The following is a 129,807-nucleotide window of genomic DNA, read 5'->3' on the forward strand; positions in this document are numbered from 1 at the left end:
CTCCTGTCTGGCGGACGGCTCTAGCGGCTCCTGTCTGGCGGACGGCTCTAGCGGCTCCTGTCTGGCGGACGGCTCTAGCGGCTCCTGTCTGGCGGACGGCTCTGTAGGCTCATGGCAGACGGGCGGCTTTGCAGGCTCATGGCAGACGGGCGGCTTTGCAGTCTCATGGCAGACGGATGGCTCAGACGGCGCTGGGGAGACGGATGGCTCAGATGGCGCTGGGGAGACGGATGGCTCTGGCCGGATAAGGCGCACTGTAGACCTGGTGCGTGGTGCCGGAACTGGAGGCACCGGGCTAAGGACACGCACCTTCATGCTAGTGCGGGGAGCAGGGACAGGGCACACTGGACTCTCAAAGCCTACTCTATACCTGGTGCGTGGTACCGGCACTGGTGGCACCGGGCTGAGGGCAAGCACAACAGGATTAGTAGGGGGAGAAGAAACAGTGTGTACAGGGCTCTGGAGACGCACATGAGGCTTAGTGCGTGGTGCCGGAACTGGAGGCACCGAACTGGATACACGCACTACAGGGAGAGTGCGTGGAGGAGGAACAGGGCTCAGGAGACGCACTGGTAGCCTAGTGCGTAGTGTAGGCACTGTAGGTACTAGGCTGGGGCGGGGAGGTGGCGCCGGAAATACCGGACCGTGCAGGCGTACTGGCTCCCTTGAGCATTGAGCCTGCCCAACCTTACCTGGTTGAATGCTCCCGGTCGCCCGTCCAGTGCGGGGAGGTGGAATAACCTGCACCGGGCTATGTAGGCGAACCGGGGAAACCATGCGTAAGGCAGGTGCCATGTATGCCGGCCCGAGGAGACGCACTGGAGACCAGACACGTTGAGCCAGCCTCATGACACCTGGCTCAATGCCCAATCTAGCCCTACCAGTGCGGTAAGGTGGAATAACCCGCACTGGGCTATGCACTCGTACAGGAGACACCGTGCGCTCTACTGCGTAACACAGCGCCTGCCCGTACTCCCGCTCTCCACGGTAAGCCTGGGAAGTGGGCGCAGGTCTCCTACCTGCCCTTGGCCCACTACCTCTTAGCCCCCCCCCAAGAAATTTTTGGTTGTTACTCATGGGCTTTTTGGGCTTCCGTGCAAGACGCGTTCCCTCATAACTCCGGTTCCTCTCTCTCTTTTCCTCCACTCTCCGAGCTGCCTCCAGCTGTTCCCATGGACGGTGATTCACTTTAGCCCATGGTCCTTCTCCGTTAAATATTTGCTCCCAACTCCACAAGTCCTGTATACTTGCCCGTTGCTCAAAATTACGCTGCTTGGCTCTGGATTGGTGGGTGATTCTGTAACGGCAGTCCTCCTCCTCTTCATCTGAAGAGGAGGAGTATTGAGGGAACCAAGGCGCAGCGTAGTGAAATGACATATTTTATTAACGAAAACACGAACTTGATTAAACTAACAAAAACAACAAACGGTGTAGACAGACCTAGACGACGTACTTACATAAAACAAGAAAAACGCACGAATAGGAACATAGGCTACACAAACCGAACAAACCATAAACAGTCCCGCGTGGTGTACAGACACAGACACTGAAGACAATCACCCACAACGAACACTGTGAAAACGCCTACCTAAATATGACTCTTAATTAGAGGAACGCCAAACACCTGCCTCTAATTAAGAGCCATACCAGGCAACCCAATAAACCAACACAGAAACAGAAAACATAGAATGCCCACCCAAACTCACGTCCTGACCAACTAACACATATAACAAACTAACAGAAAATAGGTCAGGAACGTGACAGTTGGCCATATTGGATTCAGAATAAAATTGTTTTCCACTAACAATCTTTGTAGGCATGAGTGTTGTACACATTTCTGAAAAAGTACTAATTTCAATAATTTATGTTTACAGGTGATTTAACTTCCATCAAATTGTATTATTGCAGCCATATTGGATTTTGGACTCCAGATTCGATTTGAGGCAAAATATAAAGATAATCTGTGATGATTTAATTGAAAGACTAGGGGCTAAAGTTACATAATCCTTTAAGGAACCTTGGACCCCGAAAAAGGTCATCTCGACGTCGGAGCCCACTTGTTTTCCTTAGAGACCAATAGAATAGCCAAAACATCAAAACGCATGTCTAACTGTATGCCTTTTTCTCAGGCAGGACCACTGGTTAACGTTCATCATAAATATTAAAATCTGATATTTTCGCCTATTGTATCTGTCTGTTTACAGGTCTATATTTCCAAGATTAATGAAGATATTTTAATGCTGTTTATTTGTGTATTTTGGGCAGACAACGGACTACTTGTATTCCAAATTTGAGCAATATCAGAGCTTGTAATATTGGGTTACATGAGCTTATGTGGCCAACCCCTCTCCAGCCAGGCATTATTCCGTGTTGCATCGTGCATAAGAACAGCCTTTAGCCGTGGTATAAATGGCCATATACCATACCTCCTCGTGCCTTATTGTTTAATTATACCTCGGGTAGGGGTATCTAAAACATTTTGGGGACTTGCCACTAGCCTAAAAAATAGAGAATGGAGTTGTGGTTGAATCCATTATATGGTTGTATTCTCTTTGCTTGTATCCTACTTGTCCCGAAGCCACTCCTACATTGTCTTGGCTGTGTGCTTAGGGTCGTTGTCCTGTTGGAAGGTGAAACTTTGGCCCAGTCTGAGGTCCTGAGCACTCTGGAGCAGGTTTTCATTAAAGATCTCTCTGCACTTTGCTCCGTTCATCTTTTCCTCAATCCCGACTAGTCTCCCAGTCCCTGCCGTTGAAAAACATCCCCACAGCATGATGCTGCCACCACCATGCTTCACAGTAGGGATGGTGCCAGGATTTCTCCAAACATGACGCGTGGCATTCAGGCCAAAGAGTTTAGTCATAGTTTCATCAGACCAGAGAATCCAAGAGGGTTGTCATGTGCCTTTTACTAAGCTATGGATTTCACATGACTGGGAATACAGCTATGCATCTATTGGTCATAGTGTCATGCAGTGTGACACATCTCCTTTGCATAGAGTTCATCAGGCTGTTGATTGTGGCCTGTGGAATGTCTACACTGACAAGAAACCTACGTATTCATATGTTTATAAATAATTGAATATTCATGTTAATAAATAATTGAACATCACCCAGTACGTTCCAGCCTGCCTTCTACCTGGGTAGAGGACTGACTCTTACCCTGCTGATTGGAACTTTCCAACTTTCAGGGGTTTCACTTTTTCTCTTCAATCGCCGTGTGAAGTTGCTGAATATTAGCGGGAACTGGAACACAATGTTGTGCACGTCAAACCAGAGCATCCCAAACATGTTCAATGGGTGACCTGTCTGGTGAGTATTCAGGCCATGGAAGAACTGGGACATTTTCAGCTTCCAGGAATTGTGTATAGATCCTTGCAACATGGGGGGCTGTGCATTATCATGCTGAAACATGAGGGGATGGCGACGGATGAATGGCACGACAATGGGCCTCAGGATCTCACGTTATCTTCATGCATTCAAATTGACATCGATGAAATGCAATTGTTTTCGTTGTCCATAGCTTATGCCTGCCCATATCATAACCCCATTGCCACCATGGGGTACTCTGTTCACAACATTGATATCAGCAAACCTCTCGCCCAGACGACATCGTACATGTGGTCTGGGGTTATGAGGCTGGTTGTATATACTGCCAAATTCTCTTAAACAACATTGGAGGCGGCTTATGGTAGAGAAATTAACATTCAATTCTCTGGCAACAGCTCTGGTGGACATTTCTGCAGTCAGCATGACAATTGCATGCTCCCTCAGAACTTGAGACATCTTTGGCATCGTGTTGTGACATAACTACACATTTGAGTGGCCTTTTGTCTCCAGCACAAGGTGCACCTGTGTAATGATCATGATGTTTAAACAGCTTCTTGATATGCCACACCTGTCAGGTGGATGGATTATCTTGGCAAAGGAGTAATGCTCACTAACAGGCATGTAAACACATTTGTGCACATCATTTTAAAGTATTAAGCCTTTTGTGCGTATGTAAATGTCTGGGATATTTTATTTCCGCTCATGAAACCAACAGTTTACATGTTGCGTTTATATTTTTGTCAGTGTATATTGGGTATTATGTGTATATTTATGTAGTATATACAGGGCACATTTGTAAAAGAGACCTAGGTCCTAATGTGTCTGCCCTGTTAAAATTAAGGTTAAATAAACCATTTTTAATTGACTGGTTTCCTTATATGAACTGTAACTCGGTAAAATCTTGTAGTTAAGAGTGCCCACTGAACAACACCATAACCCCTAGAAACATTCAGGGGGGAAAAAACAAATGCTACTATGATAAACAAATCTCTTTTATTAACACGATATTATGACCATTTACTAGTGTAGAACTTTGAGTTCCAATGTTTTGGAACTGTCAATTCAATGACAGCGTGCATTGATACTCTAAATTGTATTCACACAAACATTCTTAACAAAATCACATGAATTACATACTTTTTTTTTTAGAAAGGTGGAAAAAGAGTATTAACATAATTTTTCTTGTCTTTTCAAAGAACTATAATTCCAAGAGGACATTAGTGCACACTTACAAATGTACAGCTTGAGTTATCAAAACGACATTTAAAAACCTACCACAGTTCCCGTTTCTCCTGGTTCTTTATGTTTAAAGGTTCACCTGTATAGAAAGTGTCAGTGTTGTGTAGATGTGCTCAGTGCATTAGTTTTTAACAGCTTTACCTGTATTACAAGTGTATCAGTAACCCATAGTATACCCACATGGTATAAACAGAACATTAAATCAGCCAACAACAAAATATTATTTTGGAACTATTCAATTATCATTATGGGCCAAAACATTTGTTCTCACATTTGAATAATGCAAAAAAAAAAATACATACAAAAAGTGTGTTTCGTTATGTTTGTGTAATCGTTCATATCTAGAAGTAAAATTTACAAATATCTCAGGTTCAAAAATATTTTCTTGAATGTGTGAATTGATTTACTCCAGTGAAAAGAAATAGTAAAAGTACCATTAAAAGGTAGCTTAAGAGGTCCAGCATTCATTCAGGATGCCCAACAGGCCAAAAGCCCAGACTGCAGGACCCGCTACTAAGTCAGAGTAGAGTATAATACTCAGCCACAACCATTATACTTTTTCAAGTAAGAGAAAGCGATAGATTATCCCATCTTAAAGGACCATCCAGAGAACTATCGATCACAAGGTATCATGAGACCCTCCAAACTGTACTCCTGTCCTTGCTGAGGTTATATTTGGCGTTGATGTAAAGTTGGTCTATTGTAGCTTTATTGTTCTGGAGTCCCTTTGAAACGTGCCTGGATCTGCTCCAGAGTCTTGCCTTTGGTCTCCGGGACAAAGATGATGGTGAAGACTATGTTGAGCGCACAACACCCAGAGAACAGCCAGAAGGTTCCAGCACTGGTTAGGATATCCTGAAATACATTTTCATGGATTGTTATTACAATATCCAAATACATCCTTACAGTTACCAGTATTACCTTATAGACCTCTGAGCTCATCCTCTAAAATGTATTGACTGACACTACACATGAACTGCAGAGGAAACTTCTTTGTTCAGCGCATTAAGTGTCTATCTGTAGACTTAGCAATGTTTGTATATCTGTAATAAAAAGGTTGTTAAAGTTCGCATATAGACATTTGTGTCTCTGCTTGGCTAAGAAAATTGCAAACCAGTAAAACCACAACTGCAAAATGGCTTCCTCACAAGCCCTCTTTATCTGCCTTTTCAACATCTCTTTATCCCCCACATCTGCCATATACGATGCCCAAAATCAACACCAGCTCACCATCAGGTTCTGGAAGGTCTTGGTGATGACGAAGGCAGAGCCCCAGTTGGTGAGGACACAAACAGAGCTGGCAAACCCCTTTACTCGCGTGGGAAAGATCTCTGACATCACCAGCCAGGGGATGGGACCCCAACCAAGAGAGAAACCTGAATTGACCATAAGGTATGACGATTAGAATAAATTTCACACAAAGCAAAATGTCAGATTTGAATTTAAAATATAAATGGCTATACGATTGATAGTAAGTTCAAAACACATGGAAGAATTTACAGGTGACTAAACCAACTATACTCTAAAAGAAACATTACTAAGCAATGCAGACAATTAATTTGGTTTTATCTAGCCAGGATAGTTTGCTGGGCCCCAATAGTCTCAATTTAAGAGTGGGGTTCACCTGTGATGAAGAAGCCCATGCTGGACAGTGCGAGCCATGACAGATCAGCCGCAGGGTTCTGGGCAAGGGGACTCTCTACTAGGCAGAGTCCTGAGGAGTTACCATGGGTTTCACTAGACAACTTGAAGTAGACACCAAAGGCAGCAGTGCTTAGACACATAAAAACTCCTTAATAGAGAAAGAGAGGGAGGAAGAGAGAGAAAGAATGAACATTTCTTTTCACAATTGAACATGGATTTTCAGGTAGTTGGGGCCCAATTTGGGTGATGGGTGTGGTAATTTGATGTCAAGCTTGACAGTGCCTTATTTCCACCGTACAATTTTGGAGAGGGATTGCCCCAAAGGACTCTATTGATGCATTATAAAATCAGTGGAGGAAGAAAGATAAGTAAGTGATAACACGCAGACAGAGACAGATACTTGTGAGACATAAGCACCAGAGAGGATGAGGAGAAGCTTCCTTCCAGCGCGGTCCATGACCAATGCTGCTACTGCAGTGAATACTACCTGGGTTGCTGCTACTACCACCGTAGCAACATTGCTGTTCTGAAAAACAAATAAGCACCTGTTATTTTATTACATATAACCGCACTGGTATGTCAATATCATAGTATCTATAGTACTTAGATAATCACATTACAGTTTATGAAGAGTAATGAGATTAAAATACATCAAACCAATGAATCTTAAAACAAATTAAATCATAAAAAGATTACAATAAATAAAGCATTGGTCGGTCCAGCTGCCAAAATACTGATAACGCTGAACAATTCTTACCTTAAAGTGGGCCTTCTCAAAGATAGTCTCAGCATAGAACATGATGGCGTTGATCCCGGTGAGCTGCTGGAAGAGCATCAACATGATGCCCACTCCAAGGGGCTTGTATACTCCAGGGTCCTTAAGATCAGCCATCCCAAAACTACCTCCCTGGTTTAACACAAAGCACACAGTCATCTCTTATGCCATTTAACATGGGTCAGATGTGTTAGCATGCTTCTTTGTTCCAGATTCTCCCCAGACTAAATCCACAAGGACAACCGTTTCTCAGCTCTGTCAAGTTTCTCTCTACTCTGGTTCCCTACAGTAGTGGGGCTGACCTAAATATACTTACTCAGACACATAACCGTGCAGGTGAAGAGAGGTCCCGCGATAGAAATTGTAAGACTGTTCCTACTGATTTGGTTAAGTGCAACACAGAGGTGTGACTCTCTCTCCCTACCTGAGTATTATTCTACAATCAATACCTTTGTCTCATACATTGTGAAATGGCATAATGCCTTTCTTAAAGCAAGTCTTATACTTCATGATTACTAGGGAATACGCAAAGCTCACCTGGTCATCAGAAGCATCCTCAATGCGGGCACACTCCCACTCTGCAGGGGCGTCTGGCCCCCTCAGAAAGCGCAGTGCCTCCTCAGCTTCCCTCCGTTTACCCTGAGACAGCAGGAACCTGGGCGTCTCAGGCATGAAACACATGAACACCATCATCAGGGTGGGAGGGATGGAGCAGCAGATCGCTAGCCAGCGCCAGTCCAGCGACAGCCCTGGGAAGCATCTACATTTAAGTCATTTAGCAGGCGCCCTTATCCAGAGCGACTTACAGTTAGTGCATTCATCTTAAGATAGCTACATGTAGGTGGGACAAACACATATCTCAGTCATAGTAAGTACATTTTCCTCAATAAAGTAGCTATCAGCAAAGTCAGAGCTAGTAAAGGGGGGAAAAGAGTCAAGTGTGAGTGTTAGTTCATGAAAGGTGGGGTGAGTAGGGGGTGTGAGGGGGAGGGTGATGGAGGAATTATTTAAGATACTCCTTGAAAAGGTAAGGTTTCAGATGTTTTCGGGAAGATGGGCAGGGACTCTGCTGTCCTAGCTTCAGGGGGAAGCTGGTTCCAACATTGGGGTACCAGGACAGAAGACCTTGGACTGGGCTGAGTGGGAGCTGCCCTCCCATAGGGGTGGGAGGGCCATGAGACCAGAGGTGGAAGAACGGAGTGCTCGGTTGGGGTGTAGGGATTGAGCATAGCTTGAAGGTAGCGAGGGGCAGTTCCTCTTGCTGCGCCATAGTCAAGTACCATGGTCTTGTAGTGGATGTGAGCTTCGACTGGAAGCCAGTGGAGCGTGCGGAGGAGCGGGGTGACATGGGAAGGTTGAACGCCAGGCAGGCTGCAGCGTTCTGGATAAATAGCAGGGGTTTGATGGCACCCAGCCAACAGAGAGTTGCAGTAGTCCAGACGCGAGATGACAAGTGCCTGGACTAGGACCTGCGCCGCTTCCTGTGTGAGGTAGGGTCGTACTCTACGGATGTTGTAGAGCATGAACCTGTAGGAGCGAGTCACTGGAAGCAGAGAGACAGTAGAGTATGGAATGTGAGAAGGCAGTAGTGTGATGACCCTAGTAGAGTCATTCCGTGTGAAAAGAAACTATTAAGGTCTGGATTCCACAGCTGTGTTGTTGATATTACATAATTGTATGATTTTTTTTTTTTTACAGGGTAACTCCAGAACATGAACAATGAAAATGTAGAATGTTGATTATTAGTATCCATCACTAGCCTAGCATGAATTAGATCAGGATGGTTCATACTAGGCAAATCCATCACCCCGGTTCATTAAATTGAAATTTACATTTAGAAGAGCATATACAGGAATTGAGTTAATGAAACATTTCTTCCGTTCAACATTCCTCAGCCAGAGACCATTTGCCTCTAAATATTAGAGACTATGGAGACAAAACAGCCAACCGCTCCTGCAATGGTACTGTCTGTTGAGGAAGTAAATGGAGAAACATGCATGGTATGTCGGTAACTAGATTAGGCATAACGGTGGCTTGTGAGGCCGGCATAAATGAGAGCACTCTCAGTTAGTTGGGTGGAATCTTGATCATGCCTGGCGATGATAATCACATGACAATACCGATTGCAGCTGAATAGCCTTTGATGGTGGTTTGTACCTTGAACAAAACACCCCATCATTAAAACATTGACCTCTACAACTACCTCTACCCGTATGACTACTGCTGTAACCTCTGTCATAAAATTGTACAACACTGACAAACCCTTAATGACATAGTCAGATGCTTGTCAAATCCTGTCTGCTGACCAGATACAGTATACAAATGGCATATAGAATTTCTCATGAGATTCTAACCAAAAAATCATAACATCCAAATGCTGCTAACAAATGGACATCTGTGGCGTACCTGCTATATATACTCCCATGATTCCTGTGACCACCATGAGTTGAACACAGGAGCCCATTGCCCCACGGACACGCTCATGGGCCATCTCTGAGATGTACAGCTAGAGCACAGAGGAAGAGAAAAAATATGTTCACACAGGAAGAGTACGCAGCATGACATATTGCTAGAAGCGATAAAACAGACGTACAACGTAAAATAGGAATATATGAGGAAATAAACTAATTAGAATGCATGCATTCATTCATACGGTCATGCATCTTGGTCGTCATGCATCTTGGTCAATTTAAGCAGATAGCATCAGAGTAGACATTCCATAGTACTTACTGGGACCACTAGAGATGTAACCCCACTTGCCAGTCCTGTGAGGACCCTTCCAAGATACAGCATCCAGACATTCTGAGCAGCAATGATGATAGTAAAACCAAAGATATAAGGTATGGAGCAGAACATAAGACTCAGCTTCCTCCCGATCTTGTCCACCATCCAACCGCCGAGTAGACCCCCTATAGCAGCTCCTATCGTCACGATAGACTGCAAAACAGAAAACAGAACAGAGTCAATGAAACGGATAATGTCTACTTTAATCCACTCAGGAATGATTAGGGCACTGGCCTGACCAGGGAAAAAACTCTGAGTCCGTGTTATAGCATGACAATGATCCAAAGCTCATCCTGGTTGGGTTATGAGGGGGGGGGGGAATCAGGGCCCCATGACAAGAATGTTATCTTACCCCAAACCAGGAAGCCTCTTCTTTGTCTAGTTGTAATCTCGGGTCAGTGATTGTGCTTAGTTCAGGGATGGCAGGGGAGCTGTACCCTAACACGAACCCAAAACTCAGGGGGCCAAGGACTGCTGCAAAAGTGGCGAGGTACAGCTTTCCATTCTTCACCTTGCTGTTGAAAATATAGAACAGGTGGGGTTACAAAATCAGCTTTATTGTAACAACACTATTTACATGCAAGACTTCACCAACCCAACAAAACTAGACCATGTTTTTAGTAAAGACTACAGTATGCTACTGCTGTCAAGTAAGCAGACACTCGCAAAATACAGTCAAGCCATCCCCCTGAATTTGGGTGCTCGAATACACAAGACTTTACCGGCGTCACTTGTTTTCTGGTAGGGAAACTGAGTCGGGTGCACAGGTGGAGACGATATCTACAAATCATTCCAAGCAAACAGTTTGAAGCGCACATTCAATATTCCACAAAAATCATACCAAAACGTATATTTCAGTTTCGCGCCTTATCAAAAATGACTTTATCACGGGTAGAGTGAGGCTGCAGTAGCCTACTGGGAGTGCTGTTTAGCAAATATTAAATTGTGAAAGAGTTTAAGCGCAAATGAATTACTTAAAAATCATAATGTGATTTTCTAGATTTTTGTTTTAGATTCTGTCTCTCACAGTTGAAGTGTACCTATGATAACAATTACAGATCTCTACATGCTTTGTAAGTAGGAAAACCTGCAAAGTCGGCAGTGTATCAAATACTTGTTCTCCCCACTGTATATACTAGGCAGTGTCAGATGGAAGCCCATAAAATTGTCAAAGACTCCAGTCACCCAAGTCATAGACTGTTCTCTCTGCTACCGCACAGCAAGAGGTGCCAGAGCGCCAAGTCTAGAAGCAAAAGGCTCCTTAACAGCTTCTACGCCCATGCCATAACACTGCTGAACAATTAATCAAATGGCCACCCAGACTGTTTACATTGAACCCCCGACCCATTTGTTTTTACACTGCTGCTACTCGCTATTTATTATCCATGCATAGTCACTCTACCCCTACCTACATGTACAAATTACCTCGACTAACATGTACCGTACCCCCGCACATTGACTCGGTACCGGTACCCCCTGTATATAGCCTCGTTATTGTTATTTATTTGTGTTACTTTTTTATAATTTTTTACTTTAGTTTATTTCGTAAATATTTTCTTAAATCTTTCTTGAACTGCATTATTGGCTAAGGGCTTGTAAGCATTTCCCGGTATGGTCTACTCCTTTTGTATTCGGCGCATGTGACAAATAAAGTTTGATTTGATCTTGCTGGGTGGTATAGGGCCACCAAAGATATTGGGTTAAAACTTTTCTTGCCATAATCATAACACAAACTTACTCAAGATATGCGTCCTGCTCCGACCTCACTCCTGTCTCTTCTTCTCCATATTCTGCATCAAGCAATCGTGTTGACTCATGATTTTGGATTTCCATCATGTTTTGTCCTGTTGTTTGCGGTCACTTAACAAAGGCCAGGGATGCTGGACATGCAGAGCCAGCGAAAATCTTTACCAAAAACTCTTCGCGAAGGGAAGACCGCCGCACGCGAGACTACAAACCCTCAATTCAACAAGAATATTCTCAGGAAATTATGAAAAACATAATGATATTATTATTTTTGTAAGCAAAATATGTCAACTGACCGACCGGACGGTTATTGTCAAATTGGGTCATATGCTTTCACAGAATCAGCTGATTCGCATTCTTGCTATAAATTCATGTTTCCGGTTCCGTTTTTAAAAATGAAAGTTGCAGCCGTTCCCAGGGTGTTCCGTATAAAGATAATGTAATCATATTTTGAAACAAAGTACAAGAAGTTGGTGAATGGAGTGCTGATAGACAATCGTTGATGGATATTTATAGAGCTCTGATCAGGACAACACTTGATTACGGGTGTATAGTTTATGGAACAGCGCCGAAGACTTTGCTTCAGAGGCTGGACAGAGCACAGAATCCAGTATATAGCTTTAAGGATGTGTATTGGTGCATTTAAGCCGTCGTTGTAAAATAAGACTAACCGATTTGCCTAGCTAAATAAAGGTTAAATAAAAAATATTTTTAAAATGATCAACATCTGTATGTGCCTTGCTAGTGGAGGCAGGTGAAATACCTTTGGAAATACGGCATAAAAACCCAATAAGCATTTTCTTAAGTTGAAAGGCTGCCATTGAACATTGAGTTTGACATGTCAACAGGTTGATGTAGTTTTGACATTAATGTATATTAGCTACTTTAATCACAATATGATTTCTGAAGATGAGTTGAGTTTACCTTAAGGGGCATTCACCTAGATTTAGCAATTTGCAGCTATGGAGAAGAGGCAATACCAATAGCAGTATCAATTTTCAAAGCCTGTGACTTGCTTCGCCAAAGCAAGTCATATTTGGGCTCCCGAGTGGCGCAGCAGTCTAAGGCACGGCATCTCAATGCTAGAGGCGTCACTACAGACACCCTGGTTCAAATCCAGGCTGTATCACAATTGGGAGTGCTGTAGGGCAGTGCACAATTGGCCTATTGTCGTCTGGGTTTGGCCAGTGTAGGCTGTCATTGTAACTAAGAATTTGTTCTAAATGACTTGCCTTGTTAAATAAAAAAACATATTCAGCAGAAACAGGTACAGAACCACATAAATATAGTCTGATTTGTATAAAATAATTGTCTGAAGTTGTCATGTGTTCTGACTTCCAGCTCTATGTGAGCCAGGTGGAGGCTTATCTACAGATGTGTGACTTCCAGTCTACAGCCATCAGCTGCAGACATGCCTGCCTCCTGGAGCCTCAGGATAAGGCCATCCACAAACCTCTGGCCTGCTGTGATCTTTTTAGAACAGTCTGGGAAAACATTCAGACATAATGATCATCCCTACACAGTCAAGCACGCACCCAGCACTATTGAAATACCTCTTGCTTTCACTTGAAAAAACGTTGTAAAAATCTGATAGCACCCCTTTTATATATCTCATCTGAAAACTGTTGTAATTGTCTTGTTTAGAGAAATTAGATAATATTGAGTTTTGTCCACTCCACAGGGGATGTTCCTGGATGCTCTGGAGTTGTTTGCCAAGGCCTTGCTGCTGGTCATATCACATGAGGAGGTCAGTGTGAAATTTGAGGTATTCACATAGAGAGCTATGTGCATGAAAATGAATATAGTTGTTAGTGTTTCCACTATATATAAACACTTTCTTTGGCTTTATCCAAATGTTATCTGCCTAAGGATGGCATGTGAAATTCTTTGACCTCAGCCATCTCTACAGACAGACATTCCTTGCACAGCCAACAGATGGTGCTATTCACCTAAGATTTAAAAAAAATGTGTCACGGGTGTGAACCACAGAAGTGTCTCCCTTTGTTGCTGTTGTAGCCTTGCATGTCTGACGGCCCTGGGCCGCTATACTGACTGTCTGAGGCTGGTTAGTAACTAGCTGGAGGTAGACTCTGACTGTCTGAGGCTGGTGAGTAACTGGCTACAGGTAGACTCTGACTGTCTGAGGCTGGTCAGTAACTGGCTACATGTAGACTCCGAGACCGTAGATCTGCGTAGATCGACCTGTATTTATCTGTACGTGTCAAGGTTCTGATACAGCAAGCAAGAGTGTTGATTAGGCCTGTGGTTTAGCTGATACATGCCTGGTTGATCCCATTTTACCAGACCATTCTCCTCTACCAATGAAGAGATATACACTGAGTGCACAAAACATTAAAAACACAATCATAATATTGAGTTGACCCCCCCCCCCCCCTTCTCCCTTTTTCCCTCAGAACAGCCTCAATTTGTCAGGGCATAGACTACAACGTGTCGAAAGCGTTCCACAGGGACGCTGGCCCATGTTGACTCCAATGCTTCCCACAGTTGTGTCAAGTTGGCTGGAAGTCCTTTGGGTGGTGGACCATTCTTGATACACATGGGGAAACTGTTGGGCGTGAAAAGGCACTTAAATATTTTGTCTTGCCCATTCACCCTCTGAATGGTACACATACACAATCAATGTCTGAATTGTCTCAAGGCTTAGCAATCATTCTTTAACCTGTCTCCTCCACTTCATCTACACTGATTGAAGTGGATTTAACAAGTGACATCAATAAGGGATCACAGCTTTCACCTGGATTCACCTGGTCAGTCTGTGTCATGGAAAGAGCAGGTGTTCTTAATGTTCTCGTTAGAAGCTAGAAGCTTGATAATGTTGACACGTTTTCAGACTCATTCTCGTCTACCAATCTACAGTAAACAAATGAGGATACATAATCTACATTGTGTTGCTGTGATATGCTCCATACTGTCTATTATCCACTAATATGTAGTATTTTGCACCATAGGGGTATTCTGTACTGCAGGCTGAAAGACTTCACTTCTGTCATTGAGGACCTGGTCCTGGCTGTGGAGCTGAGTGAGGCTTGAGTCCAGGGGGCGGAGCCGAGCGGACACACCCAGGAAAAACTGAGGGCCGTGCAGGAGGAGGCCCAGGCCCAGCTGGTGCTCACCTATAACGACTTTGCCGTGCCGTGCTTCTTCCCATAACTTCTACGCCGAGGAAGCCATGCTGCTCAGCAAGGCCGTCCGGGAGCAGAAGGAGGAAAGCGGCCTCCACATTAACAGAGGAGGTGAGGGGAGGGGAAAGGAGAGGACGGGAGAGAAAATAAGAGGAGAGATGAGGGAAGGGAGGTATGTTTAAGGGGGTGGGAGGAAGTGGAGGCGAAGGAGGTGAGTTTGACTGAGGTAAAATGAGAGAGGTTGTGGGCTCCCGTTTGAAAAAGGTGCAATTGATGTCTGGCTCTGTGAAATAGAAATAGTGTGTGAATATGGACGGTGGGCAGGAGTCACTGAGATCAAGAGAGGATGTGTTCAAAGTGACTGGAGATTTGATTTCATATCACCTCACAGACCTTTAATACATCAATGCATAAAGTCAATACCTATATCCATTATATCCAATTTCAGGAAGGAGTGCATCTGAGTCGACAGTAGATATCACCTCTGATATTTACAGAGGTGGTTGTGGTTTGTGTTTCTTCCAGCAGGACGAGTGGGAGTTTGCCCTGGCTGACTACCAGCAGGCGGAGGAGATGTCTCCTGATGACCAGGCCATCTGGATCCGCCTCGCTGTCATCCTCAACACCCTGGGCACACACTGCTACCAGGACTGGTGAGTCTCAGTCTGTCATCCATAACACTGTGTATTGTCTTCACCGCAGGAAGTACCATGAGGCAGCTCTGACAAGTTCCTTGAGGCCATCAAGTACAACCCTGGAGTCAGCCAGTACTATGAGAACTGGGCCAAACCCCACCGTAAAGTGCCCAACGTGGAGGGGGCCAAGCAGGATGCCATCAGTACCCTTCTCCTGAACCCCACTAATGATCAGGCAAGACCCTCAATGCCTGTACTGTGTGTCTCATCCACTCTATCCATAATACTGAGCTGTTATAGCTAGGGCCTGATGTGGGCTAAGGACCCTAGTTATGCAAGTACTAAGCTCTCACCACTTGTTTCCAATGCAGATTGGGGGGGGGTTATAAGTATATGAACAGGTTATTCTTTCTTTTAATGCACATTTCATTTTAAGTAATACAGGTTTCATAAAGTGGTGCGAAACTCCCACTTGGTGCAGAACTGACTACTGTAGTAAATCTGTACCTCTGTCTGCATGTGTGTGTTTCCGGTTCTAATGTCACATGGACAGATACAGGGAAATCTCTTTCTTGTAACCAACAAAGCAGTTATCAATAACAATGTAATACAACAAATAACATGGTAGAACAAAAACAAATGAGATATAAACATAAAAAATAAGATCACAATAAAGTAAGCATACTATATACAGGGTCAGTGCCAATACCATTATTAACAATGTGCAGTGATACTGGATCGATAGAGGTAGATATATACAGTACCAGTCAAAAGTTTGGACACACCTACTCATTCCAGGGTTTTTCTTTATTTTTACTGTTTTCTACATTGTAGAATAATAGTGAAGACATCAAAACTATGAAATAACACACGTGGAATCATGTAGTAACCAAAGAAGTGTTAAACAAATCTAAATATATTTTATTTTTGAGATTCTTCAAAGTAGCCACCCTTTGCCTTGATGACAGCTTTGCACACTCTTGGCATTCTCTCAACCAGCTTCATGAAGTAGTCACCTGGAATGCATTTCAATTAACAGGTGTGCCTTGTTAAAAGTTAATTTGTGGAATTTCTTTCCTTCTTAATGTGTTTGATCCAATCAGTTGTGTTTTGACAAGGTATGGGTGGTATACAGAAGGTTATTGGTAAATGACCAAGTCCATATTATGGCAAGTACAGCTCAAATAAGCAAAGAGAAACAACAGGCCATCATTACTTTTGTTTTTTGCTGCAGAGGATAAGTTCATTAGAGTTAACTGCACCTCAGATTGCAGCCCAAATAAATGTTTCAGAGTTCAAATAACAGACACATCTCAACTGTTCAGAGGAGACTGTGTGAATCAGGCCTTCATGGTCGAATTGCTGCAAAGAAACCACTACTAACGGACACCAATAATAAGAAGAGACTTGCTTGGGCCAAAAACATGAGCAATGGACATCTGTCCTTTTGGTCTGATGAGTCAAAATGTGAGATTTTTGGTTCCAACCGCCGTGTCTTTGTGAGATGCAGAGTAGGTGAACGGATGATCTCTGCATGTGTGGTTTGCTGGTGACACTGTCTGTGATTTATTTAGAATTCAAGGCACACTTAACCAGCACGGCTACCAAAGCATTCTGCAGCGATACGCCATTCCATCTGGTTTGCACTTAGTGGGACTATCATTTGTTTTTCAACAGGACAATGACCCAAAACACACCTCCAGGTGTGAAAGGGCTATTTGACCAAGGGTAGTGATGGAGTGCTGCATCAGCATATGTGGGAACTCCTTCGAGACTGTTGGAAAAGCATTCCTCACGAAGCTGGTTGAGAGAATGCCAAGAGTGTGCAAAGCTGTCATCAAGGCAAAGGGTGGCTACTTTGAAGAATCTAAAATAAAAAAAATATTCTGATTTGTTAACTTATTTAATAGTTTGATGTCTTCACTATTATTCTACATTGTAGAAAATAGCAAAAAATAAAGAAAAACCCTTGAATGAGTATGTGTGTCCAAACTTTGGACTGGTACTGTATGTACAATGCATTCTGAAATTATTCAGACATTTCCACATTTTGTTACATTACAGTCTTATTCTAAAATGTATTAAATAAATAAAAATCCTCATCAATCTACACACAATACCCCATAATGACAAAACAAAAACAGGTTATTAGCAATGTTTGCAAATTTATGAAAAAGAAAAACAGAAATACCTTATTTACATAAGTGTTCAGACCCTTTGCTATGAGACTTGAAATTGAACTCAGGTTCATCCTGTTTCCATTGAGCATCTTTGAAATGTTTCTTCAACTTGATTGGAGTCCACCTGTGGTAAATTCAATTTATTGGACATGATTCTATATAAGGTCCCACAGTTGACAGTGCATGTCAGAGCAAAAACAAAGCCATGAGGTCGAAGGAATTGTCCGTAGAGCTCCAAGACAGGATTGTGTCGAGGCACAGATCTGGGGAAGGGTACCAAAATATTTATAGCATTGAAAGTCTCCAAGAACACAGTGGCCTCCATCATTCTTAAATGGAAGAAGTTTGGAACCACCAAGACTCTTCCTAGAGCTGGCCGCCTGGTCAATCTGAGCAATCGGGTAAGAAGGACCTTGGTCAGGGAGGTGACCAAGAACCCGATGGTCATTCTGACAGAACTCCAGAGTTCCTCTGTGGAGATGGGAGAACCTTCCAGAAGGACAACCATCTCTGCAGCACTCAACCAATCAGGCCTTTATGGTAGAGTGGCCAGACGGAAGCCACTCCTCAGTAAAAGGCACATGACAGCCCGCTTTGAGTTTGCTAAAAAGGCACCTAAAGACCCTCAGATCAAATTGTATTTGTCACATGCGCCGAATAAAACAGGTGTAGACCTTACCGTGAAATGCTTACTTACAGGCCCTTTACCAACAATGCAGTTAAAATAATTTGGGTTAAGAAAATATTTACTAAATAAACTAAAGTAAAAAAAAAAAAAAAAAGATTAACTCAAGAAAATTACATAACAATAACGAGGCTATATACGGGGGGGGGGTCCATTTGATTAATTGTTCAGCAGTCTTATGGCTTGGGGGTAGATGCTGTTAAGGAGACTTTTGGTTCTAGACTTGGCGCTCCGGTACTGCTTGCCATGCGGTAGCAGAGCGAACAGTCTATGACTTGGGCGACTGGAGTCTTTGACAATTTTTTGGGCCTTCCTCTGACACTACCTAGTACATCCTGGATGCCAGGAAGCTTGGCCCCAGTGATGCACTGGGCCGTACGCACTACCCTCTGTAGCGCCTTACAGTCAGATGCCGTGCAATTGCCATACCAGGTGGTGATGCAACTGGTCAGGATGCTCTATATGTTGCAGCTGTAGAACTTTTTGAGATTCTGGGGACCCTTGCCAAATCTTTTCAGTCTCCTGAGGGGAAACAGGTGTTGTCGTGCCCTCTTCACAACTGTCTTGGTGTGTTTGGACCATGATAGTTTGTTGGTGACGTGAACACCAAGGGACTTGAAACTCTCGATCCGCTCCACTTCAGCCCCGTCAATGTTAATGGGGGTCTGTTCAGCCCTCCTTTTCCTATAGTCCACAATCAGCTCCTTTGTCTTACTCACATTGAGAGAGAGGTTATTGTCCTGGCACCACACTGCCAGGTCTCTGACCTCCCTATAGGCTGTCTCATCGTTGTCGGTGATCAGGCCTACCACAGTTGTCGTCAGCAAACTTAATGATGGTGTTGGAGTCGTGCTTGGCCACGCAGCCATGGGTGAACAGGGGAGTACAGGAGGGGACTGAGCAGGCATCCCTGAGGGGCCCCAGTGTTAAGGATCAGCGTGGCAGATGTGTTGTTGCCTACCCTTACCACCTGGGGACGGCCCGCCAGGAAGCCCAGGATCCAGTTGCAAAGGGAGGTGTTTAGTCCCAGGGTCCTTAGCTTACTAATGAGTTTTGTGCGCAAAATGTGGTTTAACGCTGAGCTGTACTCAATGAACAGCATTCTCACATACGTATTCCTTTTGTACAGAGGGGAAAGTGCAGTGTGGAATACGATTGAGATTGCGTCATCTGTGGATCTGTTGAGGCGGTATGTGAATTGGAGTGGGTCTAGGGTTTCCAGCAGGATGGTGTTGATGTGAGCCATGAACAGCCTTTCAAAGCACTTCATGGCTACCGACATGATTGCTACGGGGTGGTATTCATTTAGGCCGGTTACCTTCGCTTTCTTGGGCACAGGGACTATGGTGGTCTGCTTGAAGCATGTAGGTATTACAGACTTGGTCAGGGAGAGGTTGAAAATGTCAGTGAAGACACTTGTCAGTTGGTCCGCGCATGCTTTGAATACACGTCCTGTGAATTTTGAATGTTGACCTGTTTAAAGTTCTTGCTCATATCGGCTACGGAGAGCGTGATCACGCAGTTGTCCGGAACAGCTGGTGCTGTCATGCATGTTTCAGTGTTACTTTCCTCGAAGCGAGCAAAAAAAAAGGCATTTCGCTCATCTGGTAGGCTCACGTCACTGGCCAGCTCGCGGCTGTGTTTCCCTTTTGTAGTCCGTAATATTTTTCATGCCCTGCCACATCTGACGAGCGTCAGAGCCGGTGTAGTAGGATTCAATCTTAGTCCTGTATTGACGGTTTGCCTGTTTGATGGTTCGTCTGAGGGCATAGCGGGATTTCTTAAATGCGTCCAGATTTGTGTCCCGCTCCTTGAAAGCAGGACACTCCTTGAAAGCGGCAGCTCTATACTTTAGCTCGGTGCAGATGTTGCCTGTAATCCATGGCTTCTGGTTGGGAAATGTACGTATGGTTACTGTGGGGAGGACGTCGTCGATGCACTTGTTGATGAAGCCGGTGACTGAGGTGGTGTACTCCTCAATGCCATTGGATGAATCCCGGAACATATTCCAGTCTACGCTAGCAAAACAACAACCATGAGAAACAAATTTCTCTGGTCTGATGAAACCAAGATTGAACTCTTTGGCCTGAATGCCAAGCGTCACGTCTGGAAGAAACCTGGCACCATCCCTGGCACCAGCATGGTGGTGACAGCATCATTCTGTGGGGATGTTTTTCAACGGCAGGGACTGGGAGACTAGTCAGGATCGAGGAAAAATGAACGGAGCAAAGTACAGAGAGATCCTTGATGAAAACCTGCTCTGGAGCGCTCCGCACCTCAGACTGGTCCGAAGTCTTCCAACACGACAACGACCGTAAGCACACTGCCAAGACAACGCAGGAGTGGCTTCGGGACAAGTCTCTGAATGTCCTTGAGTGGCCCAGCCAGAGCCTGGATCGAACATCTCTGAAGAGACCTGAAAATAGCTGTGTAGCAAAGCTCCCCATCCAACCTGACAGAGTTTGAGAGGATCTGCAGAGAAGAATGGGAGAAACTCCTCAAATACAGGTGTGCCAAGCTTGCAGCATCATACCCAAGATGACTCAAGGCTGTAATCTCTGCCAAAGTTAATTCAACCAAATACTGAGTAAAGGGTTCCAATACTTATGTAAATGTTATATTTCAATATGGGGTACTGTGTGTAGATTGATGAGGATTAAAACACAATTTAATCCATGTTAGAATAAGGCTGTAACGTACCAAAATGTGGAAAAAGTAAAGTGGTCTAAATACTTTCCGAATGCACTGTAAATGTGTGTGCATATTATGTGTGAGCAAATGATGGAGTGAGTGTTTGTTTGTATGTGTTCGAGTGTCAGTGTGCGTAAGTGTGTAGGGCTCTGTGAGTGTGGTCAACTCTGATTGTGGTCAACTCTGAGTCCGTGTAGCCATTTTGTGTGTGTGCGTCTGCTGCTTAGTCTGTTCCCAGGCTGCTCAGTGTCAGATGTGCTGTCCAGTGAGACGGCCAGAATGGTTAAAGCCCAGCTGATGGACAACATCCAGGCCTGCATCCTCCGTGCTAAAGTTTGGTTAGTCTAACACTGTTTGTCCACAACCCCTCCCTCCCACGGCTAAAACTGGTCGGACCTGAATCAGAAAGATATAAAAATACCTGGTTTAGTTTTCCAGGTACAATAGAATGGAATAACCCCCAAAGTACAGAATCAAAGCTAAATCAAGGACATCTACTTTTATGTTTTTTTTACATATATATTTAACTCAGGTCTGAAAATGGTCAAAAGGGCAGTTGCCCAGATCCAGATGAAAACTTCTCCTGGATTAAAAGAATCCTGTTCAATAGAGAGTCTCAATTGGAAGTGCTTTGTAGTCCTTCCTTACATAGGCCAAATAGGGGTGTGTACACCAGTCCCAAAGTGTACAAACTAACTGTGGTTGATGCTAATTTCAGATGTGTTTCCCCAGAATCTGCAGTGGGCTTGACAAGATGACCCTGTCACATGACACAGACACCCAGTCTGACAGCCAATCCTCAGAGGAACAGTCTGACCAGATGGCGGAGCCGCTTAAAGTCTGTGTGGCACCGCAGTACGTGTACAAGCAGATCGTCAGGATCAACCAGCAGGTACTAGACCAGGAAAACACACAGACACTGGGACAGACAACCTCATCTACCCTCATCTAGGTCACTTAATAAAGCCTTTCAGTTCAAACTCTCTTTCCAAACCTCTTATTCACAAAGTCACATAAAACACTCAACTTCCTCTTCATCATTGATCAGTATTTGTTTTAGTTGGGTGCTCCAGCCGTTGAGAGCATTGAAAGAGTCTCTCATACTGAGCAGAGGTGCACTTCCTGTGTTGGCTGTGCCAGGTGAAGCGAGCAGTGCGATTGGCCCTTGAACGGTGATAGCCTCTGCAGTATGATGGGTCCAGTCTGGCCCCCACCCGCACAGTGGAACAGGAGCAGTCTGCACTGGTCTCTAAGGACAGGCTGTACCACTGTAGGAAGTTTGGGGGGTTTGGAGTGAATTCCACATAAGCATCAACACTATGGTGTTTACTACTCTTAGGGTGACATGGTGGAGTGTGGCCATAGTGCTGTAGCTTGAGCTTGTCATGGCACAATACTGTTCTCAAATCCAACAGGTGTCAGTAGAGGCCCAGTTTTCCTTAGTTCCACCTCACCTGTTTGGATGTACAGTAATTTATCCATTAGTCTAGATTGTCAGGGCTCAATGATTTTCTAATGGGATTGTTTTGTATTGTTTATGTCCATGACTATGATTGACAGGCAAATGGAGACATGTAAAGGGCGTATGACAAAAAGGAAAAGGTGTGCCAGTTAGATGAAGGCAGTTCAATGATATGACAGATAGAAATGATGGAGAAGCTGTAGCTCTTTTGTATACGTTCTATTTCCTTGAGAATTTAGTTGAATGGCAAAGGTATTGTGCTATGGACCATTTGTATTCTCAACATTACAGTAAATCTTTATTTTTAACAAGATTATTTAGCTGTGTAAATTTGCCTGAAAATTATGTTTTTTTCCCTGCCAAATAAAATAAAGATATGTATCAAGATTATAGACAAGTGTATAGATTGAATTCACCCTGAAACTGTAAATGTATCTAGAGTTGAAAAGATTTGAATATGTGTGGCAATAAAGTGGTTTACAGTGTGTACCAGTTGGGTATTGTAGCATACATGGTGGAGACTGGAGAAGAGAGGGGGTTGTTTTGAGAGAAGCAGCTGCCCCCTCCCTGCTCTGACAGCAGCTATAGTAACAGCCGATAAGGAGATTGTGACACTCAACCCTGTAGGAAACACCCCAGCAGCATCTGATCAGATGCACCCCATCCACACCAGGTATTGTTTCAATTACTGAACATACAATACTTCATTTGGATACATTTGTGATCAGAATGAACGTACAGTACCAATTCTACTCAGGCTCCCCCCTTGCATGTATAAGACGTCATTGAGAGCAGTGGCATAATCACATGCGGAGTTTGGCGTAGCAGAGAAGCTAGTTTAAAAGTACATGTTCACACAGTATGCCCGGTACCACCCAAATCCTCTCAATGGTGTCTGTCCAATGTTTGTGCAGACGACCACGGAGCCCATTTCCAGACTGATGTCAATCATCAGATGTGGTGATGATGTTGTGGCTCCGTTTGGAGAACGTGGTCGACCGCCGCCTCAGAATGCGATGCCGACGTGGGGATGGGGCTTGGTGCTTGGTTCAGCTCCCTCAGACAGTATGTGTGGGCTGCAGCCCTTGAACAAAGTGGTCTGGGACAGACAGGGGTCATAAATGAGCTGAAAAGTGTTTCACCCCCGCGCAATAAAAGTTTAAGGTTACCGTCCTGTCAGGAATGGGAAATGCAGCCAGGAGAGCCCAGTGGCCGCCAGGTTCTACCCCAGACAAAAACACCTTTCTCTGGGCACAGGAGCTGGTGGCTTTGCCCCCAGTCAAAAAATTATTGATGGACCGGAGGAGTTTCATTCACGTTTGGCTAGAGACTGTTTTGTCTAAGACTTGCAGAACACGTTTGTAATCTTTGGGTAGTGTTCGGAACAGGTGACGTGCAGCTAACGCACGCCGCTTTTTCCTCCTGAAGGGAAATGTAGAATCCTTGCACTTTTATGATGTGAACGGCTTTAAGTGGATTAGTGCTGCTTGAATTAAGTATGTGCCAGTCAGGGTGTGTATCAATGGTGAAAGAGCTGTTCTTGTGCAAAATAAATTTACTCCGATACAGGTAGTTATTTTCACATGTGGGGTGTCTGCTCAATTCTACACATAAAACAAGGATGCAGAATCAGATCAAAGGAAACATCAACCATTTATTTGAAAAAGAATTACATACATTATAGTGAAACCATCACGGTTAAATAAAACCCTTCCCATTGCAATAAATAAGCATTATGTAAAGTTCATCATAAAAACGGTTAGCGAGAGTGAGGCTGAAAAGTAAGGATACAAAGTCGAAGTTGCTTGGTCACTCAATATAGTGGAATAAATACCTGCCACCTCATTCTAAACATTCTAAAACGCTGCAGTTGGTTTACAGTCTAGTGTCTGGACCGGATTCTGCTGCACTCAAATGTCTGATGCACCAGATGACATGTTTGGCACCTAGGGGATATATAAAGCGAGTAAAATGTGCTTTTACAATCTTGTAATTTTCATAACTGAATTTAACTGCATAGTTCCTTTCTCAGAGAGAGAGAGCAGCAGACGAAAGGTCCCTCCTGAGAAACATTTGAAAGACAATTTATTCATCTTGGAGAGAAAAAATGTCTGCCGCCTGTGTTACTCACAAATTTTCCAGTCAGTTTTACTGGCTTGCCTCAGGAACCCTTCTCCCTGTCACTCTCCTCATGTTTTGAAGTAAAGGGCTTCTCTCCTGTTTTCTGTGCAGACAGAAGAGACAGCCATACTCTTTGTCTCCCTGAGGGCACAGGCCAGGGCCTGACCTTCGTGGATGATGTCTGTGTTCCTGTAACCCTGTATTGTATGACATCGTTCTCTCTCTATTTGCTTTCTCTCTGGACATCACCAAGACCAACTGACTCATAAAAGTTTATCTGTCTTGTGGGGTCACTTCCACCCATTCTGTTCTTTGAGCTTGCTGATGTCCAGTCCTTTGTGAAAAGGTTTAGTGCTGCTCATATCTAGTCTGATGTCCAGTCCCTTCTCTACTGATTTAGTGCAGCTGAAGTCCAGTGCTCTCTTAACAGTTTTAGTGCTGTTGTCCAGTCCTTTCTTAACAGGTGTAGTACTGATGATCTCCCATCCTTTCTTAACAGGCGTAGTGAAATCCACTGCTTTCTTATCAGGTGTAGTGTTGATGTCCGGTGCTTTCTTATCAGGTGTAGTGTTGATGTCCAGTCCTTTCTTAACAGGTGTAGTACTGATGATCTCCCATCCTTTCTTAACAGGCGTAGTGAAATCCAGTGCTTTCTTATCAGGTGTAGTGTTGATGTCCAGTGCTTTCTTATCAGGTGTAGTGTTGATGATCTCCCATCCTTTCTTAACATGTGTAGTGATGTCCAGAGCTTTCTTAACAGGTGTACTAGGTGGGTTGAACAGAGGGAGAGTTGGTGAGTTGCAGGCCCGTGTCCAAGGCCGCTCAGTGGGAATGGTCCAAATGGTTCGAGACGGGGTCTTCTTCTTGTCCTTCTTCTCCTTCGTAGAAGCAGGAAAAGGTGTCTGATAGTACAGAGAGAAAAGTTAGAGAAACCTTGGTAAGGAGAGTTGGAGAGACAACAAATGTTTTTTTTAACAAATGTGACTATAGGAGCTTACAGCACCTTCTCTGACTAGCAATTCATTAAGTATGTTTGTTCAACTGTAAAAGACATGGCAGCTCCGGTACAAGCACCATTGTAGTCGCTGTGACTGATTATCTAAGTTATAAGCAGAATCCAACTTTTCATTGAACAAGCTGAAATGAACTTGTTCTGTACGTCATGCAACATGTTTATAGCACTGAAGCCCTGTGCATTGTTGAGATATAAAGGGTGACATACACAGCAGAGGAGGGTGTAGCAGCTGAGCTTGGCGGGGTTGTCTGTCCCTGCATAGCGGTTCTTCTTGGGTAGCAGTAGCACGAAGGACACGGCCATAGACAGGTGGTAGAAACTGTGGACATAAGCGTAGTCCCACTCCTGTACACAAATTGAAATCGATAAGTCCCCCCCCCAAAAAATGTTTTTACTTTTTTGATGTCAATGTTGTTCCCACTTGTGCAAGCGAAACACAGATCTCAACAAGGTGATATGCAGTTGACCATCTAGTTATTGCCTTGATTGTGAATGGCGAGGGGAAGGAGGGAGATGTTCTGGTACCTCAAAGTAGAAGCGGAGCATCAGAGCCAGGGCACCGAAGCAGCACCCTGGTCCCACCTGTTGGGTGTATACGCTCTTCTCGGGGTAGAGGCCCCTTATCTCTTTCATTTTCTGTAACTGAAATATGATACACAAGATGTGTTTACAGCAAAATAGGTTAAGTTGAAGAGATAATCAATGCAATGTTGCTAAGCAATACCGCAACTAAGTAGGAACTTAGGTATACATTTCACATTGACGAGATTATGAGATCTCTTGTCAAATTACTGTAAACATGACCATATTAATGCATATCGTTATCAGTGTTTGTCATAGCCATATTGTAAGTTGTCTTCACACACCCATTTGACAGTGATTATGAATACTGCTGATCCTATTGGTCCAGAGTAGATCCCATAGCCCCAGCGGTCCTGGTAGATCCTCACAGCACAGGTCAAAACCCCAAACATGGTCAGAGTAGAACGCTTTGGCTCATCAAAATCCCCTAAAGCTGGAGAAGAGAGTGTGTGTGTGTGTGTGCGTGTGCGTGTGTGTGTGTTTGTGTGTGCGTGCGTGTGTGTGTGTGTGTGTGTGTGTGTGTGTGTGTGTGTGTGCGTGTGCGTGTTTGTGTTTGTGTGTGCGTGCGTACAGGAGAGTGAGAGACAGACACAGCACATGCTTCCGAACAATTGTTCAGTGGTACTGAATGCAGAACTCACGAGCTCTCTGAACATAGTAAGCCATTAAAGTGTCATGATACAAAAGTGTGCTGTTTACACTCACCTATCAGTGTGACCCAGATCGAGATGGCTGTTCCGTACACGCTGAAGTACTCCAGGATCTCATACTTCATGAAACATATGATGGAGAGGCCTGGCCCATCACACGCATGGTAAATCTAGGGTTAAACACATCCCATGGGTTTCAAGTACAACAGTATTACACAGTCACTTCCTTTCTGTTCGTTTCAGTTCTGATAGGACATCCTGTCTCTGGTAGGTTAGCAGAGACACAAAGTAAAAGTAGACCCACACTTTAGGTTGTAATCATAAGCACCCCTAAGAAATGACTCAAATTACTGTACAAAGGACTGTACAAAGGACTATACAAAGGACTGTACAAAGGACTGTACAAAAAACTATACAAAGGACTGTACAAAGGACTGTACAAAGGACTGTACCAAGGACTGTACCACAGGAGGTTGGTGGCACCTTATTTAGGGAGGATGGGCTCGTGGTTGTGGCTGGAGCTTAATGGTGGAATGGTATCAAATACATCAAACACATGGTTTGATGCCATTCCATTTGCTCCGTTCCAGCCATTATTATGAGCCGTCCTCCCCTCAGCAGCCTCCACTGGTCACTGTGCAATGCATTTTCTTCAGTATTACAGTACTAATCATAGCTTGTTTGAAGTTGTCTACACAATCACTCACAAGTACAGCACACACACACAGCGCCACTCACAAGTATAGTACACACACACAGCCCCACTCACAAGCAGTGTCAGTAACACACAGGCAGCCTCCATAATACAGTAATGCACGTTGTCAACATCTCAGCGTCATGCCATGCTTTCTTACCGTTGTGAAGAACATGGTGAAGAAGTAGACCATGGCCTCCATGTGGAAGCCTCTCTTGGTGGCCACGCTGGCTGCAGGCAGGAACACCAGGCTACTAACGGTGGGCAGCAGCATCTTGGCAATGTAGGCTCCCATGGTGGCAGATGACAGGTTGATCTGATCCGAGTTTTCAACCAGCAATAATCACACCTCAGCTGAATTGATATTGATACAGGCTGTCTACAGTAGTACTGCTCTGTGGCTATCTGGCAGCGCTGGATGGGAAGATGTCCTTGAGTCCCTTAGTCCTCTACCAGTGAAATGAGAGAGCTGGTAAGTGGACAGGGAAATGTACACCGCACCACACCACACACACTCTCACACACACAGCTGTCCTGTTGGAGCACTTTAAAGTTTTAATTTGCCCCAGCGAGGCGTGTATGTGCGCTGTCGTCGTAGGACAGCTGTCTGCATACCAGGTCTGGCAGGCACGGCTGGGAGGGGAGAGTGGTCGCATGCCATGACATTGCGGCATGTTTGTGAAGCGTCGTGTTTCAGGTTGTTAGGTTCTAATTTTCAGAGTACAAACTCAACGGATACAATGAAAGCTTTAAAACCAAGATAATTCTGCCCAGAGGGTCAATACAGCTGCATTCAGACAAACACATGGTTTCACCCGTGGTAGTATACATACCCCACTTTGGGTGGAGTCTCCTCCTTATCGCTAAACATTGCATCCTTTTTGCTAGGCAGGGATCTGAGTGAAATGGGCCTTAAACGGTTCCTCCTCTTATCAGTACCGCCACGTGTGACCGTGTTCCCGGCACTCAGCCCCTCCCAAGCTTCATTATGACACCGCTCATGTCTCTTTTATAACTAATGATTAATAATAATTCAAGCTCAGAAACCAAACCTATCAAGGTCAATGGTGAGGCATACGTTAGATTCAAAGCGCTGCCCTGGGTTTTGTTGTGGTTGTATGATCGTTATTGAGAACCTCCATCTCTTGTGGCAGTCACTCCAGACAAGTCAACTTTTTAGCAGTGGCTCTGTTAGTGTCCCATGCAGAGAAACACTGCTCATCTGAATTTGCCAATGATGACCATGCAATACCAGTCCACCCCAGGCAGCACTCATAAAGTACTTCTACGAGTATGTATTGTACATTGGATCAATGTTTTTCCAGAGCCAATTGTGAAGTAGTAAATGTAAAACTCGCATGGATCTAATTAAATTAGGAGGTCACGGTAGAGAGGGAGCTCTTTAAGCCTTTAGAAGTAGCTGGTGGTGCAGCAGTTGCCCTCTCCTCTCCTTCTCTCCTTCGTTCCTTCTCTCCTCTCCTCTCCGCTCAGCTGTTGCACCTGCCCTGTGGGGCTGACGGGGGGAACACAAAGGGTGCAGTGTAGTTGGGAACACACCCCACGCCTCAGATTCCTGGAGGGACTCCGTAACATGAGCACTCGGGACATGGTCAAAACGGCACTCTCAGGCTCGGCTTGGGGACCCCTATTGGCTGGACCCTGCGCTCTGTCACTGTCCTCTCCATACCAGCACATAGTTTTCATTTTTTAATTTTTTTAACCTTTATTTAACTAGGCAAGTCAGTTAAGAACAAATTCTTATTTAGAATGACAGCCTACCAAAAAGCAAAAGGCCTCCTGCGTGGATAGGGGCTGGGATTAAAAATGTTAAATAAATAAAAAAATAGGACAAAACACACATCACGACAAGAGAGACAACACATCACTACATAAAGAGAGACCTAAGACAACAACATAGCAAGGCAGCAATACATGACAACACAGCATGGTAGCAACACATGACAACACAACATGGCAGCAGCACAACATGGTAGCAGCACAAAACAAGGTACAAACATTATTGGGCACAGACAACAGCACAAAGGGCAAGAAGGTAGAGACAACAATACATTGTACAGCTTTTGGGATTTGGAATGACCCCTGGAATGGGGTGGGCTGGCCCCAGGATTCTGAGGTTGAAGTTCGTGGGCTGAGTTTGTTGAGAGTACAATGTGAGAGCAGGGGGATAGCTAACAAAATGAAAGTGTGTCATTGTTACTTTCACCCCAGCAGGCCATGCCCATGCCCCTGCTCAGTCCCTGTCTAAACATGGGCATGAACGGTAGTGTGGGAATGTGGCAGCCAGGGACTTCCTGTAAGCATCTGAGAAAACACTGGGCTTCCTTTTGATTTTCTCATAAATAGTTCTGCCCTCTGCCCTCTAGTTCTTTTATAAATAATTGAAAAGTAGATGTTTTAGTTAGTCTTCTCTGTGAGCGCACAATTACAAAAATATATTAGTTTTAAAGCTGTGTGAATGTGTCCAAAGTACAGTGCATTCAGAAAGTATTCAGACCGCTTGACTTTTTCCACATTTTGTTACTTTACAGCCTTATTCTAAAATATATATTTAATATTTACACATAATACACATAATATCCCATAATAACAAAACAAAAACAGGTTTTTTGAAATGTTTACAAATGTATAAAAAACGGAAATATTACATGTACATAAGTATTCAGACCATTTACTCAGTACTTTGCTGAAGCATCTTTGGCAGCGATTACAACCTCGCATCTTCTTGGGTATGAAGCTACAAGCTTGGCACACCTGTATTTGTGGAGTTTCTCCCATTCTTCTCTGCAGATCCTCTCAAGCTCTGTCAGATTGGATGGGGAGCGTCGCTGCACAGCTATTTTCAGGTCTCTCCAGAGATGTTTGATCGCGTTCAAGTCCAGGCTCTGGCTGGGCCTCTCAAGGACATTCAGAGACTTGTCCCGAAGCCACTCCTGCGGTGTCTTGGCTGTGTCCTTAGGGTCGTTGTTCTGTTGGAAGGTGAACCTTTGCCCCAGTCTGAGATCCTGAGTGCTCTGGAGCAGGTTTTCATCAAGGATCTCTCTGTACTTCCCTCCCTTCATCTTTCCCTCGATCCTGACTAGTTTCCCAGTCCCTGCTGCTGAAAAACATCCCCACAGCATGATGCTGCCATCACCATGCTTCACCATAGTGATGGTGCCAGGTTTCCTCCAGACATGACTCTTGGCATTCAGGCCAAAGAATTCAAGCTTGGTTTTATCAGACCAGAGATTCTTTTTTCTCATGGTCTGAGAGTGCTTTAGGTGCCTTTTTGGCAAACTCCAAACGGGCTGTCATGTGCCTTTTACTGAGGAGTGGCTTCCGTCTGGCCACTCTACCATAAAGGCCTGATTGGTTGAGTACTGCAGAGATGGTTGTCCTTCTGGAAGGTTCTCCCATCTCCACAGAGGAACTCTGGAGTTCTATCAGAGTGAAAATCTGGTTCTTGGTCACCTCCCTGACCAAGGCCCTTCTCCCCCAATTGCTCAGTTTTGCCGGGTAGCCAGCTCTAGGAAGAGTCTTGGTGGTTCCAAACATCTTCTATTTTAAGAATGATGGAGGCCACAGTGTTCTTAGGGACGTTCAGTGCTGCAGACATGTTTTGGTACCCTTCCCCGGATCTGTACCTCGACACAATGTTGTCTCAGAGCTCTACGGACAATTCCTTCGAGTTCATGGCTTGATTTTCTTTCTATGGCATGCAATGTTAACTGTTGGACCTTATATAGACAGGTGTCTGCCTTTCCGAATCATGTCCAATCAATTGATCTTACCACAGGTGGACTCCAATCATGTTGTAGTAACATCTCAAGGATGATCAATGGAAAAAAGATGCACCTGAGCTCAATTTCGAGTCTCATATCAAAGGGTCTGAATACTTATGTAAATAAGGTACTTCTTCTGTTATTTGTTATAAATTTGCCAACATTTCTAAAACCCTGTTTTTGCTTCATCATTATGTGGTATTGTGTGTAGATTGATGAGGACTTTCAAAAAATGTAATCCATTTTTGAGTAAGGCTGTAACGTAACACAATGTGGAAAAAGTCATGGGGTCTGAATATTTTCCAAATGCACTGTATATTTGGAAAATAACATAGATATACTTATAGAATAGTATAGTATATAGAATAGTATAGAATCGTTTTGTGTATAAACTGTTATTGCGAGTGCATTGTGCTCTACTCCCCATTGAGAAATGATTTCCAGGGCATGTGCATACGTGTGTGTGTGTGTGTGTGTTGGTATGTAGGTATGTAGTTGTATTTTGTGTGTGTGTCAGTCTGTGTCATCTGCTTGACGATGTGTAGGTCTGCCAATCTGTCTGGCTGTCTGACTTGCTGCCTGCCTGTTTGTCTGTCTGTCTGTGAGCATGAATGTGTCTGTCTAAAGTGCAGTACAAGCCTGAATAAACCTGGGCTGTGAGCCAAGAGGACATCAGAGAATTTTATGACAGCTCCTCTCCTCTCCTGCTGAAACTCAGAAGAAATAGGTTGGAATTTGAAAATATAAGACCATAACCTTTGAAATGGACTGAAATCAATTTACCAGGTACCTAGATAGCTGATATACATTTAAGAGAAATGAAACCGTTTAAAATAGAATGTGTAAAAGACATCTCACAAATTAATAGAGGTTTATCACTAAACAATTCAGATAGGTTTTTAATTCCGATTTTAGACATATAAATTATAATACACAGTAAATTACGTTTTTTCGTGGATTGTTATATCTCAGTTTGAGAATACACCTTTTTATTCTAGAACCTTTCTCTCACTGAAAGAGTGTCATCGATTTAAACAGTGTATATTTATTTTCCAACATCTGTGGAGGGGAAAAACACACTCTGTTTTTTCTTGTCACTAACCACAATGTCTCCAAAAGTTTCTCCACACAACACAACACCTAGGGACTATTGTTAGCCCTCCACGACTCATTTCCTCTGTTTTCCTCCTCTACTTAAAAAGAGAGAGAGAGAGATGGGGAAAGAGAGACACAGAGAGAGAGAGAGAGAGAGATACAGAGAGAGAGAGAGAGACACAGAGAGAGAGAGACACAGAGAGAGACACACACAGAGAGAGAGAGACACAGAGAGAGAGGGAGAGAGACAGAGAGAGACACAGAGAGTGACACAAAGAGAGACACAGAGAGTGAGACAGAGAGAGAGAGAGAGAGAGCATGCTTCTTGACTTGCAGACTGTGCAGTTCTCCCCCTGAACTACTGTATGTCTATCACCATATAAATCTGTGATGGCATGGAGGATGTGATTGATGCCTAGCAGTGTAGTGTAGCAGAGCAGGCCTAATGCACGTAGCAGACACCGAGGCAGCGCAACAGAGAGAACATGTGGCTGCTGGGTGCAGACGTCGTGGGCAGGCATGGTGGTCCTCCCTGTCCCGGCATCCGTCACTCTCTCTCTCCCTGCTGCTCGAGACATTCTAGAGACTCAACCTCTGTGTGTCTCTCTCGTTCTTTCTGTGCTGCTCAATACATTCTAGAGACTCAATCTCTGTGTATGTCTCTCTTATTCTCTCTGTGCTGCTCAATTCATTCTAGAGACTCAACTTCTGTGTGTCTCTCTTTCTCTCTGTGCTGTTCATACATTCTAGAGACTCAACCTCTGTGTCTCTCTCTTTCTCTCTGGTGCTCAATACATTCTAGAGACTCAAACTCTCTCACTTTCACCATATATTTGTTTTTCTCTTTTTCGTTCACTCTTGGTTCATGTAGCTTTCGATATGCATATGCTTTCTAATGGAAATATTTGTTGAGATATTCTGGATTCACCTCAGAAATAGGTAAAGGCCTGCTCTGAAACTCATGACATAGGTAGGCCATTTCCAGGTGTGTTCTCTCCATATAGAAACATATGAGATGAAAGAGGGGAGCACACAGGGCAAGACAACCAGCATCTGAGGAGGAGATGGAACAAAGGACGTGAGGGGGACTGATAAGATGGGGTGATGGGGTGATGGGAGGGGATGTGGGGGGTAGGGTAGGGGGTATGGGGGGTCACACTGTGGGAAACAGCGACTTCCTCTGTCTGTCTGCCAGTGGAGCGAAGTGGAGTGGAGGGGAGAGCAGAGAGAGAGAGAGTTGAGCTGTCAGGCTTGGCTTTGGGCTGTCAATGGGACAGAGTCCCCGCCACATACAGCAGCAGCAGAGGCAGGAGAGGCAGACCCCGGTGCTTGGCACTGGGCAGGAGCCTCCTGTTTGTCTAGGCGTTCCTCCCTACTGCCACTCTCTTCCTGCTGCTCGGAGGAGGAGGAGGGGGGGGGGGGGGGGGGGGGGAAGGAGAGGGGCTGAGGGAGGGAGGGGAAGAGGGATGCAAGGCACACACCTTACCTCTCTCCCTCTCTCTCCCTCTGCACACACATCTCTACAGCACCACCACCACCACACCACCCACTCTGACCCGGCATCACACAGCTCGGCGGCCCCTGGACTGCAGCTAGGTGAGTGGGCAAATATTTACACTCCTCCAGCCTGTCTGTGTGTTTAAGTGTGTATAAGTGTGTGTGTATGTGTGTGTGTTCATATGTGATTCTGTGTGTGTGTCTGGCGTTTTGTGAGGTGGCAGGCGAGCCAATGGGACTTGTCTCCTGTTCCAGACCAAAACAAATCCTCACAATGATGTTTACTTTCCTACAGCAGTGTGTGTGTGTATGTGTGTGTGTCTTCTGTTGCCAGACTCTGTCTGGAGAGCTCTCTGTTGCTGTGGGAGAGACTGATGAGGTGAAGGCTCAGTTTCATGCTAATTCAATTTCTGAGCGTGATGTAATAATTTGGTGCTCCACAATGGAACTGTGATTTGGAAAGGTGATAATGTGTCATATAGTTTACCAAATGCATTGTGTTCTGATGATGTAAGTTGTTCTACCTGAGAAAGACAAGGGTTCAGTCATGTCTAGGTCATAGGGATCCAGTTAAAAGTCTGAAGATGATCAGATCTGGTTCTTGGAGAGGCGACTGCAGCAGAATTAGAACCTTGAGTAGAAAATGTACACAAGTGATGACACCATGATTGTGGCGTCAGTCAAGCATCAAGCACCAGTTTAAGAGAGAGTGCGTGTACATTCTGTAATATTGTTTTTTACAAGAGTGAAATGAGTGAATTGCTTGGAGTTAAAGGAGTGGTGATGGGGAAAAATGCACATGGAAATGTACCATATCAGAGCAACGAATACATAGGGAAATGTACCATATCAGAACAACAAATACATAGGGAAATGTACCATATCAGAGCAACGAATACATAGGGAAATGTACCATATCAGAACAACAAATACATAGGGAAATGTACCATATCAGAGCAACAAATACATAGGGAAATGTACCATATCAGAGCTAAGAATACATAGGGAAATGTACCATATCAGAGCAACGAATACATAGGGAAATGTACCATATCAGAACAACAAATACATAGGGAAATGTACCATATCAGAGCAACGAATACATAGGGAAATGTACCATATCAGAACAACAAATACATAGGGAAATGTACCATATCAGAGCAACAAATACATAGGGAAATGTACCATATCAGAGCTAAGAATACATAGGGAAATGTACCATATCAGAGCAACAAATACATAGGGAAATGTACCATATCAGAGCAACAAATACATAGGGAAATGTACCATATCAGACGCAACAAATACATAGGAAATGTACCATATCAGAACAACGAATACATAGGGAAATGTACCATATCAGAGCAACAAATACATAGGGAAATGTACCATATCAGAGCTAAGAATACATAGGGAAATGTACCATATCAGAGCAACAAATACATAGGGAAATGTACCATATCAGAGCAACAAATACATAGGGAAATGTACCATATCAGAGCAACAAATACATAGGGAAATGTACCATATCAGACGCAACAAATACATAGGGAAATGTACCATATCAGAACAACGAATACATAGGGAAATGTACCATATCAGAGCTAAGAATACATAGGGAAATGTACCATATCAGAGCTAAGAATACATAGGGAAATGTACCATATCAGAGCTAAGAATACATAGGGAAATGTACCATATCAGAGCTAAGAATACATAGGGAAATGTACCATATCAGAGCAACAAATACATAGGGAAATGTACCATATCAGAACAACGAATACATAGGGAAATGTACCATATCAGAACAACGAATACATAGGGAAATGTACCATATCAGAGCAACAAATACATAGGGAAATGTACCATATCAGAACAACGAATACATAGGGAAATGTACCATATCAGAACAATGAATACATAGGGAAATGTACCATATCAGAACAACGAATACATAGGGAAATGAATAGAGTGGCACTAGTGAGATGATCCACCTGTTGCTTTTTCCTGTTAATGACACAGCTTCAGGAAGTTTCCCAGGTAAAGGAGGAATTCCCACCAGCTGCTCTGAGGAAGGTAGGTTGTTCAGAAGTGCCTCAGTGTGAAGGAGAAGTATTTGGTAGCTAGACCATTACTCACAAAGGACACATCAATTGCTGTTATGGTCACTGAGGGAAAACAATGTACGCAGAATGAGGTGTGGAACAAACTAGTGGAAGGCACTCTATCACAAAGAGGACTGAGTCCCCAAAGTGGTGTTTACTCGAAACAATGTCTAAAATGTCACTCATTCTGCAAATACATACCACATGCACTCTCTCTCTCTCTCCACTCCAAAACACCAGTGTCCTCTCCTCTCCTTCTCTCAGCCATGCCTCTGTGTGCACTTTGTATAAGCAGAGTGAGGTCAAGGACTCGTGGAGAGCAACGGGCGATTGAGTGGGAGCAACATCAATTTTCCACTTCACATATGAACGTGAGAAGGCTGCTACGAAAGGACGAAGGAGGAAGGAGCCCCAGTCTGGTTAAACAGCTCCTCCAGAAAGGATGAGTCTGCCTGGGCCTTCCATCCAGACCAGACAGCCCCGATCCGACCGGCCCCAGCTCCCCACAGCCTCCCCAGGGATAGCCTGCTGTCTGTCTGCTGCCTTGCGAAAGAAAAACACCCCTCCTCCCCTGAACAGGGGCCCCAGGGGGGCAGAGGGCCGGGAGGGGAAAGGGGGACGCAGGGGGGTGTGGCTAGGGGGAGACGCGCAGGGCTGTGTTTACTCTCCTCTGTGGCCCTGTGAAGCCATGTGAGGAGGAAGGCCTGTCTCGACGGCGACAGACTGCGTGGTCTGTGGGAGAGAGAGAAAGGGAGAGCGAGAAAGAGAGCATGGGAGAGGGAGAGAGAGGGAGAGAGAAAAAGAGAGCGAGAGAGTTTGGCAGCTGGACACGTTCCAGCTGTGTCTGGGAGGATAATGAACTCCAGGTGTTCCAGCGGGTAGTTTAAGACACCTGTCACCAATATTTAGTGCCAGAAAAAGCCAGACTGCAAACAGGGCTAGACGATCTGTTTGCTTATTTTAAGAAGCCTACCTAACTGGAGTTGTGGGCCTGATGAGGAGGAGAGGTGGGACAGGGGGATGTGCAAGGGGGCCTTTTCTAGAGTCAGAGCGTGTGTATGTCACTGACTGGATGTGTGTATCACGTGTGTGTGTGTGTGTGTGTGTGTGTGTGTGTGTGTGTGTGTGTGTGTGTGTGTGTGTGTGTGTGTGTGTGTGTGTGTGTGTTTGCATGAACGTGTGTGTGTTACCTTACAGTAAACGTCTGGGGCAGCCGGTGCATTCACACTAAGGTGGAGGAAACAAAGGCCTACCTGTGTGGAAGGCTAGGCCTTCAGTTAGGAAACTTACCTTAGTCACTCCAGCACTGAGACTTGTTTTACATGCTGCTTCCATGTTCCAAATCCTGTCTCCAACACCTGTGCTCACTCAACAGCCTGTCTTTGTCACCACCTGAGTGCGTCTGAAGGTTTTCATCCAAGTACACAGTGATTGCCAGTGCACTAAAAAGTCTGAAGACATTTACGTTGAAGCCCACACAGATGTGGCACGGATATGTTTCCTCTGAAACACTTTAAAGTGCTCTCACTGCAAGGACAGTAGATCCCTGATATACGCAAAAGCTAAGGACTGTTATAAAAGCCTGTTTTATATCACAGCATACAGATATTCAAATGTTGTATTTGAATTGGGACTGGTGATCTGCGAACTGAGTTTACTTCGCACTAATCGTACAGTACATTATGCCCTAGTTAGGAGTCTGCTGCATCAGATACATCAATGTAAGTTCATTAAAGATGTCTTTTCATTTTCACAGTGTTCTTCCCATCCTGTTTGTCTGTACCTAGTTCAGGTTTATCGGTGTGAGTCTTCAGCTCCCACCTTTCTGTCCCATTGAGGTCTTTCTGTATATTTGATCGTGTCAGGATGAGGATCTGGTCGTGGGAACAATGTGGGGAGACCAGCCTGGTGCTACTGGGGTTTCTCACCCTGGCTCTGTCTGTAGGGAACCTCTCAACCAGGGGACAGGTACGCTGTCCCACTCTCTTTCTCTCTTTCTCTACATGGTACATGCTCACCCAACTCAGGCCTCTCTCTTACACACACACACACTCTCTATCACTGGCATCATTTCAGTCAGTCAGTCACACTGCTTGTCTGTTGGTCTGTCTTTCTCTTCTTCTCTATTTGCCAGTTGTTCCCTCACTCACTCTTTGCTCCCTCTTTCTGGCCCTCGCATCTCCAGACTATTCTTTGTTACATGTCTTCTTATTAAAACCCACAGCTGTTTTCTCTCACACCTTTTACAAGGAGAGCACAGTACATATCACTTGTCTCCACTTAACCCAGATTGGCAGAGTGGCTAGACATGCTTATAATTAGTCACAGTGTGTACAGGGCCCTGTTCTGCTGCTTCCCTCTAAGGGTTCTGTGTTGTGTCTAGAAGGAAGGGGCAGCCTCCAACAGTCTGGAGGACGAGCTGGAGTCCACCACATACTGGTGGGGGGAGTGGGCCAAGTGGACCGCCTGCACACGCACCTGCGGAGGGGGGGTCATGTCCCAGGAGAGGCACTGTCTCAAACAGAGGTCAGTCCGCTGACAGACAGTTTTTATTCTATACTGTTCTGTTCTATTCAATTTTACTCAATAAATGTGTTATTTATCTTCAAATCTCAACATGCAGATTTACTAAATTCATTCATTTTCTATCCAAAGAAAGAAAGCAGCCGCTGCTAGAGACAACATGACCTGCACTGGCACTTCGAAGAAATACCTCCTCTGTAACACCAAGGTTAGCGCGCGTCTATTACTGCCACCCCGTTTCCTGCCGTTAGCAAAATACATGTTGACCCCAACACCCCACAACCCGAAGCCTATGATGCAGAAGTCAATGTAGACCACACAGCTTTTTTTGTAATCAATTGAGATACAAATTGCTTAAGGTTCAGTACAGCGGCCACAAACCCTGGTCCTGGAGAGGTACAGGGTGAACAGCCTTTTGTCCTAGAGTTGTCACACCCTTTCATAATATATTGTAAAACTATTCTAAAATTAAAAATACATGGAGCAGGCAGAAAAGTGTGTGTATATTTTCTTTCTTGTGCAGGACTGCCCTTCCTCTGGGAGAAGCTTCAGGGAAGAACAGTGCTGGTCGTTCAACTCACAGGTCTACAATGGCAGGAACTACCACTGGAAACCCCTGTATCCGGGTAAGACACCCATAATAAACCCACTCAGCTCTGTGTCATTCCCTCCTGTGTGGCCTGTCCTCGAAGCTCGTTATTACACCGTGACTGACCTTTGTATCCATCCATCTACAGATGACTATGTCCATATCTCCAGTAACCCATGTGACCTGCACTGCACCACGGCCGACGGCCAGAGACAGCTGATGGTTCCCGCTCGGGACGGAACGTCCTGCAAGTACAGCAACTACAGAGGGGTCTGTGTGGACGGCAGATGTGAGGTCAGGGAACGCTTGTTTCTTCATCTGCTGAGGAGGTTGCTTTGCATATTCTGTGAGAATGGCCAAAATGCTTATTATCCTGGTCACATGATAGTGTCAATAAAATAATTCCGTTTACTTGCTATATTCCGTGTGTGTCATACGTTCAACTTGCTTTGCATGTGCTGAAATGATTCAAAATGATAATCATCCTGTTTGTCTTAACATCATTTCTGCAGCCAATCGGGTGTGATGGAGTACTTTTCTCGCCCAACATGCTGGATAAGTGTGGTGTGTGTCAGGGGGATGGCAGCAGCTGCAGCAGGGTCAATGGAAATTTCCGCCGCGGGGCCACCACTTTGGGTAGGACCTCAACCACAAACTGAGATAGTTTGGGTGTGTGGATGGATGGGTGGGTGGGTGGCATGGATAGAGGGTACTGATGGATGGGAGGGTGGGTGGCATGGATAGAGGGTACTGATGGATGGGTGGGTGGGTGAGTGGCATGGATAGAGAGTACTGATGGATGGGTGGGTGGGGGGCATGGATAGAGGGTACTGATGGATGGGTGGGTGGGTGGCATGGATAGAGGGTACTGATGGATGGGTGGGTGGGGGGCATGGATAGAGGGTACTGATGGATGGGTGGGTGGGGGGCATGGATAGAGGGTACTGATGGATGGGTGGATGGGTGGGTGGGTGGCATGGATAGAGGGTACTGATGGATGGGTGGGTGAGTGGCATGGATAGAGGGTACTGATGGATGGGTGGGTGGGTGGCATGGATAGAGGGTACTGATGGAGAAGATATGTCTCTCCATCTATTCCAAACCTTCAACACACCTATCTGGGACGAGCCCCACAAATATGTCTCTGAAAGAGAACTATAGCCGGTTAGTCTGACAACAAGCTCAATATGTGCTTCTTTAGCGAACTCGTCTGATGTTCAGGCTATTTAGTTGCAGGTAAAATGGAGTCATCATAATGTTTCCTATCTCCAAGGTTACTCCTTCATCACATCAATCCCTGAGGGCTCCTGGGACATTCAGATCATTGAGAGGAAGAAATCAGCTGATGTTTTGGGTGGGTACTTCCTTCTTATCCTGCTCACCATGCCATGTATACACACATCTCTAATGTTCCCTGTTGGTACGGTGTGATGTTGTTATGTTGCATAGAAGGTGCAAAACATTTATCCAAGATTTTCAGAAAATACAAAGGATATTTTCTCCCCAGCAATTGGATCCCTATTAATCTTGACAGTGGGAAGTCAGTAAAGGAAGTGCATTAATCAACTGAAATTCATCTCTGAAGATCTACAGTTGAAGTCGAAAGTTTACATACACCTTAGCCAAATACATTTAAACTCAGTTTTTCACAATTCCTGACATTTAATCCTAGTAAAAATTCCCTGTCTTAGGTTAGTTAAGATCCCCACTTTATTTTAAGAAAGTGAAATGTCAATAGTAGAGAGAATGATTTATTTCAGCTTTTATTTCTTTCATCACATTCCCAGTGGGTCAGAAGTTTACATACACTGAATTAGTATTTGGTAGCATTGCCTTTAAATTGTTTAACTTGGGTCAAACATTTTGGGTATCCTTCCACAAGCTTCCCACAATAAGTTGGGTGAATTTTGTCCCACTCCTCCTGACAGAGCTGGTGTAACCGAGTCAGGTTTGTAGGCCTCCTTGCTCGCACACGCTTTTTCAGTTCTGCCGACACATTTTCTAGAGGATTTAGGTCAGGGCTTTGTGATGGCCACTCCAACACCATGACTTTGTTGTCCTTAAGCCATTTGCCACAACTTTGGAAGTATGCTTGGGGTCATTGTCCATTTGGAAGATCCATTTGCTACCAAGCTTTAACTTCCTGACTGATTTCTTGAGATGTTGCTACAATATATCCACATAATTTTCCTACCTCATGATGCCATCTATTTTGTGAAGTGCACCAGTCCCTCCTGCAGCAAATCACACTCACAACATGATGCTGCCACCCCCGTGCTTCACGGTTGGGATGGTGTTCTTCGGCTTGCAAGCCTCCCCCTTTTTCCTCCAAACATAACGATGTTCATTATGGCCAAACAGTTCTATTTTTGTTTCATCAGACCAGAGAACATTTCTCCAAAAAGTAAGATCTTTGTCCCCACATGCTGTTGCAAACCGTAGTCTGGCTTTTTTATGGCGGTTTTGGAGCGGTCACTTCTTCCTTGCTGAGCGGCCTTTCAGGTTATGTCAGTATAGGACTGTGGATATAGATAATTGTGTACCTGTTTCCTCCAGCATCCTCACAAGGTCCTTTGCTGTTGTTCTGGGATTGATTTGTACGTTTCATACCAAAGTACGTTCATCTCTAGGAGACAGAACTTGTCTCCTTCCTGAGCGGTATTGCGGCTGCGTGGTCCAATGGTGTTTATACTTGCATACTATTGTTTGTACAGATGAACGTGGTACCTTCAGGCGTTTGGAAATTGCTCCCAAGGATGAATCAGACTTGTGGAGGTCTACAATTTTTTGCTGATTTCTTTTTATTTTCCCATGATGTCAAGCAAAGAGGCACTGAGTTTGAAGGTAGGCCTTGAAATACATCCACAGGTACACCTCCAATTGACTCAAATGATGTCAATTAGCCTATCAGAAGCTTCTAAAGCCATGACATAATTTTCTGGAATTTTCCAAGCTGTTTAAAGGCACAGTCAACTTAGTGTATGTAAACTTCTGACCCACTGGAATTGTGATACAATGAATTATAAGTGAAATAATCTGTCTGTAAACAATTGTTGGAAAAATTACTTGTGTCATGCACAAAGTAGATGTCCTAACCGACTTGCCAAAACTATAGTTTGTTAACAAGAAATCTGTGGAGTGGTTGAAAAACGAGTTTTAATGACTCCAACCTAAGTGGATGTAAACTTCCGACTTCAACTGTATATACTTTTATTTCCTTTGTGATCTCTTGAATTGACTGTATCCATTTATGGTCATGTATGGGGAAGAGAAATTTCAGTGTACGGTGAACATTAGAGATATGACCTTTACTGTAGAGTCAACCAACCGGTCCTCCTCCAATGGTCCTCCATCCCCTCAATGAGACTATGTTCTATCCTATCCCCCCCACAGCTGTGACCGATCAGGCGGGGAACTTCTTCTTCAATGGGAACTACAAGGTGGACAGCCCCCAGAACTTCCATGCGGCGGGGACCGTCTTCAAATACCGGCGGCCCATGGATGTGTATGAGACGGGGATCGAGTACATTGTAGCCAAAGGGCCCATCGACCAGGCCATCAATGTTCTGGTACTGTAACCTGCTGAGGTCTGCTCTTCTCCCTCCCCTCATCTGGCAGCCAGGGCCTCTGGGTAATGTCTAGTTTAGAAGTAGTGTACACGTATCCAGTAGCTTGCAGGTGCAGGGTACAAGAAGGAAAAGTTCTGCAAGATAGATACCTGCAAACTGATCATGCTCCTTCAGTTTCATTGCGCATCTTTTCGTGTTAATGCGTTACACAGTGAAACGTCAATAGTGTACATGTATCTTATCTTTTCTTTCATGGCCTCACTCACTGGCAATCCAGTCCCATGTCTGAATGAGTGCAGGCAGGCTAGGCGGCTGACTCTAACAGCAGTCATGTACTGTACAATATTTACTGTATATGTGCAATTGACTGAGTTTGATAGAAGGGAGGAGGGAATGGGTGAGCTCTCGGTCTCTGGTGCTATGCTGGTCTGTTTCTGCTGCTTGCATGTTCTCTCTTAAGTCATCAAAAAAAAGGTCAGTAATAATTCTGTTTGACTGTGCTGTATCTGTGCACGATGTAGTTTATTACGTAGAGCATTACCTCTGGTGTAAGCCACTGTAAAAGAGAAGTATAACCAACATCATTTAATCCAAAGAATCCGTCTGACCCCCCCCCCCCCCCCCCCCCCCCCCTCACTCCCTATTTAGGTGTGGAACCAGAATGGTCGTATCCCTTACATCACGTACGAGTACACCGTCCTGAGAGAGTCCCTGTCCCCCGTCCCTCAACCTCCCGTCTACACTGGCCCCGACAGCACCGCCCCAGGGGTTTCCGTGGAGATGGGCAGTATGGTGGCCCCCAACGGGAGCACGTATGACAAGGTGGCCCCTGAGACCCAGAGGAACCAGGTGCTGAAACAGGGGGCCAAGGCGGCAGGGGCCGAGGGCCAGAAAGGCCAGGAGACCAACGAGGTGTATGAGGAGACAGGAGCCATCGACTGTCACCAGGACAGCCCAACCCCACCACAATACACAGGTAACACCAGCATACTAGAAACCAAAAAACCAATACTATAACCATAACACAAATAATCCTAATTATACATTACCCCAATGCACAAGTGATTAATGCAGGTAACTGGGAGGGAGGGAGGGTGGGTGGGAGGGAGGGTGGGAGGGAGGGAGAGAGGGAGGGTGGGAGGGAGGGAGAGTAGTTCTCGACGTGCAGACTGTGCAGTTCTCCCCCTGAACTACTGTATGTATCACCATATAAATCAGTTCACCACTCAGATATCAGATGAGATAAAATGTTGTTTTAAAAAAAAAAGAGAGTCCTCGCTGCTGGCCCTTTGGAGTCCTGCATTATTAACAGGAATATATACAAAGAGGAGCTGGGGGAGATTAAAAATTCAGAGAGCTCTGGCATTTTCTCCTTTTTTTAAATGGCTGCATCACAAACATGAGTGGTAATGAGTGCAGGCCGACCTGCCTGTACCAAGCTCTCAGACAGCCCTTCCACTTAGACTGTGGGTCAGCTATGCAGGGAGTTTGGCCATTGGGTGAGACCGAGGCCCTCTACTGCCTTAAGGAATATGTTGAAAGGCTTTGTGTGCTGTTTTGTTGTAGTGCACAAACTGCACATAAAACTCCTCTTTTATTAAAGAAGCACCAGGAGTTTTTCCTGACCACATGACCAGGAAACACCTCTGGTGCGACTTAGTATAAGGCTTTCTCACGCGTTAATAATTTCTCTATCTTTCCACGCCCTTCTTGTTATCCCAACAGACGGCAACAGCAGTCACACAGGTAGTGTAGCAGTCCCTGCCCCGGCAGCCAGCAGGCCTTTAGAGGAGGGGCCAGACTCAGAGAACCTCATCTGGAGAGTCTTGCTGGGCGAGCAGATTGGTCCAGATGAGCTGCTCACTAACATCTCAACCAATCAGCTCCTGACGAAGGGAGAGGGAGTGTTCTCGTTGGAGGTGGACTATAGCAGTGTGGAGCAGGGAGGCCTGTTCCCCCTCAACAGCTCTCTGGGGGAGTTCAGTCTGGGCCCACGGAGGAATGATACTGGAGACCTGCTGTTCCCCAACAGGACGCTGCTGACGGGGATGAGGAGCAACAATCGCACCAACAGAACCAGGTAGAGTAAGGAGGGATCCACACAATGTTGAGCAGAAGTAAAGAGGAAATGTTGGCCCAACGTCAGCTTGCTATCTGGTATAGGAACCCATCCAAACAATACCACTTCAGAAGCCCATCCACAACCCCTATGGTCTTCCTCTTCCACCTCTAATACTCTTCACTTAGTGATGCTGCTGCTGAGGGGTTAGAGTGAACAATACAGACCCACTGGGCACACACTGGTTGAATCAACGTTGATCCATGTCAATTCAATGAAATTACGTTGAACCAACGTGGAATAGATGTTGAATTGACGTCTGTTCCCAGTGGGGAGTCCTTCTCTCTCTAAGTAAGGATCGAAGTGAAGAGCTGTGACGATACCAGTATCGCAATATGTTTTCCATGGAAAAAAGGAAAACACGAAGCAGACCTAACTCTTTGGTCCTTTAAAAGCCTGCTTTGTAAAATATAGCTTGGAAAATATTTACATGTGACTGTGGATGACAACATAATGATGTTTGTTTCCAACATTAAGGCTGTTTTCCTAAAGAAGTTAAATTCGCTTCGTGTTCTGTTTCCTTACCACGATACTGACGCGTATCGCGATATTGGTATCGTCCCGGCCCTACTGGAGGCCCGGAGCAGAGGGGCATGTAAAAGGGCTGGATATTCTTGTCAGGAAAAGGGCCCATGCTGCTGGCTGGGCTGGCTGGGGGAATGGAATGTGCTCCAGGCTGGCTTCTGGCCCCATCCATCCCTTACTTCTTTTTTCTTTTTGAGACATCCAAAGAATCACATGGAGAGGAGACAGCCAAAGAATCACATGGAGAGGAGACAGCCAAAGAATCACATGGAGAGGAGACAGCCAAAGAATCACATGGAGAGGAGACAGCCAAAGAAGCACATGGAGAGGAGACAGCCAAAGAAGCACATGGAGAGGAGACAGCCAAAGAATCACATGGAGAGGAGACAGCCAAAGAATCACATGGAGAGGAGACAGCCAAAGAATCACATGGAGAGGAGACAGCCAAAGAATCTCATGGAGAGGAGACAGCCAAAGAATCACATGGAGAGGAGACAGCCAAAGAATCACATGGAGAGGAGACAGCCAAAGAATCACATGGAGAGGAGACAGCCAAAGAATCACATGGAGAGGAGACAGCCAAAGAATCTCATGAAGAGGAGACAGCCAAAGAATCTCATGAAGAGGAGACAGCCAAAGAATCTCATGAAGAGGAGACAGCCAAAGAATCTCATGAAGAGGAGACAGCCAAAGAATCTCATGAAGAGGAGACAGCCAAAGAATCACATGGAGAGGAGACAGCCAAAGAATCTCATGAAGAGGAGACAGCCAAAGAATCACATGGAGAGGAGACAGCCAACGAATCACATGGAGAGGAGACAGCCAAAGAATCTCATGAAGAGGAGACAGCCAAAGAATCACTTGGAGAGGAGACAGCCAACGAATCACATGGAGAGGAGACAGCCAACGAATCACATGGAGAGGAGACAGCCAACGAATCACATGGAGAGGAGACAGCCAAAGAATCACATGGAGAGGAGACAGCCAAAGAATCACATGGAGAGGAGACAGCCAAAGCGCAGGGCTGGCTGGGGTAGCATTCCATCATATTTATAATTCATGTTGGCTTCCCTGCACTATGTCCATACACCGCTTTGCCAGTTCTCCTGCCAGAGCCCCATAAAACACATCACATGACACACCCTGTCTTCCCCTGCCCTGGGGAGAAGAACGGATTGGAGGAGAAGAAGGAGAGGAGGAGGAGGAGAAGGAGGGGGACAGATGAGAGGAAAAGGAGGAAGGGAAGGAGGAGGAGGAGAAAAATGGGATACTGCCCACTTAAAAGCAAATAATTCAAGGTATTTGCGGCAAAGTGAAAAATATGACTGGGAAGAAACATACTGTCAGACTAGTCACCTCTAGGGATAAATGTGCAGGAATTAGTCACAGTTGCACTGAGATATGCCGGTTAAGAATGATTCAAAGTTCCTGTGTATTTTCAAATAAACATCTCTGCTCTGGCTATAAAAAAACCCGCCAGTGATATGACAAGAATGTTCATGTCACTTTTATGTGAATTAATGAAAAACAGAATGTCGCTGGCTGTTATGATTTGGAGGGTGAGGTGAATCAGCCGTGTGTGTGTGTGTGTGTGTGTGTGTGTGTGTGTGTGTGTGTGTGTGTGTGTGTGTGTGTGTGTGTGTGTGTGTGTGTGTGTGTGTGTGTGTGTGTGTGTGTGAGAGAGAGAGAGAGCTGGGGTTCAGTGGGTTTACTGTGTAAGCCTGGTCATGTCTGGTTTGACAGTGTGAAACATTGTGAAAACCTTATTGTCATGTTGTGTTTGACAGAACTAATCAGAGGTTCCTGCAGAAGAACTTGAAGCTGAGCCCTGCAGACATGTACCGCTGGAAACTGTCTTCTCAGGAACCCTGCTCCTCCACCTGCTCTATAGGTACACACACACACACACACACACACACACACACACACACACACACACACACACACACACACACACACACACACACACACACACACACACACACACACACACACACACACACACACACACACACACACACACACAGTATGTATGAATTAGTTATGAAATTGTAAGTTGTAATTTCTGCTGCAGGAGTATCAAAGTCCTTTGCCATGTGTGTTCGCTACGACGGCGCTGAGGTGAATGACATGCACTGTGACACTATGACCCGACCTGAGCCTGTTCATGACTTCTGCATTGGGAGGGAGTGTCAGCCCAGGTATGCACCAGAAAACAACACACTGAGAAAGTACTTAAAGGACTGTTTACGAGTCGGACGATTCTTGAAGTGATGCAAAATTCTTTGAGAGCAATGTTTGCCTCTTGGCCATTACCATTTTATTTAATATTCAATTTCATTTACTTCAGAAGATATCTAATTGTGCCTGAACTCTGCTCTATTTGCATCCCCTCACCTTCAGGTGGGAGGCGAGCAGCTGGAGTGAGTGTTCTCGTACCTGTGGTGAGGGCTTCCAGTTCCGTCTGGTGCGCTGCTGGAAGATGCTGTCCCCCGGTCTGGACAGCTCTGTGTACAGTGACCTCTGCACCCTGGCAGAGCTGGAGAGGCCCCTGGAGCGCCGCGCCTGTAAGAGCCCAACCTGTGGCCCCCAATGGGAGGTGGCCGAGTGGACTGAGGTGGGTGGAGCTATACTGTGGGAGGAGTGGATGGTGGGACAGGGGTTGGGGGTGTGTGTGTGTGTGTGTGTGTGTGTGTGTGTGTGTGTGTGTGTGTGTGTGTGTGTGTGTGTGTGTGTGTGTGTGTGTGTGTGTGTGTGTGTGTGTGTGTGTGTGTGTGTGTGTGTGTGTGTGCGTGCGTGCGTGCGTGCGTGCGTGCGTGTGTGTTGTATTTGCCATGGTAGTTCCAATGGCAGGTACAGAAATGACTGAGTAGGAACACTATAGTAGCTAGATTGTTGCATCCTACTGTTTGAGCAACTGTAGGTGATATTGAAGGTGAGTGTGTCCTCTCTCCTCTTTCCTGTACAGTGTCCAGCGAAGTGTGGCCGCAGGGCCCAGGTGACCCGGGAGGTCAGGTGTTCAGATGAAACCAAGTCATGTGATCCCCTGACCCGCCCCCTTAACACCAAGAACTGCACAGGCCCGCCCTGCGAGCGCCAGTGGACTGTGTCAGAGTGGGGGCCGGTGAGTACACTACTTCCACTCATTACTACATTTCTATGGTACGTTGATGACTGATACAAATAGTGATTGCACTGGCTGTTTCTCTGGATCAGTAATACAATGTGTTATTGCCGTGTCATCCCCGTTGAAACTGTGACCTCTGCAGTGCTCTGGGTCGTGTGGCCAGGGGAAGATGGTACGTCACGTGTACTGTAAGACACCAGAGGGCCGTGTGGTGCCTGAATCCCAGTGCTCTCCGGAGAATAAGCCCCTGGCCATCCATCCCTGTGGGGAGAAGGACTGTGCCCCACACTGGCTCACTCAGGACTGGGAGAGTGTAAGGCAACTGGGTTGTTTTGTTGATGTTCTGTTGATGTTCTGTCAGATGTTTTATTGATGTTCTGATGATGTTCTATATATGGTTTCTTAATGATCTGTTTGCGTCCTATTTTGACAATGTTACCTTGATGTTCTCTTGATGTTCTGCTGGTGTTCTCTTGATGTTTTGACAATGTTATCCCAATGTTCTGTTGATGTTCTATATATGTTTTCTTGACGTTCTCTTGGTTCGAGATTCATTAGCTGAGAGCAGTCTTTTTTTCCTCTCAGTGTAACACGACATGTGGCCGCGGTGTGAAGTGGAGAATTGTGCAGTGCGCCGGCATCACTGCTGGGAAGTTCCAGACCCACGACGACGAGGCTTGTGGTGCCAGTAAGAGGCCAGAAGACGAGAACACCTGCTTCGAGAGGCCCTGTTTCAAGTGGTACACCACGCCCTGGTCTGAGGTGAATACCATTTCAACCATGACATTGTTCACAAAGGCAGTCGGTCACACTCACCTGCTACAAATATCATACCCCCAAGATATGTTAACCTCTGACCATTACAATAACAGGGGACGTTAGCATTTTGTGGGGGGGGGGGTATGATATTGGTGCTGCTGTAACGTTCTAACTCATCATTATTCACAATTAATTCAGAACTATCCATAATCATGGTAGCATCCACATTACTGTAGAGTTGTTTAGAAACAAATTATATTCTTTTACAATAAAAGTGACTCCAAAATGACACAATGCATCATTTATCATTCGTTTCTATTTGGCACAAGAGGATAATCTGAAACACAACCAAAACAAATAGCAAATCGATCCAACATGTTTGTAGAGTCACAAGCTTGATGTTGTCATTGGGTGCTAGGAATGTGGACCGAATACTAAACGTTTGACTAATTTAATACACACATAAGAGAACTTGTACCAATACTTTTGGGCCCTTAAAATGGTGGGACTATGTATCATCACATTAAATCTGACAACCTGCACTTTTTTTAACCTTTATTTGACTAGGCAAGTCAGTTAAGAACACATTCTTATTTTCAATGACAGCCTAGGACCCGACAGGTTTTTACCTTGTCAGCTCAGGGATTCGATCTTGCAACCTTTCGGTTATTAGTCCAACGCTCTAACCACTAGGCTACCCTGTCGCCCACTTTAAACTCATATTCATTGTATCATTTCAAATCCAAAGTGATGGAGTAAAGAGCCAAAGCAACAAAACATGTGTCACTGTACCAATACTTTTGGAGCTCACTGTAGATGGTGTTCTATTAAAGACAACAAAATCATCCAATCAAATTGTATTTGTCACATGCGCCAAATACAATAGGCGTAGTAGACCTTACCATGAACCGCTTACTCACGAGCCCTTAACCAACAATGCAGAGTTTTCAAAAGTAATTAAGAAATATGTGCTAAATGAGCGAAAGAAATAAGAATAACACAATACATTAACAATAAGAAGACTTTATACAAGGGATACCAGTACAGAGTCAAAGAGCCGTGCTGCTGTGTTCATTCCCCAGTGCACTAAGACATGTGGTGTGGGTGTCCGGATGAGAGACCTGAAGTGCTACCAGGGCAGGGAGATCGTGAGAGGTTGTGTTCCAGTGATGTAGCGCTATTTCTTTTTGGTGAGGGAACGCAAGTTTCTCAAGTTTGTACCGGCAAATGTAGACTATTAAATATCATTGTAAACTAAGCAAAAAAAGACATTTTCAGGACCCTGTCTTTCAAAGATAATTCGTAAAAATCCAAATAACTTCACAGATCTTCATTGTAAAGGGTTTAAACACCGTTTCCCATGCTTGTTCAATGAACCATAAACAATTAATGAACATGCACCTGTGGAACGGTCGTTAAGACACTAACAGCTTACAGACGGTAGGCAATTAAGGTCACAGTTATGAAAACTTAGGACACTAAAGAGGCCTTTCTACTGACTCTGAAAAACACCAAAATAAATATGCCCAGGGTCCCTGCTCATCTGCGGGAACGTGCCTTAGGCATGCTGCAAGGAGGCATGAGGACTGCAGATGTGACCAGGGCAATAAATTGCAATGTCCGTACTGTGAGAAGCCCGAGACAGCACTACAGGCAAACAGGACGGACAGCTGATCGTCCTCACAGTGGCAGAGAACGTGTAACAACACCTGCACAGGATCATTACATCCGAACATCACACCTGCGGGACAGGTACAGGATGGCAACAACAACTGCCCGAGTTACACCACACAATCTGCACAATCTCTCCATCAGTGCTCAGACTGTCCGCAATAGGCTGAGGAAGGCTGGATTGAGGGCTTGTAGGCCTGTTGTAAGGCAGGTCCTCAACAGACATCACCGGCAACAACGTCGCCTATGGGCACAAACCCACCGTCGCTGGACCAGACAGGACTGGCAAAAAGTGCTCTTCACTGACGAGTCGCGGTTTTGTCTCAACAGGGGTGTTGGTCGGATTTGCGTTTATCGTCGAAGGAATGAACGTTACACCGAGGCCTGTACTCTGGAGCGGGATCGATTTGGAGGTGGAGGGTCCATCATGGTCTGGGGCGGTGTGTCACAGCATCATCGGACTGAGCTTGTTGTCATTGCAGGCAATCTCAACACTGTGCGTTACAGGGAAGAGATCCTCCTCCCTCATGTGGTACCCATCCTGCAGGCTCATCCTGACATGACCCTCCAGCATGACAATGCCACCAGCCATACTGCTCATTCTGTGTGTGATTTACTGCAAGACAGGAATGTCAGTTTTATGCCATGGCCAGCGAAGAGCCCGGATCTCAATCCCATTGAGCACGTCTGGGACCTGTCGGATCGGAGGGTGAGGGCTAGGGCCATTCGCCCCAGAAATGTCCGGGAACTTGCAGGTGCCTTGGTGGAAGAGTGGGGTAACATCTCACAGCAAGAACTGTCAAATCTGGTGCAGTCCATGAGGAGGAGATGCACTGCAGTACTTAATGCAGCTGGTGGCCACACCAGATACTGACTGTTACTTTTGATTTTAACAGCCCCCCCTCCCCTTTGTTCAGGGACACATTTCCATTTCTGTCATGTCTGTGGAACTTGTTCAGTTTGTGTCTCAGTTGTTGAGTCTTGTTATGTTCATACAAATATTTACACATGTTATGTTTGCTGAAAATAAATGTAGTTGACAGTGAGAGGACGTTTATTTTTGTTGTTGAGTTTAGAATAGGCCTATGCATCAAATGCATCCTCAAATTGCAACGTCTGCCTATGCCCACGCATATTGTACATTTTTAATAAGCTCAAACGTTAAGTTAGGCATACTGTGGGAATATGCTTTTACATCTTCTGGAATGACTGTTTCGTGGGTGAATTAAAGCAGATGGTGATAAAAAAACTATTAGCGTTGCTTGTGGGCCTATTTAAAAAATAATCTTAGCATATATCCTGCCTAGTGGCGCACTCTGTTAAGTTTTGGCCACATGAGGAAAACAATTACACTATTCAGCTTCAGATAAGAAATGACTTAGGAGTTGTTTTGGCTGTAACATTTTATAGGCCTACTATCCTACAGTTGAAGTCGGAAGTTTACATACACTTAGGTTGGAGTCATTAAAACTCGTTTTTCAACCATTCCACAGATTTCTTGTTAACAAACTATAGTTTTGGCAAGTCGGTTAGGACATCTACTTTGTGCATGACACAAGTAATTTTTCCAACAATTGTTTACAGACAGATTATTTCACTTATAATTCACTGTATCACAATTCCAGTGGGTCAGAAGTTTACATACACTAAGTTGACTGTGCCTTTAAACAGCTTGGAAAATTCCAGAAATTGATGTCATGGCTTTAGAAGCTTTAGAAGAACATTGTAGACCTCCACAAGTCTGGTTCATCCTTGGGAGCAATTTCCAAATGCCTGAAGGTACCACGTTCATCTGTACAAACAATAGTACGCAAGTAAAACCCCATTGGACCACGAAGCCGCCATACCGCTCAGGAAGGAGACTAGAGATGAACGTACTTTGGTGGGAAAAGTGCAAATCAATCCCAGAACAACAGCAAAGGACCTTGTGAAGATGCTGGAGGAAACTGGTACGAAAGTATCTATATCCACAGTAAAACAAGTCCTATATCGACATAACCTGAAAGGCCGCTCAGCAAGGAAGAAGCCACTGCTCCAAAACCGCCATAAAAAAGCCAGACTACGGTTTGCAACTGCACGTGGGGACAAAGATTGTACTTTCTGGAGAAATGTCCTCTCATCTGATGAAACAGATAGAACTGTTTGGCCAGGATGACCATCATTATGTTTGTAGGAAAAAGGGGGAGTCTTGCAAGCCGAAGAACACCAACCCAACCGTGAAGCACGGGGGTGGCAGCATCATGTTGTGGGGGTGCTTTGCTGCAGGAGAGACTGGTGCACTTCACAAAATAGATGGCATCATGAGGCAGGAAAATTATGTGGATATATTGAAGCAACATCTCAAGACATCAGTCAGGAAGTTAAAGCTTGGTCGCAAATGGGTCTTCCAAATGAACAATGACCCCAAGCAAAGTTGGGGCAAAATGACTTAAGGACAACAAAGTCATGTTATTGGAATGGCCACAAAGCCCCTACCTCAATCCCATAGAACATTTGAGGGCAGAACTGAAAAAGAGCATGAGTCCTACAAACCTGACTCAGTTACACCAGCTCTGTCAGGAGCAATGGGCCAGAATTCCACTCAATTTACTGTAGGAAGTTTGCGGAAGGCTACCCGAAACGTTTGACCCAAGTTAAACAATTTTAAGGCAATGCTACCAAATACTATTTGAGTATATGTAAACTTCTGACCCACTGTAAATGTGATGAAAGAAATCAAATCTGAAATAAATCATTCTCTCTACTATTATTCTGACATTTCACATTCTTAAAATAAAGTGGTGATCCTAACTGACCTAAAACAGGACATTTTTACTCAGATTAAATGTCAGGAATTGTGAAAAACTGAGTTTAAATGTATTTGGCTAAGGTGTATCTAATCTTCAGACTTCAACTGTATATGCTATTATATTCAGTTATGTTATGTAAAATGCTAATTAATCATTGTGATCTTGGGAAACATTGATTCAGCTTTGATCTAACTTTACTATACGAGCACCGTTGTTACATTTACATTTAAGTCATTTAGCAGACGCTCTTATCCAGAGCGACTTACAAATTGGAAAGTTCATACATATTCATCCTGGTCCCCACGTGGGAAATACTCTGTTGTGAGAAGTGATCATCTTCTATTTGTATTAATAGTAAGTGATGAGTATGACTACTCGGTGTAGGGAACAGATCTTGATGAAGGTTATTTTAAGCGATTTGAGTGACTTTCTAATTGTGGTGCTGAAAGAACAGCACCGTAACCAAGTGGTCACATATTGTTCTGGGTTCGACTGCGCAAGAGGGGGTCCGTGGAGTCTTATGAACATCAAGGCAGACACGCCGTGAAGTTGGATCCTAGATCTTGTTGGTGTAATGCGGTGGATCAGTTTGTCTGCAGCACTATATCCCTGGTATAACCCTGGTATAACCCTGGTATAGTGCTGACGTATGGTCTGTTCACTCCCCAGTGCACTAAGACATGTGGTGTGGGTGTCCGGATGAGAGACGTGAAGTGCTACCAGGGCAGGGAGATCGTGAGAGGTTGTGACCCCCTGACCAAGCCTGTGGCCAAGCAGACCTGTGCCCTGCAACCTTGTCCCACTGAACCCCCAGGTACGTAAGCAAAAGCCTGGTCCCAGATCTGTTTGTGCTGTCTTGCCAACTCCAATGACCATAGGACTTAGCAAGACAACAAACAGATCTGGGATCAGGTTATGTAAGCAGCAAATCACTCTGGCAACTTTAGGAGAGTTACAGTCTAGTCATAGGCAAAAGTCAACCGCGGAAAACAGCATGTTTAAAGCACTTGTTTTTAATTGTATTATTTAAGTCCACCTCTTTCTTTCATAACAGCCTAAGGTCCTAAGCATTTAGATTGTGGAGGTAAAAAAGGCATTGATTGATTAATTAATAAGTTAATTGATAGGTTTATCATTACAGTATTTTCGGATCGTGATAAGGCTACTTTTTCCATATCATTGAACATATCAAATATGTCTCTCTGCCATGCAGATGAGAGCTGTCAGGACCGTCCCACCACCAACTGCTCTCTGGCTCTGAAGGTGAACCTGTGCAGTCACTGGTACTACAGCAAGGCCTGCTGCCACTCCTGCAGGGCCCAGCACGCCTCTTAGTATTGCCTAACACCTACAAAACCTTACCCTGCAGCTCTCCAACCCCCAATCCCTACCCCCTACTTCCAGCAGACCCCCACAAGCCCCTTACCTCCAACCACTGCAAACCCATACCCGCAACCCACTTACTTCCAGCCAAAGAGCCCTCTACCCCAGACTACTAGTCGACAAACTACCCCCCAGTAGGTTACTCTATTACTCTCCAGTAGGTTACTCTATTACCCTCCAGTAGGTTACTCTATTACCCTCCAGTAGGTTACTCTATTACCCCCCAGTAGGTTACTCTATTACCCTCCAGTAGGTTACTCTACTACCCCCCAGTATGTTACTCTATTAACCCAGTATGTTACTCTACTACCCCCAGTAGGTTACTCTACTACCCCCAGTAGGTTAGTCTATTACCCTCCCGTAGGTTACTATATTACCCCCCAGTAGGTTACTCTATTACCCCCCCAGTAGGTTACTCTATTACCCCCCAGTAGGTTACTCTATTACCCCCCAGTAGGTTACTCTATTACCCTCCAGTAGGTTACTCTACTACCCCCCGTAGGTTACTCTACTACCCCCCCAGTAGGTTACTCTACTACCCCCCCCAGTTGGTTACTCTATTACCCCCAGTATGTTACTCTACTACCCCCCAGTAGGTTACTCTACTACCCCCCAGTAGGTTACTCTACTACCCCAGTATGTTACTCTACTACCCCGCCAGTAGGTTACTATATTACCCCCCAGTAGGTTACTCTATTACCCCCTGTATGTTACTCTACTACCCCCCAGTAGGTTACTCTACTACCCCCCAGTAGGTTACTCTACTACCCCCCCCCCCCAGTAGGTTACTCTATTACCCCCCAGTATGTTACTCTACTACCCCCCAGTAGGTTACTCTATTACCCCCCAGTATGTTACTCTATTACCCCCCAGTTGGTTACTCTACTACCCCCCAGTAGGTTACTCTATTACCCTCCAGTAGGTTACTCTACTACCCCCCCAGTAGGTTACTCTACTACCCCCCAGTATGTTACTATATTACCCCCAAGTAGATTACTCTACTACCCCCCAGTAGGTTCCTCTATTACCCCCCAGTATGTTACTATATTACCCCCAAGTAGGTTACTCTACTACCCCCCCAGTAGGTTACTCTACTACCCCCCCCAGTAGGTTACTCTACTACCCCCCCAGTAGGTTACTCTACTACCCCCCCAGTAGGTTACTCTACTACCCCCCAGTATGTTACTATATTACCCCCCAGTAGGTTACTATATTACCCCCCAGTAGGTTACTCTACTACCCCCCAGTAGGTTACTCTACTACCCCCCAGTATGTTACTCTACTACCCCCCCAGTATGTTACTCTATTACCCACCAGTATGTTACTATATTACCCTCCCGTAGGTTACTCTACTACCCCCCAGTTGGTTACTCTACTACCCCCCAGTAGGTTACTCTACTACCCCCCAGTATGTTACTATATTACCCTCAAGTAGATTACTCTACTACCCCCCCCGTAGGTTACTCTTCTACCCCCCCAGTTGGTTACTCTACTACCCCCCCAGTATGTTACTATATTACCCTCCAGTAGGTTACTCTACTACCCCCCAGTATGTTACTATATTACCCTCCAGTAGGTTACTCTATTACCCCCCAGTAGGTTACTCTATTACCACCCAGTAGGTTACTCTACTACCCCCTAGTAGGTTACTATATTACCCTCTAGTAGGTTACTATATTACCCCCAGTTGGTTACTCTACTACCCCCCAGTAGGTTACTATATTACCCTCCCGTAGGCTACTCTATTACCCCCCAGTTGGTTACTCTACTACCCCCCCCCAGTTGGTTACTCTACTACCCCCCAGTATGTTACTCTATTACTCTCCAGTAGGTTACTCTACTACCCCCCAGTAGGTTACTATATTACCCTCCAGTAGGTTACTATATTACCCCCCAGTTGGTTACTCTACTACCCCCCAGTAGGTTACTCTACTACCACCCAGTAGGTTACTCTACTACCCTCCCGTAGGCTACTCTATTACCCCCCAGTATGTTACTCTATTACTCTCCAGTAGGTTACTCTACTACCCCCCCAGTAGGTTACTATATTACCCTCCAGTAGGTTACTATATTACCCTCCCGTAGGTTACTATATTACCCCCCAGTTGGTTACTCTACTACCCCCCCAGTATGTTACTCTATTACTCTCCAGTAGGTTACTCTACTACCCCCCAGTAGGTTACTATATTACCCTCCAGTAGGTTACTATATTACCCCCCAGTTGGTTACTCTACTACCCCCCCGTAGTTTACTCTACTACCCCCCCCAGTTGGTTACTCTACTACCCCCCCGTAGGTTACTCTACTACCCCCCCAGTAGGTTACTCTACTACCCCCCCCCAGTTGGTTACTCTACTACCCCCCCAGTAGGTTACTCTATTACCCTCCCGTAGGCTACTCTATTACCCCCGCCTCCAATAGGTTACTTTACTACTACCCCCCCCCAATAACTCTATTACCCTCCAGTAGGTTACTCTACTACTACCCCCCCGTAGGTTACTCTACTACTACCCCCCCAGTAGGTAACTCTATTACCCTCCAGTAGGTTACTCTACCACTACCCCCCTCCCAGTAGGTTACTCTACTACCCCCCAGTAGGCTACAGTATATCTAAAGGGCCTGATCCAAATGAGAAGGAACACTAGAATATGATAAAGGCTTCAGTCTGAACCACAACCACACACCTTTCTTTCAGAGAGGTTGTCAGTTGGGCACATGCAAAGAACGACACCCTGAAGTACTAAGAGTCAAGGGGGATAGATGAGAGAGCAAAGAGTGAACTGGTGCGTCTATTTGTGTCTTTTGAAGAGAGAATCCTACCCCAGAAATCTCTTCAACCATCGCTGTCATTGCTCCAAATATTAACAACCTATCAAGAGAAGGGTCCACACTGATGTGGAAAGATATATTAAATTATTTCCTGGTTGACTATACTGCATGTCTAGTCTGAATTTAAGATAAATATTGACTATGAATATTATTTAATTATCTTTTAAATTAGTGTGTGGCACAGGAAAGGTGTCTATACTGAGTGTTATCCTTAACTATGATATCAGAAATAGTACAATACAGTGTAACTGCCCCATTTTAGTTTTTATTATTGGGCCCATACTGCTATTTTTTGCAGAACATACAATTTATTTATTGCTCATCACACATGATTTTATCAATCATGGCATATAATTCATGAAGTTACTAAATGCCAGGTAGTTAAGTGTGAATGAGAGAGTGAATTTAGAGGTTAAGACTAAAGACATATGGTATGGCCATACAGTTATCCCATTCATGGACTGAAATATTCTTGACACTTGAAAAGGTTGAATTACATTGAAGAGTTTGTGTCTCATTTTTTACAATATATATCTAGTGTACTGTTTTTGTGTAACTGATACCTCTTTGTACAAAGAAGTAATCAGCTTTTGTACTGTTGTTAACTGAAGTCCTCAATGTATTTACCTGTATTTCGATTAAAAACTGTAAATTATAGCTGTTTCTTTGATTGATTTGTTGTGTTCAGCATACAAAAAACATGCACAAATTGTTCTATCTGTTTATTGTTGACGCTATTTGTACAATGTAAAACGCTGTATTCCACATATGGTTCATCCATAGTAGTTGATGGGAAATGCATATACCAGGACCTGATGCCACCTGCTGGTTTCTGTATAGGGCTCTCCCTCTCACATTTACTGCTGAAATAAAACACAAATATCCAATACACCAAGAAGACAAAACACTGTTAAATCAAACAAAACATGCCATGTTACATTTTTGGGGGAAATCAAAAAGGGTTTGGCCACCCATACTTGCCAAGTAAACAGTACACACATTACTAGAGCAACCAACTCAATTGACATACACTAACTTTTTATTGTGGAACTTGAAGTATATGACTTGACAATTAGCTACATGAAAATCACTTCAAATATATATTTAAACATATTTTCCCTTTAAGTTTGAACCAAATGAGCTCTTAAAATAGTTAAGTTTCCTCTCTATTAAGAATATATTGAGAGGACACTCAAAATTTAAACAAAAACACTTCAGAGGATTTGAGAATCAGGCTAATGAGACTAAGATATTAGGGTTCTGTCCTTATTTTAGCAGCTTACAGTAACTTATGTGTCATCACCTATACATAAACCCCAAGAAAATGTACAGTACAGATATCACACAACATACACAGTTATTACTATGCCTCGGAGGTGGCACCACAGGTCCCAGAGTGGTGCTGCGATTCTTTTTTTCCTGGGGCCCACAGTTTTTCCTGATATGGTAACCTAACGAGGTACAACTCTGGACCTTATATGGTATGACATGATTCATCACTTGTATAAAAAAAATAAAAAAAAAGGTTTAATATGGGCTATGATGAGAGCAGCGTTTTCTAATCAGGTCACGTTTTTAATAACCAGGAGAAAAATAACCTGGCCATGGGGAGGATGAAAACGCTGCCAAATTGCAGCAACCTGTTCATATGAGTTATATTTTAAAGCTAGACTAACAGGGGTTTTCTCTACACAGACATAGATACAGCAATATGATTGGATAATAGAACTCACAGGGCTTAGCTTGCTTTATGCAAGTTTGCATTGTGGAGGCCTGCCCTCTGCAACTGTAGGCCTAATACAACATTTAACTCACAGTCTATGTCAGCTAGTGTGTTTATTCGTTACTTCCGGTTAATCATTTTGGATAGAAAAGGTCTAGGCAGCCCAAGTTTGAATATAAACCAAATATGATCCCGTTCACATGTTCTCCTAACACAAACAAATGGAGCAATAAATACATAACGTTTCCGCTTCGTTTACCCCGGCCAGAGGTAGACCAACCGGCTGGCAGATGGCGTTATTATTCCTTGTACGTCGTTTGTCATCTGCGTCCAACAGGAATGTATTCAGCCGGCTATACACTTGTGTCCCCTGGCCATTGGCTCGTACATAAAACATATTTTTTTCAGGCTGCAAAGGCGTCAGTTTCCTCGTTAACTAGCTTTAATGCCGAGCCGGCAAAAAAAAAAAAAAACATTTTCGAATGGCTAATGCTACTTCCTGATGTTGTACACAGCGTTCAGCCAGGGGTACGCAACCGACTGTTGTAACCTGATTGGCTGAACATCAGGAAGTAGCATCAGCCACTCTAGCATGGTGGTGAAAAATGGTGTTTTATTAACAGGGTGGAGGGTTATTAAGCTAGCATATGGAGTTGTTTTAATACGGCCATACCAATGATCGTTTAGCTATTTGATTTAGAATTGTAAGACCTCTTAAGGTATCCAAAATATATATTAAAAAAAATATTTGATGAAACATTGAATTTGGCCTTACTGCTATTAGCCCATAGAAACAGATTCACTGCATGGGACAACAGATAGTCCCCAAAAAATCAAAAGGAAGTTTGTTCTGAAGTATATCTGAGAGATATAAGAAAGATCAGGAAACTATTTATATATTTTTTACACCTATTTAACCCCAGATTTTAGCCACTAAACTACTCCCATATATACTTCCATTCATTTTTTAAACTTGTACCGGGTACCTTCAGGCGAGGCTTGTGTTCGTCCGAGAGCAAAACAAGAAGGGGTCATATTATTGTGTTGGCCAAACCGCTAAAGACGTTTTCGTGAGAAGACCGATTTTCGTGATGTCTCATGGTCTGACAAACACCAAATCCTGCTGTAGCTCTGCCACCTTTCACCGCAGATGCGGAAGGGCGACATCGGCGAATGTGGTGGATTGAAACGCATCCAAAGCATCCAAGCAAATCTATCTAGCTTAAACAGATGGATTTTGATGGGGATTTTGATATTATGCTAATTACAATTTTGCCGTTGGAAATCGACTCGAGGGGGTTAAGGGGACACACTCTTTTCACGCTCCTTCGATACAAAGTGATTGTCATAGCAGGATAGGAGAGAATTTACGCGAACCCTTTTCCTAACCTTTGACCCAGTCTCATAACTTTCTATGGTAATTATCCTAACCTGCTGTGTATGTTCTCCTAACCTACTACGAAAACATCAATTCTTTATAGAAGTGGCGTGAAAAGAGTGTTTCCCTTTTATTAAGGCAGTACGCATATTTTTCCATTTTTTTCCAGGCGGCTCACCATTAAAGCTAGTTATGGAGGCAATCAACGCCCTTGCAGCCTGAATGTAGGACAAATTAAGTAAAAAGAATAATAGCACAATTTGCCGGCAGGTTCAGCTAGGCTAGAGGGACAGAGTGTTTGCAGCTGTTTGCAGCTGCTGTTGTTAGTAGCCTACAGTTGACCAGACTGAAGAATCGTCTCGCTTCCATGCAATACAGCATGTCAGATTGCTAATGTTCAGGTGTAGGCTGCTACAACATTTATGTAGACTTTTTGCTTGTGTCTGTCGGGAATGATATGTTATCACATTTGCTAATTAAATACTGAGGAAAGTGAAGCGTGCCTTGAGCTTTGTGCCTGGCCTAACCTAATGTAGCAGGTGTAAAAGAAATGCCTGAGCGGAGCTCCGGTTTTCAGCGGAAAAGGAAGCTAGATTGAGTTAGCTGTATCCCCGAAAACTGGGTGCATCCGGTTGTTGGCAACTCAGCTGAGGGTGTGCCAGGCCAGCGCGACCTTTGATTTCCGTTCATATTTTTTGTCAAGACACTGCAGCAGCATGGCGATGTGAAGGACAGAGAAATTGTGAGCGAGTTGATAAATCATGAGGCAAATCGGTCTAAAAAAACTGCACTTTGCCCCAATGTTTTTACGCTTTTCTCGTCAACATATTTTTGTAAACAAAATCAAAGGTTGTGGAGCCCTGCCACATCTGATAAAAAAAATGCTGGTGCAAATGCCAGCTCGCCACACGTTTTCCAGCGGCCCTGTTCTGCCAGCTTCTCTTGAGAAAAAATGTCTCCCTCACAATCACAGATCCTGTATGCTGCCTATGATATTAAGCCCTTTTTAAAATACTGTTCATGTGCTTCCCCACACACAAACACACACACACACACACCATGTCCTTGCTGTGTTCTTGCTGTCTGAATCATAATTCTCTAATGAAGACGAGCAGACACATTGCATCAACATACTGACAAATTAACCTGTGAAGTGAAAGCACGACGTGAGAGAAAAAAATGCTGAATTCAGGACTAGGTGTCCATACATATACACGTGAGACCAAAAAAAAAACTCTTTACATCGTGTGAGTGAGTGAACGTACCCATCGATTTGGTGAGGTGGAAAATATCTACACTAAGTAAGAGTTAAATCAAATTCCCTCCAGACAGGTCAGGTCCCTGACATTGGTCCTCCCAGCCACCAGGGGGCTACACGTCAGTGCTGACACTGTGGCTGTGGGTGACCACCTCCCTCATGGTGACAGAGCGGATGAGATTGAGCTTGTGGTTGAAGCTGGCCAGGTCCATGGGCAGGTCCAGCTCCTGCTGCTGCACAGTCCTGTAGCTGAAGCGCTCGCCACCGTTACGCAGCCTCTCGGAGGGGTGCTGCAGGTAGAAGGGCAGGGAGTAAGGCGTGCAGGAGGGGCAGAATGTATGGGAGCGTGTCACTGGTTTGCGAACCAGGGGCGGAGTGTAGACAAAGACGGGCCCGTTAGGCTCGGAGGGGGGCGTGGTCATCACGTCGAGGTCCCCGGCCGTGTGTACTGGTGTGGGGAGAGAGGACATGGTGGTGAGGTCCGGTTGCTCCTCCTCCTCCCTCTCTGGCTCCTCCCTCTTACAGCAATAATACTGCAGAGAAACATATGAAAGAGTGAACAAGCTGGTCGCCATAAACCCTGAGCATACATGCACTTATCATAGCTAAGTTAGACAAAACTATAACCTACCTGCAACCTACAGTAGCACAGTACTGCAACGATAGTCAGTAAGATGACTGTAGCTAGAATTCCACCACAGATAACCACTGTCCCGGCTGACATTCGAAATCCTCTCCATTAACACTCTGCAGGAGAAGAGGATAGGAGGAGAGATAGATTGAAAGGGTGCTTAAACTTACATCATCTGTCAGTTATGTACTGTAGATTTGTATCCTTGCCAACAGCCCTCATTGGGAATCTGATGTTGCTGCTTTTAGTGATCACTTCCACTCTTTGAATCAAAGGACTGGCGATAGTGCAGTAATTGTCTATTCCTTCAGATCATCTGGTCAATTTAAAGAATCAAAATGGTGATATTGCCATTTTAGTGTAGGAACTTTTGAAGAAAAAAAAACGCCTGGAATTTCAGCCTGTTCAGGTGGGATGGAGTTTTGGCCCACAGCATGACATCACAATCTGATCTGATTATTCTGACCAATGACCAGTCATGTTTTATTTGCATATGTGTCCTACTTAGAAGGGGTAAGTGGGGTTGGCTCTAGAGTCTAGAAGATCCTATCCACCAATCAAGGCTGTTTATGTTAACATATTTAAATGTGCATCAACACGCCGAACGATCACACTGAGCATTTCAAAGGCAAAAGGAGGCTCAGGGAAATAAATTATAAAAAATATGTTTTAAGTTATTTTCATGAAATAAACCCACAGTGAAGTATTAGAGATACAGTAATGATTTAAAAATGAAATTGAAAAGACTGCATGAGTGCTTTATGCTATTTCACAGAAATACAGTATGTACATTAGAGGGGATATTGAAAAGCCATCGATTTACTAGTTTAAGAGAGAAAATCAAGCTCAAATCCAATGGTTTACGCAGAGACATGGTAAAATAACTGTGGCATATACTATAAATACACACGGTTGTATGATTCTTAAATTAAATCATATCCTCCTGATATCCTGAGTCCATCTTAGTTTGCTTTCCCTACTGCTGAGACTGTTAGATACTGTGGGAAAGGTTCTTGGAACGTGTCATTGGGACCATCATGGAATAATGCATGGGAGTTACACAGCAGAAATGACATCAAACCCAGAAATAGCCCCAACACTAAGGCAGAGACAGAGAAAGGCTCCCATGTGAATTTCAATAAGACACTTGTTTTCCATCTGATTCTCACCTCCTACTAAATAAAAGCAATCAAAGCCCAAAACAACCACTCAGATGTAATATTAATCAGGAATATTGTAGAAAATTTCATCAGACCAAAGTAGTTATGGACCAAAGTTAAAGATGCTTGATGCTGTAGATGTATGGACTGTTCTATTGAGTGTCCCCTGCTCAGGTAAACGTTCATGGAATGGTCACTTCTAAAGCAGTTAGAAGTGATATGTGATAGGTTTGATAGTCAAACTCAGCTGGTATCTCATCTGAATAGCTATGAAAGACTAGCTTGTATGTAGAGCTACACAATTCCTCGCGATGACCACACAGATACTGTATTCTCTAACAGAAAAATGGATAACCTTGCTGAAGATATCTTGTGACAGATCAGGAAAATGGTGGCCACCACAAACGCTCAGTCCATTATTTCTCCTATCCTCCCTGAGTGTGGCAGCTCAGCTTGCCACATCTCTCAGACCTAAGCACCTCATCAGCCCCAGGGTCCAGAATCAACCCAACATATTGCATTCTGTTCTCATGACGACCTGGCATGGACATCAGTGTCCCTGAGCGTAGGGAGACATTTTCACCCATAGATTCACCATCAAACACAAAACACTGGCCAAAGACATGCGGCCAAGACTCAAAAGGTAATCATGATCCACACTGTAGAACACACAATTACTTTCACAGTAGAGCTGGCATTGTTGTATTGACCATGGCTCTCAGATTGGAACCTATTGAAATAGATATTTCTGAGAACAATCTCTGACATGACCTCTAGAGACTGTAAAGACATTCGACCGACTCTAAGTCAATGGACAGGCTTTTAGACTTGGTATTCTATCATCAACTAACCATGAACGTTTCCCTAAGACTGACAAAATGCTATTTCGTTGGAGAAAGTTCAATTATTTATTTGTTCAACAGATTTCTACAAGGCATATCTAACCACCGTGAATAATTGCAGTGTTGAACCATTGAAAACAACATTTCTAAAACCTCCACAGCACATTACAGATATAGGCTATAACATTAAATAATCGCTTGGTCCAAGACAGAGTTGCATATCCGGGCCACGAGTGAAAAATATCCCCCACAGGCTACGCACTTCAGCCAATCTACCAGTCTGCACAGAGTTGCTTTAGGTTTTAACCGCACGGCTGCATGGAGAGCATATCAGCACCATGGACAGCCGCTCAGTGCCCAGAGCACGCGACCAGTGAACTGGATTGATCAAATACATGTCGTATTAAATGATCATGATAGCCTAGATAGTCTCTTTCACTCTCATGACACGTTTCACTTTCTATCTCTGTCTCATCGGATCTCTTTATCTATCCAGTTTCATGATCCAAACTTCGGTCTTCAAGATACCCCTTAGTCCACGTACAGTTATTTAAAAAGGCCATAATCACCAGAATATGAAAGAACAAAGAAACACAAACTTTACTCAATATACAATAAACCAAAAAGAAAAGGTTTTTATAATATGCCCAAATTAGCCAAGCTTAGCCAACTCCATGAGCACAAGCAACACGGTCAATTAATTTTGTTAAAACAAAGACCCTAGACCAATCAAACTACTTCATGAATAAACTACTCACACTCAGGCTATAATCTTACCTCTATAAGTATTTGAATCGTCCCATGCTGCTTCTCCGGCGCCTACGGCTCCTGCAACACCGGTTCTGGGCATCCGTGTGGCAGCCACGTGACGCTCAAAGGCAGCCGCGCCTGAAGGTGATTGATAGAGTTTCAACAGAGAGGAATGGACCTCTCATAAGCTAGGCTACTATTCGGAGAACACATTTGTCTTGTATCTTTAACACTGAACACCACAAAAGTGACTATCCCTGTGGATCTTCTGTGGTAATGCACTTATTTCCTTGGGAAAAACGAGTCGAATCTAAAAGAAACCAAACATAAGGAAATTCCCATCACAATTTCCCAGGTTTATCACCATCTGTCTTCATTTCCAAAAAGGGTTGAAGAGATGGGTGCTTGCAAGCAATATTGAAAGATAACTGAAGGAGGCCTACAAGTTGCCCTGTTTATTTGGATGCTTATGCAAGAATGGTTATGCGCAACTGAATTATTTCCCGCGCTCCCAAGTACATTTTCTCCTTACCGCGCAATTTTATCAGGGACATTTGATAGGGGAACGCTGAAGAATGGCACTAATGATGCAAAACACATTCCTAAAAAATGTTTAAATAAACTGCTAAAAATAAATAAAGATGACGACCCAAAAAGAGAAAAAAGGTTGTTAATTGCACAGCGGATACCATGAAATGTATTATCTTTTCCGCGTGCTTTGTCCTGTGCCGTCCCCTATGTATTGCACCTTAGCAGGACATCGGACCACGCGCGCATTAGTTTCCTCTGCTGATCTGACGAAATTTGGCCATGCGGCAAAGCAGCGGTGCGTTGTTTTTCATTGACGCACTTTTACTAAAGGGCATACAGATGACTTTCATGATAGAATAACTGTGCATCTACAGGGTCATCGTTCTTTCCAGTTGCCACACAGCGACATGGAGTAGGATGTAATTGATTAAAGCTTCCTTGGCCGGTTTCCTTGAAGAATTGCCAAGAGTTGACAGTTATTAGGACCACTGGATGAGTTGTGTGGGTTAGGAACTACTGATTACAATTTGATGGTATTTCTTCAGAAGGAAATACAACATATGCTAAAAAGATAGAATAGAAATGCTGAATCCCTTATCATATCAATTTAACACTAACAATTTTCATAGAAACCCTTAAATATCTGTCATTATTTGAGCTTGAACTTCTGATCTCAATAGTAGAGAAATTATTAAACATTGCCGTCAATGAGTCAGATATGGACTATGCAAAGAATCAAATTGTCAGCTGGGAGAGGCACTTAGTCAGAATCATGGACTTAGTTTCCACAAGTATTATCTAACGTTTACCTATTATCTAACAACCTTTCTCTCTCTCTCTCTATCTCGCACGCACGCACGCAGGCAGGCACGCAGGCACACACACACACACACACACACACACACACACACACACACACACACACACACACACACACACACACACACACACACACACACACACACACACACACACACACACACACACACACACACACACACACACACACACACACACACACACACACAATCCCCTTCACCTCTACTCTCTCCCAGCACTTTGCCTGGCCCTGAAGTCTTGTTCCTCACTGCTACCACTTTGAGAATGGCCAAGAAAAGAAGATGGTCTGAGGGAAGTGAAAAAAACAGATTTTATTGCATGAATTATTCAGATGTTAAAGGAGGCTGAGATTCCACTGTATTGTACAGACAAGGACGTGTAATATTTATGAGTAGAGATGTGGTGTGATGATGGTTGGGTTATTTTCCATCTTGTCCTGTTCTGGTTCGTCTTCCATTCAGGTCTACTTGCATTATCCCCATCACCCCATCAGGAGCCCATGAAGCACTGGCGGTGTACTATATATCGACTATGATCAGAGTAAGATGGCCTGAACACGCTCATATAACCTGAACCATAATGTCACAACATCTCTGCAAACAAAAATTAGTTGTTAGGACATCCCAGAAAGTCACAAAATGGTTGCCTAAAGTTGTCAGGACGTTGTGTCATGGTCCCCTGGAGGTTTTGTCTAGTTCCCAGTTTGTCCCGGGGACTTTTTTAGTACATTCTTGGGACGTTGTGTCATGGTCCCCTGGAGGTTTTGTTTAGTTCCCAGTTTGTCCCGGGGACGTTTTTAGTACAATCTTGGGACGTTGTGTCATGGTCCCCTGAAGGTTTTGTCTAGTTCCTGAATCTTTGGACGTTGTGTCATGGTCGCCTGCAGGTTTTGTCTAGTTCCTGGTTCTTGGGACGTTGTGTCATGGTCGCCTGGAGGTTGTGTCTAGTTCCTGGTTCTTGGGACGTTGTGTCATGGTCGCCTGGAGGTTTTGTCTAGTTCCTGGTTCTTGGGACGTTGTGTCATGGCCGCCTGGAGGTTTTGTCTAGTTCCTGGTTCTTGGGACGTTGTGTCATGGTCCCCAGGAGGTTTTGTTTAGTTCCCAGTTTCTCCCAGGGACGTTTTTAGTACATTCTTGGGACGTTGTGTCATGGTCCCCTGAAGGTTTTGTCTAGTTCCTGGTTCTTGGGACGCTGTGTCATGGTCGCCTGGAGGTTGTGTCTAGTTCCTGGTTCTTGGGACGTTGTGTCATGGTTTCCTGGAGGTTTTGTCTAGTTCCTGGTTCTTGGGACGTTGTGTCATGGCCGCCTGGAGGTTTTGTCTAGTTCCTGGTTCTTGGGACGTTGTGTCATGGTCCCCAGGAGGTTTTGTTTAGTTCTCAGTTTGTCCCGGGGACGTTTTTAGTACATTCTTGGGACGTTGTGTCATGGTCCCCTGAAGGTTTTGTCTAGTTCCTGGTTCTTTGCACGTTGTGTCATGGTCGCCTGGAGGTTTTGTCTAGTTCCTGGTTCTTGGGACATTGTGTCATGGTCGCCTGGAGGTTTTGTCTAGTTCCTGGTTCTTGGGACGTTGTGTCATGGTCGCCTGGAGGTTTTGTCTAGTTCCTGGTTCTTGGGACGTTGTGTCATGGTCGCCTGGAGGTTTTGTCTAGTTCCTGGTTCTTGGGACGGTGTGTCATGGTCGCCTGGAGGTTTTGTCTAGTTCCTGGTTCTTGGGACGTTGTGTCATGGTCGCCGGGAGTTTTTGTCTAGTTCCTGGTTCTTGGGACGTTGAGTCATGGTCGCCTGGAGGTTTTGTCTACTTCCTGGTTCTTGGGACGTTGTGTCATGGTCGCCTGGAGGTTTTGTCTAGTTCCTGGTTCTTGGGACGTTGTGTCATGGTCGCCTGGAGTTTTTGTCTAGTTCCTGGTTCTTGGGACGTTGTGTCATGTGTCGCCTGGAGGTTTTGGTCTAGCACCTAGCTTGTTCCTAATGGTCGCAAAGAAATATAGCAGTGCAGATGGCACTATTTTTCTAAGTGCAGAGATGTATTATAGGTAATGTATGTGTAGGGACTTCCAAAGCAGAATGCAGAATGATCAGCATACCCCAAATCCAGAGGTTGTGAGTTCAAATCCCAGGTGGGGTCATATTGAAAAGTCAGTGCTAAGTGATCATGTCAAATGTAATCATATTGTAATTGATTGAAGATCATTTTACTATTTTAGCTGACCAGCATACCACTTACCTTAAAATTCCCATACCATTTCATTACTTTACTTCTAATGGTTTGGGACACCTAGGACAAAAACCTCCAAGGGACCATGAGACAACGTCCTGGGAACTTACAGGGAACTACACAAAGGTCCCCAGAGAACGTTCCCTTGGGTCTATCATGCGAAGTCCTAAGGACTAGTAAAATAAAAGTCCTAAAAATGTACTGAAATGGTCTTCAGTGACGTCCTGGGAACTTACAGGGAACTAGACAAAGATCCCCCAGAGAATGTTCCCTTGGGACTATCAAAAAGAAGTATATATATATATATATGTGTGTGTTTTATTGTTACACATCGGATGGGTGCAGTGAAATGTGTTGTTTTACAGGGTCAGCCATTGTAGTACAGCACCCCTGGGGTTAATTGGGTTTAAGTGCCTTGCTCAAGGGCACATTTACAGATTTTCCCCCTTGTCGGCTTTTGTATTCAAACAAGCGACCTTTCAGTTACTGGCCCAATGCTTTAACCTCTAGGCTACCTGCCACCCTATCATGCGATGTCCTAAGGACTTCCTAAGGATGTCCTAACAAAAGTCCTAATAACATCCTAAAAAGGTTCTGACATGGTCCTCAGTGACGTCCTGGGAACTTACAGGTAACTACATAAAGGTCCCCCAGAGAACGTTCCCTTGGAACCATCATGCGAAGTCCCCTTGACCATCATGAAACGTCCCCTTGTGGTCATTGAATGTTATGGATTATCTATGGATAACGTCTCGCTGAAAACCGTTAAGGAACCTAATGGGAACGTCCCTGAACATCCCTAGGACGTCCCCTGTTTACGGGGATACAAGTGTTTTGGAGATGTATCCCCACCACATGGTATGTATAACTGTATATAGTGTCTGATGCTTTGGTTTCAGCAATATGATAGAACAGTGTAGGTCTACAGGAACTGCAGATACAAAAATCAGGTGAACATGGTCCATGTCTAAATAAACAAATAAAACACTGCTTTGAGGCAGGGTTCTGGGCAAGTATGCGTCCTGTGTTCAGAAGTTCTCAGCAATTTCAAGTAAAGGAATGCTTTTCTGCTCCTGCCTTAATAAACTCAAACCCAACTGCAAATAAATAAACTACAGTCTCCTGTTGCTCACTTGACTTTCTTTCCCTTCTTTTATCCTCTCCACCTCATCTGTGTGTACTTGCCAATATCCCTCCCTGCTCTGGCGTCTGCCTGGGCTCTATCCACCCCATACCCCTCCCTCCCTCCCTCTCTCTCCCACCCCTCTCTCTTCCCCCCTCTTTCATTTGATTGCATGTCCGATAACGTTGGCTGTGCTGTTCACAGTTCAATACAACAAACATGGATCCAGTGTTGTCATCTACTTAGCATTGATTCAATCGGTAATGTCGTACATTAGGGTACGGACACTTATTGTCAAGGTCACCTAACAAGTCCAGTCCACAGATACCAACCCTATTTAATATGTGGTGCACTAACTTTGAATCGATTCACAGTATAGGTTTCAATGGATGTTCACTCATCTGAAACATGAGTCTTTGGAATTGCGTGGCATGCTTATAATAAATGTAATCTCTATACAAAGTCGATTTGACCATTTTGACTTATAAATGCCTTTTTTCGAGGGTTGGTAAAACTGTTTATATTGTTCAATAAAATCCGTCATATGGGTTCACTATTTCTCCATTACTCTTTCTCTGATTATAATGTTTCCTTCTGATTTTCTTTCTTCACTGTCTATGAAAATGTGAGGTTCAAAAAAGATCCCTCCATCTGGGTTTGTGTCATTCCAAAGATCAGATGTATGCATGACTTACCGAACTGACTAGAACTGAGAAAAAGACACAAAGGCATGAACAAGCTGGTGAATGTTTAATGTGGCCAGGCATAATGATACCCACCAACTGTTATTGCGCATCCTGTACCTCTCATTCTGACAAGTCCCCTGTTCCAAAGCACTGATGTGTTGTACACGCATGGGCTCATTCAGAGGGATACGGAGAACATGATTTTAAACCCAAAGCATGTCTGACTCCTTATACAAGAGACCACAAGAGCAACAGCGGGCTTGCTACAGCACAGCAGTGGAGGCTGGTGGGAGGAGCCATAGAAGGATGGGCTCATTGTAACGGCTGGAATGGAAATAATAGAACGGTATCAAACATCATATGGAAACCACATGATAGACTCCGTTCCATTGATTCCATTCCAGCCATTATAATGAGCCCATCCTCCTACATATCCTCCCACCAGCCTCTACTGCAGTACAGTAGCCTACAACCACAGCTGCTCCTGCAGATGCTCCTGCAGCTCCACTACATTACCTCCTTGTGTAACTCTTCTGCTGCACTTGAGGCTTATTTTCCATAATTATAGCAATAACCATTTATGCAGAATCCATCATAAGAGATAGCCATAGAAAAAACTGAGCTCGATATGGGCTTGACAGAAGCCTACACTATCTCCCTGCTGCGGGTATTGATTTGTAGTGCTGCAGTGCTGAGTCTATGGACGCCCGGGGCCCATAAAACTTCCCTCTGGGCACTGCCCATCCCATCTGATCACTCATACCGAATGACTGAACGAGAGGAGCTCCTGCGACTGGCAGATATACAGATTGATACAGCTGCTGAGGAGTCTATCTCAAACATCAACCAGTCAGAAGTCATTTGAATGTCAAGGATCGTTTGTGAATTTTGGTGGTGTACCGTGACTGTCCGAATAAGATTGGGGTAGAAATAGTCCTATGTTTATAACCAATTACTTTTGGCATATGGACAACGCTGCATTTCACAGTTATGATGATAGTTACTGACAGTTCTTCAGCACACATTGCAGTTTGTTAATGCCAAAATAACAAGGCTGACAAGATGAGTCCTCTTGCTTGTGGCGTCCAGCTCCAGCTTTGCCCAATCAGATTTTGACTAACAAGCCCAAGGCAGGCTCTAATGAAGTGCAGTTTTGGGAAAGATTCACATCCAGATAACCCGGGCACGAGTTACGAGGCAAGTTTGAGGGAGTTCTTCACAGAGTTTAGACTAGAGATGCAGAAGCCAAAGAGCTATTGAGAAGAAGGGTTGCCGTGGTTGACTCCTTTGTTTGCCAGTTTCCCAACCTACAATGAACTTATAGGGCTTTGTAAAGAGAGGTCACATTGCATGAGCAACCAGACCAATTGGCCTTAGTCATGTACTCCTATCTGAAACCTGTCTGGGTAGAGTGTGTACTGGCATATTGATGTATAGAATTGGGGAAAACATGTTTCATTGTTTGTTTGCAATGTCCATTTTCCTGATTGATTGAATCGATACAGATCCATACAACTAGTAGTGTATAACTTTCAATATGAGAAGTTCAGTGACTAACAGTGTCCTCTTGGCCATGTTGGGGAGTAGTGAACAACATGTAGTCAACTAGTCATTTAACTACATATTTGCAGTAGCTTGGTGGTAGTTGAACTAAAATCAAATCTTGGTAGTGTTTTCAGTAGTTAATAACTTTTTTTGTTGCCATTTAGCGGTGTAGCTAACTACTGGAAGTACATACGATTTTATTTGCAAAAAGAAAAGATATGGGTGAAGTAGGGACAAATTTCCTTTATTTTTACGGTATCCAACCTGCCTAATTCTCACTTGAAACGTGTGTTTAATAGGCTAAATTACACATTCTGGTAACATCTGACTCCAGAGGGATCTGTCTTACAATTTGTAGTCTATGAAATATCAGATGTAGATATGATAATGCATCACTTAGTAGTTTGGATGTAGTGAACTACTTTTGTAACTTTAGAAAAGTAACCTATATTTTTCTTAAGGGTAGCTTTAGCGTAGCTTAACTTCTTCCAGTGTGAAGTAATTGTAGCTTGGTAGGCTCTATTTTCAGAGGAGCTTCCCCAACACTGCCTGTTTGGAAGCGCTTGGATACACTACATGACCAAAAGTATGTGGGCACCTGCACATCCAACACCTCGTTCCAATATCATGGGCATTAATATGGAGTTGGTCCCCCCTTTGCTGCAGTAACAGCCTCCACTCTTATGGGAAGGCTTTCCACTAGATGTTGGAACATTGCTGCGGGGACTTGCTTCCATTCAGCCACAAGAGCATTTGTGAGGTCGGGCACTGATATTGGGCAATTAGGCCTGGCTCGCAGTTGACGTTCCAATTCATCCCAAAGGTGTTCGATGGGGATGAGGTCAGGGCTCTGTGCAAGCCAGTCAAGTTCTTCCACAACGATCTTGACAATCAATTTCTGTATGGACTTCGCTTTGTGCACAGAAGCATTGTCACGCTGAAACAGGAAAGGGCCTTCCGCTTTGTTGCCACAAAGTTAGAATCATCTAGAATGTCATTGTACAGTGCCTTCGGAAACTATTCAGACCCCATGACTTTTTCCACATTTTGTTACGTTGCAGCCTTATTCTAAAATGGATTTTTTTTAAACTCAGCAATCTACACACAATACTCCATAATGACAAAGCGAAAACAGGTTTTTTGATTTTTTTTGCAAAAGTATTACAAATAAAAAACAGAAATACCTTATTTACATAAGTATTCAGACCCTTTGCTACGAGACTCGAAATTGAGCTCAGGTGCATCCTGTTTCCATTGATCATCCTTGAGATGTTTCTACAGCTTGATTGGAGTCCACCTGTGATAAATTCAATTGATCGGACATGATTCTGAAAGGCACACACCTGTCTATTTAAGGTCCCACAGTTGACAGTGCATGTCAGAGCAAAAACCAACCATGAGGTCAAAGGAATTGTCCGTAGAGCTCTGAGACAGGACTGTGTCGAGGCACAGATCCATCATTCTTAAATGGAAGAAGTTTGGAACCACCAAGACTTCCTATAGCTGGCCACCTGGCCAAACTGAGCAATCGGGGGAGAAGGGCCTTGGTCAGGGAGCTGACAAAGATCTCAATGGTCACTCTGACAGAGTTCTAGAGTTACTCTGTGGAGATGGGAGAACCTCCCAGAAAGACAACCATCTCTGCAGCACTCCACCAATCAGGCATTTATGGTACATTGGCCAGATGGAAGCCACTCCTCAGTAAAAGGCAAATGACAGCCCACTTGGAGTTAGCCAAAAGGCACCTAATACTCTCAGACCAAGAGAACAAGATTCTCTGGTCTGATGAAACCAAGATTGAGCTCTTTGGCCTGAATGCAAAGCGTCACGTCTGGAGGAAAGTTGGCAGCCTCATGCTGTGGGGATGTTTTTCAGTTGTAGGGATTGGGAGACTAGTCAGGATTCAGGGAAATATGAATGGAGCAAAGTACAGAGAGATCCTTGATGAAAACCTGCTCCAGAGCGCTCAGGACTTCAGACTGAGGCGAAGGTTCACCTTCCAATAGGACGACCCTAAGCACACAGCCAAGACAGGGCAGGAGTGGCTTTGGGACAAGGCTCTGAATGAAGATTGGGAGAAACTCCCAAAATACAGGTGTGCCAAACTTGTAGCACCAAAGTGCTTCAACAAAGTACTGAGTAATGGGTCTGAAAACTTACGTAAATGTGATATTTCATTTATTTAGTATTTTTATAAATTAGCAAAAAATTCAAAAACCTGTTTTTGCTTTGTCATTATGGGGTATTGTGTGTAGATTGATGATGGGAAAAAAACGATTTAATCAATTTTAGAATAAGACTGTAACGTAACAAAATGTGAAAAAAGTCAAGGGGTCTGAATACTTTCCGAAGGCACTGTATGCTGTAGCCTTAAGATTTCCCTTCACTGAAATTAAGGGGCCTAGCTAGAACCATGAAAAACATCCCCAGACCGTTATTCCTCCACCACCAAACTTTACAGTTGCCGTTGTGCATTGGAGCAGGTAGCGTTCTCCTGGCATCCACCAAACCCAGATTCGTCTGTCGGACTGCCAGATGGTGAAGCGTGATTCCTCACTCCAGACAACGAGTTTCCACTGAGTCCAATGGCGGCGAGATTTACACCATTCCAACCGACGCTTGGCATTGCGCATGGTGATCTTAGGCTTGTGTGCGGCTGTTCGGCCATAGAAACCCATTTCATGAAGCTCCCGACGAACAGTTCTTGTGCTGACGTTGCTTCCAGAGGCCGTTTGAAACTCGGTGGTGAGTGTTGCAGCCAACGACCGACATTTTTTTCTTTACACGCTACGCACTTCAGAACTTGGTGGTCCCGTTCTGTGAGCGTGTGTGGCCTACCACTTCGCTTCTGAGCCGCTGTTGCTCCTAGACGTTTCACTTCACAATATCACCACTTACTGTTGACCAGGGCAGCTCTAGCAGGGCAGAAATCTGATGAACTGACTTGTTGGAAAGGTGACATCCTATGACGGTGCCACGTTGAAAGTCACTGAGCTCTTCAGTAAGGCCATTTTCCTGACAATGTTTGTCTATGGATATTGCATGGCTGTGTGCTCTATTTTATACACCTATCAGCAACAGGTGTGGCTGAAATAGCCAAATCCACAAATTTAAAGGGGTGTCCACATACTTGTGCATCTTTATTATATTTTTGTTAACGTCAGGGGGATAGGTGGTAGTCCATTAAAGGTCAGGCTCCTGGCTAGACAGTGACTTTAGTGTGAAGGTTTCAGTTTTGTGGGTGTAAACGGCTTTAGTTGAAATCGGCAAAAGTGCTGCGGGCAAGGAAATACCAGACCTCATAGCTGCCCCCAAAACCCCAAACCCCAATGTTTATAAAATATATAGAGTTAGCCTCGAGTTACTGTCTCTGATGTCAGAATGCACGGGAGGTTACCACTTAGCGCCCTCTCCATGCGTCACCAATGGGTCTGGGTATGAGGGTTCAGAGTCTGGATTCATTCAAACATCTTTCAGCTCCTGGACATTAGAAAAACAACCTCACCTGTAGACAAAACAAATTAAGAACCTGTCTTTGCGGTTCAGGGTGTTTTTCCTTTCTTTTCATTTGTTTCCAGTAATTTGCTAGATCTATATCTTTCGGAACCACTCAACATGGTTTTCTGTTTTGGGTCAAGCGTTTCAATGCACTGACTGGAGTAAATTCAACACTGCAAGTGTGCTGTCTCTGACTTCAACCTGAATTTCCCTGGAGAACTCTACACAGAGCAGAACGCTGACATTTGACCCTCACTTGCTTTGAATATACATAATAACAAAGCAGCACTGAATAAGTATATTGGTTTCTAGTTATTCAGTGTATGATCTATGACATAACTGGAGCAGCTACTCAGAAATGGAGGAAATGCATGCTTTATATGTAAAAAAAAAAAAAAGTACTTTTCTCAAACACAAACACCAGTACAGCTTGTGAATCCGAGCTACATCACCTCAGTTAATCTGCCAGACCATCCATGTCCCAACTGATTACAAACTCCCCAAACCCACTCAGAGCACATAACTAGGAACCAACAGGAGATAAATAATGAATCAAAATGTTTCCGTTTTGATGTTTTACTCTTACGAGCTGTTCTGCGACCCCTACTTTGAGAAGAGGCTTTTTCAAAGAATTCAGGCCCGCATCCATTGAAGCGCATGGGAAAGCATCCCAGGAGGAACTTCTCGTTTGAGGAGAGGAACTGGAAGGCTATTAAAGTATACAGCGCTTAAGAGCACCTGGCCTGTAGTACACAGCCTCAATTACCACTACACACATCTCAGCACCAATAACATGCATTCTGTGACTTACATACGCCATACTATGCTTCATTGTGTACTTATATTATTTTGTTATAGTCAGGGGTGGGTTCAACTTGGACTTTCAAAATGGTGGACCGTATTATTCACGAATCAAAGCATTCTTAGTATGTTAGTTATTGTAACGGTACTATTGGAGTACAGTGGTAAGTTATGCTGCAGCTGTTGTTAGACGGTAATTCTGTCCAGCAGGCTCAGACATATGTCCTCCTGACACCCCCTTAGAGTCTCTCTATGACATCACTCTCTGGCTCCACTGTCCTTACTCCTTAAGCCAATGATAAACTCATTCATACGCATTCATGACATTAGCATTTTCCTCAGATAGATTAACATTTCCTCCGACACAAACAAAGGCATCAAGAGAGAGGGAGCAGATGAATCAGATGGCATGGGGAGTGTGGGCTGAACTGGCTCAAAGGGAGGACAGGTCAGCATTCGTTACTTGCCTGAGCTGGGAGGGCTGAGCTTGGGAGGGGAGAGAGAGGTGGCAGAGAAAGTTCATTAGAGTTGTATTGCTTATCTCAGATGATGAGGCTCATGGTTTAGATCTGCAACTATCACACACACTCATGCGTCATGCACACATTCACATGCATGTACAGTAGCACACACACACACACACACACACACACACACACACACACACACACACACACACACAAACACACACCTCTGAGCACACAGCTCTGATGGAGGTTACCGGGTAACGTTGAGGCCTTGAAATGCAAATGTGCTGAAAGACAAAGTCAATGCATATTTAATGGGGGACAAGGCAGCTTAGTTTCTGCTGTGTGACAGTGACCACTTGTGTGTGCTCACTGGGATGTCATGTAGCCAGAGATGGGCAGTTTTTATGTTACAATTTTGTTACGAATTTGGTCATTTGAATTACACTGGGCTGTACTACACTCCAATGTATTTTCTAATTTTAAATACTATAATTTGTATTTTCAAAATACTTTGCTTATATCATTTAAAAAAATAGTGATTCACATTTTGTGGCCGCCTTTCACCCTGCATTTGTATCAGAAGTCTGATAGCACTGTTGTTTTAAGAGCATCTGCTAAACGAACTAAATATAAATGTATATGTAAAAATGTTGATAAATACTTTATTGAGGGAAATGTACTTGATACAATTGTGATATATTGTTGTTTCACCTAGCTATTTTAAGATGAATGCATTAATTGTAAGTCGGTCTGGATAAGAGTGTCTGCTAAATGACAAATGTAAATATGAAAAATTGCAAAGCATGCTGAGTATTGTTCTAATGAGCTCCGCCCCAAAACAAGGCCAAAAATAATAATACCCAGTGTGCTTCGCAGTTCATTTTGGTATGTTCATTTTCATAGACACATTTACATTTTGTTCATTTAGCAGACACTCTTATCCAGAGTGAATTACTCATCTATGGTAGATAAACAAAATTTCACAGTCATAGAAAGAAAAATGCTTTTGTAACTGTTGTTGCTGTTCGGGCTAGCTAAATACAAATGTATTTTTGTGTAATAAAATACAAAATTCATGTATTTTAATTAAATACATAACAAACTACAATACGCTAGAAAAATACATGATCTTTATGGTATTTTGTATCTGTATTTTGTAATTGTATTTTGCCATTTTTGCCGATCCCTGGCTGTAGCCGTAGCGGGCACAGATGCCACCTCTCTCTTGAAGGTATCCAGCTGCACTACTGGGGAGCAGAGAACAATTCAGATGCAGCATTTTATGGTTTAATTCATGTAAGATTCTGTAAGGATCAAAACGGAACAGATCATTTCAGGTCACAGAGTTTGTCGCAGCGAGACACAATATTTAGTCTCAGTGAAGTTACTTGTTTGTGGATTTGATTATGAAGCTGTTGACCCAGGAAACAGCTTGTGTGTGTGTTTCTGTGCATGTCTGTGCCGTTTAAGATGAGAGAGGATGATAAAAAAAATGATGAACTGCCTTATGTCTATTGCAGCATATTGAATGACTGTCATTCATATTTCATTCACCCAGCTCAATGTAACATCTGTAGGTTTAGGCTACTACACTATACTAACATTTTCCCCCTACCCATCATGAGGTTGCTACAACCTAGCCTATGAATGAAAGCTTACAACGTAGGTGCACAGGTCAAGACAATTTTTAGTAATCAAGGTGACAGAAAGTGACACTTTCAATACCGTCTTGCCTGCATCCAGCTAATCTAGGGTGTAGTCATTAGTCCAACAGATGCAAATGAGAGTTTCTATTGGACAAATTCAGCTTGCTCACATAGCATCACGCTGTGTTTGAGGCGGGTGTTTGAGTAGGCTAAACTAGCTAGCTGGCAGCATTCACTAGTTAAGTGAAAGTAAAAAAATAAAATACAACCAAGTAAATATATCAATCTTTCTCTCTCTTCTTAATTTTGGAAGAAATACATTTGTTCAAAACTGTTCAACTATCGTTTTTTTCTCTTTTTGAGTCACCACATTTAATGCACTGCAGAGCTAGCTAGCTGTAGCTTATGCTTTCAGTACTAGATTCTATCTCTGATCCTTTGATTGGGTGGACAGTGTGTCAGTTCCTGCTGCAAGAGCTCTGATAGGTTGGAGGACGTCCTCCGGACGTTGTCAAACTTACTGTGTAAGTCTATGGAAGGGGGGGAAAACCATATATTGAAGTCAATGTACCCAGAGGAGGACAGAAGCTAACTGTCCTCCGTCTGCACTATGGTGCTACTCTACAGAGTGCTGCTGAGGATGTTCTAGACATTCATTGCAAAACAGTGTGCTTTAATACATTATTTGGTGACATCTAGCATAGTTTTATCGAAACTTTATTAATGTTTCACTATTTCTATGTTTATGAAATTCACTGAGGAGGATGGTCCTCCCCTTCCTCCTCTGAGGTGCCGCACATGTGCATGTGTGTGTATGTGTGTTTGTGCACATTCGTGTGTGTGTATTTAGCAGGACACAAAGGCTGGTGTTCAGTGTGCAGTTTGCTTTCTGGTTACACAGCTGTCATCTTACTGACTACGCAAACAATCAACACACACAAACTTCATCCTTGCAATACTTCAAGCTTAAGAAATGCCATGGGCACTTGGATCATTCAGGGAAACTGTTAGGATCTCATTAAAACTAACATGTCTAACATAAGTTCTACAGAAATGTGAAGTTTGAAGAAGCCCTCTGCCTTGTCCCTGCCACCATGCACACAAATATCTGGCCACCCAGCTGGAACTGTTCACTCACCCATACTAAAGCCTTTTAGGGTCTTTGAGGGCTAACCCTATCAGACCACACTGTATTAGCGGATGGACTTTCACAACAAACAAACAAAAAACAGTGTTAGATTAAGTCAATGCATTAACAATTCTCGTATCTACACTCTGGTGTTGTTGTTTTTTAGAGAAGATTTTAAAAAGCATACATTTCAGGATCAAGAGTGTCCTATTTTCTGGAATAATCTCAAATCTATAGTTCTGAGTTACTGTGGTAACATTACATCATACAAGCAGCTCACAGCGTCATTCCCATTCCAACGGCTACAGACACCAGACCCAGCCCTTACGCAATCGATAAGGGGAGAGGATTCAGAGTGATACAGAGCACACCTTGGCCATTATTCCACATGAAGGAAAATTACTGGAGCATTTCATCTCAGCCATGAGAGAGAGGGAGAACAGAGGGCATGAGACATATTTTATTCATCCTACTAGTAAGTGCAGTCACAGTGGAGGTAGGAGGCTGCAGGTCCACTCCTCTAGGCCAGAGGTTTCTTACAGACTGGCCGCCACATCAACCACATTATGGTCTTCTCTACTGTACAGAGCATCTCCAAGAAAGCACTTGTATAGCTGTCAATAACTGTCAATAGCAACTCTGGGTTGGGCGCAGCTGAGTACACAGCTTTCATGTAGAACCCTGATACACCTCTCTTCTTAGACACGGTGTATAGTTGCAGTAAGCAGTGAGTGCTTATTGACACTGTGGAGAAGACATGCACACAAACACACACACACACACACACACACACACGCACACACAGAGATGTCCACGCAAGGACTCAGGCAAGCAAGCAAGCACACACACACACACACACACACACACACACACACACACACACACACACACACACACACACACACACACACACACACACACACACACACACACACACACACACACACACACACACACACACACACACAGACAGAGGTTGTGTAATCTGATCCCAACTTCCATCTCGGGTCAGCTGTCTACTACACCTGCTCCCCAAAATCCATTAGCTGTTGCTGCCCTCTGCTGCTCCATTATAGTAATTGCAATGGAGGCAAAGTTATGAGCTGTTATGAGACCCTTTTCAAATACCGTAAAGTCAGTAGCAGTAATTTGTTAGGCCTATCAAATTGTAGATAAAAAAGGCAATAACAGGGAATTCAATAAATATAAAGTGCAATATTTCTATGTGAAACAGATAAAGGCATGTGTGTGTATTTGCTGTCATTTCCTTTCTCAAACATAAACTGTGAAAAAGCTTTAGAACCGAAGAATCACAGGAGTCAGTTTTGCCGTTGCATTGTAGTTTACACTTGGTCAGGAACCACAAACTGTACAATACTTGTGCAAAATTTACATCACATTAATCAGTGTTGGTATAGCCTTGGAAGTTACAGGAAATACGGACCATATACATTGGAACATATACTGTACACTTATGAGTGTAGATAGATTTATTAGGTTTAGAGTAATGAGTCAGTTTGGTCTTAAGGACAGGGTTTGGAGTCTACGACAGGCTCACAGCGGTCCACCACGGCCCGGATCTCGCCGATCTGAATGCCATCGTACACCCCAGAGATGGAGGTCCACTGGGTCTCTCCGTTGCGGTATGTACGGCTCAGCCTGGCTGTGAAGGGGATGTCTGCGGTGATCTTACGGCCCTCCATGCGCACGTTACAGGAGTGGTTGGGTGGCACCTTGAGCTCCACCGACACAGAGTGGCTGAGGGCTTCCACCATGGTGGTGCCCCTGTTGAACTGCAGGGTCTTCTCCCCACTGAACTCAACCCCTGCGGAGCCGATCAGGGGGATCTTGGCTGTGATGCCGGCGGTGATGCCCAGCATGGTGGTGCGTCCGATGTTCCAGGTGCTCTCCACCTCTGACGTCTTGGAGATGGTCACCGTCTTCACTACCGTCTGGCACTCGTTGTTGGTGACGCCGGAGAGGCGCATGGTCTCAGGGGGGTAGTGGAACATTTCCACCTCATCAATGCCATACTTGACGTGGGAGATATGCTGGGTGTAGGCGTCTCTGTTGATGGCCAGGACCTGGTAGCTCTTGTACCAGTACTCATCGCCCTCCCAGGGCAAGAAGAAAGCCTTGAACTGAGGGACCACCTTCCCCAAGCCATACTTGTTCTTCCCAACGTAGATGCCCACTCCAGAGCACGTTCTAACTGAGTTTTTGGGCACCGAGCCGTATGAGTCCTCCTTCCACTCAACAAACTCAAAGTTGTCTCTGTTGGCCAGGATCTCAAACTCTGAGGCTTTGTACTCTCTCTCACCGTAGGGGTATTGGCAGTACGGGCCCTTGCTAGGAGTGTAAAAGCCGGCTTCGCAGTTGTATTTGCAGATGTAGTCGGTGCGTTCGGTGTAGCCGTTGTAGATGCCCATAGCTGCGGTGGGGAGAGAACCATTCCAGCTCAGCCACTGCAGGTTGACATTGTCCCCGAACATGAATGGAGCAGGCTTCTGTTGGTCGTCCTCAAACTCAGGCGGGTTTTTTGGACCCTGGATGGGACCATTACTGGACAGTAGGGGGACCTTTCCTCCCAGCACTGGGTTTAACAGGGACACTGGAAGACAAAGAATACACTGGACATGTGAGAATACCAATACTTTAGTCCTAAATACTAGGCCATTTGAGTATGCACATTTTTTGTTTGTTTAATGTATACAACATTTCGAAAATCGAGTATACTTTAAATGCCCGCATGTGAAACTCATTTTGGCTTTGATCAATGAGATATGGGGACGCGCTATCGAAATCAACGAATAGCAGGAAACAACGCAATCGCGCATGACACATTCTCAGTATGTGAAAAAATGATATTTTATAGTAGCCTATGTGAATTTTTTAAAATCGAGTATGGTTTAAATGTCAGGATGTTATAGGCCTACTCATTTTGGCTCTTCATCTAGTAGAATTTGATGCACACTTTTCCATAATGGATTGGAAGAGGTGGGCTGCGAGTGATAAAGCCTAGTTCTCTTCAAGTAGCCAAACAACAAATGAAGCTACTTAAACGGGAAGACGCCGAATAGCGAAGCTGCTGCAGCGGTGTTCAAATGTAGGCCAAGTAGTTTGTGTTCTCCTTAATATGATCACCATTATTGCATCGTAGGCTACGATGCAATAATGAAAACAGAAGTCTTTATTTTTTTTTACCCAAAGTGGATTTCTGTTTTCTCATTGAAAAGTGTTTCTTGTCCTCTTGGCCTTCATCAGGGCTTTTAAAGTAAATATAAACCACCTTTTGATTTCTGAATGGGTCAGCACCAGGGACTCAGGATGTGGCTGCATTATGGATGTCAAGTTAATCAAGCCTTTTGATTTGAACATATGGATTGTCTTAGTTTGTAGTCTAAGGTCGTTAAAACATACGTGAGTGACAATGTGTCAATATTGGAGTAGTTGGCCAGAACCGAAGGCAGGAGAGAGTTGATGTCATGGACACGGACTCCTGTGTGACAGTGGACCTTGGTCGGTCCACAGACCGTAGGCAGGCCAAAATCTCTCACCATCGAGCTTCCCACAATGATGGTGGTCGTGATGGAATCCGATGGGTAAACAACCTATTGAACTGTGGTGGCCATGGGGGAGGGTGCCACTGGGCGGCCGCCGGCTATTGGTATACACCCAGGGCCTGGTATGTCCGTCTTAAGCGGGGAAAAGCTGTTTGATAGCTGGATCCGACCTTCTCGGATAGATGGGTGGCCAGAATGCCTCTCTGATCTATGCCTTGCGAGTGTCCAGTCTCCCGGTTGAGCTGAACATCTGTCCGTTGGATTAGGACAATCAACGCAACCTGACTCATGAACAGCTTTGCTACAGGAGGCATTTAAAACTGATATTCGGTTTCCCCTTGGTTACAGCAAGGTAGTTATACATAGAAAGCAGGTTGTCCTTATTCCTTGCAGCCGAGCTAACAGCCGGAGAATCTCTTCCCTAAGATGCTTGATGGTGGTGCACTTAGGGCAGACAAATCCCTGTCCATTTTCCAGTTCCACCTGATCTTCATCTTGTGATTGTGAGGAAATCATCTCACACCTGAAGCATTTGAAGCACCCCTATTACGAGCCTTTTCAACCTTTCTTTCGTGTCGTCTGAGATTCCCAAAGATTGGAAAGCAGCTGCGGTGATCCCCCTCTTCAAAGGGGGGGACACTCTTGACCCAAACTGCTACAGACCTATATCTATCCTAACCTGCCTTTCTAAGGTCTTCGAAAGCTAAGTCAACAAACAGATTACCGACCATTTCGAATCCCACCGCACCTTCTCCGCTATGCAATCTGGTTTCAGAGCTGGTCATGGGTGCACCTCAGCCACGCTCAAGGTCCTAAACGATATCTTAACCACCATCGATAAGAAACAATACTTGTGCAGCCGTATTCATTGACCTGGCCAAGGCTTTCGACTCTGTCAATCACCACATCCTCATCGGCAGACTCAATAGCCTTGGTTTCTCAAATGATTGCCTCGCCTGGTTCACCAACTACTTCTCTGATAGAGTTCAGTGTGTCAAATCGGAGGGCCTGTTGTCCGGGCCTCTGGCAGTCTCTATGGGGGTGCCACAGGGTTAAATTCTTGGGCCGACTCTCTTCTCTGTATACATCAATGATGTTGCTCTTGCTGCTGGTGAGTCTCTGATCCACCTCTACGCAGACGACACCATTCTGTATACTTCTGGCCCTTCTTTGGACACCGTGTTAACAACCCTCCAGACGAGCTTCAATGACATACAACTCTCCCTCCGTGGCCTCCAACTGCTCGCCCATCCAGCATCACTACTCTGGACGGTTCTGACTTAGAATATGTGGACAACTACAAATACCTAGGTGTCTGGTTAGACTGTAAACTCTCCTTCCAGACTCACATCAAACATATCCAATCCAAAGTTAAATCTAGAATTGGCTTCCTATATTGCAACAAAGCATCCTTCACTCATGCTACCAAACATACCCTCGTAAAACTGACCATCCTACCGATCCTCGACTTCGGCGATGTCATTTACAAAATAGCCTCCAATACCCTACTCAATAAATTGGATGCAGTCTTTCACAGTGTCATCCGTTTTGTCACCAAAGCCCCATATACTACCCACCACTGTACGCTCTCTTTGGCTGGCCCTCGCTTCATATTCGTCGCCAAACCCGCTGGCTCCAGGTCATCTACAAGACCCAGCAGGTATATCTTTCTGGTCACCCCCAAAGCCAATTCCTCCTTTGGCCGCCTCTCCTTCCAGTTCTCTGCTGCCAATGACTGGAACGAACTACAAAAATCTCTGAAACTGGAAACACTTATCTCCCTCACTAGCTTTAAACACCAGCTGTCAGAGCAGCTCACAGATTACTGCACCTGTACATAGCCCATCTATAATTTAGCCCAAACAACTACCTCTTCCCCTACTGTATTTATTTATTTTGTTCCTTTGCACCCCATTATTTCTACTTTCTATTTTGCACATTCTTCCACTGCAAATCTACCATTCCAATGTTTTACTTGCTATATTGTATTTACCTCACCACCATGGCCTTTTTTTGCCTGTACCTCCCTTATCTCACCTCAGCTCACATTGTATATAGACTTATTTTTCTACTGTATTATTGACTGTATGTTTGTTTTACTCCATGTGTAACTCTGTGTTGCTGTATGTGTCGAACTGCTTTGCTTTATCTTGGCCAGGTCGCAATTGTAAATGAGAACTTGTTCTCAACTTGCCTACCTAGTTAAATAAATGTGAAATAAATAAAATAAATAAATAACATTTGTGCCCAGCCATGGATAAAAACACAGATGGGCTAGCACTGCTAGCGTTACCCTGCTCCATTTTTATGATGTCTAGCTACTCAACAGGAATCCGGACAAAAATTTGCGGTCCCAGCCATAAAGGCTGACCGGTTCGATGAACCAGTAGCAATACAAACTTAAGCTATGATTAAAAACTATTTATAGCGCCGTGAGGATGTGGCTCCTATATGTTACAGCACTTTGGTTTCACTAAAAATGTTGAAATGGAACCAAATTATCAGTTTCTGTCTGCAGTCCTTTAAAATAGGATAGACGGACTATGTTGGCTACATTTTAGGTTGAATGTGATAGTCTGCCTCCAACCAGCCTGAGTAGGCCAATAACTCCATTCCAATCCTATTCAGAGTTTGGAGAAATTCATCAAATTGGAAACGAGCTATTATCATGCTGGTTAATGTGATGCATTTTTATTTTAAATTTGAACAAATTCACCCGCACATGGCCCCGCCCCACCCCACCTACTCAGCCAGTCAGGAGCCAGTACTGCGTTGAGGCCGTGGCATACTGCATACTTTTTACTAAACGGCAAATGCTAAATAGTATGTGACGATGAGTACATAGTATGCAGTTTAAGTATGTAGTACGCTGGTATGGGTATTCGGACACGGCCACTGTCACAACATGCACCCATTACTGTTGCGTTGAAACAACTGACTTTCTGAAAGTTTTCTGTTTTCCTTTCCAAGAGGTTGAACGCTGGGATTGATTGAATAAAAGGGGTATATCATTTACCCTTCTGTCTCAGTGAGCTCTTCCTCACTATGTCCTGCAGGCTGCCTGGAGGGGAGCCTGCATCCTGGGCACCGGACAGCCCCAGGTGCAGCAGGGAAACGACCACCAAGACAAACAGCTTCATCTGAGGAAGACCAGGAAAGAGGAGGAATATTAGGAAACATGAAAGTACAATAGCGGTTACCACTATAGCTATAACACTATAGCGTTACACTAATTCACGTTAAATCAACATTTCGTTGCATTTGTGACGTTGTGTTGTCGATTCTTCTTCCATTAGCTCCATTGAAATAGTGCCCTAAATGCACAAGTAGAAGAACCAGTGCACTCACCCTCACAGTCTTCCCTCGGTGAGCAGTGAACCTGTCGGTTCTCCAGGGTTATATAGCTGGCTCCTTTATGACACTCATAAATTACAACACTCACTCTCTCAGGGCTTTGCCATGGACTAGCATGATAGGACAAACAGGAGGAACGTGGATAAAATGCTACACTCTTCTTTTTGTTTTATTTTTATTATTCGTTTCATTATCATAATCATCTGAAATGTATGAGCTAATCTCTCTCGCGCTCTCTTCTCTCTCTCCAGCCCCCTCTCTCTTACGCCCTTGACAGCACCACAACATGACAATGTATTAGCGCTTGACAAAATAATGTAAATTGGAGTTAGCGTAGACACTTCAGAATATTTTTTTTTGCCCTCTTGTTGATGTGCAGTTTCCTTTGGAAGACAAATTGCCCTGTCCTCTCATTTGTCACACCAGCTATGAGAAGGGAAGAACAGACACATTGAAGACGAGGGATTATTAACATGATTACGCAAACAGAGTGATAACAGAGATAAAGGTAAAAGGCTTCTAGGACAGAGCTGACTGTCCTGAAATATCAGACAGTCTTATCGGTGTTCCCATACCTTTCTTCAAAGTTGGTTAGGAAGGAGAATTTGGTTGTGGGCATAATAGCATGATTCAATTCAATGGATCTTTATTGTTTCCGAAGGGTAACTTGGACATTATTGATATACGGTTGAATGGCAGAAAGGACGACAAGTTGGGTGATAAAGAATGATCAAATACAGATTCTATCAATGTAAAGACCTTTATACAGCCTATCAATGTAAAGACCTTTATACTGCCTGTCCTATTTCATTATCTGCAGAGGAACATTGAACTAGCGTGATAAAGAAATTGATAATAGCTATCTGTGTCAAGGACTTATAGAGATGGCCTTGACACTTGGGATCATCAGTAGATTTGGCCAATCAGTACAAATCCAAGTTTTTGGCCTTCACCCAATAGGGTCAATAACATTACATCTGGGGGATTCTGAAGGAGGTTCTTGTCTTTGCTTATCAAAGGAAGGCTTGTGATATCTCCGAGAACAACCTCACTTGCTAGTCAGGCAAAGCTCCAATACAGGACTAAGATTGAATCGTACTACACCGGCTCTGACGCTCGTCGGATGTGGCAGGGCTTGCAAACTATTACAGACTACAAAGGGAAGCACAGCCGAGAGCTGCCCAGTAACACGAGCCTACCAAACAAGCTAAATAACTTTGAGGAAAGTAACACTGAAACATGCATGAGAGGATCAGCTGTTCCGGACGACTGTGTGATCACGCTGTCCGCAGCCGATGTGAGTAAGACCTTTAAACAGGTCAACATTCACAAGGCCGCATGGCCAGACGGATTACCACGACGTGTACTCTGAGCACGCGCTGACCAACTGGCAAGTGTCTTCACTGACATTTTCAACCTCTGCCTGTCGGAGTCTGTAATACCAAGCAGACCACCATAGTCCCTGTACCCAAGAACACTAAGGTAAACCGCCTAAATGACTAGCGAGCCGTAGCACTCACATATGTAGCCATGAAATGCTTTGAAAGGCTGGTCATGGCTCACATCACCACCATTATCCCAGAGACCCTAGACCCACTCGAATTTGCATACCGCACCAACAGATCCACAGATGTCGCAATCTCAATTGCACTCCACGCTGACCTTTCACACCTGGACAAAAGGAACACCTATGTGAGAATGCTATTCATTGACTACAGCTCAGCGTTCAACACCATAGTGCGCTCAAAGCTCATCACTAAGCTAAGGACCCTGGGACTAAAAACCTCCCTCTGCAACTGGATCCTGGACTTCCTGACGGGCCGCCCCCAGGTGGTAAGGGTAGGTAACAACACATCCGCCACGCTAATCCTCAACACGGGGGCCCCTCAGGGTTGTGTGCTCAGTCTCCTCTGTTACTCCCTGTTCACTCATGACTGCACGGCCAGGCACAACTCCAACACCATCATTAAGTTTGCTGATGACACAACAGTGGTAGGCTTGATCACCGACAATGATGAGACAGCCTATAGGGAGGAGGTCAGAGACCTGACCATGTGGTGCAAAGACAACAACCTCTCCTTCAATACGAGCAAGACAAAGGAGATGATTGTGGACTACAGGAAAAGGAGGACCGAGCACGCCCCCATTCTCATCGACGGGGATGTAGTGGAGCAGGTTGAGAGTTTCAAGTTCCTTGGTGTCCACATCATCAACAAGCTAACATGGTCCAAGCACACCAAGACAGTCGTGAAGAGGGCAGGACAAAACCTATTCCCCCACAGGAGACTGAGAAGATTTGGCTTGGGTCCTCAGGATCCTCAAAAGATTGTACAGCTGCACCATCGAGCGCATCCTGACCGGTTGCATCTCTGACTGGTATGGCAACTGCTTGGCCTCTGACCGCAAAGCACTACAAATGGTAGTGTGTACGGCCCAGTACATCACCGGGGCCAAGCTTTCTGCCATCCAGGACCTCTATACCAGGCGGTGTCAGAGGAAGGCCCTAAAAATTGTCAAATACTCCAGCCACCCTAGTCATAGACTGTTCTCTCTGCTACTGCACGGAAAGCGGTACCGGAGCACCAAGTCTAGGTCCAAGAGGCTTCTAAACAGCTTCTACCCCCAAGCCATAAGACTCCCAAACAGCTAATCAAATGGCTACCCAGACTATTTGCATTGCCCCGCCCACCCTCTTCTAAGCTGCTAATACTCTCTGTTACTATCTATGCATAGTCACTTTAATAACTCTACCTACATGTACATATTACCTCAATTACCTCGACACCGGTGCCCCCGCACATTGACTCTGTACCGGTACCCCCTGTATATAGCCCTGCTATTGTTATTTACTGCTGCTCTTTAATTATTTGTTGTTCTTATCTCTTACTTTTTTTAGGTCTTGTCTTAAAACTGCATTGTTGGTTAGGGGCTTGTAAGTAAGCATTTCACTGTAAGATCTACACCTGTTGTATTCGGCGCATGTGACAAATAACATTTGATTTGATTTGATCAGAATAGCACCACCATCACACAAAGTTTTTTGATAATGACAAAGCCTTTCTTATGCAATGTGATTCTGTTATTTTACATGATATGTGATTTCCGGTAGATCGTGTACACTAATATAAAAACTGTACAGTATAACTAAAAGGAATGGTGAGGAAGCAGCAGCAAGAGACTCATACACAGTAAGAGTACTAATCCAAATAGCATGGGGCCACCGCAACACTGGCTGCTTTATTAGAGGCAATTATCCTGCAGGGAGGTTTAAAAAGCTGCAGGGGCCTGCAGATCAAGCCACTGGAGGAGGAACCTGTCAAGGTAAAACCGCTTTCTTACATCTACCTACTGTATAAAACATACCATCACTGTTAACTCTGTGCTGAATACCAATATCACGATTCCCTGTATTGTTCATCTGCTTCATGGCACATAATAATACAGTGACTAATGCTTTGATCAATGTAATGTCAAATGTTCTAAGCTGGAGAGGCAGTTTTTGTGATTTCAGAACACAATACTCTTTAGAGTCTAAAGTAAACGATAGGCAAGCCCTACAAATGGACATATCAATGTATTCAGTCCATCAGCAATATGCTGAAGTATTTGCAATGAATGAAGAGTCTGAAATACTATAGATGGGACTGCATATTGATATTAATGTTGAAATGCCTACAAAGAAGAAGACAGAGAATTTTACAAAATTGAAAGTGCTAAATCTTCACAATATAAATTATTTAAAAAAATATTAAAAGTGTAGCAGTTCAGGTCTAAGCTCTGTGTGTGTGTGTGTGTGTGTGTGTGTGTGTGTGTGTGTGTGTGTGTCAGTGATATGCGGTGAGGTCTGAGGCCGGGTAGGCACTTTCTAATGACCACCCTGCCTCCCACGCCCCCATCTCTCACTCACACACACACAGTCAAAAAGGGGATTTTTAGCTCACTCACACACACACAGTCAAAAAGGGGATTTTTAGCTTGTGCCACACGCAACTGGCCCGCACCAGCAGACAACTTTCAACACCACAGACAGCAACCCAAATGCCAACGAGTAGGCCTATAATAACCCATAATAACGTTTGCGATGTGGCAGTTGCAGACAATTGAGCAGTTGAGCAGTGGCGTTTATAGGATATCCACAGACAGGGAACATTTGTACTTTGAAAAACTTTGCTAAAAATTGGGAGTTGTTAAGAAATAATTGTTTCTATTGGTTCTATAGACCGATTAGTCTTCTCTTTTCAGCGTTAGGCATTTGCTTTCCCAACCGTATGTTTTTCCTGCAATTGTATTTTGAAATCTGCAAAAGGAAAACAGACAGCCACAACCAACCATAGAAATATAATCCATAGATGGCAGTTCACATTCAAGTCAGGACTGGCAGCCATTGCTAGTGTACCCATGAGTTTAACACTAAAAAAGCCAAGGTAAGAGGTTCCAAAACCTATCTATGGATTATATGTCTATGGCCACAACACAACAAGCTGTATATTTGGCATGCATGCTGCCCAAATTGCGGCCTTCCTGACTGCAGGCAACAGGTCGAAATTGCCAGAATATAGGAAACATTTGAGTCTCAATGTCAACAGTGAAGACGCGACTCCGGGATGCTGCCCTTTTAGGCAGAGTTGCAAAGAAAAAGCCATATCTCAGACTGACCAAAAAAAAAGAAGAGATTAAGATGGGCAAAAGAACACAGACACTGGACAGAGGAACTCTGCCTAGAAGGCCAGCATCCCGGAGTCGCCTCTTCACTGTTGACATTGAGACTGGTGTTTTGCGGGTACTATTTAATGAAGCTGCCAGTTGAGGACATGTGAGGCGTCTGTTTCTCAAACTAGACACTCTAATGTACTTGTCATTATGCTCAGTTGTGCGCCGGGGCCTCCCACTCCTCTTTCTATTCTGGCTAGAGCCAGTTTGCGCTGTTCTGTGAAGGGAGTAGTACACAGCTTTGCACAAGATCTTCAGTTTCTTGGCAATTTCTTGCATGGAATAGATACTCAACTAGTCCAAAGAAGGCCCGTTTTATTGCTTCTTTAATCCGAACAACAGTTTTCAGCTGTGCTAACATAATTGTAAAATGGTTTTCTAATGATCAATTACCCTTTTAAATTAATAAACTTTAATTAGCTAACACAATGTGCCATTGGAACACAGGAGCGATCGTTGCTTATAATAGGTCTCTCTACGCCTATGTAGATATTCCATTAAAAATCTGCCGTTTCCAGCTACGATAGTCATTTACAACATTAACAATGTCTACACTGTATTTCTGATGAATTTGATGTTATTTTAATGGACATTTTTTTAAATTTTCTTTCAAAAACAAGGACATTTCTAAGTGACCCCAAACTTATGAACGTTAGTACATATCTAATATGTACTGTATATATGTATACTGAGTGTACAAAACATTAAGGACTCCTTCCTAATATTGAGTTGCACCCCCCTATTTTGCCCTCAGAACAGCCTCAATTAGTTGGGACATGGACTCTACAAGGTGTCAAGAGCATTCCACAGGGACGCTGGCCCATGTTGACTCCAAAGCTTCCCACTGTTGTGTCAAGTTGGCTGGATGTCCTTTGGGTGGTGGACCATTCTTGATACACACGGGGAACTGTTGAGCATGAAAACCCCAGCAGAGTTGAAGTTCTTGACACATCTCCTCCCCTCATCTACGCTGATTGAAGTGAATTTAAAAAGTGACATCAATAATGGATCATAGATTTCACCAGGATTCACTTGGTGTCATGGAAAGAGCAGGTGTCCTTAATGTTTTGTACACTCACTGTATAAATATATATATATTTTTTTACAATTGTTTTACTTTTTTTTTTTTTTTGCTGCCTCTTGGACCCCCCCCATGGGCCTGGGCCACAGGGCTTCAGCCCTGGTAAGCCCCTGCTGAGATATAGACTTACATAGACACGTAATTTAATAATAGTCGACCGCTCTACTGTAAATAAACACTTGCACTTACATTTAATTGTAAACGAAGTCCATCATTTTATCCTGCTGGATAAAGACATCAGTGACTGAACTGTAAAACTACTCCCTGTTGGCCGTCAGTTTTAAAAGTCTCTCGGTCTCGATGGAAATGATGGCAAGGGGTGAGAGTCGTCCTTGATAGGCCCGGATTCAACTGTATGTCTGATCCATTTCAGCGCAGAAAATGACCTCTCAACGGATGCTGTTGTAGCTGGTATAGTGAGGACCAGCTGCAGTAACTTTGTCGCCTCGGGGACAGTCTGTGTCAGGTCATGATGGAACAAAAGCTGAGGAGCTGTCCAGGCGATTTGTCTCATACCATTTGTGAACTGTACACTAGACAAGATCAGCCTTAACTCCCTCAAAATCGAAGCACTTTGCATATTTTGACAGACTCTCCAGTTTGCAGCTGTCAAACTTTTGTGACATTGTTTCGATGTTTTTGCAGTCCACTAAGCCAAGGAACTTAAAATCCCCAGAGTGGTTGGTATGGATTTCCCTGCCTGTGAGTTTTATAACTTCCCTCCACCCATCCTGACGGTTCCAGAGAGACTAGGGGATCATAAACTGTTTCCCCAAAGTGACCTCAGCTTCCAGGCCACCGATACGGTGCTAGGGGGCCAGACACCTGGTTTCTGCCCAACCTGGTCTCAGAGAATTTCCTATTATTCTGTACGTAAATCTGAGTTACTCTATTTAGTATATGTTACGTTCCGTATGGTATGGTATGTATTAATTTGTGGATGTCCATCACCCATTTTGTATGATATATTACATTTTACAATTTGTATTATGTTACTACTTTGCGAAACGTACAATATGTTACGGATTTGTAAAATGTACGATATGTTACGAATTTGCAAAAATGTATGATATGTTACAAATTCTAGCTTGCTAATTTAAGGTTAGGGATAGATGAAAGGTTAGCTAAAAGGGTTAGGGTAAGCTAACATGCTAAGCAGTTGCAAAGTAGCTAAAAAGTAGTATGCAGTTGAAAAGTTGCAAATTAGCTAAAATTGTCTATGATGAGATTTGAACTAGCAACCTTTGGGTTGCTAGACATTCGTGTTATACACCCACCCATCATCCAACTTCTATTTTTGCCTTAAGTAACCATCTGTCTTATGCAACCATACCAAAGGAACATACTGTATAGCTCTACATGAAGAATTTCATATTCACGTACAGAATAATACAAAATGCTCTAAGACAGGGTTGTTCTGCCTGCTCATCCCAGATCCTCCTCAGTCTCTCCAAGTGGACAAGAGTGATGGAGTGCTTGTGTAACCGATGTGAAATGGCTAGCTAGGTAGCGGTGGTGCGCGCTAGCAGCCTTTCAGTCGGTGACGTCACTTGCTCTGAGACTTGAAGTAGTGGTTCCCCTTGCTCTGCAAGGGCCGCGGCTTTTGTGGAGCGATGGGTAACGATGCTTCGTGGGAGTCAGTTGTTCATGTGTGCAGAGGGTCCCTGGTTCGCGGTCTGGGCGAGGGGACGGACGTAAAGTTATACTGTTACATTGGTGCCGTGACCCGGATCACTGGTTGCTGCGGAAAAGGAGGAGGTTGAAAGGGGGGTGAGTGTAACGGATGTGAAATGACTAGCTAGGTAGCGGTGGTGCGCGCTAGCAGCCTTTCAGTCGGTTACGTCACGCGCTTTGAGACCTTGAAGTAGTGGTTCCCCTTGCTCTGCAAGGATCGTGGCTTTTGTGGAGCGATGGGTAACGATGCTTCGTGGGTGTCAGTTGTTGATGTTTGCAGAGGGTCCCTGGTTCCCGAGGGGACGGATGTAAAGTTATACTGTTACACTTGGACAGAAGTGAGTGATGTTGTTATTGAAACTTGTGCATTTAATGTTGGCTGTTACTATTGCTGTTTGCTAATAGTAGGTGATTATATGTATTATACAGTCCTTTGCTTATGTCACTATCTCCTTATACAGTCAATATTATTATTGCTCTTGTGTTATTTATTACTCATTCATTATCATGTTTATTAGTATATTAATTTATTAGCATATTCATTCATAACTTTTCTCTGTACAGAACCACATCCATCTCATATGTCCTCTCTAAATAAAGTTGTTTAGTGTGAGTAACTCTCTGTGAGGTTGCTTTATTCCTCTACCCAACTGGAGAACCATTCTCTTTCAGTGGTCAAACCTGGCTCTTATCTGAACATTGATATTGTCCAGTATGTTGTACTAGATTCTCCCCCTCTCTACACGGATTGGCTGTTTCTATGAGTTTCGCTTTCAGCCAGGCCCAGTTCATTGCATAGCTGCTCGAATCGCTCATAGAAACAAAGGCATATAATAGTTCCAGAGTTGCCCGTTTTTTGATCTGGCACTCTCAATTACAGACTCCTGTTTACCTAGGTAGCATGTAGCCTAGCATTTATTAGGTCTTTCAAAATCTTTTATCTTGTCTTTGCATTGTGGATGCCGATGTTCAATCTCCGTTGTCCATTCAATTCCAGATCTATCTGCCAAATGTCTTAAGAGCTATCTGGCTTTGGATGTGAGAAAGACTTTTCATGCTTGTTGAGCACTATAGGCAAGTTCAAGTTGCAGTAACTGGCTCTTGTCCACACGTTGTCGCTGGTGTAGAACTGTAGGCATGGGAAGCAGTAGAGTCGGCTGCTAGCAGCGCAGCCTCAGAGCCAGTCGTTCCGTTGATACCACTCAGATTTAAATGGTGGTGTGATTTTCTGTCCAGTCCTTTAATTTAGGTCCATAAGCCCAGGGGTTGGTCTTCCATCACTTATCACCCCCTGTTTCGCTAGGAAATACAACTTTGATAACTGTTTCAGATGCAATATATTAGCCATCCTGATCACCTTCATTTTGGCTAGCAGTAAAAAGAAAGTAATCGCCATTGGCGGCAGATGCAAGTACAAAAGGGCTTGTCCGGGATTTGAACCCGGGACCTCTCGCACCCAAAGCGAGAATCATACCCCTAGACCAACGAGCAAAGTTATCCTATATGTTTTTTTACTGTCACCAGCAATGACGGTGAGGATATGGATTGACGTGTCGATAGTGCCAGGCCACAGTGAATCACGTGAGTTTTGGTGGTATACTTGTGAGCATAGCTGTCTTCCAAGCAGTTGACCAGGTTTCAGTTCAAATCCTCTGTAATTCATCTGCTGAGACTTTCAGATTCAATTTTAATTTGCTGTAACAGCAAGAAACAAATAAAGAGCTAAATTTAGATTTTGAAGTTGAAAAAGAAGACATCAAAACGAATTGGAGCTCATTGAATTTGAGGTGATTGACGCACCGGTACGTGAATAAATGATCAAATCCCCATTGGAATCTGTCAGTTTTAAACTGGAGATATCACTTTTTTTTGCAATGGATGCTTCTCATTCCTCCATAACCGCTGATGTCACACCTCTGCATCTTCGGTGAAAGGCGGCAGATCGAGAGCGATGCTTGTCAAAACATGAGACATCCTGAAAATCAGTCTTCTCGTATAAATGTCTGTAGCTTCCGAACGGTTCGACCTACAAAATTCTATGGAAAGGGGAGACTCTAACAAACACAATGCTGTTCTCAGTTTTGCTCTACGACCCCCACAAGTGTCACGGGACTCGTCTGAAGGTAACCAGTACCGGTTAAAATGACAGATTTTGAATCAAGGAAAAAATTATTAAATGTTGTGCAATGTTGAAGCCACTAGTGCAGAGCACAATGGATTAGCAGTCCATTGTCTTAATCACTCAGCCACCTTGTCCTGCACTCCAGGGGTGGCAGTTGCCCCTCCATCCAGTTGCCCAAGATCAACCTGTCTCAGACTGTTAAAGGCTCTTCCGGGACTGGTCTCGGAGCAGTGGGCGTGCTGAAATAAGTGGGTGTGTCAAACGAAATGGGCGTGGCGAAAGTGCACTGTTATTGGATGGTCTCTTTTGATTGAACAGGGTTGTTGCCAGTGCCACCACTTAGCGTAGCCTATTTCAGGAAGTGTATAGAGGATGCTAAAGCAGTTTTAATCACATACACAACTCAAACCTTTATGAAAGCAAACATGACAAATTATTACTGGTATAATACTGTGTGTCATGAGGTATTGTATTGTACAGTCTCAATCATTTTCACATAGACAACTCAAACTTTTATGAAAGCAATAGCTATTTTTGCCCGAGCCACTGCGTAAATTGGTCATCATCGGCAGCCGGGCATGCAACCCATAGGTCTGCACTTATGCAAGCTTGCCATCAGTGTTTAGAAATGGCACATCGACAAGTTTAAAAATGACATTGCGCACATTAGACTACACAACTGCAATTAAACGTGATAAATGTAACATGTTAACAAGATGAAAGCATGTTAGGAGTCTTATGGCTTGGGGGTAGAAGCTGTTTAGAAGCCTTTTGGACCTAGACCTAGCGCTCCGGTACCGCTTGCCATGCGGTAGCAGAGAGAACAGTCTATGACTAGTGGTGGCTGGAGTCTTTGACAATTTTTAGGGCCTTCCCCTGACACCGCCTGGTATAGAGGTCCTGGATGGCAGGAAACTTGGCCCCAGTGATGCACTGGGCCGTACACACTACCCTATGTAGTGCCTTGCGGTCGGAGGCCGAGCAGTTGCCATACCAGGCAATGATGCAAACAGTCAGGATGCTCTCGATGGTGCAGCTGTACAACCTTTTGAGGATTTCAGGACACATGTCAAATCTTCTCAGTCTCCTGAGGGGGAAGGGGTTTTGTTGTGCACTCTTCACGACTGTCTTGGTGTGTTTGGACCATTCTAGTTTGTTGGTGATGTGGACACCAAGGAACTTGAAACTCTCAACCTGCTCCACTATAGCCCCGTTGATGGGAATCGGGGCGTGCTCGGTCCTCCTTTTCCTGTAGTCCACAATCTTCTCCTTTGTCTTGATCACGTTGAGGGAGAGGTTGTTGTCCTTGCACCACACGGCAAGGTTTCTGTGTCATCAGCAAACTTAATGATGGTGTTGGAGTCGTGCCTGGCCGTGCAGTCATGAGTGAACAGGGAGTAACAGAGGAGACTGAGCACACACCCCTGAGGACACGCCCCCGTGTTGAGGATTAGCGTGGCGGATGTGTTGTTATCTACCCTTACCATGACGGGGCGGCCCGTCTGGAAGTCCAGGATCCAGTTGCAGAGGGAGATTTTTAGTCCCAGGGTCCTTAGCTTAGTGATGAACTTTGAGAGCACTATGGTGTTGAATGCTGAGTTGTAGTCAATGAATAGCATTCTCACGTATGTGTTCCTTTTGTCCAGGTGTGAAAGGCTAGTGTGGAGTGCAATAGGAATTGCATCATCTGTGGCTCTGTTGGTGCAGTATGCAAATTGGAGTGGGCCTAAGGTTTCTGGGATAATGGTGTTGATGTGAGCCATGACCAGCCTTTCAAAGCACTTCATGGCTACAGACGTGAGTGCTACGGGTCAGTAGTCATTTAGGCAGGTTACCTTATTGTTCTTGGGCACAGGGACTATGGTGGTATTTGACCTTGGAGTATTCATCCTCCAAGTTCGAAGTCCTGGTCAACATGGACAACTTTGAGTTTGTGGAGTGGATCGAGGAGGAATACGGTGCTGTCCCTCATCATACTGTCAAGACCTGCCCAGGCGTTGAGAAATGTTGTGATCCAACATAAAGCCTTCTTCCTGCCCTTGGAGGGTGATGACTACTGGTACAAGAGCTACCAGGTCATGGCCTTCAACACAGACGCCTACAGCCAGCACATCTCTCACCTGGAGTAGGCCAACGACCAGATCGAGCTGTTCAACCACCCTCTTGAGGCCTTGCAGTTCGTCAGGGTCACCAACCTGGAGTGCAGCAGTGTAGAGAAGACGGTCTTTCTGGAGAAGACCAGTACTGTTGAGAAGACCTGGGACATCGTCAGGGAAAGCCACAACAGTTCCACCACCATGACAGCCAATGACATTGATGCTGCCGTAGAGAGATGCCAGCCTGTCCCTGATGCCATCCCCTGCTACCCTGATGTGACAGACTACTGAGACAGATTCTAGATGTGTGAAGTCTCTAAGAGCTTTGCACACCTGGATTGTACAATATTTGTCAATTATTCTTTAAAAAATGTGTCAATCTGTGTCAAGTTGGTTGTTGATCATTGCTAGACAGCCATTTTCAAGTCTTGCTATAGATTTTCAAGTCTATTTAAGTAAAAACTGTAGCTATGCCAGTTAGGAACATTCAATGTTATCTTTGTAAGCAACTCCTGAGTATATTTGGCCTTGTGTTTTAGGTAATTGTCCTACTGAAAAGTGAATTTGTCTCCCAGTGTCTGTTGGAAAGCAGACTAATCCGTTTATTTTCATCCTAAAAAACTGCCTAGTCCTTGCCGATGACAAGCATACCCAGAACATGATGCAGCCACCGCCATGCTTGAAAATATGAGGAGTGGTGCTCAGTGATGTTTGTGTTGTGTTTGCCCCAAACATAATGCTTTGTATTCAAGACAAAAATATCCTTTCTTTGCCACTTTTCTTCCAGTATTACTTCAGTGCCTTATTGCAAACAGGATGCATGTTTTGGAATATTTGTATTGTGTACAGGCTTCCTTCTTTTCACTCTGTTATTTAGATTAGTATTGTGGAGTAACTACAGTGCTGTTGATCCATCCTCAGTTATTTCCTATCAGAGCCATTAAACTCTGTAACTGTTTTAAAATCACCATTGGCCTCATGGTGATATGCATGAACGGTTTCCTTCTCCTCCCGCAACTGAGTTAGTGTTGATACACCATCCGAAGTGTAATTAATAACTGCAGCATGCTAATCTACCAATAGGTTCCCTTCTTTGCGAACCATTGGAAACCTCCCTGGTCTTTGTGGTTGAATCTGTGCCATAAGTTCTCTGCTCGACTGAGGGACCTTACAGATAATTGTATGTGTAGGGTACAGAGATGGGGTAGTCATTTACAAATCCTGTTAAACACTATTATTGCTTACAGAGTGAGTCCTTGCAAGTTATTACGTGACTTGTTAAGCACATGTTTACTCCTGAACTCATCTAGGCTTGAATACTTATTGACACAAGGCATTTCAGCTTTTCATTTTAATTAATTTGTAAACATTTCGAAACATATTTTCCACTTTGACTAATTGGGTGTTGTGTGGAGATCATTAAAAAATCTACATTTAATCCATTTTAAATTCAGGCTGTAACACCACAAAATGTGGCAAAAGTCAAGGGCTGTGAATAGTTTCTGAAGACACCGTAAGTGAATTTATAAACCTCCAAGCTAGGTGGCGGTACGGTTGAAAAGATCAGAAGTTGATCACAATGAACCCTCTCAGTTTTCTGTCCACCAGTCTCTTTGATTAATGTCAAAGTTGCATGGTACGGCAGGTTTGTTTTACCAAGAGAACTCTATAGATATCCTTTTCCAATGTTTCTTCTTTTGTGTTCTCAATTTTATAGCGAGATCTTTAAACTATAGACATTTGAAATATATTCGTTTATTACTGAACTGAAACGTCAGGAGTACGTTATTGGATCTAACTTATTGATGGTGGTCACAGACAGTAGGCCTTTGACACTAGGCTACTCACAATGTCACTGCAAGAGAATATGAAGTTATGAACGTAAAAGTGTTTGTAACGTTGCCTTTTCTGTGCTTATGAGAAACGTCAATAGACATTAAAGCCTGGGAAACGTCACTGTTGTTGGTAGGTCTAAACTTTGGCTTTGTGTGTCACCGTTTTTCAAGACTCTGCTGAACTTTGTCACAATGAGACGACTTTTATTAAAACTGATAAATCGAGCTTTGCTGATTGGACCCGTTGGACCAATGATGGGCAGTGAAGCTGGAGTCCACACAAATTCTCGCCGGAGACTGGTAAGTGAATTATTAAAGAAAATCTATTGCTACCCACATATGTTGTAGTCAGTACACTGCAGACACTGTTTTGACTAGATTGGATACAGTTTGTCAGTATGGACTTTTCAAGCAGGTTAGGAGAATTAATGTAGCAAGTTCGGATAATTAGGTTAAGGTTAGCTAAAATGCTAACACTTTAAACGTTTGTCGTACATTTGACAAACTGTATCTATTTTTTACGTTATAAAAGTGAAATACAAAAAATTTGCTCCTGTGTGTTATTGTCAATGATTGTCAATGATTGTCAATATTAACCTGAGCTACGGTGCACCGGCCTGTGACGTGAACGGACAAAATTGGTGAGGGAGGAGCGCCCTTTTGAAATCATGTTGTCAACAATGTAGCATGGTGCATCGTCCAGAAACATACATCTCTTTTCCATAAAATAGATGTTAGAATTTTAAATTATTTTTCATTGGTAAGGCAGATAAAGCATTTTTATCAAAAGTAATCACTTTTGCATGTGAAAACACATAATTATACTCATTACTCCACGTGCTTAATCTAGCATAGGCTAACTCACTTGTTTTGAGCCGACTTCACCGTGGGATTTGAACAGGGCACCTGGCTCATCATGCCAGGGAGGCAGCCCAGTACCAACGTGAATGCAATCACTTTTCATCCAGTGTAAAGTCCTCCCACCCGGGTAACCTGGGCCAGATAATAGAATCTCATCAATGATTAAACCCAGAGCTACAGTGAGCTCCAAAAGTATTGGGATATGGATCATTTTTGTTTTCTCTTTGCTCTGTACTCCAGCACTTTGGATTTTAAATGAAACATTGACTTAAGTGCAGACTGTCAGCTTTAATTTGCGGTTATTTTCATCCGTATCGGGTGAACCGTTTAGAAATTACAGCACATTATGTACATAGTCCCCCGTTTTAGGGGACCAAAAGTATTGGGACAAATTCACTTATGCTAGTCAAATGTTTTGTATTTGGTCCCAGTCATAGCACACAATGATTACATCAAGCTTGTGACTACAAACTAGTTGGATGCATTTGCTGTTTGTTTTGGTTGTGTTTCAGATTATTTTGTGCCCAATAGAAATTAATGGTAAGTGAGGTATTGTCATTTTGGAGTCACTTTTATTATAAATAAGAATAGAATATGATTCTAAACACTTCTACATTCATGTGGATGCTACCATTAATAGGGATTATCCTAAATTAATTGTGCATAATGATGAGTGAGAAAGTTAGAGGCATAAATATCGTCCCCCACCCCCAAAAAATGCTAACCTCCCCTTTTTATTGTAATGGTGAAATGTTAGCATGTCTTGAGGGTATGATATTTGTGCATCTGTAACTTTCTCTCTCATCGTTATTCAGGACTATCCATAATCATGGTAGCATCCATATTAATGGGAGTAGAAGTGTTTAGAAACATATATTGTATATGGACTATATACCACCACTAAGGGCTATTAACCACAATGCAGCCCTTAGCCCTGGTATATTGGCCATATACCACAAACCCCTGAGGTGCCTTATTGCTATTATAAACTTGTTACCAATGTAATTAGAGCAGTAAAAATGCATTTTTTGTCTGATATACCACGGCTGTCAGCCAAGGCAAAGGTTGGCAACTTTGAAGAATCTCAAATATAAAATATATTTTGATTTGTTTAATTAAGACTTTTTTGGTTACTACATGAATCAATGTGTTATTTCGTAGTTTTGATGTCTTCACTATTATTCTACAATGTAGAAAATAGTAAAAATAAAGAAAAACCTTTGAATGAGTAGGTGTGTCCAAATTTTTGACTGGTACTGTATATATACCAAAAAATATATGGGGGATTGGAAATGTTGCAGACAATTACTTTGATGGAATATACAATCTATCTGCACTATTAAAGCTGATCTACCCCCTATATAAAATTAAAAAAACACTCAATACGTTTTATATATTTTTATGCATCATGTCAATGCCATTTATAAAATGTTTGTTTCCTCGGTAAAGGCTATAAAAGCGCAGGTCCAGCCGCTCAGTGGTTATAACAATAATCATGCCCAGTCCGCAGGAGGCGTAGAGCCACTGTCTGTCAGGCACATGAGGAGATTTGGCAGGAGGAGACTTTAGGTCCCTTAGCCGACTACTGTAGCCATCACCTTCCTAGGTATGAGTGTCTTTTGGGCTGCAAAGCTCACTAGGCAAAAGTATTAAAAACATTTTTTTTAAAGGCTTTTAACTAACTTTGATGAATTTCTGTTTTTATTATTAGATGGATAATAGATTGTTTTAGGCATACAAGTTATGTTAGTTATTGATAACGACTAGGCGTGTAGCGGAATCCCGATCATTTTGATAGGCTATTGCAATACAGAAAATAAATCTTCTATAAGTTCACAGTGTAAATTATGGGGAAGGAGAATGGGAACAATGGCAAAAGCATGGCAGAGTCTTTCAACAGGCCTTTCTGCAGCCACAACTCTACAACCGGTGCATTGGACCTTTTTGTGGCCGTTGTGCTTTGAAAAAAAAGTGGACTTTTACGTGACCTGTCACGAATTTAGAATGAGTCATAGTCTTATGTAGCGGACTAAACTCCACTCCACTGCTTTTAATCAGTGCAAGGTGACCGGAAACATGACCGAATACAAACAGTGTAGCTATTCCCTCCGCAGGGCAATCAAACAAGCTAACCGTCAGTGTAGAGACAAAGTAGAGTCACAATTCAACGGCTCAGACACGAGAGGTATGTAGCAGGGTCTACAGTCAATCACGGACTACAAAAGGAAAACCTGCCCCGTCGCGGACCACGATGACAAACTAAACAACTTCTTTGCTTGCTTTGAGGACAATACAGTGCCACTGACACGGCTTGCTACCAAAACCTGCGGGCTCTCCGTCACTGCAGCCAATGTGAGTAAAACATTTAAACGTGTTAACCCTCGTAAGGCTGCCATCCCAGACAGCATCCCCATCCGCGTCCTCAGAGCATGCGCAGACCAGCTGGCTGGTGTGTTTACGGACATATTCAATCAATTCTTATCCCCAGTCTGCTGTTCCTACATGCTTCAAGAGGGCCACCATTGTTCCTGTTCCCAAGAAAGCTAAGGTAACTGAGGTAAATGACTATCGCTCCGTAGCACTCACTTCTGTCATCATGAAGTGCTTTGAGAGACTAATCAAGGAACATATCACCTCCACCCAACCTGACACCCAAGACCCACTCCAATTTGCTTACCACCCCAATAGGTCCATAGACGACGCAATCACACTGCACACTGCCCTAACCCATCTGGACAAGAGGAATACCTATGTAAGAATGCTGTTCATCGACTACAGCTCAGCATTTAACACCATAGTACCCTCCAAACTCGTCATTAAGCTCGAGACCCTGGGTATCGACCCCGCCCTGTGCAACTGGGTCCTGGACTTTCTGACGGGCCGCCCCCAGGTGATGAGGGTAGGTAACAACATCTCCACCCCGCTGATCCTCAACACTGGGGCCACACAAGGGTGCATTCTCAGCCCTCTCCTGTACTCCCTGTTCACCCATGACTGCTTGGCCATGCACGCCTCCAACTCAATCATCAAGTTTGCAGACAACACTACAGTGGTAGGCTTGATTACCAACAACGACGAGACGGCCTACAGGGAGGAGGTGAGGGCCCTCGGAGTGTGGTGTCAGGAAAACAACCTCACACTCAATGTCAACAAAACAAAGGAGATGATCGTGAACTTCAGCAAACAGCAGAGGGAGCAGCCCCCTATCCACATCAACGGGACAGTAGAGGAGAAAGTGGAAAGTTTTAAGTTCCTCAGCGTACACATCACGGACAAACTGAAATGGTCCACCCACACAGACAGCGTGGTGAAGAAGGCGCAGCAGAGCCTCTTCAACCTCAGGAGGCTGAAGAAATTCGGCTTGTCACCAAAAACACTCACAAACTTTTGCAGATGCACAATCGAGAGCATCCTGTCAGGCTGTATCACCGCCTGGTACGGCAACTGCTCCGCCCACAACCGTAAAGCTCTCCAGAAGGTAGTGAGGTCTGCACAACGCATCACCAGGGGCTAACCACCTGCCCGCCAAGACACCTACACCACCCGATGTCACAGGAAGGCCAAAAAGATCATCAAGGAAAACAACCACCCGAGCCACTGCCTGTTCACCCAGCTATCATCCAGAAGGCGAGGTCAGTACAGGTGGATCAAAGCTGGGACCGAGAGACTGTTAAACAGCCATCACTAACATTGAGTGGCTGCTGCCAACATACTGACTCAACTCCAGCTACTTTAATAATGAAAAAATGGATGTAATAAATGTATCACTAGCCACTTTAAACAATGCCACTTTATATAATGTTTACATACCATACATTACTCATCTCATATGTATATACTGTACTCTATACCGTCTACTGCATCTTGTATATGCCGTTCGGCCATCGCTCATTAATATATTTTTATGTACATATTCTTATTGATTCCTTTACACCTTTTTGTGTGTATAAGGTAGTTGTTGTGAAATTATTTGGTTAGATTACTTGTTAGATATTACTACAAGGTCGGAACTAGAAGCACAAGCATTTCGCTACACTTGCATTAACATCTGCTAACCATGTGTATGTGACAAATAAATACAATTTTAATAAATAAAATAAAAATAAAATTTGATTTGATGAAGAAAGTTTCTGATGACTCCACCAACGGAGTGGAGCAGATACCAGGCTTTGTAATCTGGCTCCGACTACATCGATACACCCAAGGTCAATACTTCAATTTTTTTTTATGTAACACCTACCTTGTACCTATGTTTGTCCTCTGTAGTTGGGTGCCTTTTTCTGTTTTGCTGAAATCCATAATTTTTCAATAAACGTTAACCAAATGCAACCACCAACTCTTTGTTCACTGCTCTAAGATGGAAAATCAGCTCTAATTCGAATGTGCCAATTGAATCTCAGCAGGGAAACAGTCGTTGGTTGGATTTGATTCATGTTTATTGAAAAAGTATGGATTTCAGCAAACCAAGAAAAGCATGCAACTACCAAGGACAAACAAGTACAAGACAGGGGGTTTCATAATTTACAGTTTTTGAAGTACTGACCTTGGGCGAATTGATGTAGTCAGAGCTAGATTCCACAAAGCCTGGTCTCCGCTCCACTGCGTTGGTGGAGTCATCAGAAAGTTCCTTAAGGCCAACGTGTCTATTTCACAATAAGCCGTGATGAAGGGCTCGCTTCGCCTGCGATCAGTCCTTTGATTTAGTTCACGCTGTCCGTTTTGCTGAATTTTATGCACCTGTATTAGGACACATCAAGGGATTCTCGCAAGCGGGTTATATGTCTTTAAAGTTTGCTACGTGGGGTAGCAGCAATGTAGGCTACCTGGGGCTTCTACATTTTTATTCTTCATAATTATAAGAGACATGAAGAGCTCCAAAAACAAGGCTCCCTGGCACAATTATGAGCCAAAAACTAATTTTGATCATATATTTGAAACAAGACTTTGTTATTGTTAGTTAAAAATGTGTGACTAACATGACACAAATCAGTATGTTCTTGTGGGAGGAGAACCACTGAGCTCACCAATGGCATTTAGAGAAATATAATATGCAAAGATGGAAAATATGTATTTATTGTTGTTGTGCAGGTTGTGGGACTGGGAAACCCTGGAATGAACAGTTCACGCCACAGCGTAGGCATGGCAGTACTGGAAGCACTTGCTTCCCGGCTTGGGGTAGCTGATAGCTGGCGTGGTGATAGGCATGTGTCCGGTGAGGTCATCGTATCTGACATCCAGGACATCCAAATCGTGCTTCTCCGACCACGACTACTGATGAACATAAACGGTGTATCCGTGGCCAAAGCAGGTGAGGAATCTTGTCTTCTTGATGTCTTTTTACATGTTATGCATTTTGAGTTTTAACTGAGGAATTAGTACAAAAGTAGGCTTTGAATTTGAATGAATTTCTATGAATTTGTTTTATTTATTTTATTTCACCTTTATTTAACCAGGTAGGCTAGTTGTAAACATGTTCTCATTTACAACTGCGACCTGGCCACGATAAAGCAAAGCAGTGCGACACAAACAACAACACAGTTACACATGGAATAACAGTCTAAAAGTCTATATACAGTGTGTGCAAATGAGGTAGGATAAGGGAGGTAAAGGCAATGAATAGGCCATAGTGGCTAAATAATTACAATTTAGCAATTAAACACTGGAGTGATAAATGTGCAGAAGATGAGTGTGCAAGTAGAGATACTGGGGTGCAAAGGAGCAAAATAAAAATAACAGTATGGGGATGAGGTAGTTGGATGGGCTATTTACAGATGGGCTATGTACAGGTGCAGTGATATGTGAGCTGCTCTGACAGCTGGTGCTTAAAGCTAGTGAGGGAGATATGAGTCTCCAGCTTCAGGGATTTTTTCCCAGTTCATTCCAGTCATTGGCAGCAGAGAACTGTAAGGAAAGGCGGCCGAAGGAGGAATTGGCTTTGAGGGTGACCAGTGAAATATACCTGCTGGAGCGCGTGCTACGGGTGGGTGCTGCTACAGTGACCAGTGAGCTGAGATAAGGTGGGGCTTTTACCTAGCAGAGACTTGTAGATGACCTGGAGCCAGTGGGTTTGGCGAAGAATATGAAGCGAGGGCCAGCCAACAAGAGCATACAGGTCGCAGTGGTGGGTAGTATATGGGGCTTTGGAGACAGAACGGATGGCACTGTGATAGACTGCATCTAATTTGTTGAGTAGAGTGTTGGAGGATATTTTGTAAATGACATCGCCGAAGTCAAGGATCGGTAGGATAGTCAGTTTTATGAGGGTATGTTTGGCAGCATGAGTGAAGAATGCTTTGTTGTGAAATAGGAAGCCGATTCTAGATTTAATTTTGGATTGGAGATGCTTAATGTGAGTCTGGAAGGAGAGTTTACAGTCTAACCAGACACCTAGGTATTTGTAGTTGTCCACATATTCTATGTCAGAACCGTCCAGAGTAGTGATGCTGGACGGGCGAGCAGGTGTGGGCAGCAATCGGTTGAAGAGCATGCATTTAGTTTTACTTGCATTTAAGAGCAGTTGGAGGCCACGGAAGGAGAGTTGTATGGCATTGAAGCCCGTCTGGAGGTTAGTTAACACAGTGTCCAAAGAAGGGCCAGAAGTATACAGAATGGTTTCATCTGCGTAGAGGTGGATCAGAGAATCACCAGCAGCAAGAGCGTCATCATTGGATGTATACAGAGAAGAGAGTCGGCTTGAGGATTGAACCCTGTGGCACCCCCATAGAGACTGCCAGAGGCCCGGACAACAGGCCCTCCGATTTGACACACTGAACTCTGTCTGAGAAGTAGTTTGTGAACCAGGTGAGACAGTCATTTGAGAAACCAAGGCTGTTGAGTCTGCCGATAAGAATGTGGTGATTGACGAGAGTCGAAAGCCTTGGCCAGGTCGATGAATATAGCTGCACAGTATTGTCTCTTATCGATGGCGGTTATGATATCGTTTAGGACCTTGAGCGTGGCTGAGGTGCACCCATGAACAGCTCGGAAACCAGATTGCATAGCGGAGAAGGGATGGTGGGATTCGAAATGGTCGGCGATCTCTTTGTTAACTTGGCTTTTGAAGAATTTAGAAAGGCAGGGTAGGATAGATATAGATCTGTAGCAGTTTGGGTCTAGAGTGTCTCCCCTTTGAAGAGGGGGATGACCGTGGTAGCTTTCCAATCTTTGAGGATCTCAGACGATACGAAAAAGAAGTTGAACAGGCTCGTAATAGGGGTTGCAACAATTTCTGCGGATAATTTTTGAAAGAGAGGGTCCAGATTGTCTAACCTGGCTGATTTGTAGGGGTCCAGATTTTGCAGCTCTTTCAGAACATCAGCTATCTACATTTGGGTGAAGGAGAAATGGGGGAGGCTTGGGCGAGTTGCTGTGGGGGGTGCAGTGCTGTTGACCGGGGTAGGGGTAGCCAGGTGGAAAGTTTGGCCAGCCGTAGAAAAATGCTTATTGAAATTCTCAATTCTTGCAGATTTATCAGTGGTGACAGTGTTTCCTAGCCTCAGTGCAGTGGGCAGCTGGGAGGAGGTGCTCTTATTCTCCATGGACTTTAGTGTCCCAGAACTTTTTGGAGTTTGTGCTACAGGATGCAAATTTCTGTTTGAAAAAGCTAGTCTTTGCTTTCCTGTTTGTTAATGATATTTGATGATATTAATGATATCATTGTTAATGATATTTTGTTTTTAATTACCTTGAATCAAGCGATTAAATACAGCATCAAGCCTGAGCACATACTGCTGGTTCATGATGAGTTGGATAAGCCTCTTGGAAAGCTTGCTATGAAACAAGGAGGGAGCGCCAGGTGAGTTGATTCCCAGACAGTTATCAGCATGACTAATGACGCTATCTGACAACAATGTGATCTTCCCAACTTTGTGCTCATTCTATATGTTGTTGATTGACAGGGGTCACAATGGTGTGCGGTCCTGTGTTGAGTGTCTGCAGACTGATGTAAGTAACTTTCCACACAGGCAAATACTCTCCCTTCCCACATTGGGAGGAATTGAGAGATGACTGTTCCCTTTGACAAATTTTTGGAAAGTGCTAGAGAATCCAGAGAAATGTCATGTCTGTCAAAGGGAACTGTTGTCTGGGCGGGTTGGGAGCAGAGCAAAAAGACAGACAATATAGTACTATTCTATTCTTGTGCCCCCCAGGTGATGCCCAGACTGCGTGTTGGGATTGGCAGACCATCAGGTAAAACATCAGTGGACCGGCATGTTCTGGGCCGCTTCTCTCAGGAGGAGCAGAAGGTTCTGAGTGGGGTTTTAGAAGAGAGTGTGGACATTCTCCTCTCCCAGCTCACTGACAAGGAGGATATGCAGTCCCCACTGTTGCCACGTGGAGGCAGACCAGCATCACAGACTGGGAAACAAAGGGAGCGTTTAAGCGCTCCACGAAAGGACACGGCCACTGGCCAGACCTGAGACTGACGAAAGACTTTGACAGAGCCAGTGAAACTGTGACTACTCTGGGATAGTAGCTTTGCTCCTGCTGAAACAAAGCTGCCTCTTGCAGAAATATGAAAGTGTGTACATGTTTTTATTTATTATGACTTTGTTTACGCTCTGGTTTAGGATGTATGTGAAATGAATGCCAAGTAAGCACACTTCGTTTCAAGGACAAAGAATTTACATATGTATAAGATAATCATCGCATAGATCTAGATTGGTATGAATTTATTTTTAAGTTTCCCAAACTACCATGTGTATGGCGTGATCTAATTATGTGCAAGGTCTAAGGAGAGACCAATACTTGATATTAAAATTATTAAACAACCGTCTTGCCAATGGCATTAAGAAATGGAACTAATGGAACTAATAGTGATAAAAGAACATGGTTCATTCATGTTTCAGCCACCCAAAGTCTCACATCATCTAAACTCATTGTCTTTGTTGTATTTACTGATACAACATATTGATTCCATCCTTTAATTGTCAGCCTATAACCACACTCTTAATCAACGAGCATTCTTAATGAGTAGTAGCAAACAGTCAATAAGTGTAGGATTCTCACCAAAGTGAATACCAGCCCACAGAAACTGAGAAAGGACCATATAAAAGTACAGAAAGAGGCAGAGTGAGAGAATGGAAAACTGATAGAATGGGCCAAATAGATTGCGATGCAGGGCGAAAGAAAGGGCAGGGGAGAAAACAATGGGGGCCAAACATTGTAGGATAGGGCTGTTTGAAGCCTTCTGTTTGGCCGTAGCTCAGAGTCACAACAAAGCATCAGGGCCACACTTGTGGATGTGGGGAATGGGACTCAAAGGGAATCTCTCCACTCATGACAGACCCCCACCTCTCTACCCCTTTCGCTTTCTCTCATGTGACCCCCTTGAGCCAGCCATCTCACCTACCAGGGCACTTTCCCAGCCCCTCTGAGTGGTCAGCCTGGGAGAGTGCAGTGGTGGCCTCTAACTTTTCTCTGAAAGGTCAGAGGTCACTAATAAAGCTGGACACTGGGCTAATTTATTCAGGAATGGCTTCCCCTCAGCAGTCATAGGCTGAGCTGCACTAGCCCAAAGCCCAGTGGGGGGTCTTCCCCTAAGCTTACAGATGTGCTAAGACCAGGGATACACAAAAAGACAGGGATGGGGATGGATACACACAAACTGCATTATTGTCACTCAAATTGCAGACCCTCTGAGATTTCTTGAGGTTGAGGCTTTTTAAGCTTTGAGTTTAAAGTGGATTTGCTATTCACCATGATCCCCAACAGATGACCTGGGAACGATAATATGGGCATTATCAGTACAGGAATGTGGATCGATTTCACTGATTGTAAAGGTGAACTTTCTCAATGTAGTCCTTTGTAATTATCAAGCAGGATACTGTCTTCCTTCTCTCTCTTTGGGATAAGACTGTCTAACTAATCCTAATGATTTAGTGCAGGATCTTATATTGAGGCTCCGGTTTAGTGATGCCATATGTCACAGCCAGCCACCTTCACCTAGCTTATTGGGGCCCTTATACTCTCCTTACCTAGGAACCGTGCAGTATTGGCATGCTGTTTTAAGTCAAGAGAAAGGTGAACATGACGAGATGTGAAAACAAGAGGATTCCCCAGTTCTACTGACTCACATTGAGGCTTGGAGACTGAAATGTATTTCCTCATTCACTTAAAGACTGCAAAGGTTTTTTCCCTATATCCACAAATGAACACAGTCGGTCTCAGAAAATATATATGATAACTTGATGCGCTACACTAAGATTTACACATGGGCTATGAGCCTGGTTTGTATTGTTGCATCTGTTATAAGTCTTCAAAACGGGATGAACTTATATCAAAGTAAGGAAAACTAAAGAGAATGTATTTCCAATAAAAGGGGCAACGCGTTGGGCCTAGAATATACCTCTCAGATTTACAAAAATTGTTACTATAAATTATGTTATTATATATTCAGACCTTGAAAAATTGGCTAGGCCTACTCAAATCCGCACTGCACTGGGGAAAGAGTAGCCTTACAGACCTGCTATCTTAATTTGACCACAGCAGGAAAATAATCATGCAGCAACAGGAAATGTGAATTACTTTGTGGATTAAAATTAATGGAGAGTTTTTTAGGGTTGATACATTTTTCGTTAGGGCAAATCAAGTCTGATATTTTAAAGTGGGAATTACACACTTTAGAAGTCTTTTTAAACCTTGAATAAATTACATTTAGCATTTTCTGCTGTGCAGGAAAATTCTCTGGGACAACAGTGATCAAATTAAGAGGCCTATGTGTTTTTTCATTTAGTGGTGACTGGTGGTGACGAACTAGGAAGCATCAGCTATCATTGAAACTTTTGAAATGTCGAAGTTGACTTCATACAATAACAAAACATGTATGAAAGGAGTATCAATCTGGAAAAAAAAGATGAAAAAAACGAGTTAAACTCTCAAGCTATTTCCATGATGTACTAAACTACAGAAGAAAAAAATGTACAGGTCTATCTGAGAAATAAAATAATCTTTCTTCCCAATACAGATATCTATTCAATGACTTTCCGAAAGTGGGTCCATAATGTAGGCCTAATATAGTTTTTTCTCTCCAATGAACTGAATGGGTTTAGTGAATCAGTGAAGGCCCTGCCTGCATTCCCGATAAGTAAGCATTAATAACGCGTCTTTTCCCTCCCTTTAGCCATAATCTCCAGTGATCTCGCGCCTCCCGCAATAAATTATTCTGACATGGCCGTGAAAAGGCAGCAGCGGGCAGGCCCTTTAAGAGGCAAATGAGCATCGACAGTGAGAAGATGTTCCCAGCAAAGGAAATGTTAACTCACTCCCCTGTAGGAGTGCGATGCGATGGATGAAACCAACTGAGATGTCTTTAAAGGAAAAGGGGAGAAGAGTCCAACCCCGAAGGCGATCACTGTTTAATAATGTATCAGTGAGAAGTAGGCTTTTAACCCGAGCTATGATGGGCCTAAAGCATCTGGAGTGTGGGAAGCGCTAGTAGCATGCCTTTTTGGGCAAGGTTTACCTTCCTCGACACCATGCGATGCATATTCGATAAGGGAAGTGATTCGAAATAGCAATTGAACGTAGCAAATCATTTGATCCAGTCGATCTAATTGCCTTTTGAAAGAGATGTTTGTGTCAAAAAATGGGAAGAATAGTAGGCTAGTCAGAATAGTTGCAGGTCTTCTGAGGATCTGGACAGTTACTGGTAAGTTTGTTTCAGAATGAGGTCACAATTTTAGACTCATAAGCACAACATCACCCTCGCGGGCTTTGTGGTTCACCTGTGTTATACAGCTCTAAAGAAATCTTTACTATATGTCTTGAAGATTTACCTGAAAACGACTACAATGTCCTTATCAGATAAATGAGGCATAGACCCAAACTACACGAGCATTTATTCAATTTATGGTAATCATATTGACCTCATGGTCTTATAGGCTCTACTAATTAATATGTAATTAACATGTTATTAACAGCCAAAACATCTGCCAATAGGCCATTCATTAATATTTTTTAATAAACTAATGAATTAACAAGTTGATATTTGTTAGTGCCTGGTTACTAGGCTACATTGTACGAATACCCCTGGTTTATGCTTGTGAAACAATAGAGAGGAAAGTTAATTTCCTATTGACAATACGTTTACAAGGATAACAGTGTTTTGATTGTAATTGCCCTGGAGAGTCAAAATAGGTCTGTTGTTTCTTTAAAATGTTACTGGTCCTTCATTCGCAGCTGCTGGCTTGTGTGTGCTATCAGAGCTAGTGCAGATGCATTACTTCTTCAGCACAATGGACATTTATCACCCCGTGGTGTTATTCAAATTCAGTACCAAGCGAAGACCATCCCCACTCCCTCTCGCCGTCCATCTCGGTAACACCGTTATTGTTAGTGAAGCTCAAGAAAAGCTTTTGGATAACAGAATAGCGAGCACGCAGTGACATTCCCGTGCAGTCGTCATATTAAGTAATAGCCAGTTAAAGGAGCGCCACGAGTTGACTCATATAACCCTTTTTTCGCGTCTTATAATTTTTCTACAAGCTGGAGTATACAAGAAATGCAGCTTGGGGACGGCGGAGGAGCAGGTGCATTCGCGTTTTAACAATTTTCACCTCGGCTTTCTCGATTCAGCAATGTTCAGCTTGGTCGCCTTATAACGTTTTAACATGAATATATAACCATCGAGCTTTTTTTTGTATGATTGGAAGAATTTGAAGTCGAGTTAAAATGCTTGTGTTCTGCTCTATAATGATGTGGAAACTACTATGTGCAATGAGATGCGTCTTACAGGTGCAGATATGTCGAAATGCTGTCGTAATGGAGTTTGAACGACTCGTTTCTTCTGATTCCTATGCTGATGATTAGAGCAAACCATTTTCATGTTGTCATATTATGGTATTGAATGAAGAAGTTTTTACAGTGTTTTGATGTTTTCGAAGGGGAAATTGTATAATCGTTGAGGCCTTCGTCGACTTAAACATCTTCTGGTAAATCATGCCATTGGTATAGGCTATCAAAGATCAGTGTCGAAAATCGCAGATATTAGGAATTTGAAATATACACGTTTGTTACTAGACCTGCTGACTTATAAAATGTTTAAAGGAGAAAACAAAAGTTTTGCTATATAAGAAAACAATAGGCTACTGCTTTTTAAACTGTATTAGTTTAATTTGCACATATCCAAATTACATTATGTTTCTGTATCCTGCAATTGATGATATTTCATTTTACCAAATAAGATGAGGATCTTGGTCAGGTGCATGATTGGAATGACAATTAGTGATAGTGCCTCCATATTTTCTATAGGTCTATATATTCTACAGATTCAAAGATCATGTATATGATGAATTTAAATGGATTAATTGAGAACTGTTTTGAATGATGAGAGCAATTCGTTTTGAGACACACTTTGAGCCCTTGCAGTTGATTGTCCAAACGCAATTCTTGTGAAATTTAAAACACAACCCGAGAATTGTATCTGGACATCTGTTGCTGGGGGTTCCTTTCACATCAGTGTCGTAAATACAAGTTCTTAGTCTTGTCACCATAGTCGTGATATTTCTTTTTGGAAATCTGCCTTAAAGTGTTGATTATTCGATCTATTCATAATACCACCAATTATCCAAAACGAGTCACTATTGGTCAAAAGCTTTAGACCATTATGTAAACCAAAAGTCATTGCATAGCCTGCAGTATAGCCTACACGTGTACATTCATTGCATTATAACATTATAAATCAACAATGCTTTATTTAGAACTAAGTAGGCCTAAGCCTACATAACTCTTGGAGGAGCAAGCTGGTGAATATATATAGTAGCCTAAAAACGTTCGGGTTTTCTTTTGCAAGTTGTTCAAATGAGACAACTAGGCCTACAGTTTATTTTGAGAAGAGCTAGGTCCAATCCCCCGAAGAGAAGCTTTCAATGTTTTCCATTTCCCTCTTCCTACTTTCGATTGCCCCTAGGCAAGGATGGGTTTATTGCTGCTCTACTGGTGAGCTTTTGTTGTGGCTCCCAGTGCTGTTTTAGGATTATAATTTGCATAATTCTTAAGGAATGTATCATTTGAATTTTGTTTAACAAACCGTGACCTTTGCAACCTCTTTATCATTTTAAAACACCATTACAAGCCAATTAAGAGGGAATTCGTTTGTACTTTTATTTCAAGGTATAGATAGTTTTATATAATTAATGATACAATTATTAATCTAGGTTTATTCATTTTTTATTTGTGTTTGTGTTAAATCTTTTTGGAAATATCATTGTTTATGTGTTGTTGATTTCATACTGCATGTATTTCATACTGCATGAGTTGCAAATGTGTGATATTGAAATATGATGCTTTAAAAAAAACGAATTAATTAATTAAAACTTAAACATAATTTCACTATTTCTTGCTTTGACCAGTCATTGGTTTTGACCTAACTTAGCATGCAAATGTTTTTGTCACATAAACCTTTCAAATAATTTCTTAATTCAATTATTCCAATATGTTTTTATGGATATGTGTAAACTCCTGTGTTTATGCCATTTCAACTCGTCAACTCAAAAATGTATCAGCCCATCATTGATATGTGTTGCTAATGGGGCAGACTGGTCAATGCTTTGTAAAACATTCTTGGCTATTCTTTGCCATTCTTCTTTGGACATTTCCCTTTCAACCGCTCATCTCTATACCATCTCATGATAAGGTCATATAGGAAGTTATGAATAACTGCATTATTAGTATGAACAGAAATAAAGTACTAAATATTAACTAAAACCATGCAAATGTAATATTGTTGCTCTAATCAGAGATGTCAGTATGGAATTCGTCCCAAGTCTCCAGTGTGGGATAAACAGACACGCTTTTGCCATCCTAGCTTGGGGATATATTTGTTTTTTACATCACAATATCAACACAGTTTTGGTAATTACTGCTCTCAGTAATTCATTCATCAAACTCCTCTCTTGTTTCTCTTGTAAGCATGGAACGCAAATATGAGGATCTATTGGAAATGTGTCTCAGGTAAATGGGTGTGATTCAGCAAGGATATTTCTTTATTCAGTTTACACATGACATAATAAAAAAGTGGATTATTGCTTGAGACAGACATGTGTGTGGTCCTCTCACTCCCACCCAACACGCAAGCCTAAAAACCTTCCACCAGCAGCCTCAAATCTGAATCTTTTACAACAGAGAGGATGATATAGAAACGTTAAAGTACATATTTTGACACATTATCATTATTATTTTACCTGTATTTAACTAGGAAAGTCAGTTATGAATAAATTCTTATTTACAAAGACGGCCTACATGGCCAAACCCAGACGACCCTGGGCCAATTGTGCGCCGCCTTATGGTACTCCCAATCACGGCCGGTAGTGATACAGCCTGGATTCGAACCAGGGTGTCTGTAGTGACACCTCAAACACTGAGATGCAGTGCCTTAGACCGCTGCGCACTCGGGGGCCCAGTTAATTATATTGCACAGGCATTCTTAGTGATCAGTGTGTATTGATAAGAAATGGATTGATAATAGTCCATTAGTCTTTTTGAGATCATGTAATGACTGGGATTGTTATCTGATATACTGTACACTATTAGCATGTCTTCTGATGTGATTTGTTTGATCTACAGTTCAACAGCAGTGTGTTTCGGATGTCTGAACCCAGCCCTCTCTGTTGAACACGTTCTTGTAATGATATGAATACACTTCAACATGAAACAGCTGCAAACTGCTCTGATTAAACAAGTCTTTCAACACCTTTATCAATATCCAACTAGAGTTTATATGCCAGAAAACAGCACTAATTTGACTTTGTATTCCGTAAGCTGGTAGTACGTTTAGAGGATGACGTATATGGACAGAAAGTGTATTATTGTGAATGAAAATAAGATGATAAAAGATGCGGTTGGATGTGTTATTTATCTTTATCACAGATCTACTGATTTAAACCATGACGTCCATTGCTGGATCACCATGTTCCATATACATTCAACTCACACAGCTGATACTATAGCAGCCTTTGTTGTGATCAGGGTCAGTCGCTTCTTTCCTTCCTTCCTCATGTCCCTTGGACACCCGAGTCACGTGACCAGGCTTCTGTGTCTTTGCGATGGGTGACACAACACCACTGTGTAAGAGCAGGGGATGGCGGAGAGGCAGAGGAGCATCACAGGGCTGCTGAGCTGACGTTACAGCCGAATAGCATTATCCACTGTCGGGTCACATGGACTAACTCCTGTACTGGGTATGGTACGGCACGCCAGGGATAACGTGAAACTCCACTCCAGGCTGTTCTTAGATCCTCAGTTATACTTCACATAGATAGTAACACAGTAACATATCATGAGAGAGACCACCTGGTAATAACACTATGTGTGTGTACACCCCCCCCCGCCTGTTGTCTTCATATATCCCCTTACATCTTAACGTAGTCTGAGTTGCATACCACCACAACTACCTAGTGATGGCAGAGCTGAGGGAGACAGGGACTGCAGATATCCATATGATGATGTACCACCCCCTGCCTCCTCATCACGCCCCCCCCCCCCCCCCCCCCCCTCCCCGGATATGTCATCACTAGCCGCCTATGCCGGATCCAGCCAGTTTTCTCTGTGGTGGTACGCTGTTGTTCTCAAACAGAGAAATGATAAATAAGTCTTTAGTAAGCTTGTCTTGCATATGGTTTGTAATATGCAGCTATTGCATGCATGTGTGGTTGTGTCCATCCATATACATGTGTCATTGTGCGGTGCAGCTGTGCAGGCAAGCGCCAATAGCTCTTTCTTGGTCTTCCGTCCGTGGCAGCAGGCAGGCGTGTGAGTCTGAGTGAGTGAGAGATGTCTGAGATGTCTGGAGCCATCACTGAGGCTGACTGACCACTCACAGAGCCAGAGCACTCTCAGTGTCGTCCCCCCCCCCCCCCCCCCCCCCCTTTGTCCTCACCACCCCCATCACCACCCTTTGGTACCAAAGAGGAACCCTGCTTTGTTGCCTCTGAGAACAGTGACTATCTACTCTCCCTGTCGCTTTCTCTCTCTTCACACTCCACCATTGTTCCACCTGTCCATGGAGTCACAGTTACAGACATACTCTGTTTATAGTACAGCTCTGACTGTATAGGAGAGGGATGACATCATTGATTAGAGCCAATAACAGCCATGATGCTCTTTTTTTGTTGTTGAGCGAAACCATTTGCCCAACCAGAGGGAGAGATTTTATATTGAGCGACAGAAAGTGAAGCAATCAGTTTTTATTGTCTGTGTCATCATCAATATCCCATCTAATCTTCAGAATTGTTTCAATATTATTACTAAAGGACATTGTAAATACTACAATGAACTTTAGTCAACATGTATAAAACCTTTAACACTTTAGCAGAGAGGATTTAAACCCTAAAGTGTGATGCAGATGTTTCTACTTTGGGTGGCATTAGTCCACAGACATGGCAGGTCCACAGTTGCACGTTCCTTGCAGCATTACCATGACGTGTCGGTGGGAATGGAGTCATTCATCAATCAACAGTGTTAGAAAAGTGACCATGTCAAAGGACAGGGTAGTGTTTGAGCAGCAGCAGGCCTATAGAGATCAGATGGGATGGTGTGTGGTGCGGTGGGGGGTTTGGGAAGGGTGGTTTGTGTGGAGAAAGAGGGGGTGAGGGGTTTGTGTTGTCATTAATCATTCCAAGTTTGAAGAGAATGAGAGGCATCGTGATATTATTCCTCTTCACTCCTCCTTATCCCTAAACTCACCAGGCATGTGGCCCTCACACCCCATCTGACCACATAGAGGCCAAGGTCACCCCCTTTTACCCTGCGCCCCACATTCCCCCCACCGCTCCCCCTTTGTCCACCTGTTGTCGTGGAGACTATAACCACAGAGACCACGCCTTTGTTGTGTGCGAGGGTTTTTGTTGAGGTCAGAACAGAAGCTAAAATAACATATAAACCCACTCTACACTGACCAAGACATGACACCATGGTGGCCGTTCCACCACCCTCCTTCTCCTCCTCCCTTGCACTCACTTGCAACATGCACCCACACAGGAAAAATCTGTGAGACATTTTCTATCAACAAGTTGAGCAGGATATTTCAACACTAACTTTTACTCCCAAATTAAGTCTATCAACAGAAAAAACAGTCACTATATCATGATTGAATAGCTAAATTAGTAATTGGTAGGAAGTCACAACAGTATCATCCCAATAGTTTTAAATTACATGTTTTTTTTATTTAACTAGTTAAGAACAAATTCTTATTTACAATGACGGCCTACACCTGCCAAACCCGGACGATGCTGGGCCAATTTTGTGCCCCCTATGGGACTCCCAATCACGGCCGATTGTGATACAGACTGGATTCAAACCAGGGTGTCTGCAGTGACGCCTCTAGCACTGAGATGCAGTGCCTTAGACCGCTGCACCACTCGGGATCATGTTACCCTCACACTCCATTGGTTTCAATGGTAGTGATATAGCGAGTGTCCATGAAAACCAAACCAAATGCTTGTCCTGTGTCTTGTCTCTACTGCCTCTGCAATGTCTTGCTAGGAAGCTTACAGGAATGCAGGCAAGAGTTTGGTTTGCCAATCGTCCCAATTGATTGCACACAAAAAAAGGATTTAACTCTTTGTCGCAATTGTCCCTCCTCTCTGGCCCACCCTACTACCCACTGCATCCCTCTCCTCCCTTCCCCAACCCCTACCTTTCCTCTGACCCCGGCCGTGTGGATAAAAGACCCATCAGAAGTATCGCTGGCCACATTTACAAGTGAAAGAGGGACTATAATGGAGCGGTTAGGGGAAGAATAAGGAGACAGAGGGGCACTCACAGATGTGGTGGAGGAGGAGGGGGAGGAGAGGGGTTGGGGCGGCCCATTGTTGCCCAAGGAAGGGGGGGGGGGGGGGGTGCAGTGCCTTTTTAAACCCGATTTGTGATGGAGGAGCGGAAGGGAGAGGTAGCCATACAGAGGGTCTGGATGAAGGCTGGGACCCAGGCTGGTCCAGCTGTCCTAGGGGGAGCGTGTGAACGCAGGCCCTAACATGCCCAGAGGTCAGGCCAGGAGTGTTGGAGAGGGACGGGGGACGGGGGGACGGGTGGGACGGGTCATCCTGGAATTATCTGTGCGTCTTTTTGTCCAGGGATAGTGATACAGAAAAGCCTTTCCTTTACTCCAGCTGGGGTGAAGAGGCCACTCAGAGCAGTGACCCTTTAGGCCCCTCATCTTCATCACTGACAGGGGGCTGGGAGTGGAGGGGGTAATGAAGTCATCACAGTAGGGCTGGGTGGAGAGAAATGGCATATATGTGTGAGGAAGTTTGAAGAGTCTTAAGACAAGGGTCTCCAAATGTTGTAAGTAGACACTAGTTGCTGGTCTTAGCGGCGAAGAGTTGGGCTCGACAAGAGAAACTCTAGTCAAGTCTAGTGGCAGTGCTTGTATTCTTCTCTGGCCTTTCTCATTCACACCATGCACACACACACACACACACACACACACACACACACACACACACACACACACACACACACACACACACACACACACACACACACACACACACACACACACACACACACACACACACACACACACACACACACACACACACACACACACACACACACACACACACACACACATACACACACACAAGCATAAACACAAACCCCAACAGAACCTGTGACACCTGTTCATTTCCAGTAGACAACCTATTCATTTCCTGTTCCTTTTTATTCATTAGATAAAGGTGACCAGCAGCACTGTGCTCTCTCTTGCCTGAGGACCAGTCTATTTCTGCTCTCTTGCCAGCTCCTTATGGAATTATCATGTCATGTTTGGCATGACATAAGGAGTTGGCAAGAGAGTTGAAACAGACTGGCTCTCAGGCTATGTGCTCACACTCATTCATTCTCTACACAGTGGGGGGAATAAGGACTGTGCCACTCAGTGTGTGGACAAATGGACAATGAAATGGACTAGTCCCACTGGAGACAAAGACAGAACCGTGAATGTAAGGGTTGTTTTTAAAGACTATCATTTCTTGATATCAGTTTTCAAGAACATATATTTCTGTATAATAGCTTTTAACTAAAAGATAATCAGTGCTACATTATCCTCAAGAAGTGATCTACAAAGCGGGGACCTGAATCAGTCAGAACCCTTTTGATTACATGGAGAGAATCTTTTCGAAAACATTTTTTTTTAAAGCAACGAGATCTCCATACAACAGAGATGAAGACCACAAGCGCTAGCTTGGCATTCTAGTTTGGTTATACTGTAATAAGGCATCCAATGTGGGTCCCAGTCTAATGTGTTGCATGGTGATAGGAGGGGGGATATTGGAAAACATGTCAAATAAACCCAATGCATTCTGAGCAAACAGTGTTAGGGCTCAGACACACCAATAGCGTTTGCTGACCTAGAGAACTTAGCACCTCTGAACTGTGCCGGAAATCCACCCCCTGACAGACCCCCCCCCTTGCGTGAACGCGCAAACGTGCAAACACTAAATTCTTCATTGCTGCAATTTAAAAAAAAGCTATATTTAACTAGAAATTTCAGTTTAGAACAAATACTTATTTACAATGACAGCCTAGGAACAGTGGGTTAACTGCCTTGTTCAGGGTCACAACAACAGATTTTTACCTTGTCAGTTCAGGGATTCGATCTGGCAACCTTTTGGTAACTGGCCCAACGCTCTACCTGCCGCCCCAGTTGCTTGCTAGTTGAGATTTCTGCTCTTCACTCCATTGTCAGTTTATCCTACATTTCACTGATCTTAGTAGCGGAAAGCATTATTATTTGTGTCCTTCCCAGCGATCAAACCGATATAAATTAAATTAAATGAAACGCAGCCTAACGTGATAATTGACAGCTGCCTTGAAGGACACAAATAATAATGCTTTCTGCTTCTAAAATCAGTGAAATTTAGGCTAAACTAACAACGGAGTGAAGAGCAGAAATCTCAACTAGCAAACAAGTCGCAGCGATGAAGAAAGAATGAATGAAGGGAGGGGGGTTCTGGCAGGGGGAGATTCTGGGCACAACACCGGCCGTAATTTGCGAACGGAGTGCGCATCGATTTTACGTGTAGTGTTGAACGATCGGCAGACGAATGCTAGATCCACACATGGTGCAATGTGTGCAAACCTTTAGAACACGACAAGACATGTCAGCAAGTCAGTTTATATTTGCAATGCTAGTCAGATCAAGCCATTCCTATCACTATGGGGTAGTATTCATAAAGCGTCTCAGAGTAAAATTGCTGATCTAGGTTCAGGTTGCCCCCGTACATATAATCTTATTCATTATAAACCAAAAGGCAAAACTGCTCCTATCTAGCACTCCTGCTCTGAGACTCACTGTGAATACTGGACCTGGTCTCGTCATAACATCCTGGAACCGTGTCCAGAAACGCATCTTACTTAGTTGATAAAGCCAGAGTCATGGTTAACGGAATGAATGAACGTTTAGCAAGTTTACATTTATTGGGATGAGTTTTGTCCTGGAGGCAGAGCTGAGTAATTCCTGTTAGATGGGCCAGCTGCAAAGTAAAACTCGGCTTTATTGTAAAAATTCATGAAAACAGAAATGAGCTTTTCGGTATTAATTGGACCCGTCCTCCAGTACACCTACGAATCAGACTTATCAAAATGTATAGTTTTCAATTTCGTATACAACTCATCAGGCATTAGGGTTAGCAGTATGGTTAAGGTTATGTTAAAAATCAGATTTTATGACTTTGTGGCTGTGCCAGCTAGTGACCACTCTGCACAGCTGCCTTCAGAACAAGATTCATGACGAAAAACGCTAGCCTGCGAAAATTGGAGGAGGACAAGTTAGAATCCCACCCATAATTTAATGAAATATGTAAGAGACAAACGTTGAGGCTGGCTGACACAAGACACGTCTGATCAAAGTATCTCCCAAAAAGACCACAACAACAAAAGTATTTTCTCACGCATATAGGTGCTCTTTTATTTATTAAAATGCTGACACGTCTCGACCTCAATCGGTCTTTGTCAATACTTGCTTTCTGGTCTTTGTCAAAATTGTTTTTTCGCATTTCTGGACATGTGTGTATTTTGGAGCATAATGTCCATGTAGGATTAGACAAACAGTATTTTATTTAAATATGTGCCTGTCACAAATATCCAGATAGAAAGCTTATTTTTGACAAATGTTGGTTTAAAGCCTTCTCTGGAGGGACAACTTGAAACAGTTTAATTTCCTGATAAATATACAGAGAAGCCAGGGTTATGATATGATCAGTTTTGTTCTTAATACAGTAAAAATTATATAATCAATAGTTCAAGTATAAAAATGGCAATGCTTTGACTATCCCACTTCAACTAACAAACAATTATTGACGACCTACACACTACACAGCCTGCTGTTCAGAGATTACTATGAAAGGACAGGCTTCCTCTGTACAATAATAGTCTTGTAAATAAATAACACATTGATAGATTGACAATACATGTATGGATGTCATCATTTATCAACCAACTTCTCGTTCATCTTTGTTTCTCTTTTCATCATCAAATAATCAAACATATTCTTAAAAAACATAGTGATTTAAATAATAACAATGAATCTTAAATCATTCAAAAGCACCAACTCTTGAGAATCATTCCTCCTCTTGGCTATTAAACGAGCATTCACTGCTTCATTCTGGCAAGAGGAGCAGACTGTCGCTCTGCTTCTACTGGCTGTGGTCATCTCATCACGATAATGCTTGATCATTTGACTTTCAAGCAATAACAGATTTGGTTTCAATTTAACAAAACCTGGTCGTTAATGAAATGATACATCCTCTGCAATGCTTACATTAACATTACCTCTGACTTTTGGCCTGACTTTTGGTCAGCATTACACTTCCCTATTGGAGGAAGAGCACCACACTGAATGGTCATAGATCACTGTTCCATTTTGACAAGATGTCCTTTCAACCTGTGTTCAGCTAATAGCAATAATCAACATTCTGAAACCATGTTACCTTATCCTAGCGCCACACTCAGAACTCAATAATGCAATTTGCTGTTAAAAGCAAAGGTTGTTGGATTGGAGGTAGAGGCGGGCTCTCGGTTCCTGAGCACAATGAAGGAATGGACACTCCAGGAAATCTTTCCCACTGTTTTTTAACTGAATCCTGGCCAAGTTTATGCACATTGTTCAAGGGGATACCTCACTAGAGATGCACAGTTAACTCTGACCTTAAGTGCTCAGTGCAGATCGCCTTAAAGGTCCTGTTTGAATACAATCAATCTTCTCCTCTCTGAAGTGTGGATATAGAAATGCTCATCAGTCAGAAGCACAGTTTACCTTCTGATAAAATCCAACCCAATCAATCAGTCTTTGAGGTTCCCTTCCATCCTTCCCCTTCTTCCAGTTGGCCACAATTCTAACTTTAGCAATTAAAATGGCTTTCAGCTTATCTCATAGGAAGAGGTTGAATTTGGCTGGCAGACTTGAAGCCGGTGCAACAAAAGTGTTGTCCCTGCTCGGGCATGTAGACAATGGCTCCCTCTACTGCCTCCACAACGTCAGTGCGCTGGCACTCACTCCACTGTCAGAGATCCCTGGGCACAGCGCGCCACGTAGCGCCGGCTCTGGAAGGGTACATAGCTGGTGAACAACTTCTCCTAGATTATACTGTAATGGAAGAATCAATCTCTGGGAGAAGGGCAGGACTGTTTAGAACTGTTAAAACTTTAGAACGGTTGTATTCTAAATGAATAGGCTGTTGATTGCTAAGTGAATTAGGTTCTTATTTCTGCTGTTGTTGAACTTGGCCTGTGAGATGGTGTCCTCCAGATCCACCAGCCTGATCTCCTTGCTCTCCCTGTCAGCCTGCCGAGTCTCCAGGGCCTTGTGGTTAATCATCTTCTTCCCAATGGTGCTTCAACCACAAAATATAGCCAGAGTCAGTCACACTTTCATCACAAAAGCAACAAACAGACACATTGCTTAATAGTATCCACCAGCAAATAGCAGGCAAGCTCATGTCCCAGATAAAGACATGAGTTCTGATGGATGGGGTAAGTGATATATTGATAAATAAAATATCCATCTTAATCCTGATGAGGTAAGGCCACACACTTTCAGCACGCTTATAGGGAAGGACATTCAACAAGCACAGCACTTACACAAATTACTGATGATTGGCTGAGAGAAATTGATGATAAAAATATTGTGGGGGCTGTTTTTGTAGACTTCAGTGCGGCTTTTGACATTATCGATCATAGTCTGCTGCTGGAAAAAAGTATGTGTTATGGCTTTACACCCCCTGCTATATTGTGGATAAAGAGTTACCTGTCTAACCTATATTTAATGGAAGTCTTTCCAAAACAATCCAGGTAGAATCAGGAATTCCCCAGGGCAGCTGTCTAGGCCCCTTACTTTTTTCAATCTTTACTAACGACATGCTGTTGGCTTTGAGTAAAGCCAGTGTGTCTATGTATGCAGATGACTCAACACTATACACATCAGCTACTACAGCGACTGAAATTACTGCAAAACTTAAAGAGCTGCGGTTCATTTCAGAATGGGCGGCAAGGAATAAGTTAGTCTTAAATATTTCAAAAACTAAAAGCATTGTATTTGGAACAAATCTTTCTCTAAACCATAAACCTCAACTAAATCTTGTAATGAATAATGTGGAAATTGAGCAAGTTGAGGTGACTAAACTGCTTGGAGTAACCCTGGATTGTACACTGTCATGGTCTAAATATATTTATACAACAGCTGCCAAGATGGGGAGAAGTCTGTCCATAATAAAGCATTTTTCTGACTTCTTAACAGCACTTTCAACAAGGCATGTCCCACAGGCCCTAGTTCTATCGCACCTGAACTACTGTTCAGTCTTTTGGTCAGGTGCCACAGAGGGACTTAGGAAAATTGCAATTGTCTCAGAACAGGGCAGCACGGCTGTCCCTTAGTTATACACAGAGAGCTAACATTAATAATATGCATGTAAACCTCTCCTGGCTCAAAGTGGAGGAGAGATTGACTTAATCACTACTTGTATTTGTGAGCGGTATTGACATGTTGAATGCACCAAGCTGTCTGTTTGAACTACTGGCACACAGCTCAGACACCCATGCATACCCCACAAGACATGCCACCAAAAGGTCTCTTTACAGTCCCCAAGTCCAGAACAGACTATGGGAGGCACACAGTACTCATAGAGCCATGACTACATGGAACTCTATTCCACATCAAGTAACTCATGCAAACAGTACAATTAGACTCAAAATGCAATACAAATACACACACTATAAGCACTTCCATTTCAGAACCACAGTGAATGCTAACTCATAACCTCATAGCAGGGGCTTTGTGATATAAATCATTTTTACAAATAGTCCATGATATGCCCCTGTAGTTTCAGACAAATAACCAGAAGCCATCACACAGAATCACCCTCTCAAGGCACAAAATGAGCACTACTAGACTGAGCGGCAGTAGTATTTCACTGGACAATAACAAGGAATACCGTACAGGGGATCTACTAAAAATCACACTGATATTTCAACATCCAAGCCTTGAAAAAAGGATATCTAGTACAAGTAAGACAGAGTCACAGGTCAGCCAGAAGATGATGAAGAACCAATTACTGGCAGGCCATCTGCATTAGCTACCCGACCAGACATTAACTTCTTATGGCTGCAGGGGCAGTATTGAGTAGCTTGGATGAAAGGTGCACAGAGGTGCCCAGAGGAAACGGCCTGCTCCTCAGTCATAGTTGCTAATATTTGCATATTATTATTAGTATTGGATAGAAAACACTCTGAAGTTTCTAAAACTGTTTGAATTATGTCTGTGAGTATAACAGAACTCATATGGCAGGCAAAAACCTGAGAAGTTCCACTTCCTGTTTGGAATTTTTCTGAGGGTGGCAGATTTTCAACCAAGCTCTCATTGAAATTACAGCGAGATATTGATGAGTTTTCTACGGCTTCCACTAGATGTCAACAGTCAATAGAACTTTGTCTGATGACTCTAATGTGAAGGGGGGCCGAAGGAGACAGGAATTAGTCACCACTGCCACGAGCTGACCATGCTTTCACCATGTGCGTTCACATGAGGAGGACCTCCGTTCCACCGCTCATCTGAAGTCAATCTAATTCTCCGGTTGGAACGTTATTCAAGATGTATGTTAACAACATTCTAAAGATTGATTCAGTACATCGTTTGACATGTTTCTACTGACTGTTATGGAACTTTTGGACATTTCGTCACGTTATAGTGGACGCGCTTTGTGACTTTGGAATTGTTTACCAAACGTGCTAACCAAAGTAGCTAATTGGACATAAATAACGGACATAAATAACGAACATTATCAAACAAATCAAGCATTTATTGTGGACCTGGGATTCCTAGGACTGCATTCTGATGAAGTTCATCAAAGTTAAGGAAACATTTATCATGTATTTTCTGGTTTATGTTGATACCAACATGGCGGCTAATTTGGCTATTGTTCTGAGCTCCGTCTCAGATTATTGCATGATTTGCTTTTTCCGTAAAGTTTTTTAAAAATCTGACACAGCGGTTGCATTAAGGAGAGGTATATCTATAATTCCATATGTATAACTTGTATTATCATCTACATTTATGATGAGTATTTCTGTTGAAACGATGTGGCTATGCAAAATCACTTGATGTTTTTGGAACTAGTGAATGTAACGCGCCAATGTAAACTCCGATTTTTTTATATAAATATGAACTTTATCAAACAAAACATGCATGTATTGTGTAACATGAAGTCCTATGAGTGTCATCTGATGAAGATAATCAAAGGTTAGTGATTAATTTTATCTCTATTTCTGCTTTTTGTGACTGCTATCTTTCGCTGGAAAAATGGCTGTGCTTATTGTGGTTTGGTGGTGACCTAACATAATCGTTTGTAGTGCTTTCGCTGAAAAGCATATTTGAAATCGGACACTTTGGTGGGATTAACAACAAGATTACCTTTAAAATGATATAAGACACATGTATGTTTGAGGAATTTTAATTATGAGATTTCTGTTGTTTGAATTTTAGGCGCCCTGCACTTTCACTGGCTGTTGTCATATCGATCCCGGTAGCGGGATTGCAGCCATAAGAAGTTTAACTAGGACTACAGTCACAGGAACAATACATGGGATCTACTGAAAAGCACAATGATAGTTCAACGTCCAGGCCTTCAAACTTTACAGGAACAGTGAGATAGATATTCAGAAAACAGCTTTATCTTCATTAGCCAGCCCACTACCCGATGTTGCGTTTATATTTTGTTCAGTATGCATGTAAAGTATTGGTCCCATGTTTCATGAGCTGAAATAAATGATCCAAGAAATGTTCCATACGCACAAAAATGTTGTGCACAAATTTGTTAACATCCCTGTTAGTGTGTCACGTATTCCCCCGGTACTGCTGCTCATTCCGTTCACCAACTCCGGAGGTCTATGTCACCGGCCTTCTAGGCGTCACTGATCTGGATCATTACCACCAACCCTGAACTGTCGTGTCTCATTACGCACACCTGGTTCCCATTTCCCCTGATTAGTATGTGTATATATGTGCCCTCTGTTCCTTATTGTTCCATGTCCGTTGGTCTTGTGAGTACCTGTGGTCTGTTGTATCGGTTTTAATGTTACCGTGTTAGTGTGCACTTGTTATTACAGGTCTCATCCCATGTATTTATTAGAGGTTTACATCTCACTCTTTGTTTGGGTTTACAGCCCTGTGTTATATATATACGTGTTTGTTTTGGGCTTCGTCCCCGTCATGTTCATGACGTACTCTATTTTGGGTAGAGAAATAAAAAAAACAATTTCGTATTCCTGCGCCTGTCTCCTATCATTACACAGCATGACATAGTGAGCATTTCTCCTTCGCTAAGATAATCCATCCATGTACTACTCCCTTCACAGAACAGTGCAAACCGGCTCTAACCAGAATAGAAAGAGGATTGGGAGGCCCCGGTGCACAACTGAGCAAGAGGACAAGTACAATAGAGTGTCTAGTTTGAGAAACAGACACCTCACAAGTCCTCAACTGGCAGCTTCATTAAATAGTACCCGCAAACACCAGTCTCAACGTCAACAGTGAAGAGGCGACTCCGGGATAGTGGCCTTCTAGGCAGAGTTCCTCTGTCCAGTGTCTGTTCTTTTGCCCATCTTAATCTTTTTATTGGCCAGTCTGAGATATGGCTTTTTCTTTGCAACTCTGCCTAGAAGGCCAGCATCCCGGAGTTGCACCTTCACTGTTGACGTTGAGACTGGTGTTTTGCAAGTACTAGTTAATAAAGCTGCCAGTTGAGGACTTGTGAGGCATCTGGTCACAGATGAGAGAAGGAATTAACAAGCAAAGTGATCATGCTGTTTGTATGTGGCTGCTATGAAAGTGACCTGTGTTTGTGTGTTATCAGGGGTGTATTCATTCCGCCGAAACGTTTCTTAAATGGAAGCAAACGGAACGAAACGGGGATAAACATACCTGAATTTGTCCAATAGAAACTCTCATTTGCAACTGTTGGACTAATGATTACACCCCAATCAACTAGATGCAGGCAAGAGTTTGCAGGGCGGTATTGAAAGTGTCACTGTCTGTCACCTTGATTACTCAAAATCTTCT

The 129,807-nt window shown here is 43.7% G+C and overlaps 6 protein-coding genes across 10 annotated transcripts; 2 read left to right on the forward strand and 4 right to left on the reverse strand.

Annotated features, from left to right (window-relative positions):
- Nucleotides 1–4,303: 4,303 nt before the first annotated feature.
- Nucleotides 4,304–11,607, reverse strand: LOC129826093 (solute carrier family 2, facilitated glucose transporter member 8-like). Its single transcript, XM_055886416.1, has 10 exons — nt 11,510–11,607; nt 10,124–10,286; nt 9,718–9,924; nt 9,394–9,493; nt 7,525–7,736; nt 6,970–7,119; nt 6,630–6,738; nt 6,193–6,360; nt 5,799–5,944; nt 4,304–5,423 (listed from the first exon to the last, which is right to left on the reverse strand). The coding sequence occupies exons 1-10, from the start codon at nt 11,605–11,607 to the stop codon at nt 5,277–5,279; spliced, it is 1,500 nt and encodes a 499-aa protein (XP_055742391.1). The 3' UTR covers nt 4,304–5,276.
- Nucleotides 11,608–11,871: 264 nt separating this feature from the next.
- adamtsl2 (ADAMTS-like 2) lies at nt 11,872–55,675 on the forward strand. 5 transcript variants are annotated; one of them, XM_055886412.1, is made up of 25 exons: nt 11,872–11,956; nt 12,859–13,264; nt 14,487–14,771; nt 15,186–15,313; nt 21,079–21,189; nt 21,584–21,743; nt 33,779–33,848; nt 37,720–37,822; nt 38,238–38,380; nt 38,510–38,585; nt 38,901–39,003; nt 39,115–39,260; nt 39,479–39,602; nt 40,240–40,320; nt 42,360–42,535; nt 43,184–43,511; nt 44,261–44,615; nt 46,967–47,070; nt 47,254–47,380; nt 47,583–47,796; nt 48,148–48,303; nt 48,449–48,619; nt 48,892–49,068; nt 54,195–54,339; nt 54,739–55,675. In XM_055886412.1, exons 8-25 carry the CDS (start codon nt 37,721–37,723, stop codon nt 54,858–54,860), a joined length of 2,850 nt encoding a protein of 949 aa, XP_055742387.1. In that variant the 5' UTR covers nt 11,872–11,956; nt 12,859–13,264; nt 14,487–14,771; nt 15,186–15,313; nt 21,079–21,189; nt 21,584–21,743; nt 33,779–33,848; nt 37,720; the 3' UTR covers nt 54,861–55,675. The 5 variants fall into 5 exon arrangements, with proteins under 5 accessions (XP_055742387.1, XP_055742386.1, XP_055742389.1 ...); XM_055886411.1 differs by lacking the exon at nt 11,872–11,956 and having other exon boundaries at nt 12,097–13,264; XM_055886414.1 differs by lacking the exon at nt 11,872–11,956 and having other exon boundaries at nt 12,097–13,264; nt 38,514–38,585.
- mymk (myomaker, myoblast fusion factor) lies at nt 24,036–27,717 on the reverse strand. The gene is made up of 6 exons (XM_055886418.1): nt 27,536–27,717; nt 26,737–26,851; nt 26,316–26,464; nt 25,975–26,091; nt 25,657–25,794; nt 24,036–25,336 (listed from the first exon to the last, which is right to left on the reverse strand). Exons 1-6 carry the CDS (start codon nt 27,668–27,670, stop codon nt 24,725–24,727), a joined length of 1,266 nt encoding a protein of 421 aa, XP_055742393.1. The 5' UTR covers nt 27,671–27,717; the 3' UTR covers nt 24,036–24,724.
- A 2,770-nt stretch (nt 55,676–58,445) lies between the features above and the next one.
- Nucleotides 58,446–62,836, reverse strand: LOC129826094 (protein FAM163B-like). The gene is made up of 2 exons (XM_055886417.1): nt 62,727–62,836; nt 58,446–62,628 (listed from the first exon to the last, which is right to left on the reverse strand). The coding sequence occupies exons 1-2, from the start codon at nt 62,817–62,819 to the stop codon at nt 62,209–62,211; spliced, it is 513 nt and encodes a 170-aa protein (XP_055742392.1). The 5' UTR covers nt 62,820–62,836; the 3' UTR covers nt 58,446–62,208.
- Nucleotides 62,837–81,338: 18,502 nt separating this feature from the next.
- Nucleotides 81,339–86,665, reverse strand: LOC129825809 (natterin-3-like). Its single transcript, XM_055885949.1, has 2 exons — nt 86,542–86,665; nt 81,339–82,573 (listed from the first exon to the last, which is right to left on the reverse strand). The coding sequence occupies exons 1-2, from the start codon at nt 86,663–86,665 to the stop codon at nt 81,486–81,488; spliced, it is 1,212 nt and encodes a 403-aa protein (XP_055741924.1). The 3' UTR covers nt 81,339–81,485.
- Nucleotides 86,666–100,135: 13,470 nt separating this feature from the next.
- On the forward strand, nt 100,136–116,295 carry LOC129826097 (probable peptidyl-tRNA hydrolase). The gene is made up of 6 exons (XM_055886419.1): nt 100,136–100,198; nt 100,569–100,697; nt 106,347–106,566; nt 108,954–109,053; nt 109,157–109,202; nt 109,409–116,295. The coding sequence occupies exons 1-6, from the start codon at nt 100,196–100,198 to the stop codon at nt 109,676–109,678; spliced, it is 768 nt and encodes a 255-aa protein (XP_055742394.1). The 5' UTR covers nt 100,136–100,195; the 3' UTR covers nt 109,679–116,295.
- The last annotated feature ends 13,512 nt before the right edge of the window (nt 116,296–129,807 follow it).

Source organism: Salvelinus fontinalis, chromosome 28 (assembly GCF_029448725.1).
Source record: "Salvelinus fontinalis isolate EN_2023a chromosome 28, ASM2944872v1, whole genome shotgun sequence".
Lineage (NCBI taxonomy): Eukaryota > Metazoa > Chordata > Actinopteri > Salmoniformes > Salmonidae > Salvelinus > Salvelinus fontinalis.

What these genes read in the sequence shown, in the direction of transcription:
- LOC129826093 (XM_055886416.1), bottom strand. Translation starts at nt 11,607, where the DNA reads ATGATGGAAATCCAAAATCATGAGTCAACACGATTGCTTGATGCAGAA. An exon ending in TTGAGAAGGCCCACTTTAAG is followed by an intron (nt 6,739 to 6,969) that starts GTAAGAATTGTT and finishes TTTGTTTTTCAG; the next exon opens with AACAGCAATGTTGCTACGGT. An exon ending in AGACCTTCCAGAACCTGATG is followed by an intron (nt 5,424 to 5,798) that starts GTGAGCTGGTGT and finishes AATGTATTTCAG; the next exon opens with GATATCCTAACCAGTGCTGG.
- mymk (XM_055886418.1), bottom strand. Translation starts at nt 27,670, where the DNA reads ATGGGAGCCTACATTGCCAAGATGCTGCTGCCCACCGTTAGTAGCCTG. An exon ending in TCACCATGTTCTTCACAACG is followed by an intron (nt 26,852 to 27,535) that starts GTAAGAAAGCAT and finishes GTTTAACCCTAG; the next exon opens with ATTTACCATGCGTGTGATGG. An exon ending in GATCTGGGTCACACTGATAG is followed by an intron (nt 26,465 to 26,736) that starts GTGAGTGTAAAC and finishes TCTCTTCTCCAG; the next exon opens with CTTTAGGGGATTTTGATGAG.
- adamtsl2 (XM_055886412.1), top strand. Translation starts at nt 37,721, where the DNA reads ATGAGGATCTGGTCGTGGGAACAATGTGGGGAGACCAGCCTGGTGCTA. An exon ending in ACCAGGCCATCAATGTTCTG is followed by an intron (nt 42,536 to 43,183) that starts GTACTGTAACCT and finishes CTCCCTATTTAG; the next exon opens with GTGTGGAACCAGAATGGTCG. An exon ending in AACCCCACCACAATACACAG is followed by an intron (nt 43,512 to 44,260) that starts GTAACACCAGCA and finishes TTATCCCAACAG; the next exon opens with ACGGCAACAGCAGTCACACA.
- LOC129826094 (XM_055886417.1), bottom strand. Translation starts at nt 62,819, where the DNA reads ATGTCAGCCGGGACAGTGGTTATCTGTGGTGGAATTCTAGCTACAGTC. An exon ending in TGTGCTACTGTAGGTTGCAG is followed by an intron (nt 62,629 to 62,726) that starts GTAGGTTATAGT and finishes GTTTCTCTGCAG; the next exon opens with TATTATTGCTGTAAGAGGGA.
- LOC129825809 (XM_055885949.1), bottom strand. Translation starts at nt 86,665, where the DNA reads ATGAAGCTGTTTGTCTTGGTGGTCGTTTCCCTGCTGCACCTGGGGCTG. An exon ending in GAGCTCACTGAGACAGAAGG is followed by an intron (nt 82,574 to 86,541) that starts GTAAATGATATA and finishes TTTGTCTTCCAG; the next exon opens with TGTCCCTGTTAAACCCAGTG.
- LOC129826097 (XM_055886419.1), top strand. An exon ending in CAAATTCTCGCCGGAGACTG is followed by an intron (nt 100,698 to 106,346) that starts GTAAGTGAATTA and finishes GTTGTTGTGCAG; the next exon opens with GTTGTGGGACTGGGAAACCC. An exon ending in TTGAGTGTCTGCAGACTGAT is followed by an intron (nt 109,203 to 109,408) that starts GTAAGTAACTTT and finishes TGTGCCCCCCAG; the next exon opens with GTGATGCCCAGACTGCGTGT.